Source organism: Cervus elaphus, chromosome 11 (assembly GCF_910594005.1).
Source record: "Cervus elaphus chromosome 11, mCerEla1.1, whole genome shotgun sequence".
NCBI classification, from domain to species: domain Eukaryota; kingdom Metazoa; phylum Chordata; class Mammalia; order Artiodactyla; family Cervidae; genus Cervus; species Cervus elaphus.
Genome location: NC_057825.1, coordinates 13,240,522 through 13,384,700, shown reverse-complemented (window position 1 = coordinate 13,384,700; position 144,179 = coordinate 13,240,522). Strand labels below are relative to the sequence as shown.

At 40.0% G+C, this 144,179-nt stretch overlaps 9 protein-coding genes and 2 pseudogenes across 9 annotated transcripts; 1 reads left to right on the top strand and 10 right to left on the bottom strand.

Annotated features, from left to right (window-relative positions):
- Window positions 1-15,627: 15,627 nt before the first annotated feature.
- Window positions 15,628-16,024, bottom strand: LOC122702762 (ubiquitin-like protein 5). Its single transcript, XM_043916569.1, has one exon. The coding sequence runs from the start codon at window positions 15,950-15,952 to the stop codon at window positions 15,731-15,733; it is 222 nt and encodes a 73-aa protein (XP_043772504.1). The 5' UTR covers window positions 15,953-16,024; the 3' UTR covers window positions 15,628-15,730.
- Window positions 16,025-26,378: 10,354 nt separating this feature from the next.
- LOC122703020 (olfactory receptor 1L8-like) lies at window positions 26,379-27,335 on the bottom strand. The gene has a single exon (XM_043917103.1). The coding sequence runs from the start codon at window positions 27,321-27,323 to the stop codon at window positions 26,379-26,381; it is 945 nt and encodes a 314-aa protein (XP_043773038.1). The 5' UTR covers window positions 27,324-27,335.
- Window positions 27,336-35,240: 7,905 nt separating this feature from the next.
- LOC122703024 (olfactory receptor 1L8-like) lies at window positions 35,241-36,261 on the bottom strand. Its single transcript, XM_043917105.1, has one exon. The coding sequence runs from the start codon at window positions 36,183-36,185 to the stop codon at window positions 35,241-35,243; it is 945 nt and encodes a 314-aa protein (XP_043773040.1). The 5' UTR covers window positions 36,186-36,261.
- Window positions 36,262-44,781: 8,520 nt separating this feature from the next.
- On the bottom strand, window positions 44,782-45,723 carry LOC122703027 (olfactory receptor 1L8-like). The gene has a single exon (XM_043917108.1). The coding sequence runs from the start codon at window positions 45,709-45,711 to the stop codon at window positions 44,782-44,784; it is 930 nt and encodes a 309-aa protein (XP_043773043.1). The 5' UTR covers window positions 45,712-45,723.
- Window positions 45,724-54,401: 8,678 nt separating this feature from the next.
- Window positions 54,402-55,346, bottom strand: LOC122703057 (annotated as a pseudogene).
- A 6,306-nt stretch (window positions 55,347-61,652) lies between these two features.
- LOC122703062 (olfactory receptor 1L8-like) lies at window positions 61,653-62,597 on the bottom strand. Its single transcript, XM_043917158.1, has one exon. It carries the CDS (start codon window positions 62,583-62,585, stop codon window positions 61,653-61,655), a length of 933 nt encoding a protein of 310 aa, XP_043773093.1. The 5' UTR covers window positions 62,586-62,597.
- A 9,454-nt stretch (window positions 62,598-72,051) lies between these two features.
- Window positions 72,052-72,982, bottom strand: LOC122703046 (annotated as a pseudogene).
- A 14,887-nt stretch (window positions 72,983-87,869) lies between these two features.
- On the bottom strand, window positions 87,870-88,811 carry LOC122703025 (olfactory receptor 1L8-like). The gene has a single exon (XM_043917106.1). It carries the CDS (start codon window positions 88,797-88,799, stop codon window positions 87,870-87,872), a length of 930 nt encoding a protein of 309 aa, XP_043773041.1. The 5' UTR covers window positions 88,800-88,811.
- An 11,092-nt stretch (window positions 88,812-99,903) lies between these two features.
- On the bottom strand, window positions 99,904-100,842 carry LOC122703061 (olfactory receptor 1L8-like). Its single transcript, XM_043917157.1, has one exon. It carries the CDS (start codon window positions 100,840-100,842, stop codon window positions 99,904-99,906), a length of 939 nt encoding a protein of 312 aa, XP_043773092.1.
- A 15,554-nt stretch (window positions 100,843-116,396) lies between these two features.
- LOC122702942 (olfactory receptor 1L8-like) lies at window positions 116,397-117,335 on the bottom strand. Its single transcript, XM_043916951.1, has one exon. The coding sequence runs from the start codon at window positions 117,333-117,335 to the stop codon at window positions 116,397-116,399; it is 939 nt and encodes a 312-aa protein (XP_043772886.1).
- Window positions 117,336-135,401: 18,066 nt separating this feature from the next.
- On the top strand, window positions 135,402-136,340 carry LOC122702941 (olfactory receptor 1J4-like). The gene has a single exon (XM_043916950.1). It carries the CDS (start codon window positions 135,402-135,404, stop codon window positions 136,338-136,340), a length of 939 nt encoding a protein of 312 aa, XP_043772885.1.
- The last annotated feature ends 7,839 nt before the right edge of the window (window positions 136,341-144,179 follow it).

The following is a 144,179-nucleotide window of genomic DNA, read 5'->3' as shown; positions in this document are numbered from 1 at the left end:
ATGCAGTGGGTTTTGTCATACATTGACATGAATCAGCCATGGAGTTACATGTATTCCCCATCCCGATCCCCCCTCCCACCTCCCTCTCCACCCGATTCCTCTGGGTCTTCCCAGTGCACCAGGCCTGAGCACTTGTCTCATGCATCCCACCTGGGCTGGTGATCTGTTTCACCATAGATAGTATACATGCTGTTCTTTTGAAACATCCCACCCTCACCTTCTCCCACAGAGTTCAAAAGTCTGTTCTGTATTTCTGTGTCTCTTTTTCTGTTTTGCATATAGGGTTATCGTTACCATCTTTCTAAATTCCATATATATGTGTTAGTATGCTGTAATGTTCTTTATCTTTCTGGCTTACTTCACTCTCTATAATGGGCTCCAGTTTCATCCATCTCATTAGAACTGGTTCAAATGAATTCTTTTTAATGGCTGAGTAATATTCCATGGTGTATATGTACCACAGCTTCCTTATCCATTCATCTGCTGATGGGCATCTAGGTTGCTTCCATGTCCTGGCTATTATAAACAGTGTTGCGATGAACATTGCGGTGCACGTGTCTCTTTCAGATCTGGTTTCCTCAGTGTGTATGCCCAGAAGTGGGATTGCTGGGTCATATGGAAGTTCTATTTCCAGTTTTTAAAGAAATCTCCACCCTGTTCTCCATAGTGGTTGTACTAGTTTGCATTCCCACCAACAGTGTAAGAGGGTTCCCTTTTCTCCACACCCTCTCCAGCATTTATCGCTTGTAGACTTTTGGATAGCAGCCATCCTGACTGGCGTGTAATGGTACCTCATTGTGGTTTTGATTTGCATTTCTCTGATAATGATTGATGTTTAGCATCTTTTCATGTGTTTCTTAGCCATCTGTATTCTTTGGAGAAATGTCTGTTTAGTTCTTTGGCCCATTTTTTGATTGGGTCATTTATTTTTCTGGAATTGAGCTGCAGGAGTTGATTGTATATTTTTGAGATTAATCCTTTGTCTGTTGCTTCATTTGCTATTATTTTCTCCCAATCTGAGGGCTGTCTTTTCTCCTTACTTATAGTTTCCTTTGTTGTGCAAAAGCTTTTAAGTTTCATTAGGTCCCATTTGTTTATTTTTGCTTTTATTTCCAATATTCTGGGAGGTGGGTCATAGAGGATCCTGCTGTGATTTATGTCGGAGAGTGTTTTGCCTATGTTTTCCTCTAGGAGTTTTATAGTTTCTGGTCTTACATTTAGATCTTTAATCCATTTTGAGTTTATTGTTGTGTATGGTGTTAGAAAGTGTTCTAGTTTCATTCTTTTACAAGTGGTTGACCAGTTTCCCCAGCACCACTTGTGAAAGAGGTTGTCTTTTTTCCATTGTATATCCTTGTCTCCTTTGTCAAAGATAAGGCGTCCATAGGTTCGTGGATTTATCTCTGGGCTTTCTATTCTGTTCCATTGATCTATATTTCTGTCTTTGTGCCAGTACCATACTGTCTGATGACTGTGGCTTTGTAGTAGAGTCTGAAGTCAGGCAAGTTGATTTCTCCAGTTTCATTCTTCTTTCTCAAGATTACTTTGGCTATTCAAGGTTTTTTGTATTTCCATACAAATTGTGAAATTATTTGTTCTAGTTCTGTGAAAAATACCGTTGGTAGCTTAATAGGGATTGCATTGAATCTATAGATTGCTTTGGGTAGTATAGCCATTTTGACAATATTGATTCTTCCAATCCATGAACATGGTATGTTTCTCCATCTGTTTGTGTCCTCTTTGATTTCTTTCATCAGTGTTTTATAGTTTTCTATGTATAGGTCTTCTGTTTCTTTAGGTAGATATACTCCTAAGTATTTTATTATTTTTGTTGCAATGGTGAATGGTATTGTTTCCTTAAATTCTCTTTGTTTTCTCATTGTTAGTGTATAGGAATGCAAGGAATTTCTGTGTGTTAATTTTATATCCTGCAACTTTACTATATTCATTGATAAGCTCTAGTAATTTTCTGGTAGAGTCTTTGGGGTTTTCTATGTAGAGGATCATGTCATATGCAAACAGCGAGAGTTTCACTTCTTCTTTTCCTATCTGGATTCCTTTTACTTCTTTTTCTGCTCTGATTGCTGTGGCCAAAACTTCCAAAACTATGTTGAATAGTAGTGGTGAGAGTGGGCACCCTTGTCTTGTTCCTGATTTCAGGGGAAATGCTTTCAATTTTTCACCATTGAGGGTGATGCTTGCTGTGGGTTTGTCATATATAGCTTTTATTATGTTGAGGTATGTTCCTTCTATTCCTGCTTTCTGGAGAGTTTTAATCATAAATGGGTGTTGAATTTTCTCAAAGGCTTTCTCTGCATCTATTGAGATAATCATATGGTTTTTATCTTTCAATTTGTTAATGTGGTGTATTACATTGATTGATTTGCAGATATTAAAGAATCCTTGCATTCCTGGGATAAAGCCCACTTGGTCGTGGTGTATGATTTTTTTAATATGTTGTTGGATTCTGTTTGCTAGAATTTTGTTAACGATTTTTGCATCTATGTTCATCAGTGACATTGGCCTGTAGTTTTCTTTTTTTGTGGCATCTTTGGTTTTGGAATTAGGGTGATGGTGGCCTCATAGAATGAGTTCGGAAGTTTACCTTCCTCTGCAATTTTCTGGAAGAGTTTGAGTAAGATAGGTGTTAGCTCTTCTCTAAATTTTTGGTAGAATTCAGCTGTGAAGCCATCTGGTCCTGGGCTTTTGTTTGCTGGAAGATTTTTGATTAGAGTTTCGATTTCCTTGCTTGTGATGGGTCTGTTAAGATCTTCTATTTCTTCCTGGTTCAGTTTTGGAAAGTTATACTTTTATAACAATTTGTCCATTTCTTCCAAGTTGTCCATTTTATTGGCATAGAGCTGCTGGTAGTAGTCTCTTATGATCCTTTGTATTTCAGTGTTGTCTGTTGTGATCTCTCCATTTTCATTTCTAATTTTGTTAATTTGGTTCTTCTCTCTTTGTTTCTTAATGAGTCTTGCTAATGGTTTGTCAATTTTGTTTATTTTTTCAAAAAACCAGCTTTTAGCTTTGTTGATTTTTGCTATGGTCTCTTTAGTTTCTTTTGCATTTATTTCTTCCCTAAGTTTTAAGATTTCTTTCCTCCTGCTAACCCTGGGGTTCTTCATTTCTTCCTTCTCTAATTGCTTTAGGTGTAGAGTTAGGTAATTTATTTGACTTTTTTCTTGTTTCTTGATGTAAGCCTGTAATGCTATGAACCTTCCCCTTAGCACTGCTTTTACAGTGTCCCATAGGTTTTGGGTTGTTGTGTTTTCATTTTCATTCATTTCTATGGATATTTTTATTTCTTTTTTGATTTCTTCTATGATTTGTTGGTTATTCAGAGGCGTGTTATTTAGCCTCCATATGTTTGAGTTTTTAACAATTTTTTTCCTGTAATTGAGATCTAATCTTACTGCACTGTGGTCAGAAAAGATGACTGGAATGATTTCAATTTTTTTGAATTTACCAAGAATTTACCAAGAATTATGGCCCAGGATATGATCTCATCTCGAGAAGGTTCTGTGTGCACTTGAGAAAAAGGTGAAGTTGATTGTTTGGGGTGAAATGTCCTATAGATATCAATTAGGTCTAGCTGGTCCATTGTGTCATTTAAGGTTTGTGTTTCCTTGTTAATTTTCTGTTTAGTTGATCTATCCATAGTTGTGAGTGGGGTATTAAAGTCTCCCACTCTTATTGTGTTACTATCAATTTCCTCTTTCATACTCGTTAGCGTTTGCCTTACATATTGCGGTCCTCCTATGTTGGGTGCATATATATTTATAATTGTTATATCTTCTTCTTGGATTGATCATTTGATCATTATGTAGTGTCCTTCTTTGTCTCTTTTCATAGCCTTTATTTTAAAGTCTATTTTATCTGATATGAGTATTGCGACTCCTGCTTTCTTTTGATCTCCGTTTGCGTGAAATATTTTTTTCCAGCCCTTCACTTTTAGTCTGTAAGTGTCTCTTGTTTTGAGATAGGTCTCTTGCAGACAGCATATGTAGGGGTCTTGTTTTTGTATCCATTCAGCCAATCTTTGTCTTTTGGTTGGGGCATTCAACCCATTTACATTTAAGGTAATTATTGATAGGTGTGGTCCCGTTGCCATTTACTTTGTTGTTTTGGGTTCACGTTTATACAATCTTTCTGTTTCCTGTCTAGAGAAGATCCTTTAGCATTTGTTGAAGAGCTGGTTTGGTGGTGCTGAATTCTCTCAGCTTTTGCTTGTCTGTAAAGCTTTTGAATTCTCCTTCATATCTGAATGAGATCCTTGCTGGGTTCAGTAATCTAGGTTGTAGGTTATTCTCTTTCATTACTTTAAGTATGTCCTGCCATTCCCTTCCGGCCTGAAGGGTTTCTATTGATAGACCAGCTGTTATCCTTATGGGAATCCCTTTGTGTGTTATTTGTTGTTTCTCCCTTGCTCCTTTTAATATTTGTTCTTTCTGTTTGATCTTTGTTAATTTGATTAATATGTGTCTTGGGGTGTTTCACCTTGGGTTTATCCTGTTTGGGACTCTCTGGGTTTCTTGGACTTGGGTGGCTATTTCCTTCCCCATTTTAGGGTTCAGCTATTACCTCCTCAAGGATTTTCTCATGGCCTTTCTTTTTGTCTTCTTCTGGGACTCCTATGAGTCAAATGTTGGGGCGTTTCACATTGTCCCAGAGGTCCCTGAGGTTGTCCTCTTTTCTTTTGATTCTTTTTTCTTTTTTCCTCTCTGCTTCATTTATTTCCACCATTTTATCTTCTACCTCACTTATCCTATCTTCTGTCTCCGTTATACTACTGTTGGTTCCCTCCAGAGTGTTTTTGATCTCATTTATTGCATTATTCATTTTTCATTGACTCTTTTTTATTTCTTCTAGGTCTTTATTAAATATTTCTTGCATCTTCTCAATCTATGTCTCCAGGCTATTTATCTGTAACTCCATTTTGTTTTCAAGATTTTGGATCATTTTTGTTATTATTATTCTAAATTCTTTTTCAGGTAGATTCCCTATCTCCTCCTCTTTTGTTTGACTTGGTGGGCATTTTTCATGTTCCTTTACCTGTTGGGTATTTCTCTGCCTTTTCATCTTGTTTAGGTTGCTGTGTCTGGAGCAGGCTTTCTGTATTCTGGAGGTCTGTGGTTCCTTTTTATTGTGGAAGTTTCACCCAGTGGGTGGGGTTTGACGATTGGCTTGTCAAGGTTTCCTGGTTAGGGAAGCTTGCGTCGGTGTTCTGGTGCTTGGAACTGGATTTCTTCTCTCTGGAGTGCAATGGAGTGCCCAGTAATGAGTTTTGAGATGGGTCTATGTGTTAGGTGTGACCTTGGGCAGCCTGTATGTTGATGTTCAGGGCTATGTTCCTGCGTTGCTGGAGAATTTGCGTGGTATGTCTTGTTCTAAAACTTATTGGCTCTTGGGTGGTGGTTGGTTTCAGTGTAGGTATAGAGGCTTTTGGACCATCTCTTATTACTTAATATTCCATGTAGTCAGGAGTTTTCTGGTGTTCTCAGGTTTTGGGCTTAAGTCTCCTGCCTCTGGATTTCAGTTTTATTCTTCCAGTAGTCTCAAGACTTCTCCTACTATACAGCACTGATAATAAAACTTCTAGGTTAATGGTGAAAAGATTCTCCCCCGTGAGGGACACCCAGAGAGGTTCACAGAGTTACATGAAGAAGAGGAGAGGGAGGAGGGAGATAGAGATGAGCAGGAGGAGAAAAAGGGCAACTGAAGAAGAGAGAGACAGATCTACGCAGTTGTCTGTTCCCAGAGTGTTCTCCGTAGCCCAGACACCCACAAAGATTCACAGAATTGGATTGGGAAGAGAAGGGGAAGGGAGGAAATAGAGATGTTCTGAGGTAGAAAAACGGAGAGTCAAGATTGTGAGAGAGTAATCAACACACTCCTGAATAAAAATGGGAACTGAATATTGGATTCTTAAATGTCCACAATTTATATCATACACTGAAAAACAAAGATTAAAAATCTAGAGTAGAGGTTAGACTCTTAATAATACAATATTAAAAACAAAAACCAAAACACAAAAAAATTTTAGAAATACATATGAATTTTGGTTTAAAAATAGGGCTTCTTTTTTTTTTTTTTTTGCAAGGTTATATTAATGAAAATGAAAATTAAGGAGTAGTAGAGGAGTAATAGAGGACTTTAAAAGGAAATAAGAGAAAAAGAAAAATAGAAAAAAGAAGAGAAAAAGTAAAAACAAAACAAAATTTTTCCTAATTAAAAAAATTGTAAAAATATATGAAAATGAAACTTAAGGAGTAATGGGGGAGTAATGGGGAATTTTAAAAGAAAACAAAAGAGAAAAAAGAAAAAAGAAAAAAAATTTTTTAATAAAAAAAAAAGTAAACATATATCTAGGAATTTCTCTGGAGCTGTTGCGGTCAGTGTGGGTTCGCTTCAGTTTCAGATAGCTCCTCGTTCCAGCTTACACTTCTCGATATCTACAGGCCCCTTCCGTTGTAGTCGGTGTTATGTACAGGGATTTTAATCTGTTGCACCCGTCCCTTCTGAAGCGGTTCGCTTTGTTTATTTGGCTTTTGTTTGCCGGTCTCTTCAGTGCCTAATTTCCGCCCTGACACAGGCGGGCAGAGGTGGTCTCTTATTCAGGTTGCTAGTTCCGTCGCGCTGCGGGGAGGGACTGGCGCTGCTTTCCCGTCTACGCTGCTCAGGCTCCCGGCTGCTCTGTATGGAGTGGGCCCTGCGCTCCGCGCGGTTCCAGCCCTCGGGTGTGCCACAAAAGCGCAGCCCAAGCAGCTCAGGCAGCCAGGAGCTTGACAGGTGCACTCTCCCCAGGTGCGGTGCGCCTTCTCCCCTCCATGGTCCCAGTCTCAGTTTCTGCCCATGCCAGTCGAGTGCGTGCGCCTTCTGCCCTCCGCGTCCCCAGCCCCAGTCCCCGCCTGCGCCAGTCAGGTGCCTGCACCCTGTGTTTAGCTGCGACCCTCCTGGCGGATGTCGACCATCCAGAATATCAGGAGGTCTTTGATTAGAAACTGGAGGCCTGTTTGCAGTGTGGTAGGGGATGCAGTCCTTGGGGCCGAGCCTGCCCCTTTCCCCTCCCCACTGCCTCCTGCCTCCGGCGGGGCTGGGCCGTCCGCAGCCTGAGAGCTCTTCTCTGGACTTGCGCAGACCCTTTGTTCTTCGAATGGCCGGCAGTGTGTTCGGGCCAGTTAGTTTACTCTCTCTCTCTTGCTATCCCACAGTTTAAGTTGGTAACTCACAAAAGCTCCCTCCGATTGTCCTCAGGGCACTCAGGCCCGGTCCTTACCCTAAACAATGCCGCTCGCTCCTCTCTGTTCCGCCACCAGCAATGCGGGCGTCTGGGGGTACTTTTCTGCTGGGAGTTGCTTTTAGGCATGTAATCTGTGGGTTTTATTTATTCTTCTCCGAGATTCAAAAACTTCCCCCAGACCCGCCAGTGAGAGGGTTTCCTGGTGTTTGGAAACTTCCTCTATTAAGACTCCCTTCCCGGGACGGATCTCCGTCCTTAGCTCTTTTGTCTCTCTTTTTATCTTTTATATTTTGTCCTACCTCCTTTCGAAGACAATGGGCTGCTTTTCTGGGCACCTGATGACCTCAGCTAGCGATCAGAAGTTGTTTTGTGAAGTTTGCTCTGCGTTCAATTGTTCTTTCAATGAATTTATAGGGGAGAAAGTGGTCTCCCCGTCCTATTCCTCCACCATTTTGGCTCCTCCCTTGAAAACAATTTTTAAGCAAGAAAAAATTTTTAAAAAGAAAAATAAGGAACTATAGAACTTCTCAGATTGTGGAAATTAGCTAAAAGGTACACCTCCTCTTCTTCCTTCTCTCCATTCTTTCCTCTTTCAAACATTTTCAAGGACATTCAACAGCTATAAATTAAGTAATTATTTTTAGCAATATGCAGAAATGTGAAAAGTTTTTGAGGATAATTCTCAACAAAAGAAAGAAATCTGTTCAGGAAATAGCTGTGGGAAAAGGCTTAATTTAAAGCAACATTTGGAAGAGGTGAATCTTCATATGAGAGAGGAGAAATAGTGGTGAAGAGCATCATGATTGTAGACAGAGGCAGAGCCAATTGATGAACCATCATCAATGGATGTTAAATGTCCACAATAACCTTGTCTCCCAAGGGTTGACAATACTAACCCCCAGCAGCTTGGTTGTTTCCCAAGAATCACAGAAACTAGATTCCAGTGGAGCAGATTTCACACGTGTGTTCATCAAGAGGTTGCTGCCTGGAGACGCCTTCTGCCCACCAGCTTCCTCAGACCCTGATTCAGGTCTTTGTTTCTTAGGCTGTAGATAAAAGGATTGAGCGTGGAGGATAAAATCGTGTGGACAATTGTTGCCTTTCTTTCCCAGCCCCTCCAGAAGCTGACCTGCACCACATCTGTTCATCAGGTCAAATCTGCTTCTCACACAAAGCTCAGCTTCCTCATGTGTCTCCCATGAGCTTCTGGGCTGAGTGACAAGGAGAGAAGCAGGATGGAGGAGGAGTTGATCTACTACAAAGGGATAACACGTTTCCCTTCCCTGACCTCAACACTTGGGCTCACTGCTGCTCTCCCAGCTCCAGATTACAGAAGGCAAAGATGCTCTGACTCAAGTGGGAGGACTCTCCTGATTGAGGAAGCCCAGCCAGCTTCTTATGAGTCTGAGGTCTGCTCTACTGGCCTCTGGGGCACTTGTTAGGCTGAGGGAGCTAAGGTGTGATGACCTCTCAGGGGAATTTGTCCTTGGAGAGGGAGTAGAAAGCAGGTAGAGAAAGCAGAATGGAAATCACAGCCAGTACTGCTGAATCCAAGGGGACAGGGGACCCCTGAGGCTTCCTGTTTAGATGCTGGGACTAACCTCAGAGCTTCTGAACCTCACTATGACATCTTAGGGTCATGCTTCAGTTTCCCCAACTATGGGTTATCAAGGGTAGAGACACATTTATCTGGGTGAGTATTTTAATTTTGGGGGATTCAGGTGTGGATCCAAGTGTAATCTAGATCCATTCAGTTTATAGATCAACAGGGGGAGGTTGCAGTTTTCAAAGGATTCAATGGGAGATCAATGGTGTGTATTTTCCCAGTGTCTGTGGAGGCACATGGAGTAGATTCTTTATGTGTGGGATTAGGTTAATATTAGTGTTTATTTAGGGCTTCCCAGATGGCACTAGTGGTAAAGAACTCACCTGCCAATGCAGGAGTTGTAAGAGATGTGAGTTTGATCCCTGAGTCGGGAAGATTCCCTGGAGGATGGCACAGCTATCCACGCCAGTATTCTTGCCTGGAGAATCCCATGGATAGAGGAACTTGGAGGGCTGTGGTCCAAAGGGTTGCAAAGAGTTGGACATAGCATGCACAGTGTATATTTAAAGCATAGGGTCAGGCAAAATTTATTGTTGTAACTAGCAAAGACATTTCAGAAAAAATATATTTCAGAGTTCAGTCTCAGAGCAGTATTTTGAGGTTAAGTGTTGAGGAAACAGATACCATTTATTAGCATGTGGGCCTGGCCACTTTGTAGTTAGTTGCTTTTTAGAAGTTACTTAACCTCTATGAGTCTCAGTGTCACCATCTGAAAATGAGCATAACAGCTCTTTCTGACACCAAAACATGAGATAAAATTTCTTTTTGAGTATTTTGTTGTTGTTGTTTAGTTACTAAGTCATGTCCGACTCTGCGACCCCATGGACAGCAGCACACCAGACTTCTTTGTCCTTCACTATCTCTCGGTGTTTACTCAAATTCATGTCCGTTGAATTGGTGATGCCACCCCCACCATCTCATCCTCTGCCACCCTCTTCTCCTCCTGCCTTCGGTCTTTCCCAGAATCAGGGTCTTTCCCAATAAATCAGCTCTTCACATCAGGTGGCCAAAGTACTGGAGCTTCAGTATCAGTCCTTTCAGTGAATATTCAGGTGGTTTCCTTTGGGATTGACTGGTTTGATCTCCTTGCTAAGGGACTAAGGGACTCCTTGCTAAGTCTAAGGGACTCCCAAGAGTCTTCTCTAGCACCCCAAGTTGAAAGCATTAATTCTTCAGCATTCAACTTTCTTTATGGTACAACTCTCACATTTGTACACGCTGCTGCTGCTGCTGCTACTGCTAAGTCACTTCAGTCATGTCCGACTCTGTGCGACCCCATAGACGGTAGCCCACCAGGTTCCGCCATCCCTGGGATTCTCCAGGCAAGAACACTGGAGTGGGTTGCCATTTCCTTCTCCAATTCGTGAAAGTGAAAAGTGAAAGTGAAGTCTCTCAGTCATTACTGGAAAAACCATAGCTTTAACTATATGGCCTTTTGTTGGCAAAATGATGTCTTTGCTTTTTAATATGCTGTCTAGGTTTGTCATATCTTTCCTTCCAAGGAGCAAGTGTCTAATTTTATGGCTGCATCTACTGTCTGCAGTGATTCTGGATTCCAGGAAAGTAAAATCTGTTACTGCTTCCAAAATTCATCAATTCCCCTTCCATTTTAGTTCACTGGTTTGTAAGATATCAATGTTCATTGCTGCCAACTCCTCTTTGACCACGTCCAATTTACCTTGATTAGCGGACCTAACATTCCAGGTTCTTATGCAATTTTGCTCTTTATAGCACTGGACTTTACTTTTACCACCAGACACATCTGAGCACCAGAAACAACCGAGCATTGTTTCCACTTTGGCCCAGCCACGTCATTCTTTCTGGAGCTATTAGTAGCTGCCCTCTGCTCTTCCCCAGTAGCATATTGGACAGCTTCCAACCTGGTGGGCTTATCTTTTGGTACCATATCTTTTTGCCTTTTCATACTGTTTATGGGTTTCTCGCAGCAAGCATACTAGAGTGGTTTGCCATTCCCTTCGTAGTGGACCATGTTTTGTCAGAACTCTCCCCTATGACCCGTCTGTCTTGGGTGGACCTAACTGCTTGGCTCATAGCTTCACTCAAGCCCCTTCACCATGACAAGGCTGTGATCCATGAAGTGATTTTGAGTTTTATACTGAAAATATTGTGTATTATTGTAGACATCATCCACAGCAATGTTATAGGAAATGCAAAACATTTTGCTGCTGGTCAGAATAAAGCACTGTCTCACACAAAACATCTGTGTCTTCTTCTTTAGATTTGAATTTAAAGAATTTTAATCTACATATTAAGAATAAGTACTGCAGAGATAGAATGCCCTGGGTTTCAGTCCTGCCTCTTGCACTTACTCTTCATGTGGTTTTCGTGTTTCTATTGTTTCTATTCATTCATCTAACAAGTAGCTCTTAATCAATTTCCAGCTTTATTGAGATGATTGACATAACATTGTGTAAGTTTAAGGTGTACAAGACAGTGATTTTATAGACTTATTTATTTACACATATTTACAGTGATTTTGACAGTAATGTTAGTTAACAACACATCCATAAACCCACATAGTTAAAACGTATTCATTTGTTTTAGTGAGAACCTTTAAATCTTCTCTCTCAGTAACTGTCTTTTTAAAAAGAATTTTTTTTAAACTGAGGTATAGTTGAAGTACAGTAGCATGTTTCAGGTGTACAACATAGTGCCTCAATTATTCTGCTATTGATTCTTTCTAGAGTATTTTCAATTTCAGTAATTGTGTTGTTCATCACTGTTTATGCTTCATTTCTTCTAGGCCCTAGTTAAATTGATAAATGATTCTTGCATTTTCTCCAATCTATTTTCGAGATTTTGGATCATCTTTACTATCATTACTCTGTATTCTTTTACCAGTAGTTGCCTTTTCCCTCTTTGCTTATTTAGTCTTGTGGGTTTTTACCTTGTTCCTTCATCTGCACGATATTTCTGCCTTTTCATTTTGTGAAAGAAGACAATTTTTTTCCTTCTTAAAAATAATTAAATTGATTAATTTTAATTGGAGGATAATTATGTTACAATATTGTGGTTTTTGCCATACACTGACATGAACCAGCCACAGGTGCACATGTGTCCCCCCATCCTGAATGCCCCCTCCCACCTCCCTCCCTACCCCATTCCTCTGGGTTGTCTCAGAGCACCGGCTTTGAGTGCCCTGCTTCATGCATCGGACTTGCACTTGTTATCTATTTTACATATGGTAATATCCATGTTTCAATGCTATCGTCTCAAATCATCCCATTCTTGTCTTCTCCCACAGAGTCCCAAAAGTCTGTTCTTTACATCTGTGTCTTTCTTGCTGCCTTGCATATAGGGTTGTCATTACCATCTTTCTGAATTCCATATATATGCATTAATACAGCATATTGATGTTTCTCTTTCTGACTTACTTCACTCTGTATAATATGATCCAGGTTCATCCACCTCATTCATTTCAGTTCAATTCAGTGTCTCAGTCGTGTCTGACTCTTTGTAACCTCATGAACCGCAGCATGCCAGGGCTCCCTAGCCATCACCAACTCCCGGAGTTTACCCAAACTCATGTCCATTGAGTTGGTGATTCCATCCAACCATCTCATCCTCTGTCGTCCCCTTCTTCTTCTGCCTTCTATCTTTCCCAGCATCAGGGTCTTTTCAAATGAATCAGCTCTTCGCATCAGGTGGCCAAAACTTTAGAGTTTCAGCTTCAGCATCAGTCCTTCCAATGATCATTCAGGACTGATTTCCTTTAGGATAGACTGGCTTGATCTCCTTGCAGTCCCAGGGAAGCTCAAGAGTATTCTCTAACACCACAGTTCAAAAGCATCAATTCTTCAGCGCTCAGCTTTCTTATGGTCCAACTTTCACACCCATATATGACTACTGGGAAAACCATAGCCTTGATTAGATGGACCTTTGTTGGCAAAGTAATGTCTCTGCTTTTTAATATGCTGTCTAAGTTGGTCATAACTTTCCTTCAAAAGACTAAGTGTCTTTTAATTTCATGGCTGCAGTCACCATCTGCAGTGATTTTGGAACCCAGAAAAATAAAGTCAGCCACTGTTTCTACTGTTTCCCCATCTATTTGCCATGAAGTGATGGGACCAGATGCCATGATCTTAGTTTTCTGAATGTTGAGCTTTAAGCCAAATTTTTCACACTCCTCTTTCACTTTCATCAAGAGGCTCTTTAGTTCTTCTTCACTTTCTGCCATAAGGGTGGTATCATCTGCATATCTGAGGTTATTGATATTTCTCCCAGCAATCTTGATTCCAGATTGTGCTTCATCCAGCCCAGCGTTTCTCATGATGTACTCTGCATATAAGTTAAATAAGCAGGGTGACAATATACAGCCTTGACATACTCCTTTTCCTACTTGGAACCAGTCTGTTGTTCCATGTCCAGTTCTAACTGTTGCTTTCTGACCTGCATATAGGTTTCTTAAGAGGCAGGTCAGGTGGTCTGGTATTCCCATCTCTTTCAGAATTTTCCACAATTTATTGTGATCCACACAGTTGAAGGCTTTGGCATAGTCAATAAAGCAGAAATATATGTTTTTCTGGAACTCTCTTGCTTTTTCGATGATCCAGTGGATGTTGGCAATTTGATCTCTGATTCCTCTGTCTTTTTTAAAACCAGCTTAAACATCTGGAAGTTCATGATTCATCTATTGCTGAAGCTTGGCTTGGAGAATTTTGAGCATTACTTTATTAGTGTGGAAGGTGAGTGCAGTTACACAGTAGTTTGAGCATTCTTTGGCATTGCCTTTCTTTGGGATTGGAATGAAAACTGACCTTTTCCAGTCCTGTGGCCACTGCTGAGTTTTCCAAATTTGCTGGCAGCACTTTCACAGCATCATCTTTCAGGATTTGAAATAGCTCAACTGGAATTCCATCACCTCCACTACCTTTGTTCGTAGTGATGCTTCCTAAGGCCCACTTGACTTCACATTCCAGGATGTCTGGCTCTAGGTGAGTGATCACACCATTGTAATTATCTGGGTCATGAAGATCTTTTTTTATACAGTTCTTTTGTGTATTCTTGCCACCTCTCCTTAATATCTTCTACTTCTGTTAGGTCCATACCATTTCTGGTCCATACCATTCCACCTCATTAGAACTGACTCAAATGTTATTCTTTTTTTTAGCTGAATAATATTCCATGGTGTATATGTTCCACAACTTCCTTATCCATTCATCTGCTGATGAACATCTAGGTTGCTTCCATGTCCTAGCTACTGTAAACAATGCTGCAATGAACACTGGGGGTACATGTGTCTGAAAGAAGACAATTTGATTGAAGAAAACTCACCTCAGAGTGTTGTTGAAAAAATTAAGATGACATGAAACAACCTTGCTCATTTTCCAGCAAACGTGTCTTCATTTCTGCCCTTTTCCCCTTAGCACTTCAGTATGCAAAAGTTTTGCCCAGCCATGCCTTTTGAATAGGATTTCCTTTCTGAGGTAGTGGGACCGAGTTTTACACTGTCCTGCCTGGGCAGGAATCTTCCTGAGTCCAGCATTTTCCCCATATGTCATTCAGCAGCCATCTTGCTTTGTAAACATAGTGATTCACAATTTTTAAGCATTATCCTCCATTTATAGTTATAAAATATTGGGTATACTACCTGTCTGAACAATATATCTTGTAGGTTATTTGTTTTCTACATAGTGGTTTTGTTACTCTTAATTTTCTACACCTATCTTGGTCCTCACCCCCTCTCTCCTCACTGCTAACCTATAGCTTCTTCTTTGTAACTGTGGGTCTGTTTCTTTTTTGTTACTTTCAATAATTTGTTTTATTTTTTATAATCACATATAAGTGATATCATACAGTATTTGTCTTTCTCTGAGTGTTTTCTTTTCCTTAGGGGAAATTGTTTTATTTAGTTTTCCTTTTTTATTCAATGAAAGATTCTTTTGAGTCTATCATGCTTTACAAATTTCAAAAGTTTCATGAACATGATTTCATATAATTCCATAATAACCCTTTAAAATCTTTATCTCTATATTTCTCCTCCCCAGTTCTCTCTCTCTACTGGTAGCTACTAGTTCTTTTGCTATATCTGTAAGTGTGCTTCTTTTTTGCTTCATTCACTAGTTTGTTGATTCTTTAGATTTCATAAATGGGTGATATCATACAGTATTATAAATTTACTGAATTCATTTATTAGTTCTAACAGTTTTTTGGTAGTTTCATTAGGATTTTCTATCTATTGTGTCTTGTCATCTGCAAACAGTGACAGTTTTACTTCTTTTGCAGTTTGAATTCCTTTTATTTCTTTTTCTTTTCTGACTGCTGTGGGAAGGACCTTTCAATACTATGTTGAATAAACGTGGAAAGACTGGGCATCCTTACATCAAGATCCATTATATCTTGTTTGTAATCTTCAAGGAAATGTTTTCTGCTTTTCATCACTGAGTGTGTGATTGTCTGTCAGTTTGCCATTGTTGTTGATGTTCAGTTGCTAAGTTGTGTCTGACTCTTTGCAATTCCATAGACTGCAGTGTGCCAGGCTTCCCTGTTCTTCACCACCTCTCAGAGTTTGCTCAAACTCATATCCATTGTGTAGATGATGCCATCCAACCATCTCATCCTCTGTCACCCCCGTCTCCTCCTGGCCTCAATGTTTCCCCATATATGGCCTTTATTATGTTGAGGTATGTTCCCTTTATACCCATCTTGTTTATAGTTTTTTAATCATAAATGAATGAGGACTTTTGTCAGAAGCTTTTTCTGGATATATTGAGATGTTCATATGGTTCTTATGCTTTATTTACTTTTTTTTTTCCAGCCTCTAAGTTTTTATTAACATGAGTTTCCAAAAACAAGCATCCATATTAGTGTGGGGAGTGAGGGTGGGAGGAGGGGGAAGGGCAGGAAGAAGGAATTCTGCTCTATTGGTAATAAAGCTCCAGGTTCATCCCATCGTGGATTTCATAGTCCCCCAGAGACACGTGGTCGTTAAAAATCGTGTACCACTTCTTCAGTACGATCTTGTTCCAACGGGTGCCAGTTTGGGCTGCGATCAGCTTCTTAAGGTCCCCGATGGTGTCATCCGTATTGCACTTAACGCGCACCTTCTTCCCCAGACAGTCGTTGCAAACAACCTCGATCATCCTGGCTCAAACAGCCTGGAAGAAGCAGACGCCACAACCTCCTCACACGACTGCTGAGCCCAGGCCAGAGTCGCCGCTTATGCTTTATTTTTAACATGAGACGCAGTATATGTGTATAACCAGTTGCTCCAACTTAACGTATTCAATGGAGCCTACTCTCCTCTTTAAATTATGTTAGCACTTTTTGCCAAAAATGAAATGATTATATTAATAAAGATTTATTTCTAGGTTTTCTATTCTTTACATTGCTGTATATATTTTTTCCTATATAAATGTTACACATACTAATTACTTCACCTTTGTAGTACATCTTGAAATTTTTTAATGTGTGTGCTCCTCCAACTTTGTGATTTTTCTTCAGGATTGTATGGGCTTCCTTGGTGGCTCAGATGGTAAGGAGACTGCCTGCAATGTAGGAGACCCAAGTTTGAGACCTGGGTCAGCAAGGTCCCCTGGAGAAGAAAGCCCCACTCCAGTATTCTTGCCTGGAAAATCCCAAGGATGGAGGAGACTGGTGGGTTACAGTCCATGGGGTTGCAAAGAGTTGGACACAACTGAGTGACTAACACTTCGTGGCTGATCCAGGCCATTCTCATTTCCATTCAGTTTTAGAATTGACTTATTTCCAAAGACAATGACCTTTACCCATACTTAGTGTATGCTGTATGGACTCAGAATCTGCTCCCCTAAAGCCAAGTCAGTGACACCATGGCTATATTTGGTATAGGGTATCTATAAACTGTGGTTAGGGGAGGTGATCACAAAGAACACCTTAGAACAATCTTTTGTTTTTCACCAAAAACACTTGATGCAGTAGAACAGTGAAATATGTCTTTAAAGTATCAGAAGTTTTGGTACCAAGAATAGTATATTCTATGAAATTGTGATTTAAATGAAGGAGACATGCAATGATGTTTTTCAGATTTGCAAGAAAGTTTTTTTTTTTTTCAGCTGGTATTTTAGAAAGAAAGTCTTTCATCATTGCCCTGGTCATGTAATTTATTAATATTTCTAAATTCCATGTGATATAAATATTTATTTGAAGAAGTTCAGACATTACAAATATGTACCAAGAAGTGGAATTTCTCTCCCTCCTGTGAGGCTGTCACAGCTAATGCCATGACAAGCAGCCTAGATTAGGAGTAGGCCTGGTTTCCCGGGGTAACATAATTATTAAGCCACCTGGAGCCAGCCAATCAACATGTGTCTAGCAAGAAAAAGGGAACCTATCAGGGGAAAGCTGAAAGCCCCACGTTGGGCCAACAAAAATTGCCTTGCAACTGTGTAACCAATCCGCTTGTGCCAACTACCCGCTGTGTAACCAATCCACTTGCGCCAACTACCTGCTGCTTTTTTTGACCTAATAAATACCCAAGAGAACTGGGGCTCGGGGCCTTTCCGTCCTCACACCCTTGGTGAGGGCAGGAGGCCCTGGCTCGAGTCAGTAATAAATTCCCCTATTGCAAGTTGCATTGTTTCGAGGAGTCTTCTTTCCCGACCGGGGACTTGGACTACGGGCAGAACACCTCCCAGTCCTCTCCTCCCCTCACACTTCCATTTTTATTTCAGTGACTATATAAATATATATCATATAATTTTAAAAACTATAGTGGATTCATCCTTTTATACTTTGTTATACTTAATTTTTTCTACTTAATGACATTTCAAGAAAGTAATAGAGATGTTTCATTTTTTCAGCCTTTTGAATATTGTTACATTTTACATAAAAAAAGCACAATTTCCTTATTTCCTATTAATAAAGTTTTAGGTTTTTTCCATTTTTTATCTGTTATAAACTGAGACTAAATAAAATCTCAGTACTCAATATACACTTATAATAATATGCCTTCAGTTAAACATTTGAGTGCTGAAGTCTCTAGAATACAGTCTTCAATCATATTTTAAATATACAGCTTTAGGGATAGATGGAGACAAGAAAGATTTCAACACCCCACTATGGAATGGATATTTTAAAGTCACCACTCTTGATTCCTGTTCTTTCAGGCCATTAACATTTTTAATTGTCTGTTAAAAAAAATGAAACTAAGCAATGTAATGAAGGAAAGATAGAAAGATAAGAGAATACTAAACTTGAAAACTTAGTATTTAAAAAAGAAGTTTTGGAAGATGGCGGAGGAGTAGGACGGGGAGACCACTTTCTCTCCTACAAATTCATCAAAAGAATAACTGAATGCAGAGCAAACCTCACAAAACAACTTCTGATCTCTAGCTGAGGTCATCAGGCGCCCAGAAAAGCAGACCATTGTCTTCGAAAGGAGGTAGGACAAAATATAAAGGATAAAAAGTGAGACAAAAGAGCTAAGGACGGAGACCCGTCCCGGGAAGGGAGTCTTAGGCGGCCTTGCTTGGGCTAGGGTCCGGGCCTGAGTGCCCTGAGGACAATCGGAGGGAGCTTCTGTGAGGCGCCAACTTGAACTGTGGGAGACCAAGGGGGAGAGAGTTGACCGGCCGGAACACACTGCCGGCCGTTCGCAGAACAAAGGGACGGAGAAAGTCCCAAGAAGAGGTCGCAGGCTGCGGACCCGCCCAGCCCCGCCGGAGGCAGGAGGCAGGGGGGAGGGGAAGGTCGCGGCGAGACACAGGGCGCAGGCACCCGACCGGCGCGGGCGGGGACTGGGGCTGGGGACGCGGAGGGCGGAAGGCGCGCGCACCCGACTGGCGCCAGCGGAAACTGAGACTGGGTCCGTGGAAGGGAGTGAGTGCGCCACACCTGGGGATAGTGCGCCCATCAAGCCCCTCGCTGCCTGGACCGCTCTGACGGGGAAGGCACAGAGAGCAGGCGCAGCTTTTCCTTCCGCGCTTTTGTGTAACACCCGAGGGCTGGAACCTAGCGCAGCGCGGGGCGCGCTCCATATAGAACAGCCGGGAGCCTGAGCAGCGGCAGACGGAGAAAGCGGCGTCAGCCCCTCCCGGCAGCGCCAGCCCGCCCCCGCAGGGCCAGCCCCTCCCCGCAGCGTCAGCCCCGCCCCACAGCGCCAGCCCCTCCCCGCAGCGTCAGCCCCTCCCAGCAGCGCAACGGAACTAGCTGACTGAATAAGAGTCCACCTCCGCCCGCCTGTGTCAGGGCGGAAATGAGGGTCTGAAGAGACCGGCAAACAGAAGCCAAATAAACAAAGGGAACCGCTTCAGAAGGGACTGGTGCAACAGATTAAAATACCTCTAGAAAACACCGACTTCACTGGAAGGGCCCTGTAGATATCGAGAAGTGTAAGCTGGAACGAGGAGCTATCTGAAACAGAGCCGAACCCACACTGACCGCAGCAGCTCCAGAGAAACTCCTAGATATATTTTTACTTTTTTTTTCTAAGTAAGGAAAAAAAAAAAATTTTTTTTTTCTTTTTATATTTTTTCTTTTTTATTTTTTCTCTTTTATTTTCCTTTAAAATTCCCTATTACTCCCCCATTACTCCTTAACTTTCATTTACATAGATTTTTACGATTTTTTTAATTAGGGGAAAAAAAATTTTTTTTTTTCTTTCTTTCTTTCTTTCTTTTTTTTTTTTTGTTTTTTTTTCTTTTTTTTCTTTTTCTTTTTTTTCTTTTTTCTTCTTTTTTTTTCTTTCCGTTTTCTCTTTTATTTTCTATTTTTCTTTTTCTCTTATTTCTTTTAAAGTCCTCTAGTACTCCTCTACTACTCTTCATTTTCATTTTCACTACACTATAACCTTACCAAAAAAAAAAAAAAAAAGAGAAGCCCTATCTTTAAACCGAAGATTATTCTCTCCCAATCTTGACTCTCTGTTTTCTACCTCAGAACACCTCTATTTCCTCCTTTCCCCTTCTCTTCCCAATCCAATTCTGTGAATCCTTGTAGGTGTCTGAGATACGGAGAACACTCTGGGAACAGACAGCTGCGTAGATCTGTCTCTCTCCTCTTGAGTCCCCCTTTTTCTCCTCCTGCTCATCTCTATCTCCCTCCTCCCTTTTCTCCTGTTCATGTAACTCTGTGAACCTCTCTGGGTGTCCCTAACAGGGGAGAATCTTTTTGCCATTAACCTAGAAGTTTTATTATCAGTGCTGTATAGTTGGAGAAGTCCTGAGACTACAGGAAGAATAAAACTGAAATCCAGAGGCAGGAAACTTAAGCCCAAAACCTGAGAACACCAGAAAACTCCTGACTACATGGAACTTTAAGCAATAAGTGACCGTCCAAAAGCCTCCATACCTACACTGAAACCAACCACCACCCAAGAGCCAGTAAGTTTTAGAGCAAGACATACCACGCAAATTCTCCAGCAACACAGGAACATAGCCCCGAATGTCAACATACAGACTGCCCAAGGTGACACCTAACACATAGACCCATCTCAAAACTCATTACTGGGCACTCCATTGCTCTCCAAAAAGAAGAAATCAAGTTCCACGCACCAGAACACCGACGCAAGCTTCCCTAACCGGGAAACCTTGACAAGCCAATCGTCTAACCCCACCCACTGGGTAAATCCTCCACAATAAAAAGGAACCACAGACCTCCAGAATACAGAAAGTCCACTCCAGACACAGCAATCTAAACAAGATGAAAAGGCAAAGAAATACCCAACAGGTAAAGGAACATGAAAAATGCCCACCAAGTCAAACAAAAGAGGAGGAGATAGGGAATCTACCTGAAAAAGAATTTAGAATAATGATAATAAAAATGATCCAAAATCTTGAAAACAAAATGGAGTTACAGATAAATAGCCTGGAGACAAAGATTGAAAAGATACAAGAATTGTTTAATAAAGACCTAGAAGAAATAAAAAAGAGTCAATTAAAAATGAACAATGCAATGAATGAGATCAAAAACACTTTGGAGGGAACCAAGAGTAGAATAACGGAGGCAGAAGATAGGATAAGTGAGGTAGAAGATAAAATGGTGGAAATAAATGAAGCAGAGAGGAAAAAAGAAAAAAGGATCAAAAGAAATGAGGACAACCTCAGGGACCTCTGGGACACTGTGAAACGCCCCAACATTCGAATCATAGGAGTTCCAGAAGAAGAAGACAAAAAGAAAGGCCATGAGAAAATACTCGAGGAGATAATAGCTGAAAACTTCCCTAAAATGGGGAAGGAAATAGCCACTCAAGTCCAAGAAACCCAGAGAGTCCCAAACAGGATAAACCCAAGGCGAAACACCCCAAGACACATAATAATCAAACTAACAAAGATCAAACACAAAGAACAAATATTAAAAGCAGCAAGGGAAAAACAACAAATAACACACAAAGGGATTCCCATAAGGATAACAGCTGACCTATCAATAGAAACCCTCCAGGCCAGAAGGGAATGGCAGGACGTCCTGAAAGTAATGAAAGAGAATAACCTACAACCTAGATTACTGTATCCAGCAAGGATCTCATTGAGATATGAAGGAGAACTCAAAAGCTTTACAGATAAGCAAAAGCTGAGAGAATTCAGCACCACCAAACCAGCTCTTCAACAAATGCTAAAGGATCTTCTCTAGACAGGAAATGCAGAAACGTTGTATAAACGTGAACCCAAAACAACAAAGTAAATGGCAACGGGACCACACCTATCAATAATTACCTTAAATGTAAATGGGTTGAATGCCCCAACCAAAAGACAAAGATTGGCTGAATGGATACAAAAAGAAGACCCCCATATATGCTGTCTACAAGAGACCCACCTCAAAACAAGAGACACATACAGACTAAAAGTGAAGGGCTGGAAAAAAATATTTCATGCAAATGGAGACCAAAAGAAAGCAGGAGTCGCAATACTCATATCAGATAAAATAGACTTTCAAATAAAAGCTGTGAAAAGAGACAAAGAAGGACACTACATAATGATCAAAGGATCAATCCAAGAAGAAGATATAACAATTATAAATATATATGCACCCAACATAGGAGCACCGCAATATGTACGGCAAACACTAACGAGTATGAAAGAGGAAATTAATAGTAACACAATAATAGCGGGAGACTTTAATACCCCACTCACAACTATGGATAGATCAACTAAACAGAAAATTAACAAGGAAACACAAACTTTAAATGACACAATGGACCAGCTAGACCTAATTGATATCTATAGGACATTTCACCCCAAAACAAGCAACTTCACCTTTTTCTCAAGTGCACACGGAACCTTCTCCAGAATAGATCACATCCTGGGCCATAAATCTAGTCTTGGAAAATTCAAAAAAATTGAAATCATTCCAGTCATCTTTTCTGACCACAGTGCAGTAAGATTAGATCTCAATTACAGGAAAAAAATTGTTAAAAATTCAAACACCTGGAGGCTAAAGAACACGCTTCTGAATAACCAACAAATCATAGAAGAAATCAAAAAAGAAATCAAAATATGTATAGAAATGAATGAAAATGAAAACACAACAACCCAAAACCTATGGGACACTGTAAAAGCAGTGCTAAGGGGAAGGTTCATAGCATTACAGGCTTACATCAAGAAACAAGAAAAAAGCCAAATAAATAACCTAACTCTACACCTAAAGCAATTAGAGAAGGAAGAAATGAAGAACCCCAGAGTTAGCAGAAGGAAAGAAATCTTAAAAATTAAGGCAGAAATAAATGCAATAGAAACTAAAGAGACCATAGCAAAAATCAACAAAGCTAAAAGCTGGTTTTTTGAAAAAATAAACAAAATTGACAAACCATTAGCAAGACTCATTAAGAAACAAAGAGAGAAGAACCAAATTAACAAAATTAGAAATGAAAATGAAGAGATCACAACAGACAACACTGAAATACAAAGGATCATAAGAGACTACTACCAGCAGCTCTATGCCAATAAAATGGACAACTTGGATGAAATGGACAAATTCTTAGAAAAGTATAACTTTCCAAAACTGAACCAGGAAGAAATAGAAGATCTTAACAGACCCATCACAAGCAAGGAAATCGAAACTCTAATCAAAAATCTTCCAGCAAACAAAAGCCCAGGACCAGATGGCTTCACAGCTGAATTCTACCAAAAATTTAGAGAAGAGCTAACACCTACCTTACTCAAACTCTTCCAGAAAATTGCAGAAGAAGGTAAACTTCCAAACTCATTCTATGAGGCCACCATCACCCTAATTCCAAAACCTGACAAAGATGCCACAAAAAAAGAAAACTACAGGCCAATATCACTGATGAACATAGATGCAAAAATCCTTAACAAAATTCTAGCAAACAGAATCCAACAACATATTAAAAAAATCATACACCACGATCAAGTGGGCTTTATCCCAGGAATGCAAGGATTCTTCAATATCCGCAAATCAATCAATGTAATACACCACATTAACAAATTGAAAGATAAAAATCATATGATTATCTCAATAGATGCAGAGAAAGCCTTTGACAAAATTCAACACTCATTTATGATTAAAACTCTCCAAAAAGCAGGAATAGGCGGAACATACCTCAACATAATAAAAGCTATATATGACAAACCCACAGCAAGCATCACCCTCAATGGTGAAAAATTGAAAGCATTTCCCCTGAAATCAGGAACAAGACAAGGGTGCCCACTCTCACCACTACTGTTCAACATAGTGTTGGAAGTTTTGGCCACAGCAATCAGAGCAGAAAAAGAAGTAAAAGGAATCCAGATAGGAAAAGAAGAAGTGAAACTCTCACTGTTTGCAGATGACATGATCCTCTACATAGAAAACCCTAAAGACTCTACCAGAAAATTACTAGAGCTAATCAATGAATATAGTAAAGTTGCAGGATATAAAATTAACACACAGAAATCCCTTGCATTCCTATATACTAACAATGAAAAAACAGAAAGAGAAATTAAGGAAACAATACCATTCACCATTGCAACAAAAAGAATAAAATACTTAGGAGTATATCTACCTAAAGAAACAAAAGACCTATACATAGAAAACTATAAAACACTGATGAAAGAAATCAAAGAGGACACAAACAGATGGAGAAACATACCGTGTTCATGGATTGGAAGAATCAATATTGTCAAAATGGCTATTCTACCCAAAGCAATCTATAGATTCAATGCAATCCCTATCAAGCTACCAACGGTATTTTTCACAGAACTAGACCAAAGAATTTCACAATTTGTATGGAAATACAAAAAACCTCGAATAGCCAAAGTAATCTTGAGAAAGAAGAATGGAACTGGAGGAATCAACCTGCCTGACTTCAGACTCTACTACAAAGCCACAGTCATCAAGACAGTGTGGTACTGGCACAAAGACAGAAATATAGACCAATGGAACAGAATAGAAAGCCCAGAGATAAATCCACGAACCTATGGACACCTTATCTTTGACAAAGGAGGCAAGGATATACAATGGAAAAAAGACAACCTCTTTAACAAGTGGTGCTGGGAAAACTGGTCAACCACTTGCAAAAGAATGAAACTAGAACACTTTCTAACACCATACACAAAAATAAACTCAAAATGGATTAAAGATCTAAATGTAAGACCAGAAACTATAAAACTCCTAGAGGAGAACATAGGCAAAACACTCTCAGACATAAATCACAGCAGGATCCTCTATGACCCACCTCCCAGAATATTGGAAATAAAAGCAAAACTAAACAAATGGGATCTAATGAAACTTAAAAGCTTTTGCACTACAAAAGAAACTATAAGTAAGGTGAAAAGACAGCCGTCAGATTGGGAGAAAATAATAGCAAATGAAGAAACAGACAAAGGATTAATCTCAAAAATATACAAGCAACTCCTGCAGCTCAATTCCAGAAAAATAAATGACCCAATCAAAAAGTGGGCCAAAGAACTAAACAGACATTTCTCCAAAGAAGACATACAGATGGCTAACAAACACATGAAAAGGTGCTCAACATCACTCATTATTAGAGAAATGCAAATCAAAACCACAATGAGGTACCATTACACACCAGTCAGGATGGCTGCTATCCAAAAGTCTACAAGCAATAAATGCTGGAGAGGCTGTGGAGAAAAGGGAACCCTCTTACACTGTTGGTGGGAATGCAAACTAGTACAGCCACTATGGAAAACAGGGTGGAGATTCCTTAAAAAACTGGAAATAGAACTGCCATATGACCCAGCAATCCCACTTCTGGGCATACACACTGAGGAAACCAGATCTGAAAGAGACACATGCACCCCAATGTTCATCGCAGCACTGTTTATAATAGCCAGGACATGGAAGCAACCTAGATGCCCATCAGCAGATGAATGGATAAGGAAGCTGTGGTACATATACACCATGGAATTTTACTCAGCCGTCAAAAGGAATTCATTTGAACCAGTCCTAATGAGATGGATGAAACTGGAGCCCCTTATACAGAGTGAAGTAAGCCAGAAAGATAAAGAACATTACAGCATACTAACACATATATATGGAATTTAGAAAGATGGTAACGATAACCCTATATGCAAAACAGAAAAAGAGACACAGAAATACAGAACAGACTTTTGAACTCTGTGGGAGAAGGTGAGGGTGGGATGTTTCAAAAGAACAGCATGTATACTATCTATGGTGAAACAGATCACCAGCCCAGGTGGGATGCATGAGACAAGTGCTCAGGCCTGGTGCACTGGGAAGACCCAGAGGAATCGGGTGGAGAGGGAGGTGGGAGGGGGGATCGGGATGGGGAATAAGTGTAAATCTATGGCTGATTCATATCAATGTATGACAAAACCCACTGAAATGTTGTGAAGTAATTAGCCTCCAACTAATAAAAAAAAAAAAAAAGAAAAAAAAAAAAAAAAGAAAAAAAAAAAAAAAGAAGAAGTTTTGGAGGAGAAAAATAAGGGATTATAAAAGTCCTCAAATGAGAAAATTAGCTGAAATGCATCCCTCCATCCTCTTCTCCTTCCCCTCCTCTCCTTTCATTCTCCTTCTTTTAAACATTTTCAAAGACAGTCAACAGCTATAAATTAAGAAATTATTTTTTTAGCAGTATACTGAATTTGAAGGATTTTGGAGATAATTCTTAATAAAAGAGATAAACTAGTTCAGGAAATGTATGTGGGAAAAATGGAAGTTAATTGCTGTGTCCGACTCTTTGTGACCCCATGGACAGTAGCCCGCCAGGCTCCTCTGTTGGAATTCTCCAGGCAAGAATGCTGGAGTGGGTTCTCATTTCCTTCTCCAGGGGATCTTCTCGACTTATGGACTGAACCTGAGTCTCCTGCACTGCAGGCAGATTCTCTATCGTTTGAGCCACCAGGGAAGCCCACTGTGGGAAAAGGATTAGGTTAAAGCAGCATTTGAAGGATGCGATGTGATGACTCTTTGTAGAAAAGGGGAGAAATAGTGGGGGAGAGTATCATGATTTAATCACAGGCAGAGCCAATTAATAGGCCATCAGCAAAGTATGTAAATACCCACAATACCTTGCCCCACCTGGGTTAAAAATGCTAATCTCCAAGAGCTTGCTTGTTCACCAAGAGCCAGCAGAAGCCAGATTCAAATGGGGAAGATTCCTTTGTGTGTACATCAAGAGGGTGTTGTCTGGGGTTTCCTCCTGCCCAGCAGCTTCCTCAGACCCTGATTCAGGTCTTTGTTTCTTAGGCTGTAGATAAAAGGATTGAGCATGGAGGACAGAACTGTGTAGACAATTGTAGCCACGTGGTCCCTGACGGTGTAGGTGGACACAGGCTGTAGATAGACATAGAAGATGCTTCCATAAAAGAGTGTTACCACAGTGAGGTGCGAACCACATGTGGAGAAGGCTTTGCGTTTCCCAGAAGTTGAGGGAATTTTAAGAACCGCAAGGAGGATTTGTATATAAGAGAAAGTAATGCATAGGAAAGGGGTCACTAAAATAAAAGATCCTTCTATCAATATCACAACTTCGTTGACAAATGTGGGGGAGCAGGACAATTTTATTAGAGGGCTGAGGTCACAGAGAAAGTTATGGATAATATTGGAGTCACAGAAGGTGAGCTGATTCAGCAGAAGTGTGTGTAGGAGCGAGTGGAAGTGAGGCAGTGAGCAGGAGAAGGCCACCAGCAGGACACAGCGGCAGTGGCTCATGGTGGTGACATAGTGGAAGGGGTCACAGATGGCCACATAGCGGTCATAGGCCATGACTGCCAGAAGGCAGCTGTCAGTGTTGCCCAAGGCATATATAAAATACATCTGGGTCAGACACCCAGCATAAGAGATGGTCTTATGTGACAGGAAGTTCACCAGCATCCTGGGGACAATGGTTGTTGTGAAGCAAATGTCAGTGAAAGACAGGACACTCAAGAAGAAATACATGGGGGTGTGCAGTTGGGGGTCAGAGCAGATGGCCAGGATGATGAGCAGGTTCCCTGTTATGGTGACCAGGTACATGATGAGGAAGAGGATAAAGAGTGGCTTCTGGTCCTCAGGCCGGGAGGAGAGTCCCAGGAGGATGAATTCAGAGACACTGCTGGTTTGGTTGAGTCTTTCCATTGACTCGGGTCTATTAATAGTTATATACGAGAAGGTTTATTATTTCACATGCTCCAATTCCGTATCCCAAATCATGATAGCCCAGCAAGTCTTTGTTCCCTCTATTTGGTCACCATTAGCCACTCTGTAGGGAAAGCATGTTACCATTATCGTTCTTGATGTGATCCTTCCTTCCCAAATCCATGGGCATCCAAGAGCCTTATATTGCAAGCTGGAGGGACAGAAGAAGAGTTTTACTTTAACAAATATTGAGATGAACTTCTTTGATTCTAGTTTCTTAATTCCTATTCTGGAAAATTCCTATTTCCTTCTTGGGAATATAGTGATAAAACAGATGTTTCTCTTGAGTTTGTTCATTTTGTAGTTTGGGAGACAGATCATCAGCAGAGTAGGTAACATTATATCATGTAGGGATACATTTTTTAACAAAATACAAGAAGATGGAGGTGACTGGGGAGTAGAGGGTATTTTAGATATTGAAGTCACAGGACCCTCATTCCTTATCAAAGCAAATTCAGTTGGTATACTAGGTCTTGGGTGGAAATAACCATTTTTCAAAATAACCAACAGGGCTAATCTCAAAGGAATGTTGAATCCAGTGCAGTAGTGTTCTTTCCTCTTGTCTGCACACAGAATGAGAGGTTCTCCCTCCTTAGCTCATGGGATATGATCGTCGTCTATGCAGGTCTTCCCTGTTTTGTAAATCCATTTTCCTTTTTTTAAAGTCCTGTTGTAAATCACATTTGTATACTATGGACATCCATTTTTGGCTCTTCAATGTATTTCCTTAAAATTCCTCTTTCATATGTTTATCCAAAAATATCTGTGAGAAACATGTCTACATACGTGGTTATTTTGGTCATATCTAGTCACCCAGCAATGGACATCAGAGCCTCTGTTTCTTACTACTGCAAAAGTTCTATAATGAGAGATCGTGCATCTACAAAGTGCTCTAACAAAGCGCTTTAAATCAAGATTTCAGAGTCAGCGTATCCCCTTATACCTTGTGAATAGACATATCCCTTAGGGATTTTGATATGTTTTGAGACATTTTTACATCCTTGGCTACAGTAAAAATCTCAACATACATACTTTCATATCATATATGACATGAAACACATATCATCAAAGTGTTTAAAATAATTGCTTTAGAGGCAGCATATCCTTTCAGACATTTTGAATGCACATTGGTGTAAAAGTACATTGATATATTATCATATTAACTAATTGAAAAAATAAGTGCTTACATTTTAGTTTTAAGTTGCCCCAAACATTTTTAAACCTCAGTTACTTCATGTGTGATACTGGATAAAAACATCCACATTCTCATGAAGGGTTAGTGAGGTAGCACATTTCAAATACCTCAAGACAAGCATATTATGAACACTCAGGAGAAGCTGCTGACACTCATTAATCCCTGTGTCACCCTCCCTCATCTTCTATTTCTAGAAGGTCTCAAAATCAACTCATTCACATGTGTAAAATATCACATTCTGCACTGCCAAATTTTCAGGCTAATTTTTTGATTTTGTAAGATTTTATGGAAGAAAGGAAAAGACCCTGATGCTTGTTGTTGAGGGCAGGATGAGAAGGGGGTGACAGGTGATGAGAGGATTGGATAGCATCACTGACTCAATGGACATGAATTTGAGCAAACTCAGGGAGACAGTGATGGACAGGTAAAGCCCATGGGATTGCAAAGAGTCAGACATGACTTAGTGACTGAACAACAGCAATGGAAGAAATATTTGTTTTGTTTCAATGCATTGAGCTTTGAGTGAATCAGTAATTAAAGTTAATTATAATAAACCAATATTTGTTGAAAATTTATTACATGTCAAGCTTATGACATTCATCTCACTAAATTCCATGATAAGAAATTGGGAAGCACGTGTTATTAAATGGGAGAATGAGGCTTATAGAGATGAAGCAATTTGCTCAACGTCACTAAGGAATTGAATTGCAATCAGGATTTGGACACATTCAGATTTCTGACTCACTCTAAGCTCATGCTTTCAAGCGTTACGCTACCCCTCCCCTGGGTTTGGTATATTTATTGTCTGCCACTGCTGCTGCTGCTAAGTCGCTTCAGTCGTGTCTGACTCTATGCGACCCCATAGACAGCAGCCCACCAGGCTCCATCATCACTGGGATTCTGCAGGCAAGAATACTGGAGTGGGTTGCCATTTCCTTCTCCAATGCATGAAAGTGAAAGGTGAAAGTGAAGTCGCTCAGTCGTGTTCAACTCTTTGTGACCCCATGGACTGCAGCCTACCAGGCTCCTTTGCCCATGGGATTTTCCAGGCAAGAGTACTGGAGTGGGTTGCCATTGCCTTCTCTGATCGTCTGTCACAATCAATCACAATCAATCATGCACTATTTTCCCCATTTTGACAATTTCCTAACATGAAATACCTCCTTATTGTCCTTAATTGACAAGCTTTCTTCTCCGATGTTCTGAATCTATCCTTGTAGTTGCAAGAGAGGTGACCTAGCTTTCTTTGTTGCTGAGATGGTAGAATTTGAGTATTTGAATATTCACGATTAACTGACCAAAATCATGGGCTTTTGTGACTGGGGTGTGTCTGGAGTGTGGAGCTGTGGCCATGCAGTCACAGTACCCTGAAGAAAAAAGTGGGGTTTGATTTGCCCTGTGTTACCTGCTCACAAGCTGGTTCTTGACATTTTAAGAATAACAAGGGAGACACCATGTCTGCAAAGAGGTTTGTCACACACAAATCAATATTCAAAGATGAGTCATTTGTGAAAGGGCTGCCTGGGGGGATGTGGAATACAAAAATTAGTGGTAATTATTTAAATTGGATGCTCCAGGTCATAGATGTGAAGAACACTCAGGCTAGAAAAAAGGGGGAAGGTTTTGGATCTGAGAACCTGGGAGAATAGTTCTAAAAGCACAGCGTGAGTGGATCAGAATAGGAATACAATAGTTTTTTTTTTTTTTCCTCTTGTTTTCTGCTGAAGCACTTTGTTTTCACCAAAACTTAGGTTATAGGTAGCCTAGAAGTCCAACTGGATGGACTTACAACCAAATGCCACATGGAAGTTCTACTTGGACTTTATGACTTCTCAATCCATAAAATATTTGAAAGTATCCAAAGAGAATACAGTAAGGTAATAAGCTGGGTTAGAGTAGCCCAGTTGGTGGCCAGTTTCCTGAAGCTCACCTGCATGTCCGGATGCTTATCTTTCATTCCCAACCTCTCCAGAAGCTGATCTGACCATGTCTGTTCATCAGGTCATAGTTTGCTTCTCAGCCAAAGCCACACTTCCTTGTGTGTCTCCCATGAAATGGGAGATGCTCTGACTCAAGTAGGAGGACTCTCCTGATTGTGGAAGCCTAGCCAGCTTCTCATGAGTCTGGAGTCTGCTCTGCTAGCCTCTGGGGTGCTTGTTAGGTTGAGGAAGTTGTGGTGTGATGACTTCTCAGGGGATTTCATCCTGGAATCTCTGTAGGCAGAGAAAGCACAAAGAGAATCAGAGCTAGCCCAGCTGACTTCAAGGGGAGAGGGGACCCCTGAGGCTTCCTGTTTAGTTGTTGGGACTAATCTCAGAGCTAATGAACCTCAATGCACTGTCTCAAGGTCAGGCTTCAACTGTATTTTATCAAGGGTAGAAAAATATTCTTGTGGGTGAATACTTTCATTTTATTGAAAATAGGTGTGGACCAAGGTATATTCTAGAACCAGACAGATCATACATAAATGAATATGCAGAGTTTTTCAGTTTTAATGGGGTCAATTGGTGGAGATCAATGGTGTGTATGTGCTTTCCTATATCTGGGGAGGCATGTGGATTAGATTTGTTTTTAAGTGTGGAATTAGGCTAATGTGAATTTACATATGTTTAAAATCACAGGGTCAGGCAAATGTTGTCATATTTAGCAAAGGGGCTTTGAAAAACATGTATGTATTTAAGAGTTTAGGCTCAAATCAGTGATTTGAAGTTGTATTGAGGGAAATGAGATACTTATTAGAAAGCTGGGTTGCTTTTAACAAGAGACTTAGCCTCTTTGAGCCTCAGTTTCTTCATCTGAAAAAGCAGGATAGCAGTTCTTTCTGGCACTAAAACTAAAGTTTTCTTTTGAGCTTTATTTAGATAATATTGTGTATTTTGTTAAACATCATCCACAAATATAGGAAATACAACACATTCTGATACTGCTCTCAGGGTAAACCACTGTCTCATACAAAACATCTGCGTCTTCGTCCTTACCTTTGAGTTGAGTGTAGAAAGTTTAATCTACTTACCAAGAGTAAATACTACTGAGGCAGAAACCCCTGGGTTTGCGTCCTGCCTCCTGCACCTACTCTTCATGTGGCCTTCATCTTTCTCTTGTTTCCGTTCATTCACCCAACAAATATTTAATTATTATTTTCCAGCTTTATTGAGATGATTTACATATAGCATTATGTAAGTTAAAGGTATACAACACAGTTATTTGAGACGTATTTATTAAGCACAGTAATTACCACAATAATGTTAGTTAACACATCCATTTTCCCATAGCTACAACTTACTTGTTTTGGTGAGAACATTTTCTCTTGCACAGCCTGGTAAATTTTCTTATTTTCCTTTAAAAAAATTTTTTTTTATTAGAGTATATTTGATTTACAATATTGCATTAGTCAGATGTAAACAGAATGAATCAGTTATGCATATACATATATCCACTCTGTTCTAGGTTCTTTTTCCATATAGGCCATTACAGTGTGCTGAGTAGAGTTCTATGTGCTATTGGTAGGAATTTTTGAATTTGCCCTCTCAGCAGCTGTCTTTCTTTAAAAGAAATTTAAAAACTGAGGTATACTTGATGTGCAATATGTTAAATTTCAAGTGTACAATGTAGTGATTCTCATTTTTAAAGTTTGTTCTCCATTTATAGTTATTATAATATAAACTGTTGGGTATATTATCTGTGCTGAACAATACATGCTTGTATAAATAGGTCATTTGTTTTATACATGGTGGTTTGTACCTCTTAAACCTCTATCCCTATTTTGCCCCTTTTCTGCTCTGCCTCACTGTTAACCTAGAGTTTGTTCTCTATATCTGCTTTTTTTTTTTTTTTTTTTTTGCTATTTTCAGTAGTTTCTTTCATTTCTACATTCTACATATAAGTGATATGATACAGTATTTGTCTTTCTCTGTTTTCTTTTTCTTAGGGGGAAGTTGTTTTACTTAGTTTTTCTTTGTTCATTCAATGAAAGAGTCTTTCAATTCTATAGTGCTTTACAATTTTCAAAAGTTTCACATACATGATTCCATATAACCCCACAACTGCCCTTTTAAAAATTCTCTGCTCCTATATTCCCCTTCATGGATCACAGCCTTGTCATCACAAAGGGTTTTGTGTGACTCAAAAAATTATTAAAGAGATGGGAATACCAGGCCACTTACTTGTCTCCTGAGAAATCTGAAAGTGGGTCAAGAAGCAACAGTTAGAACCAGACATTGAAGAGCAGACTGGTTCCAAACTGGGAAAAGAGGACATCAAAACTGTTCACTGTCACCCTGCTTATTTAACTTATATGCAGAGCCCATCATACGAAATGCCAGGCTGAATAAATCACAAGCTGGAATCAAGATTGGTGGGAGAAATGTCAACAACCTCAGCTATGCAGATGATACCACTCTAAAGGCAGAAAGTGAAGAGGAACTAAAGAGCCTCTTGATGAAGGTGAAAGAGGAGAGTGAAAAAGCTGGCTTGAAACTCAACATTCAAAAAGCTAAGATCTTGGCATTTGGTCCCATCACCTCATGGAAAATAGGAGGGGGAAAAAGTGGAAGCAGTGATGGACTTTATTTTCTTGGGCTCCAAAATCATTGAGGATGATGACTGCAGCCATGAAATTAAAAGATGCTTGCTCTTTGGATAGATAATTACAACAAACCTAGACAGCCTATTAAAAAACAGAGATGTAACTTTGTTGACAAAGATCTATATAGTCAAAGCTATGGTTTTTCCAGTAGTCAGGTATGAATGTGAGAACTGGACCATAAAGAAGGCTGAGTGCCAAAGAATTGATGCTTTCAAGTTGTAGTGCTGGAAAAGACTCTTGAGAGTCCCTTGGATAGCAAGGAGATCAAAGTAGTCAATCCTAAAGGAAATCAACACTGAATATTCATTGAAAGGACTGCTGAAGCTGAAGCTCCAAAACTTTGGCCACCTGATGCAAAGAGCTGACTCACTGGAAATGACCCTGATGCTGGGAAAGATTGAAGGCAAAAGGAGAAGGGAGTGACAGAGGATGAGATGGTTAGATAGCCTCGCTGACTCAAGAGACATGAATTTGAACAAACTCCAGGAAATAGTGGAGGCCAGAGGAGCCTGGCATGCTGCAGTCCATGGGGTCACAAAGAGTTAGACATGACTCAGTGACTGAACAACAACAAAAGGGAGGTGATCACATTTGAATGATCTCTTGATTCTCACTGAAAACACTCGATGGAGTAGAACAATCAGATATGTCCTTAATGTTCCAGAAGTTTTGATACCTAGAATGCTGTATCCTATCAAATTATGATTGAAGTGAAAGAGCCAAAGAATGACGTTTTTCATATTTGCAAGCACCTAAAAAGTTTCTCTTCAGCTGGTGTTTTACAGTCTTTCATCATTGTGTTGGTCATTTCATTTATTAATAGATTTCAATTCCATGAGCTATAAATATTTATTTATACAAATTCAGATGAATGTGTATAAAGAAGTACAATTTCTCTCCCTCTGTGTCCTTCCCTACCCTTACATTTCCATTCTTATTCCAGTGACTATATAGATATATAACATATTATTTTGAAAACTAAAATAATTAATACTTTCATACTCAGGTCTACTTAATATTTCTATTTAATGACATTTCAAGAAAATAACAGAGATCTGCTTGATATTTTCTGCCTGCTGCATACTGTTATATTTGATAATTAATCACAATTAGTTTCTCTGGTCCTTATTGATAGCATTTTACATTTTTCCCAAATTTTTATCTTTTATAAAATTGATTGACTAAAATTGTCTGGAATCAATATACACTTATGATATTAATAATATACCTTCAAGTCAGACTCGAGTTGGAGTTTCTAGAATACAGTTTAAATCATGTATTTTAAACATGTAGGTTTAAGGATAGACTGAAGTAAGAAATGTTTCAATATCCATACTACGCAATGGATAATTTTATGTTATCATTCATGATTCTCATTCTTTCTGGCCATTAGCATTTGGCAGTTGTGTGCTGAAAAGATAAGAAACTGGAAAGACACAAAGCCATAGAAATATAGTAAATCAGGAGAAAGATAAGAGAATAGTAAAAGTGAAAACTTAATGTGTAAGCCAAGAAAAAGTTTTGGAAGAGAAAATTAAGGTGTTATAAAAAATCCTGATATTGAGATAATTAAATAAAATATACTCCACCTTCTCCTTTTCCTTTTCTCCATTCATTATCTCCTCTTTCAAACATTTTCAAAGACAGTCAGCAGCTACAAATTAAGTAGTTAGTTTTAGCAATTTACTGAAATTTGAAGAATTTTGGAGGATAATTCTTTTTTTTAATAGCTGATAAAAGCAGATAAATTTTCATTTATTATATAATTTTTACATACAGTAGGAATGATAAAAGACAGAAATTAGTCCAGGAAATATCTGTGAGAAAAGGCTTTTCTCAAAGCAGTATTTCTAAGATGCAGTGTGATGAATCTTCATAGAAAAGAGGAGAAATGGTGAGGGGGTGTATCATGATTTAAACTGAGGCAGAGCCAATTGATGGGTCTTCATCAATGAATGTAACTGACCACAATTCCTTTTTTCACGTGGGTTAAAAATGCTAACCTCCAAGAGCTTGCTTGTTCACCAAAAATCAGGAGAAACCAGATTCAAATGGGAAAGATTACCTTGTGTGTTCATCAAGGGGGTGCCGCCTGGGGTTTCCTCCTGCCCAGCAGCTTCCTCAGACCCTGATTCAGGTCTTTGTTTCTTAGGCTGTAGATAAAAGGATTGAGCATGGAGGACAGAACTGTGTAGACAATTGTAGCCACGTGGTCCCTGACGGTGTAGGTGGACACAGGCTGTAGATAGACATAGAAGATGCTTCCATAAAAGAGTGTTACCACAGTGAGGTGCGAACCACATGTGGAGAAGGCTTTGCGTTTCCCAGAAGTTGAGGAAATTTTGAGAACTGCAATAAGGATTAGTATATAAGAGAAAGTAATGCACAGAAAGGGGGTCACCAAAAGAACAGGTCCTTCTGTCATTATCACAATTTCATTGATTAATGTGGGGGAGCAGGACAATTTCATCAGAGGGCTGATGTCACAGAGAAAATGATGGATAACATTAGAGTCACAGAAGGTGAGCTGATTCAGCAGAAGTATGTGTAGGAGGGAGTGGAAGTGAGGCAGTGAGCAGGAGAAGGCCACCAGCAGGACACAGCGGCGGTGGCTCATGATGGTGACATAGTGGAAGGGATCACAGATGGCCACATAGCGGTCATAGGCCATGGCTGCCAGAAGGCAGCTGTCAGTGTTTCCCAAGGCATATAGAAAATACATCTGGGTCAGACACCCAGCATAGGAGATGGTCTTATGTGACAGGAAGTTCACCAGCATCCTGGGGACAATGGTTGTTGTGAAGCAAATGTCAGTGAAAGACAAGACACTCAAGAAGAAATACATGGGGGTGTGCAGTTGGGGGTCAGAGCGGACGGCCAGGATGATGAGCAGATTCCCTGTTATGGTGACCAGGTACATGATGAGGAAGAGGATGAAGAGTGGCTTCTGGTCCTCAGGCTGGGAGGAGAGTCCCAGGAGGATGAATTCAGAGACACTGCTGGTTTGGTTGAGTCTTTCCATTGGCTTGGGTCTGGATAAATACAAGACAGTCTGTTATTTCACATGCTATCATTCCACAGCCCAAATCATGATAACCCAGCAAGTCTTTGTTACCAGCTAATTAGGCGCAGCTTGCCACTCTCATGGTTCTTGATGTGGACCTCCCTTCCCAAACCCATGGGCATCATAAGTGCTTTATGTTGAAAGTTGGAGGGACAGAATAAGAGTTTTCCCCTGGAAGTCATCAGAGGTGGCTCTATCTAATTCAAGTTCCGTAGATCCCAATCTGGGGAAAGCACTGTTTCCCTACTGGGAACATAGCAATTCAATTGAGAAATCTTTGCCTTTTGTGCCATTCATATTGTAGTTTGGGTGACAGATCATCAACAAACAGAATATGTAATATAATGTTATGAAAAACTCTACATCTGCAGAGTGTTTTAAAAAAGTGTTTTATGTCAACTTCTTAGAGTCAGCATATTCACCCCTGCTTTTTCTATAGACAAATTCCATAAGAATTTCAATCATTTTTAGATATTGATTATTTATAGATGCTTGGTTACCATAAAAATCTCTACAGTGAACATACTGTATCAATAAAATGTTTAAAATCATTTTTTTAGAGGCACACACTCTTTCACACATTTTGAACATACATCAGTATACTGTGTGTGCATGCTCAGTCACTTCAGTAGTGTCTGACTCTTTGAGACACTATAGACTATAGCCTGCCAGGCTCCTCCATCTGTAGGGTTCTCCAGGCAAGAATATTGGAGTGGGTTGCCATTTCCTTCTCTGTTGATATAGTACGTTGATGCATTAATATACTACTTCATTGAACAAATAGATACTTACACTTTAGTTGTAAGCTACTAAACAGTTTTTAAACCTCAGTTACTTCATATGTAATATTGGACACAAATATCCACATTCTCATGAAGGTTTAGTGAGAGAAGGCAGTTAAAACACTTGGAAGAAAGACAAGCATATTATAAACATCCACAAGAAGATGTTGATACTCATCCATCCCTGTGTCATCGTTCCTTATGTGCTATTTCCAGATGTTCTCATAATCAGTTAATTCACATGTATAAAATACCACATTCTTCATTGCTGAATTGTCAGGCTAATTTCAAGATTTTTCAAGATTTTATGGAAGATCACCTTCCTTATGCCTTGAGCTTTGAGTGAATTAGTAGAATTAATAATAATATCCAATTATTTATTGAAAAGTTATTACATGCCACATTTATGCTAAGCATCTCACTACATTCCTCAAAAAGAGGAATTGAGAGGCGTGTGTTTTTATCAGGAGACTGAGGCTTATGGAGGTGAAGTGGTTTGCTCAAGGTCATGAAGGAAGTGAGTAGGGATCAGGATTTGAATCCTACTCTGATTTCAGACACACTCTAAGCTCATGCTCCCAAATGTTATGCTACCCTCCTCTAGCTTTGGTATACTTATTATCTGTCACAATTTGGCACAGGCACTGTTTTCCTCATTTTGAAAATTTCCTACATGAATTATCCTTCTACCCTTTTAAACTGACAAGTCTTTCTTCCTCCATGTTCTTATAGTCGCAAGAGAGTTGACCTACCTTTCTATGTTGAAGAGATGGTGAAATTTGAAAATTGGAATATCCTTGATTAAAGGGCCCAAACGAGGCAGAAATAATTAGCCATGCTTGACTGGGGTGTGCCTGGTGTGTGGAGCTGTGACTGTGCCATGGACAGTACCTTGAAGACAAAAAGTATGGATTTGATTTATCTTGCATCACTGCTCACAAGCTGATTCCTGATGTTTTATGAATAGGGAATATCATGTGCATAAAGAAGTTTATCACACACAGATCAGTATTCAAAAATGAGTCACTTGTGAAAGGTCTGCCTGGGGAATGTGGAATATTAAAAATCAGTGGTGATCTGCTGAATTAATGAGATTGGAGCCTCCAGGTTGTACATGTGAGGAACACCCAGGCTGATGACTAGAAAAAGAGGAAGGTTTTGGATCTGAGAATCAGGAAGATTAGCTCTAAAAGGACAGGGTGTATGAATGATGCTGGGAATACAACTCTTTCTTTCCTCTTATTTCTATTGAAGGATTTTGCTTCCACCAAATCATATGGTATAGGTGCCCAGAAGTCCTACTGGATGGATTTAAAACCAAGTGACATATGGAAATGTTACTTGGATCTTATGACTTCTCAATCCATGAAATATTTGAAAGTATCAGGGATAAAAGAGTAAGGTGCCAAGCTGGGTTGGAGTAGCCAAGTGGGTGGCCAGCTTCTGAAGCTCACCTCCTTGTCCAGATGCTTTTCTTTCCTTCCCAGCCACTCCAGAAGATGATGTGCACCACATCTGCTCATCAGGTCAAATCTGCTTCTCAGCCAAAGTTTAGCTTCTGGATGTGTCTTCCACATACTTCTGGGCTGATTGACAAGGACAGAAGCAGGGATGGAGGGGGAGCTGACATACTACTCCAAAGGGATAACACATTTCCCTTTCTTGACTCAACCTCCATTTCTTCCCTAATGCCTGGTTCCTAGCATGATGCTGCTCCTCCCAGCTCCAGATCTCAGAAGGCAGAGATGCTCTGACTCAAATTGGAGGACTGTCCTAATTGTGGAAGCCCAGCCAGCTTCTCATGAGTCTGAGATCTGCTCTGCTGGTCTCTGTGGCATTTATTAGGCTGAGGGAGTTGTGATGTGAGGACCTCTCAGAGGAGTTTGTCCTTGAATCTCTGTAGACAGAGAAAGCAAATGGGAATCACAGCCAGCACTGCCGACTCCAAGGGGACAGAAGACACTTGAGGCTTCCTGTTAAGATGTTGGCACTAATCTCAGAGTTTCTGAACCTCAGTACATCATCTCAAGACTATGCTTCAGTTTCCCCAACTATGGGCTTTCATGAGTGGATAAATATTTATGTGGGTGAGTACTTTTATTTCAGGGGATTCAGGTATGGACCAAGGTGTAGTCTAGATCTGGCAGAACATAAGTAAGTATGGGAATACTGTACTTTTCAGGGGATTCAGTTGAGGGAGATCAATGGTGTGTATGTGCTTGCCAGAGTCTGGGGAGGCATGTGGATTAGATTTTTTCTGTGTGGGATTAGGTTAATATTAATGTATCTTTAATGCATAGGGTCGGGCAAAATTTATCATCATATTTAACAAAGGAGCTTCAGAAAAAATATATGTATTTCACAGTTCATGTGGTACGCATACAAAATAGAATATTACTCAGCCAAGAAAAATGAAATCTTGCCCCTGGCAACAACATGGATAGACCTAGAGCAGTGTTTTGAGGTTAAGTTCTTTATTTAATTTTTTTAAATTGAGGTATGGCTGATAAACAATATTATGTAAATTCGGGTATCCAACATAGTGAGTCACAATTTTTAAAGGTCATACTGCATTTACAGCTATTATGAAATATTGGGTATATTTTCTGTGCTGAACAATATGTCCTTGTTGGTTATTTATTTTCTACATAGTGGTTTGTACTTCTTAATTCTCTACCCCTTTCTTGTCTCTTCCCTCTCTCTTTGTCTACTGCTAATCTGTAGTTTGGTGTATGTATCTATGAGTCTGTCTTTTTAAAATTTTCAGTAATTTGTCTTTTAATAGTCTATATACAAGTGATATCATATAGTATTTGTCTCTGTTGTTTTTTTTAGGGAAATTGTTTCATTTAGTGTTTTGTTTTTATTCAATGAAAGATTCTTTAAATTCTATAGTGCTTTACAACTTTTAAAAGTTTCACTTACACAGTTTCATATAATCCCACAGTAACCCTTTTTAATAAGTTCCCTACCCCTATATTTTCCCTCCCCTTCTCCTCCCCACTGGTAACTACTAGTTCTTTCTGTATAGTTGTGAGTCTGTAACCATTTGTTCTATGCAAAGTTATTATAATAGTATTGACCTTATTTCTTAAGATGTACATTACATCTCAACTTACTATTTATAACTAGAAGTTTGTATCTTTTAATTCCCTTCAACTATACCCTCTCCCCTCCAAAGTCCATCTCCTCTGACTACCACCCGTCTCTTCTCTGTATGTGCGAGACTTTTCATTTTGTTTTGCTTGTTTTGTTTTTTAGATTCCACATTAAAGTGAGATCTTATGATATTTTTCTTTCTCTGTGTGATTATTTCACTTAACATCATACCCTCTAAGTTCATCTGTGTTGTTGCAAATGGCAAGATATCATTTTTTCTGGCTGAGTAATATTCTATTTTGTATGCATACCACAGTGTTTTAAAATCTATTTATCTACTGATGGATACTTAATTAGCTTTCATATTTCCTCTATGGTAAACAATGCTTCAGTGAACGTTAGGGTGCACTTTTTTTTTCCAGTTAGTGTGTTTGCTTTCCTCAGGTAAATGATCAGAAGTGAAATTGCTGGATCATGTGGCAGTTCTATTTTTAACTCTTTGAGTTCCTTCCAGTATAATTTTCCACCCAATTTAAATCTGTTGTAGTTAAAAGACCAATTAGATTCCAACATATAGGGTGGAGGACCGCAACATGTCTCTCTTGTACTCAGATGCCTGCTGTAACCAAGGTGTCATCCTGATTACAGAAACATAAAGCAGCAATTGCTCACTGACAGTCACAGTATGTCACTGATGTTCAAAGGCAGGTACCCTCTCTTAGTGCTACAGCAAATGTAACAGCAATATGTGACTAAAGTGATAATCCTAACTTACTATTGTCTAGGCAGGTCTTTAAGAAACTCATTAATATCTTCTCTCTAAATTGTATACAAAATGTCTCAGGAAATTATTATAGTTTGGCTTTGGCCCAATACTTCATCTCTTGGAAAAATGAACCCTGGAAACATCCTGTATTGGTCCTGACTCATCAGTACACATGCGAGAGGCAGTTAAAAACACTACAATATTGTAAAGTAATTAGCCTCCAACTAATAAAAATAAATGGAAAAAAAATTAAAAAAAAAAAACACACTACACTCTTGCTTTGAGGTAGTTATGTAAGAAAGGTATATTGAATCCCTTTCCTGCCTTTATTTTTCATTAGGTGATCTCACTTCAGCTGCCTTAGTTCTTCCACTTTTTCCAATTACTACTTGTCCTAAAACTAAGATCATGGCATCCAGTCCCATCACTTCATGGCAAATAAATGGGGAAACAATGGAAACAGTGAGAGACTTTACTTTTTTGGGCTCCAAAATCACTGCAGATGGTGACTGCAGCCATGAAATTGAAAGACACTTGCTCCTTGAAAGAAAAACTGTGACCAACCTAGACAGCATATTAAAAAGCAGAGACATTACTTTGCTGACAAAGGTCTGTTTAGTCAAAGCTATGGTTTTCCCAGTAGTCATGAATGGATGTGAGAGTTGGACTATAAAGAAACCTGAGCAGCAAAGAATTGATGATTTTGAACTGTGGTATTGGAGAAGACTCTTGAGAGTTCCTTGGACTGCAAGGAGTTCAAACCAGTCTATCCTAAAGGACTAGGCAGCATATTAAAAAGCAGAGACATTACTTTGCTAGCAATGGTCCATTTAGTCAAAGCTATGGTTTTCCCAGTAGTCATGTATGGATGTGAGAGTTGGATTATAAAGAAAGCTGAGTGCCAAAGAATTGATGCTTTTGAACTCTGGTATTGGAGAAGACTCTTGAGAGTCCCTTGGACAGTGAGGAGATCCAACCAGTCCATCCTAAAGGAAATCAGTCCTGAATATACACTGGAAGTTCTGATGCTGAAGCTGAAACTCCAATCTTTTGGCCAACTGATGTGAAGAACTGACTTATTGGAAAAGACCCTGATACTGGGAAAGATTGAAGGCAGGAGGAGAAGGGAATGACAGAGGTTGAGATGGTTGGGTGGCATCACTTACTCAATGGGCATGAGTTTGAGCAAGCTCCAGGAGTTGGTGATGGACAGGGAAGCCTGGCTTGCTGCAGTCCATGGGGTCACAAAAAGTTGGACACGACTGAGCGACTGAACAGAACTGAGCCTGTTCTAACCCAGACTGCACTTATTTGGATAATCAGCTCTGGTTCAACTCTACTGCCTTCTGTATGCATGCAGAAAGATGAGGCTCTCCAGAGCTGCTTCTTTTGTCCATTTGTAGAAAGAAGTGCAACACCAGTGGCTCAGATGGTAAAGAATCTTCATGCAATGCAGGAAACCCAAGCTTGATTCCCGGGTTGAGGAGATTCCCTGGAGAAGGGAATGGCTATCCACTCCAGTATTCTTGCCTGGAGAATCCCATGGAGAGAAGAACCAGGCAGGCTACAGTCCATGGGATCCCAAAGACTTGGACTTGACTGAGTGATTTCGAACCAGAAGATCAGAAGGAAGTAGAAAGACAAAGAATGATGGGATTATCTCTAAATAGAGGGACTGAGGCATTACCCATCATCAGTCTTAATTTGGCCCAGCTAGAGGAAGTCATGCTCCAGAACATTTTTCCTTTAGAAGTAGGCACAGTCAAAATTTGTTGTTGTTGTTCAGTTGCTAAGTCATGTCTGACTCTTGGAGACCCCACGGACTGTAGCACACTAGGCTCCTCTGTTCCTCATTATCTCCTGGAGTTTGCTCAAATTCATGTCCATTGAGTCAGTGATGCTAACTAGCTCATCCTCTGCTGACCACTTCTCCTCTTGCCCTCAATCTTTCCCAGCATCAGGGCCTTTTCCAATTAAGTAGCCAAAGTATTGGAGCTTCAGCTTCAGCACCAGTCCTTCCAATGAATGTTCAGAGTTGATTTCTTTTAGGATCGACAGGTTTGATCTCCTTGCTGTGCAAGGGATTCTCAAGAGTCTTCTCCAGCACCACAGTTCAAAAGCATCAGTTCTTTTGTGTTCAGCCTTCTTTATGGTCCAACTCTCATGTCCATATGTGACTGCTGGAAAAACCATAACTTTGATTATACAGGCCTTGGCAGGCAAACTGGTTGGAATTTAAACAGAATTCTCAGCAGCACTGTCTCCTTTGGTATGGACATGTAAATCGTACCCTTAACTTAAATCAATTGGATTCCCAAGACAAAGAGTAAACTGGTGAAAGTGTTAGTTGCTCAGTTGTGTCCAACTCTTTGCGACCCCATGGAACTGTAGCCCACCAGGGTCCTCTGTCCACGAAATTCTCCAAACAAGAATACTGGAGTGGATTTCCATACCCTTCTCCAGGGATCTTCACAGGATCGAACCTGGGTCTCCTGCATTGCAGGTAGATTCTTTACCGTCTGAGCCACCACATGAGACAAACAGAAAGTTGGTGAGTTGAAGGTAAATTTTGTGAGGTGAAGGGTAACACTACCCTTGACCCTCTCATTCCCTTGTAGTCAGATGAAGCACACATTTGGCTGGTATTAATCTTTATTGTGCAACAGTGATGAATCATCCCCAAAGCCTTTGCTTATTATCTCCAGGTTCCCAGCTTTTTTTTTTTTTTAATTGATGCATCATTTTTATTTAGTAAAATGACAAATCTTATGTGTACAGCTTTTTACTGATGACTTGGTCATCTATTTCTTGTTGATGACCATTTAATTTGTGTTTAGTTTTTCCTAATATAAAATACTATGAATATTTTTGGGTTTTTAATAAATATAAAGTACATAAAATACAGAATTTCCATACTGCTTTTGAAAGTGGTTGTGTAATTTTATATTACCGATCACTGCCTCTAGGTCATGAGGTTATGGTTATTTCAAAATTTTTACTTCAAAATTTTTTGTATTATGTTTCTATACTAAAAAAAGAGTTGAAGTTTCTAGAAGAAATATTAAATTACATATTTTAAAAATATAGTTGTAGGAAGAGATGGAGGAAAGAATGGCTTCAACATTCCTATTGTGGAATGGGTAATTTCTTGGTTCTTGTTCTTTCTGGTCATTAGCAATTTTTAATTTTTTTGAAAAAATGAGGAAATTGAAAAGAAAGAAAGACATAGCAATATAATAAAGGAGGAATGGAAAAGTAGGAGAAGAGAAAAATTGAAAAGTTAAGTTTTAAACAAGAAAAAAAATTTGAAAGAGAAAAATGAGGAATTATGAAAATCTTCAAATTGAAAATAAGCAAAAATGTATTTTCTCCTTCTTCTCCTCCTCCCTCTCTCCTTTCTTCCTTTCCCTTTTCAAATGTTTACAAAGGCATCCAAGAACTACAAATTAGGAAATTATTTTTAGCGATATACTGAAATGTGATGAATGTTGGTGGATAAGTCTTGAAAAGAAAGCAATTTGTTCAGGAAGTATCCATGGGAAAAGGATTAGATTAAAGCATCTCATTTGGAAGATTCAGTGTGATGACTCTTCATAGGAAAGAGGAAAAATAGAGAGGGAAAGTATCTTGATTAGGCAGAGGCAGAGCCAACTGAAGGATCATCATCACTGGCTGTAATTATTCATAATGCCTCTTCTCACATGGGTTAAATAAATCCATGGCTGATTCATGTCAATGTATGACAAAAACCACTACAATATGGTAAAGTAATTAGCCTCCAACTAATAAAAATAAATGGGGGAAGAAAAAATCTAACCTCCAAGAACTTGCTTGTTTACCAAGAATCGGCAGAAACCAGATTCAAGTGGAGCAGAATCCACACGTGTGTTCCTCACGCGGGTGCTGCCTATGGTTTCCTTCTAACCACCAGCTTCCTCAGGCCCTGTTTCAAGTCTGTGTTTCTCAGGCTGTAGATAAAGGGATTGAGGGTGGACGTTAAAACTGTGTAGACAATTGTAGCCATGTGGTCCCTGACGGTGTAGGTGGATACAGGCTGTAAATAGACATAGAAGATGCTTCCATAAAAGAGTGTTACCACAGTGAGGTGAGACCCACACGTGGAGAAGGCTTTGCGTTTCCCAGCAGTTGAGGGGATTTTGAGAACCGCAAGGAGGATTTGTATATAAGAAAAAGTAATGCATAGAAAAGGAGTCACCAAAAAAACAGATCCTTCTATCATCATGACGATTTCGTTGATAAATGTGGAGGAGCAGGATAATTTCACCAGAGGGCTGAAGTCACAGAGGAAGTGGTGGATAATATTAGAGTCACAGAAAGTGACCTGATTCAGCAGAAGTACATGTACGAGTGAGTGGAGGTGAGGCAGTGAGCAGGAGAAGGCCACCAGCAGGACACAGCGGCGGTGGCTCATGGTGGTGACATAGTGGAAGGGGTCACAGATGGCCACATAGCGGTCGAAGGCCATGACTACTAGAAGCCAACTGTCAGTGTTTCCCAAGGCATATATAAAATACATCTGGGTCAGACACCCAGCATAGGAGATGGTCTTATGTGACAGAAAGTTCACCAGCATCCTGGGGACAATGGTTGTTGTGAAGCAAATGTCAATGAAAGACAGGCAACTCAAGAAGAAATACATGGGGGTTTGGAGCTGGGAGTCAGAGTGGATGGCCAGGATGATGAGCAGATTCCCTGTTATGGTGACCAGGTATATGATGAGGAAGAGGATGAAGAGTGGCTTCTGGTCCTCAGGCCGGGAGGAGAGTCCCAGGAGGATGAATTCAGAGACACTGCTGGTTTGGTTGAGTCTTTCCATTGACTTGTGTCTAGTTATACACAAGAAGGTTTGTTATTTGCCCTGTTCCAACTCCACAGCCCAAATCATGAGACCCCAGCAAGTCTTTGTTTCCTCTATTTGGTCACTATTAACAGCTGTGCTGGGAAAGCTTGTCCAGCTTATGGTCATTGATGTGGTCCTCCCTTCCCAAATCCATGGGCATCATAAGGGCCTTATATTGCAAGCTGAAGAAACAGAAGAAGAGTTTTCCTTTAGAAATTGCCAGAGGTGGTCCTCTCTGATTCAAGTTCCTTAGCTCCTATTTTGGGAAAAGTCCCATTTCCTTACTGGGAACATAGCAATAAAACTGAGCAATCTTTGCCTTTGTGTAGTTTATGTTGTACTTGGGAGATAGATAATCAGCAAACAAATACATAATATAATATCAGGTAGGGATAAATTTTGTTAACCAAATAGAGCAACTTAAGAGAATGGAGCTGACTGTGGAGTGGAGGTGGAGGTATTTTAGATAGGGAAGTCAGAGGGCTCTCATTTTATATTAAAGCAAATTCTGTTGCATAATTCTAAAGTTTTTCTTTGCACTGTTTTGGATAGAATAAGAACATTTGTGAAAATAGCCAACAGGGAAAATCTAGGAGGAATGGTGAATGTAGTTCAACAGTATTTTTCCCTCCTCTTGACAGAGAATGAGAGGTTCATCCTTCTTAGCTCATGGGATGCTATCATCACCAGCCTGTGCAAATTGTACATAATGGTTGCTTTCTTTAATTTCCCTGTCCTAAATCTCATGCATACAGGATGGGCATCCTTTGTTGATTATTCATGTTTAAAAAATTCCTCTTTCATATGTTTATTCAGAAAACATATGAGAAACATATTTATATACATTTTTTTTTCAATCATATCCAGTTGTCCAGCAGTGGATATTGAAAAAGTCTGTTTCTTGGTAATGTAAAAAATAGGTAATGAGAGATCTTACACCAGCAAAGTGCTTTAAATAAACTTTTTTAGAGTCAGAATGTCCACCCATGCCTTGTGAATAGACATATTCCATAGGGATTTTCAAGCATTTTGAGACATTGCTTGTATATTTTTGGTTACTGTAAAAATCTCTACAATACATACTTACATTATCCCTCACTGTCAAATTGTCAGGCTAATTTCAGATTTTTGCAAGATTTTATGAAAGAAATGTTTGTTTAGGCATTTAGCTTTGAGTGAATCAGTATTTATTACTTAAAGCTCAATGCATAACAAATATTTCTTTCATAAAATCTTGCAAAAACCTGAACACGTCCTGATGGTTCAGTGGGTAATGAACCCTTTTGCAATGCAGGAGACATAGGAGACGCAAGTTCGATCTATAGTTTGGAAGATCCCCTGGAGAAGTAAATGGCAACCCACTCCAGCATTCTTGCCTGAAAAATCCCATGGCAGAGCAACTTTGGGGGTTACAGTCCAAAATTTGCAGAGTCAACACGACTACTGAGTGACTAAGTGAGCAAATGAAGTGAATATTGTTATTAACCAATATGGAAAGTTTTTTAGATGTTGTGCTTATGCTAAACATCTCACTAAACCCCACAATAAAGAATTGGGGGATGTGTGTTGTTATCAGGTGCCTGAGTTTTATGGAGATGAAGCAATTTGCCCAAGGTCACTAAGGAAGTGAATAGCCATCAGGATTTGAACCCCACTCTGATTTCAGACTCACTTTAAGTGTATGCTCTCAAGCATTGTACTAAATCTTTTCTAGTTTTGGTATATTAATTTCCTGTCACAACCAGGCAAGGTTCTGTTTTCTCATTTTGATAATTTCCTACATGAATGACCCTCTATTCCCCTTAACTGATAATGTTTTTTCTCCTGTACTCACTTGCAAGAGAGGTGAGTTATCATTCTGTGTTGTAGAGATGGTGGAATTTGAAAATATGAATATCCATGATTAACTGGCCATAATCAGGCAGAAATAATTGGCCATGCGTGACTGGGATGTGTCTGTATGTGAAGCTGTGGCCCTGTGGTGAACACTGCCCTGGGTTGAAGACAAAAAGTGAGGGCTTGTTTTGTCCTGCATCACCTGCTCACGAGTTGGTTCCTGATGTTTTGTGAATAACAAGGGAGACACCTTGTTTTTGTCTGTAAAACAGTTTATCACACACAAATCAATGTTTAAAAAAATGAGTCATTTGTGAAAGGGCTGCTTGGGGAATGTTCAATGCAACAATTAGTGGAGATGGTGTGAATGAATGGGGTTGAGTGCTCCAGGTTGCAGATCTGAGGAACACTCAGGCTGATGACTAGAAAAAAGGAGGAAGGTTTTGGGTCTGAGAATCAGGAAGAACATTCTAAAAGCACAGGGTGAGTGAATGAGGCTGGGGATACAATAGTTTTTGTCTTTATTCTTCTTATGGGCTCTGCTTCCATTAAAACATGTGGTATAGGGGGACTTCTCTGGTGGTCCAGTGACTAAGATTCCATGATGCCAAATGCACGGGGCTTGGGTTCGATAATTGGTCTGGGAACTAGATCCCACATGACACAATTAAGAATTCATATGCTACAACTAGGAGTCCGCATGCTGCAACTAAGACCTGGTGCAGCCAACATTTTAAAAAATGTGGTATAGATAGCTTAGAAGTCCAACTGGATGGATTTAAAACCAAATGGCATATGGAAATTTTACTTGGACCTTATGACTTCTCAATCCATGAGATATTTGAGAGTATCTGGGAGGAAAGAGTAAGGTACTAAACTGGATTGGAGTAGCCAAGTGGGTGGCCAGTTTCCTGAAGCTCACCTCCATGTCCAGATGCTTTCCTTTCCTTCCCAGCCCCTCCAGAAGCTGATCTGCACCACTTCTGTGCATCAGGTCAAGTCTGCATCTCACACAAAGCTCAGTTTCTTCATGAACTTCTGGGCTGATTGACAAAGAGAGAAGCAGGGATGGAGAAGGAGCTGATATACTACTCCAAAGGGGTAACACGCTTCCCTTCCCTGACCTCAACCCCCTTTTATTCCCTAACACCTGGTCCCTAGCTCACTGCTGCTTCTCCCAGCTCCAGATCACGGAAGGCAGAGATGCTCTGACTCAAGTGGGAGGACCCTCCTGATTGTGGAAGCCTAGCCAGCTTCTCATGAGCCTGATGTCTGCTCTACTGGCCTCTGGGGCACTTGTTAGGCTGAGGGAGTTGAGGTGTGATGACCTCTCCAGGGAGTTTATCCCCGGAGAGGGAGTAGAGAGTAGGCAGAGAAAGCAGAATGGGACTCACAGTCAGCACTGCTGACTCCAGCGGGACAGGGGGACCCCTGAGGCTTCCTGTTTAGATGTTAGGACTAATCTCAGAGCTTTCAAACCTCACTGCGACATCTCAAGGGCATGCTTCAGTTTCCTCTACTATGGATTATCAAGAGTGGACAAATATTTATGTGGGTGAATACTTTCATTTTTGGAGACTCAGATGTGGACCAAGGTGTATTCTAGGTGTTGGGAAGTCATAAGTCAATGTTAAAGGCTACAGTTTTCAGGGGATTCTGTGGGGGTAGATCAATGGTGTGTGCATGCTTTCCACTGTCTGTCTGCATGTGGATTAAATATTTTACTAGGTGGAATTGCTGCTGCTGCTGCTAAGTCATGTTCGACTCTGTGCGACCCCATAGACAACAGCCCACCAGGCTCCCCCGTCCCTGGGATTTTCCAGGCAAGAATACTGGAGTGGGGTGCCATTGCTTTCTCCGTAGGTGGGATTAGGTTAACATTAATATATATTTAAAGAGCAGGCTCCAGCAAAAGTTACTGTCACATTTAGCAAAGGAGCTTTGGAAAAAATGTGTGTATTTCATAGTTTAGACTGAGAGCAGTGTTTTGAGGTTAAGTGTTGGGGAAAGGAGATATTTACTGGAATATTGGCTTTGTCACTTAGTAATTGCTTTTAATAAGCTTCTTTGCTTCTATGAGCTAATCTGAAAAATTACTGTAACAATTCTGGCACCAAAACAAGAAATGAAACTTCCTTTTGAGTTCTATACTGAGAATATTGTATATTATGGTGAATAATACCTACAACAATATTATAGGAAATAAAACACATTCTGCTACCACCCTCAGAGTACCACTGCCTCACACAGAACATGTATTTTTTGAAGAATGATCACTACAGTAATGTTAGTTAACACATCCAGATGCTAACATGGTTACAACTTACTGACTTGTTTTGGTGAGAACTTTTATATCTGCTCACTCAGAAATTAAAAAATTTTTTTTCAAATTGAGGTATAGTTGGTGTATAATATTATATAAGTTTGGGTATCCAACACAGTGATTCATAAATTTTAAAGTCATATTCCATTTATAGTTACTATAAAATATTGTGTATATTCCATGTGCTGAACAATATGCCCTTGTAAGTTACTTATTTTCTGCATAGTGGTTGGTAACTCTTAATTCTCCACCGCTATCTTGCCTCTTCCCTCCCCTCTCCCCTACTGCTAACCTATAGTTTGTTCCATGTATCCATGAATCGGTGTCTGTTTTTCAATAGTTTGTTTTTTCAGTAGTCTACATATAAGTATTACCAGACAGTACTTGTCTTTCTCTGTTTTATTTTTTTAAGGGGAAATTGTTTTTTTTTTTTTTTCATTTATTTTTATTAGTTGGAGGCTAATTACTTTACAATATTGTAGTGGTTTTTGCCATACATTGACATGAATCAGCCATGGATTTATATGTGTTCCCCATCCCGATCCCCCCTCCCGCCTCCCTCCCCATGCCGTCCCTCTGGGTCTTCCCAATGCACCAGCCCTGAGCACTTGTCTCATGCATCCAACCTGGGCTGGTGATCTGTTTCACCCTTGATGGTATATTTGTTTCAATGCTATTCTCTCAGAACATCCCACTCTCGCCTTCTGCCACAGAGTCCCAAAGTCTGTTCTGTACATCTGTGTCTCTTTTTCTGTTTTGCGTATAGGGTTATCATTACCATCTTTTAAAATTCCATATAAATTGTTTTATTTAGATCCTTGTTTTTATTCAATGAAAGATTTTTTAAATTATATAGTGCTTTACAATTTTGAGGTTTCACTTACATGATTTCATATAATTCCATAATAACCTTAAAAAAATCCCTAACCTTATATTGCCCCTCCCCTCTTCCCTCTCACCAGTGATAGCAACTAGTTTGTTCTCTATATCTGTGAATCAGTAATCCTCTGTCCTCATACAGAGTTATTACCTTATTATTGACCATACTTCTTATGATGTATATTGCATCTCTGCAGCTTATTTATGTATAACTGGGAGCTTGTATCTCTTAATCCCCTTCTACTTTCCCCCTCCCCTCCAAATCCCCTCTGGCTATCACCCATTTGTTCTCTGTATTTATGAGTCTGTTTTCATTTTGTTTTGTTTTTTAGATTCCATATTAAAGTGATACTGTATGATATTTTTCTTTCTCTGTGTGACATATTTCACTTAGCATAATATCCTCAAGTTCATCCATCTTGTTGCAAATGGCAAGATTTCATTTTTTTTGGCTAATATTCCATTTTATATGCATGTTACTGAAAGATATGTGGGGTTTGGCTGCTCACCCCTCAAAAGTCAACAGACAGACCAGGTTGGTGGAGAGGAAAGTTTGCTTTATTTCAGGTGCCGGCAACAGCGGGGGAGGGTGGCAGACATCTGTCCAAAGGCCGACTTCCACCCCTCCCCCAACAAGCAGGGGGTGAGAGATTTTACAGACAGAGTGGCAGGGGGGTGGGGGGGTGGGAGTGGGGGTGAGCTACATATAGAAACAGCATAGTCATTTTCAAATTGGTCATCAGTGGTCTGACCAGCATCATCTTGGTTGTTTTAGGTACAGTTAATTTTCAGTTTCAAGGTCCATATGTGCCCATTTTTTTTCAGCCAGTTCTCAGAATTGTGGCCCCTCATGTCCTGGGTACAGTCTGATCATCAAGTAGTTAACTTCTCCCCATGGTATTCTAGTATCTATCAGACAGCTCACAGGATATGGCTCAGAATATTATCTACAGCCTTGAGAAAGAACTAAAGGTCCTTGACTTTTGTTCATGCTTAATGACCACATTATTATTATTTGGTCTCCTTTTACTGTTTTCTTTTGTTTCTGTGTTTCTTCTCTGATTAAACTTATTCTTTGATTAAACTTTTCCATAGACAAAAGGCAGGCAGAGGAGATGGTGGTGGTGGGGGTCGGCACCACCCAACAATAGCATCCTGCTCTGTTTCATGCATATCACATCTTGTTTAAAATCTGTTCATCTACTGATGAGCACTGAGTTAGCTTTCATACCTTTGTTATTGTAAATAATGCTTCAGTGAACATCAGGGTGCATTTTTTTTGGATTAGTGTTTTTGTTTTATTCAGGTAAATACCCAGAAGTGAAATTGCTGGATCATGTAGCAGTTCCATTTTTAACTTTTAAAATTCCTTCCAGTATAGTTTTCCATTCACATTCAAATCTGGTGTAGTTAAAAGACCAAATTTGATTCCAATATGTCAGGCAGAGGACAGTAATGTGTCTCTCTCGTAATCAAGTACTTGCTTTAACCAGGGTGCTATTCTGGTTAGAGAAACATAAAGTAGCAGTTACTACCTGACAGTCACAGTATGTCACAGAGGTTCAAAGGCAGGCATCCTTCTAGGGTAATAGCAAAAGTAATAATAGGTGACTAAAGTGATAATCCCAAATTACTATAGTTTAAGCAGGTCTTTAAGGAACTCGTTGACATCGTCTCTCTAAATTGTACATAAATTGTATATAAAAGGTCTCAATGGGCATGAATTTGGGCAAACTCCAGGAAATAGTGAAGAACAGAGAAGCCTGGCATGCTGCAGACCATGGGGTCTCAAAGAGTCAGACACAATTTAGTGACTGAACAACAAAATAAAAGGTCTCAGAAAATTGTTTTAGTGCAGGTTTGGTCCAAATCTTCCTCTCATGGAAAAATGAATCCTGGAACATCTCTTGTATTGGCCATGACTTAGCACTACACATGAGATAAACAGTTAAGAACACTACACTCTTGCTTTGAGGTAGTTTTAAAGAAAGGAATATTGAATCCCTTTCCTGCCCATATTTTTCATTAGGTGATCTCTCTCAACTGCCTAAGTTCTTCCACTTTTTCCAATTACTTCCTGTCCTAACCCAAACTGGGCTTCTCTGGATAATCAGCTCTGGTTCAGCTCTACTGCCCTCCACAGTCATGCAGCAAGATGAGGCTCACCAGAGTGCTTCTTTTGTCCATTTCTGCTGAAGAATTGATGCTTTCCAACTGTGGTGCTGGAGAAGACTCTTGAGAGTCCCTTGGATAGCAAGGAGATCAAACCAGTCAATCCTAAAGGAAATCAAACCTGAATATTCATTGAAAAGACTGATACTGATACTGAAGCTGAAGCTCCAACACTTTGGCCAGCTGCTGTAAAGACCTGACTCACTGGAAAAAACTGATGTTGGGAAAGATGGAGGACAGGAGGAGAATGGGGCAACAGAGGAAGAGAAGGTTGGGTGGCATCACCTACTCAATGGACGTGAGTGTGAGCAAACACCAGGAGACAGTGAAGGACAGGGAAGCCTGACATGCTGCAGGTCATGGGGTGGCAGAGTTGAACAACAACAATTACCAAATAAGTCACTATCTGTCTGCTACTTGGGGTTTACACTGTTTTTATTATGATGGGTTGGAAAAGTTTTCTGCTTTGAAGATCAGACCTCTGGCTTTTTATGGATGCACACTAGTATTTGAAACACAGATGTCTCCCATTCTCCCATCTATTACAGCCATTACATATTAAAACAATAATGCAATTAATCATAATTGATTTATTTCCTATTGATAAGATTTTATGTTTTGGCCTATTTCTACATTAAAAACTGAGATTCACTCAAATAAAATCTCTATACTCAACATACAGTTATGGTAATATTTCTGTAAGTGAGATTCTAACGACTTGAAGTTTCTAGAATAAGTATTAAATTATATGTTTTAAAACATACTTTAGTGATAGATAGAGGGAGGAGAGATTTCAACATTCCCCCTGTGGAATGGATAATTTCTTGGCTCTTATGCTTTCTGGTCATTAGCAATATTTAGTTGTTTGGTTACAAAGTGATGAAATTGAAAAGAAATAGAGTCATAGCAATATAATGAGGGAGGAATAGAAAAACTAGGAGAAGAGAAAAAGTGAAAACTTAAGTTTTAAACACGAAAACATTTTTGAATGAGAAAAATGAGGAATTATAAAAATATTCAAAGTGAAAGTTAGCTAAAATGTGCTCTTTTTCCTCCTCATTTCCTTCCATCGCCCCTTTCAAATGTTTGCAAAGGCATCTAACAGCTACAAATTAAGTAATTATTTTTAACAATATACTGAAATGTGAAGGATTTTTGAGGATAAGTCTTGAAAAGAGAAATTTGTTCAGGAAATATCTGTGGGGAAAAGATTGGCTTAAAGCATCTCATCTGGAAGATGCAATGTGATGAATCTTCATAGGAAAGAGGAGAAACAGCAAAGAACATTGTGATTTAAGCAGAAGCAAAGTCAAATAATGAGTCTTCATCAATGGATGTAATTGACCACAATGCCTATTCTCACATGGGTTAAAAATGCTAACCTCCAAGAGCTTGCTTGTTCACCAAGGGCCAGTAGAAACCAGATGGAAATGGGGAAGATTCCCTTGTGTGTACATCAAGAGGGTGTTGTCTGGAGTTTCCTCCTGCCCACCAGCTTCCTCAGACCCTGATTCAGGTCTTTGTTTCTTAGGCTGTAGACAAAAGGATTGAGCATGGAGGACAGAACTGTGTAGACAATTGTAGCCACGTGGTCCCTGATGGTGTAGGTGGACACAGGCTGTAGATAGACATAGAAGATGCTTCCATAAAAGAGTGTTACCACAGTGAGGTGCGAGCCGCATGTGGAGAAGGCTTTGCATTTCCCAGAAGTTTAGGGAATTTTGAGAACCGTGATGAGGATCCGTATGTAAGAAAAAGCAATGCATAGAAAAGGAGTCACCAAAAAGGCAGATGCTTCTGTCATTAACACAATTTCATTGACAAATGTGGGGGAGCAGGATAATTTCATCAGGGGGCTGAGGTCGCAGAGAAAATGATGAATAATATTGGAGTCACAGAAGGTGAGCTGATTCAGCAGAAGTGTGTGTAGGAGTGAGTGGAAGTGAGGCAATGAACAGGAGAAGGCCACCAGCAAGATACAACGGCAGTGACTCATGGTGGTGACATAATGGAAGGGGTCACAGATGGCGACATAGCGGTCAAAGGCCATGACTACTAGAAGCCAACTGTCAGTGTTGCCCAAGGCATATAGAAAATACATCTGGGTCAGACGCCCAGCATAGGAGATGGTCTTATGTGACAGGAAGTTCACCAGCATCCTGGGGACAATGGTTGTTGTGAAGCAAATGTCAGTGAAAGACAGGACACTCAAAAAGAAATACATGGGGGTGTGCAGTTGGGGGTCAGAGTGGATGGCCAGGATGATGAGCAGATTCCCTGTTATGGTGACCAGGTATATGATGAGGAAGAGGATGAAGAGTGGCTTCTGGTCCTCAGGCCGGGAGGAGAGTCCCAGGAGGATGAATTCAGAGACACTGCTGGTTTGGTTGAGTCTTTCCATTGACTTGGGTCTAAGTTATATGCAAGCTGTTTTGTTATTTCACATGCTCCAATTCCATTGTCCAAATCAGGAGAACCCAACAAGTCTTTATTTCCTCTTTTTGGTACCATTAGCAACTGCAGTTTCCCAAAGAATCTGTCTGCATTGCAGGGGACCTGGGTTCAATCCCTGGGTTGGGACAAGTCCCTGGAGAAGGGAATGGCTACCCACTCCATTATTCTTGCCTGATGAATTCCATGGACAGAGGAGTCTGTTAGGCTACAGTCCATGGTTCCACTAACACTTTCACTTTCACAGCAGGTGTGCAGGGAAAGCTTGTCATACTCATGGTCCATGATGTGGTCTTAGCCTCCCAAATCCATGGGCATCATAAGGACCTTATATTGCAAGCTGTAGGTACAGAAGGAGAGTTTTCCTGTAGAATCCATCAGAGTGGTCTTCTTATTCAAGTTGCTTAGCTCCTACTCTGGGAAAAACACTGTTTCCCTAACGGGAACATAGCAAAAAAATAATATTTGCTTTGTGTAGTATTTTGGGAGATAGATCATCGACAAACTGAATATATAAAATTATACCAGGTAAGGAGAAGTTTTGTTAACAAAATAGAGTATTATAAAGACAATGGAGATGGCTGGGGGGTGTGGATGGTGAAACACAGAAGTCACAGAATCATCATTCCTTCTAAAGCACATTCAATTGTTATCCTATTGGATTTAACTTTGCATGTCTGGGAAACTGGTAAGGGTTTGCCGAAACAACCAACAGGGCAAGTCTAAGAAGAATGGTGGAGCTAGGTCAACATTGTTTTATTTTCCTTGTTTGGGCACAGAATGGGAAGCTAATCCTCTTTACCTCATGGCATGATATCATTTTGCAAGATTTTATGGAAGGAATATTTGTTCATGCATCTAGTGATTTGAGTGTATCAGTAGTTAAAGCAAAAAGTAACAACCAGGGTTTACAAATACAAATACATATTCCCTATGAAACCAATGCTAAGTGTTTGACTAAATCCCATGATAAGGAATTGTAAAGCATGCATTGTTTCAGAAAACTAAGGTTTGCAGAGGAGAAGCAGTTTGCTCATGGTTACTAAGGAGTTGAAAAGCAATCAGGTATCAAACACCAAGCTTATGCTCTGAAGTGTTATGGTACCTCTCTAGTTTTGGTATATTTACTGTCTATCACAGTCAGGCACAGACACTGTTTTCCTCATTTTGACAGTTTCCTAAGTGAATTACCCTTCCATCTCCCTTAACTGAGAATGTTTCTTCTTCCATGATCAGAATCCATCCTTGGAGTTACAAAAGAGGTAGCCTATCTTTCTGTGAAGTAAAGATGGAGGAAGTTGAAATTTTGAATCTCCATGATAAACTGGCCAAAATCAGGTGGAAAAATTTGACTATGTGTGACCGCTGTGTGTCTAGTTAGTGGAGTTGGGGTCCTGCAGTGGACAGTGCCCTGGATTGAAATTGAACTGTGGGAGTTTGATTTGTCCTCCATCACCTGTTCACAAACACATTCTTGATGTTTAATGACTAGCAACTGAGATACTATGTCTGTAAAGCAGTGTATCACACACTGATCAATATTCAAAGGTGAAGTATTTATGGAAGGACTGACTGGGGAATGTGGAATACAAAAATTAGTGGAGAGTTAGTGAACTAATGGGATTGGGTGCTGCAGGTCACAGATGTGAAGAACATACAGGTTGATGACTAGAAAAAAAGGAGGAAGGTTTTGGATCTGAGAATCAGGAAGAATAGTTCTAAAAACAGAGGGTGAGTGGATCAGGCTGTGAATACAATGGGTTTTCTTTTCTTTCCCTTCTACTGGTGGGGTTTTACTTTCAGTAAAACAAATGGTATAAATGGGTTAGAGATCAAACCGGTTGAACTAAAGATCAAAAGCCACATGGAAGTTCTGCTTGACTTATGCTGTCTCAATCTGTGAGATATTTGAAAGTATCTGGGAGAAAAAAGGTAAGGTACCAAACTGGGTTGGAATAGCCAAGTGGGTGGCCAGCTTCTGAAGCTCACCTCTATGTCCAGATGCTTTTCTTTCTTCCTCAGCCTCTCCAGAAGCTGATGTGCACCATGTCCGTTCATCAAGTCGTGTCTGCTTCTCAGTCAAAGCTCAGCTTCCTCATGTGTCTCCCATGAAATCCAGGGCAAATTGATAAGGAGACAAGCAGGGATGGAGGAGGAGCTGATATACTACTCCAAAGGGGTAACATGTTTTCCTTCCCTGACCTCAACCCCTGCCCTTCTTTCTTAAGGCCTTGTCCCTAGCTCACTGCTGCTCTCCCAGCTCCAGATCTCAGAAGGCAGAGATGCTCTGACTCAAGTAGGAGGACTCTCTTGATTGTGGCAGCACAGCCAGCTTCTCATGAGTCTGAGGTCTGTTCTGTGGCCTCTCAGATGCTTTTTAGGCTAAGGATGTTGTGGTGTAATGACCTCTCTAGGGGGTTTGTCTCCAAGGGGACAGAGGACCCCTGAGGGTTCCTCTGTAGATGTTGGGACTGATCTTTGAGTTTCTTAACCTCTCTGTGACATCTCAAGGGCATGCTTCTGTTTTCCCAACTATGAGTTATGAGGGATGGACAGATATTTATGTAGGTGAATACTTTAATTTGGGGGGATTCGGATGTCGACCAACGTGTATTCTAGATCTGGGGAAGACAAGTCAAAATGAGAAGGTTGCAAGTTTTAGGATATTCAGTGAGGGGTAGTTCAATGGTGTGAATATGCTTTCTAGTGTCTGGGGAGGCACATGGATTAGACATTTTTGTATGTGGGATTAGGCTAATGTAAATTCATATATGTTTAAATCACAGGGTCAGGCAATCGTTATTGTCATATAGCAAAGGGATTTTGGATCAAGTAATGCATGTTTTTTCAGAGTTTAGTCTCAGAGCTTTGGGGTTTAGCGATGAGGAAAAGAGATACTTATTAGAATGTTGGTCTTGCCTCTTAGTAGTTGCTTTTGAGAAGTTACTTAGCCTCTATGAACCTCAGGTCCTTCCTCTGCTAAATGAAGACACAACTCTTCTTGGCATTGAAATCAGACAGCAAATTTCCTTTTGGATTTTTTACAGAGAATACTTGTGTATTTTGGTGAATATCATTCACAGCAAGGATATAGGGGAAAAAGTACATTCTGCTACTGCCCTCAGGATAAGCCAGTGCCTCATACAACACACGTGTATCTTTTTCCTTACCTGTGAGTTTAATTTAAAAATTTTATCTACATATTAAGAGTAAATACTATAGAGGCAGAAAGTCCTGGGTTTGGGTCCTGCATCTTCTAATTACTCTTCAGGTGGCTGTCTTTCTTTCTATTCATTTAATCTCTTGACAAATACTATCTATTTCCAGTTTATTGAGAAATAATGGACATAGAACATTGTTTAATGTGTATAACACAGTGATTTGACAGATGTATTTATTGCAAAATGATGACCACAATAATGTTAGTTAACATATCCATAGTTTTGATTTCTGTAGTGACAACTATTAAAATCTACTGTCATAACAATTCTCAAATGTACGGCACAGTCTTGTTAAACCTAGTCACCTTTCTATATCTTTACTTGAACTATACAGATGATAGCAAATTGTTTCCCAAAGTGACTGTACCAATTTATATTGCTACTAACAGCATAATTTTATATTGCTTCATATTTTCTTAAATTTTTCATATTTATCCTCAGAATTCTAATTTTTGTTATCTGTTGGTACGCAATGGCTTCCCATTGTGATTTAATTTGAATTTGTCTGATTATTAATGTAACACATCATATTTTCATATGATTATTGGTCATTTAGATTTTATTCTCTTTTGTGAAATGTTTATTTAATTTTTTTCCTAGTCCCTCATCTCCCTCAGCCCCCAGCTTTGCCTGTTTTTCTTACTGATTTCTAGGGATCTTTATGTACTCTTAATCTGGATGTTTTAATTGGTTTTATGAATTTCAAATACCTTTTACTATTTTGTTATTTGTCTTTTTCTGCTATGATGTCTTTGATATTAACAAAGTCTAATTTGCAATTTTCTTTTATGATTAGTGCTTACTTTCTGTTTCTTATTAAAGAAATGTTTTTCTATCTTAAGGAGGAAAAGATATTCTCCTATATTACTTTCTAAAAATTTTTAGTTTTTGGTTTTCATATGTAAGTTTGTAATTCATCAGGAGTAAATTTTTGCATATGGTATGTGGTAAGAATCCAGTTTCATTTTTCCATGTGATTTGCCAGGTGTCTTAAGCTGCACTCAAGAAAAGATGCGCCTCATTCAAGTCAAGTGTATACCAACAGGGGGGCGGGGTGTGTGTGTTTCTGGGCTCTCTATTTTATACCAGCTGTCGTGTTTGTCTAGTCTTTCACCAATATCCGCATAGCCTTCACTACAATAGGTCTATAGTGGATCTTGATATCTAGTAGACTAGTGATTCTCAAAGTATTTTTCTTAATCAGTATGTGGCATAACCTGAGGACTTGTTAGAAATGAAAATTCTTGGACTTCACTCAGACTGACACAAGGGACATGGCCACAGCTCCATGGCCATGCCCAGTCTTGCAGAAAAGTGTAAAGATCAGGATTTTCTCTTCCAAACCCAAAATGTTGATAGCAAAAACCCTATGTTGTGTAGAAGTGCGATTGTTTCATGCATGAAGTGTTTCCTCCTTATCTAGTGAATCAAAATGAGAATCAGGACATTCAATGGGGGGTCCCATTGGTGATCCGACCTCTTTTATATCAGCTCTTTCCTATCATGATATGATATTATTGCTACTTAAACAAAACTCAATGATGATGAAAAGCAGAGCAATAGATTTTACACTACTCTTAACAACTGGTGTTTATTTATACAAAAAAATATATGTCCCCGTCTAAAAATTCTGATGTTAAAAATATGTGCAGACTTGAAGGTACACATTATTTCCTTCTAGTCTTTTGTATAGTGGTATATATATATAGTCTGCATACATGTAGATTATACACTTGATATAGCATTACTGAAGGCATGAGTCCAGAAATACAAATTATGGGACATAGGGAGTGATCGGGAATTTTCAGTCATGCAGCTTCCCACATAAAGACTAGGTTAGTCTTTTCAATGGGGTGGTCCTTAAAATGCAGATTCACAGGCCCACATGAGACCTATTGAATAATAGCTCCAGGAAGAACATAGAAGAATAATAAATGATAAAATATTCAGATATAAAATAAAGTATAAAATCACTGAGTAATAATAGAGAATAAAGGAAGAAACAGAAGAGAACAGAATAAAGTCCTTGCTTAGATGACTCTACTTCCCAGAGCACTCAGTATGTCTCTGAATGGTTCTGGAAGTTCCTAGTTATATCTGCCTTTAATGTTCACATGTGGGTTTTAATACACTCCTTAGAATCATTAATTCTAAGTACATAGAATTAATGTATGTATTTTCTCTGGAAAGCAGACAGATCTGGATGGTTATGATGGTGGCTATGGATAGGGGAATCTCTAAAGGGAACTAAAGCTGAGAGAGGGAACAAGACCAGTGCCTTGAGGCATATTTGAGGCACCAGATGACCAGGGTAGAGACCCAGAGACAACTCAGCCTCATGCACACTGGCCTGATAATCAGGGCAGTTGTGTGCTGAACTACTAGGTCACCTAGCTAAGCGGGGCTAAGAGTTGGGCTTTTGTTCACTACAGAGCCCAGAACATTGTGTTGTCAAAAATATGGAAGAAGGAAGAGGCACAATCCCTGGATAGCTGTTGCACTAGACACAATCCTTGTTTGGTGGAAGTTTTCATTTCTTAAGAGTCTCAATCCTGTCACTCTCTCTCTGCTTCTCCTTTTCTGAATCACTGCAACGACTTTCAAAAAGCTAGCTTATTACAGAAATTACATCTAGAGCCAAATTTGATTAAGGGAATCAAAAGTTATTGAACAGATATATGTTAAGTTCTAGGAAATTTTGTGGGAAACAAAGGTTTCAACAGCATTTGGAGCAACGAAAAAGATGTGGTTTCCTGGAGAAGAGGAAGACAGGAAGAGAGATGCCGATGTATGAAAACTGGAAGCCAAGATTTTGGTAGACCTGGAGCCTATTACTGAATCATCATAAAGTCTCCATGGTTACTAGTTGTATGTGTAAAGAAGTGGACACAACCCAACATCCATGACACATGTGAGTCATATCTGCTGACCTACAAGAGTTTATTATGTGTATCAGGAACCAGCAGAAACAGGATGTAGAGCCTCAGAGAAACCCATGAACATATCCCCAAAAGGCTAGGATTTCCTCCTTCTGGCTAAGATTTCCTCCTGCCCATCAGCTTCCCCAGGCCCCTCTTCATGTCTTTGTTTCTCAGACTGTAAATGAAAGGGTTGAGCATGGAGGACAGAACCGTGTAGACAAGTGTAGCCACTCGGTCCCGAACAGTGTAGCTGGACAAGGGCTGTAAATGGACGTAAAAGATGCTTCCATAAAACAGGATCATCACAGTAAAGTGGGAGCCACAGGTGGAGAAGGCTTTGCGTTTCCCTGCAGCTGAGGGGACCCTGAGAACTGCTATGAGGATTCGTACATATGAGAAAACAATGCATAGGAAGGGGGTCACCCAAAACACCAGTCCTTCTGTCTTTATTATGAGATCATTGACAAATATGGAGGAGCAAGACAATTTCAGCAGAGGGTTGATGTCACAGAGGAAGTGGTGGACAACATTGGAGTTGCAGAAGCTGAGCTGATTCAGCAGAAGTGTATGTAGGAGTGAGTGAAAGTGAGGCAATGAGCAGGAGAAGGCCACTAGCAGGACACAGGTGTGGCAGCTCATGATGGTGACATAGTGGAAGGGATCACAGATGGCCACATAGCGGTCATAGGCCATGGCTGCCAAAAGATAACTATCAGTGTTGCCCAAGGCATAGAAAAAATACATCTGGGTCAGACATCCAGCATAGGAGATGGTCTTCTTCTCCGACAAGAAGTTCACCAGCATCCTGGGGACAATGGTTGTTGTATACCAAATGTCAATGAAAGATAGGACACTCAAGAAGAAATACATGGGGGTGTGCAGTTGGGGGTCAGAGTGGATGGCCAGGATGATGAGCACATTCCCTGTTATGGTGATCAGGTACATGATGAGGAAGAGGATGAAGAGTGGCTTCTGATCCTCAGGTCGGGAGGAGAGTCCCAGGAGGATGAACTCAGAGACACTGTTGGTTTGGTTGAGTCTTTCCATTGACTTGGGTCTAGTTAGATACAAGAAGGTTTGTTATTTATCATGCTCCAATTCCACAGCCCAAATCACCAGAACCCAGCGAGTCTTTGTTTCCTCTATCTGGTCACTATTTGCAGCTGTGCTGGGAAGGCTTGTTACCCTCGTGGTCTTTGATGTGGTCCTCCGTTCCCAAATCCATGTTATCATAAGGGTCCTCTGTTGAAACCAGAAGGAACAGACGGAGAGTTTTCCTTTAGAAACCTCTAATTCGAGTTCCTTAGTTCCTAGTCTGGGAAATCTAGGAAATTCCTATTGCTGGGAATACAGAAATAAAGCAGAAATCTTTGCCTTTGTGTAATTCATGTAGCTTGGCTGATAGGTCAGATGATTACAAACAGTATTTGTAATATAATATCACATAGCAGTACATTTGTTAAAAAATGGGGTATTAATAGTGTAAGAGGGTAGAGATCATTGGGGGTGGGGAGTATTTTAGATACTGAAGTCACAGGACCCCCATTCTTTATCAAAGCAAATTCAGTCATTGTAAAATTAAACTTTATCTTTGCATGTCTTCAATAGAAATAAGCATTTGCCAAAATAATCAACAGGGACTATCCAAGAGAAACATTGAATCCAGTTCAACAGTGTTTCTTTCCTTGTCTGGACACAGTATGAGAGCTTCACCCTCCTTAGCTCACGGCATGCTATCAGCAGTCTGGGCAAGTCTCCCCTCGTTAGTAAACCATTTTTTCTTTCATTAATCCCCTGTCCTAAACCACATTTGTACAGAAGGGCATCCATTGTTAACTATTCAATTCATGTTTTAAAATTTCTTCTCTCATATATTTATTCAAAGATATCTATGAAAAACATGTAAGCATGTGTTTTCCAGTCATACCCAGTTACCTAATAACGGACATCAAGATTGCCTCTCTTTCTTGCTACTACAAAATACTCTATAATGATAGATCTTACCTCAGCAAACATTCTTTAAAGAAGTTTTTAGAGCCAGCATATGCATCCATACTTTGTGAATTACACATTGCATTGGAAATTTCAAACATTTTGAGACATTGGTTATTTATAAATTCTTGGTTACCATAAAAATCCCTACAATGAATATACTTATATCATTAAAGTGTTTAAACTAATTTTCAGAGGCAGTGTATTCTTTAATACATTTTAAATGGACATATTACACTGGAACTTTAAGGCATTTTAAAGCCTTGTGTGTGTGTGTGTGTGTGTGTGTGTGTGTGTGTGTGTGCTCAGTCACTCAGTCGTGTCCAATTCATTGAGGCCCCATGGACTATAGCCTGTCAGGATCTTTGCCCATGGAATTTTCCAGGCAAGAATACTGGAGTGAGGTGCCATTCCCTTCTCTGGGAGAACTTCCCAGGAGTTGAATCCATGTCTCTTACATCTCTTGCACTGGCAGGCAGATCCTTTACCACTAGCAAAACCTGGGAAGCCCGTAAAGTCTTATATTATATATTAATTTATTTATTGATATATTAATTTATTTAATATTGTTAAATTAATATATTGCTTCATTTACAATTAAATGCTCATATTCTAAGTTATAAAATAGCTTTAAACTTCAAATACTTCATGTGTAATGTTGGACACAAATATTCACATTCTTATGAAGATTTAGTGAAATAATGCACAAAAACACTTAGAAGAGAGACAGCATATTGTCAGCATGCAGGAGAAGCTGTTGATCCTCATCAGTCCCTGTGTCACCTTCCTTTATCTATTTCTTGATGTTCTCAAAATCAATTAATTTATGTACATAAAGTATCACATCCCTTACTGCCAAATTGTCTGGCTAATTTCAGGGTTTTGCAAGTTTTTATGGAAGGAATATTTGTTTATGCATTGAGTAATTGGATGAATTGGTAATTAAAGTTAATAATAATGACCAATATTTGTGAGTAAGTATTATGTATCAAGTTTATATTAAGCATCCTACTAAATCCTAAGGAATTATGAAGCATTTTAAGAGACTAAGGCTTACAGAGTTGAAGTGGTTTGTTGAAGTTCACTAAGGACATTAAGCCTTCCCTGATAGCTCAGTTGGTAAAGAATCCACCTGCAATGTGGGAGACCTGGGTTCAGTCTCTGGATTGGGAAGATCCCCTGGAGAAGGGAAAGGCTACCTACTGCAGTATTCTGGCCTGGAGAATTCCATGGACTGTATAGTCCATGGTGTTGCAAAGAGTCGGACACGACTGACCAACTTTCATTTTCACTTTCAAGGATGTGAAGAGCAATCAGAATTTGAACTCCAAGCTGGCTCACTGTAAGTTTATGCTCTCTAGTATTATGCTACCGCTCCTCTAGGTTTGGTATGCTAATTGTCTATCACAATCAGCATAGGCACTATTTTAATTGTTTTGATAATTTCCTACACGGTTTGCCCTTCTATCCTCCTTATCTGACACGTTTTCTTCTCCCATATTCAGAATTTATCCTTGTATTTGCTAGATAGGTGGCCTATCTTTCTGTGTTGTAGAGATGGTAGAATTTGAAAATTTGAATATCTATGATTAACAGGCCAAATTGGGTGGAAAAATTGGCCATGCATGACTAGGGCGTGTCTGATGTTGGTGTTGGAGTCGTGCAGGGGACAGTACCCTGGGCTGAAGACAGTGAGGGATTTGATTTATCTTGCATCACCTGCTCACAAGCTGGTTCCTGATGTTTTACAAATAACAAGGGAGACACTATGTCTGTAAAGCAGTACATCACACACAGATCAATATTTAAAAGTGAGTCATTTGTGAAAGGGCTGTCTGTGGAATGTGCAATACAAAAATTAGTAGAGATTTGGTGAATTAATGGGATTGATTGCTCTAGGTCAGAGAAATGAAGAATACCCAGGTTGAAGACTAGAAAAGAGGAGGAAGGTTTTTGACTAAAGAATCAGGAAGAATATTCTAAAAGCAGAGGGTGAGTGGATCAGGTGAAGATTGCAATCTTTTTTTTTTTCTCTCTCTCTTTTGTTTCTATTGCTGGGGTTTTGTTTCCATAAAAACAAATGGTATATATGGCCTAGAAGTCCAACTGGCTGGACTTAAAACCAAATTCCAAAAGGAAGTTTTACCACCATGGACCTATGACTTCTCAATCCATGAAATATTTGAAAGTATCAGGGAGAAAAGAGTAAGGTACCAAACTGGGTTGGAGTAGCCAAGTGAGTGGCCGGCTCCTGAAGCTCACCTCCACTCCAGATGCTCTTCTTTCTTTCCCAGCCACTCCAGAAGATGATGTGCACCAGTTCTGTTTATCAGGTAAAGTCTGCTTCTCAGCCAAAGTTCAGCTTCCTCATATGTCTCCTATGTACTTCTGGACTGATTGACAAGGAGACAAGTAGGGATGGAGGAGGAGCTGCTACACTACTCCAAAGGGATAACACATTTCCCTTCCCTGACCTCAACCCCCACCTCTTTCCTAACTCCTGGTCCCTAACTCTCTACTGCTTCTGCCAGCTCCAGATCTCAGAAGGCAGAGATGCTCTGACTCAAGTGGGAGGACTCTCCTGATTGAGGAAGCCCAGCCAGCTTCTCATGAGTCTGAAGTCTGCTCTGCTGGCCTCTGGGGTGCTTGTTAGGCTGAGGTTGTTGAGGTGTGATGACCTCTCCATAGAGTTTGTCCTGGGATCTCTGTAGACAGAGAAAGCAGAATAGGAATCACAACTAGCATAACTGACTCCAGGGGGACAGGGGACCCTTGAGATTTCCTGTTTAGATGTTGGGATTAATCTCAGAGTTTCTGAACCTCAGTGCACTGTCTTATGGGCATGTTTCAGTTTCCCCAACTGATATGTTTTATCAAGGATGGACAAATACTCATTGGGGTGAATATTTTTATTTTAGGACATTCAAATGTGTATTCTATATCCTGGCAGGTCATAGGTTAATATATTGGAAGGTTAAAGCTTTCAGGGAATGCAGTGGTACATCTATGTGCTCTCAGTGTCTATGCTTTCCAGTATCTGGGTTGGCATGTGGACTAGACATTTTTCCATGTGGTATGCAGTTAATGTTTATGTATGTTTAATGCCCAGAGCCATGCAAAGGATATTGTCATATGTAGCAAATGGGTGTTGGGTAAAAATGCATGTGTTTTCAGAGTTTATTCTCAGAGCAGTGTTTGAAGTTTAGTATTGAGGAAAAGAGATATTTATTAGAATACTGCCCTTTTCTGTTAGTAGTTATGTTTAAGAAGTTACTTAGCCTTTAGAAGCCTCAGGTTCTTCCTTTACTAAATGAGGATAAAACTGATTCTTGGCATGAAAATTGGAGAGGAAATTTCCTTTTGAATTTTATACAGAAAATATTGTGTATTTTGGTGAACATTATCCATAGTAAAGTTCTAGGAAAGAAAGTACAATCGACTATTGCCCTCAAAATAAACCACTGCCTCATGCAATACCCATGGGTCCTTTTCCTTTGTGGTGATTTTATGTTTTAAACTTTCATCTACATATCAAGAATAAATAATGTAGAAAGTCTTGGCTTTGGGTTTTGTCTCCTCCACTTACTATTCATGTGTCTGTCTTTCTATTCATTCTCTTGACATCCTCTTGACAAGTATTATTTATTTATTCCAGCTTTATTGAGATATAATGGACACATAACACTGTTTAAAGTGTCCAACACAGTGATTTGATAGATGTTTTTATTACAGAATGATTACCACAATAATGATAGTTAATATACATAGTTATGATGTTTGTAGTGACAACTTTTAAAATCTATTGTCATAACAACTTCAAATATATAACATAGTCTTGTTACACTGAGTCACCATGCTATATCTTTACCTGTACTTTATAGATGATAACAAATTGTTTCCCAACATGACTGTACCAATTTATAGTTCTACTTCCCTGGTGGATCAGATGGTAAAGAATCTGCCTGCAGTGCAGGAGACCCAAGTTCAATCCATTGGTCAGGAAGATCCCCTGGAGAAGGGAATGGCTACCCACTCCAGTATTCTTGCCTGGAGAATTCCATGGACAGAGGAGCTACAGTCCATGGGATCGTGAAGAGTTGGACACAACCGAGTGACTAACACACACATATTCCACACTTATTCCTCTAGAGCACAATTCTATATTTGTAAATTTTTTTAAACCCTTAATAGTTATCCTCAGGATTCTAATTTTTGTTATCTATTGATGTGCAATGACTTCCCATTGTGATTCAATTTGAATTTCTCTTGATTATTAATGAAATGCAGCATCCTTTCATGATTATTGGTCATTAGATTTCCTTCTCTTTTGCGAAATGTTTATTCAATTCTTTTTTCATGGATGCCCATTCCCCTCAACTCCTGGCTTTGCCTGCTTTTCTTACTGATTTCTTGGGATATTTACGTACTCTTAATCTGAGTGTTTTGTTGGTTTTGTGAATTTCAAATATCATCTACCATTCTGTCATTTGTCTTTTTCTTCTATAATGTCCTTTGATTTGAACATAGTCCAGTTTACTGATTTCTTTTATGGTTAGTGCTTTCTGTTTCTTTTTGAAGAAATGTATTTCTATCTTAAGAAGACAAAGATAGTCTCCTATATTATTTTCTCGAAACTAATAGCAATCAAAACCAGAATGAGGTACCATTACATGCCAGTCAGGATGGCTGCTATCCAAAAGTCGACAAGCAATAAATGCTGGAGAGGGTGTGGAGAACAGGGAACCCTCTTGCACTGTTGGTGGGAATGCAAATTAGTACAGCCACTATGGAGAACAGTGTGGAGATTCCTTAAAAAACTGGAAATAGAACTGCCATATGACCCAGCAATCCCACTCCTGGGTGTACACACCGAGGAAACTAGAACTGAAAGAGACATGTGTACCCCAATGTTCATCGCAGCACTGTTTATAATAGCCAGGACATGGAAGCAACCTAGATGCCCATCAGCAGATGAATGGATAAGAAAGCTATGGTACATATACACAATGGAGTATTACTCAGCCATTAAAAAGAATACATTTGAATCAGTTCTAATGAAATGGATGAAACTGGAGCCCATTATACAGAGTGAAGAAAGCCAGAAAGATAAAGACCAATACAGTATACTAACACATATATATGGAATTTAGAAAGATGGTAATGATAACCCTATATGCAAGACAGAAAAAGAGACACAGATGTATAGAACAGACTTTTGGACTCTATGGGAGAAGGCGAGGGTGGGATCATCTGAGAGAATAAAATTGAAACATGTGTATTATCAAATGTGAAACAGATCGCCAATCCAGGTTGGATGCATGAGACAAGTGATCGGGGCTGGTGCACTGGGATGACCCAGAAGGATGGGATGGGGAGGGAGGTGGGAGAGGGGTTCAGGATGGGGAACACATGTAAATCCACGGCTGATTCATGTCAATGTATGGCAAAACCCACTATAATACTGTAAAGTAATTAGCCTCCAACAAATAAAAATAAAGGAAAAAAAACCTAATAGCTTTTGGTTTTCATATGTAAGTTTCTAATTCATTAGGAGTTCAGTCTGGCACACAGTGTGTGGTAGAAATCCAGTTTTATTTTTCCATGTGAATGTGCAACACTCTTAGCTCCATTCATGAAAAGATGCTCTTCAGTGCCTCCTTTATAAGTCAAGTGTATACCAATGTGTGGGTGTATTTCTAGGTTCTCGATCATATGCTAGCTGTCTTGTCTTGCCCTCCACCAGTATCCACAGAGCCTTAATGACCATAGGTATATAGTGAGCCTTCATGTCTGGCAGACTAGTGATTCTCACAGTATTTTTTCTTAGTATGTCACATCACCTGAGGACTTGTTAGAAATGAAATTTCTTGGACCTCACTCAAACTGACTCAAGGGAGATAGTCAAAGGTCCATGGTCATGCTTAGTCTTGGAGAAAACTGTTAAGATCAAGATTTTCTCTTCCAAACCCAAAGTGTTGATGTTGATAACTCTACGTTGTGTAGAGCTGTGATTGTTGCATGCACTCAGTGTTTCATCTTTATTTAGTTCCTCCCAGTATGAGAATCAGGACACTGAATGGAGGGTCCCTTTACTGATCTGATCTCCTTAATATATCCTCTTTCCTGTACTGGCATGACATTATTGCTGTTTAAACAAAATAAAAATGATATAAATCCATGGCTGATTCATGTCAATGTATGGCAAAAACCACTACAATATTGTAAAGTAATTAGCCTCCAACTAATAAAAATAAATGGAAAAAAAATGATGAAGATAACAACAGAGTGTCAGATTTTATTACACTTGTCTTAGTGATTAATACTTTAATTAGACAAAAAATATATGTCTCCTCAATAAATTTCAATGTTAAAAATATGCATGAACTAAAAAGCAAACATTATTTCCTCCTTCCTTTGTCCATTGTTCTGTCCTAGGATTAAATATTTTATTAAAAAATTTAATACAGGCTACTAATTTACTTTTTATCCACATATAGGGAAACAATATATTCAAACATTAAGTCCAACAACGTACTATGTATATAATTTTATGGGTCTGAATTAATTATTTTTAATGGGAGGATTTTCCCCTGGACATATACTAATAGCCTCACCAGTAACACAAACATATCCACTTAAATATACTCATCAAGTGTATATACACATTCACATATACATATATATTTATCTTAGCAGGTTTTCTCTTAAACATTTTGCTTTGTATTCATAAGAGTTTTTCAGGTCAGTGACAGACATACATCTCATTATTTGTAACTATTACATATTCTTTCTTTCTATGGAAAAAAGGCACCATTATTTATCTGATTCCCTATTGATGGACATCTGGTTATTTCTAATTCTTCTAATTTTTTACTTTCATAAACAATGCTGGAAGCAGCGAGTGTCTCTTTACATGTAGCTTTACACAGTTCATAGAGTATTAATAGAGGCATGGGTTTAAGAAATTCAAACAATGGGACATAAAGAGTGATCAGAAATTTTCAGTCATGTTTATGTGAGAAACTTTTCTCACATAAAAACCAGTTTAGGGTTTTCCTTGGTGGTTCTACTGGTTAAGAATCCATCTGCCAAGGCAGGGAACAGGGGTTTGATTCCTGGTCTGAGAAGATTCCACATGCTGAGGAGCAACTGAGACCGTGCTCTACAATTACTGAACCCACGTGCTCTAGAGCCTGTGTTCTGCAACAAGAGAAGCCACTGCAATGAGAAGCCTGTGCACAGAGGAAGAGTAGTCCTATTTACAGCAACTGGAGAAAGCCCATGAAGCAACAAAGACCCAGTGCAACCAGAAATAAACAAATAAAATAAACACATATTTTTTTTTAAAGTCCTGGTTAGTATTCTCTAAGAATTGCTTATTAAAGTGCAGATTCACAAGTGCCACATGTGACCTACTGAATAGTAACCCTGGGAAGAATGTAGGAGAATAGTATTAATAAATGATAAAAGATTGTTATAAAATAAAACCTAAAATCACAGACTAACTAATGGAGAATAAAGGATGAAACAAAAATGAACAGAATAAAGTCCTTGTCTAGATGACTCTCTACTTCCCAGAGCAGCTTAATATATCTCTGCTTGGTACTGGGAGATCTTAGTTATATCTGCCTTCAGTGCTCACTTATCAGTTATAAGACTCTGCTCAAAAGCTACTGAGAATAATTCTAAGTACATACAACTCTTTCCCTGGGAAGCAGACAGATGTGGATGGTTATGATGGTGGCAATAAGGGAATCTCTAAGGGAACTGAAGCTAAGAGAGGGGGCAAGAGGACCAGTGTGCCTTGAGACACAAATATCAGATGACCAGGGTAGAGACCCAGAGGCAACTCAGCCTCATGCACCCTGGCCTGATTATCAGGGCAGTTGTGTGCTGAACTAATAGGTCAATTGACTAAGCAGGGCTAAGAGTTGAACTTTTGTTCACTACAGAGCCCAGAACATCCTGTGGTCAAAAACATAGGAGAAGGAAGAGGCACAATCCCTGTATAACTGTTGGACAAGACACATTCCTCACTTGGTGGAAGTTCAGTTTTGTAAGTGTCTCAATCTTTTCACTCTCTGTCTAGGCACTTCTTTTTTCTAAATCGCTGCAACGATTTTAAAAAAACTAGTTCATGACAGACATTTCTCTAGAAGCAGAAGGATATTAAGGGAATCAAAAGTCATTGAACAGATGTAAATGTTACAGGAAATTTGGGGGGAAGACATAGGTTTCAACAGCACTTAAAGCAAATGAATAAAGATGCAGTTTCCTGGAGAAGAGGAAGGCAGGAAGAGAGATGTAGATATATGAAAACTGGAAGTCAAGATTTTGGTAGACCTGGATCCTATTACTTAATCATCATAAAGCCTCCATGGTTGATAGTTGCATGTGTAAAGAAGTGGACACAATCCAACATCTATGACATATGTGAGTCATACTTGCTGACTTATAAGAGTTTGTTATGTGTATCAGAAACCAGCAGCAAAACCTATGAACATGTCCAGGAAGATTCTGGCTAGGATTTCCTCCTTCCCATCAGCTTCCCCAGGCCCCTCCTCATGTCTTTGTTTCTCAGAATGTAAATGAAAGGGTTGAGCATGGAGGACAGAACCGTGTAGACAATTGTAGCCACTCAGTCCCTAACAGTGTAGCTGGACAAGGGCTGTAAATAGACATAGAAGATGCTTCCATAAAACAGGACCACCAAGGTAAAGTGGGAGCCACAGGTTTAGAAGGCTTTGTGTTTCCCAGCAGCTGAGGGGATCCTGAGAACTGCAAGAAGGATTCACACATAAGAGAAAACATGCATAGGAAGCGGGTCACCAAAACAACTAGTCCTTCGGTCTTTATTGTGAGATCATTGACAAATATGGAGGAGCAGGACAATTTCAGCAGAGGGTTGATGTCATAAAGGAAATGATGGTTAACACTGGAGTCACAGAAGGTGAGCTGATTCAGCAAAAGTATGTGTAGGAGCGAGTGGAGGTGAGGCAAGGAGCAGGAGAAGGCCATTAGCAGGACACAGTGGTGGCGACTCATGATAGTGACAAGTGGAAGGGATCACAAATGGCCACATAGCGGTCAAAGGCCATGCCTGCCAGAAGGCAGTTGTCAGTGTTACCAGAGGCATATATAAAATACATCTGGGTCAGACATCCAGCATAGGAGATGGTCTTCTTCTCTGACAGGAAGTCAACTAGGGGGACAATGGTTGTTGTGAAGCAAATGTCAGTGAAAGACAGGACCCTCAAGAAAAAATACATGGGGGTGTGAAGTTGGGGATCATAGTGGATGGCCAGGATGATGAGCAGGTTCCCTGTTATGGTGACCAGGTATATGAAGAGGAAGAGGATGAAGAGTGGCTTCTGGTCCTCAGGCCGGGAGGAGAGTCCCAGGAGGATGAACTCAGAGACACTGCTGGTTTGGTTGACTCTTTCCATGATCATGGAGCCAACTAAAGTAGAGAAGATTCCTACAGTGTAACACACATCTCTATGACTAAAATCACACACAAGCCAACAAGTCTGTGCTTCTTCCTGCCTTCACTTCACTTCTTCCTGCCTCCACCTATAGGGTTATGACTAGCTGCCACACAGGCGACTTGTCACCTTTGTGGTCCTTGAACTTGCCCTTCCTTCAGATTCTAAGATATCACATGCTTCTTGTGTTGATAGTGAGAACTTTTGAGGAAGAGCAGGGTTGAACCTTCACTAGTTTACTTCTAAATCTAGAAACAATTGTTTACTGAGAACCTATTCTGCAAAAAATATTCTGAGAGTGGGGAAACAATTGTGAACAAGGCACAGTTAAGCCTGTTTGTGGGTCTGGCATTCTAATGGAGGATCTATCTATCTGTATATCCATTTATTTATCTATCTATGGATCTATCTATCTATCATCAGCTAGTTCTGTATTTTATAAAGAGACATAAAGCCACATTAAGGTATAGAGATAAACAGAAATAAGCTGGGCGGGGGGGTTTACTTATTTCAGATATGGTAGTTTGATTTTTCTCTATGTATCAAAAAAACCTTTCAGTACTGGCATGTTAAACTTTATCTTTGAATTTCCTTTCCAAAAAGGGGGCTTGATAAAATAATCAAAAGGGAAAATAAGGAATAAGAGACCTAAGCCAACAATATTTTACTGTTGTGCTTGTTTTACCTTCAGAGACACTTATTTAGAAGTTAATACTTCTTCACTTAGTTCAGCCTCTCAGTTGTGTCCGACTCTTAATTATACTACCAGTCCATACACATCTTTATTTTTAAATTTACTTTGCTACTTAATTTTCCCTCTAGCTTCTTAAAGTTAATCATGTCCCCACATCTTGGGCTCCCAACTGTTAAGCAAGCATGTCCCTCAATGTCAACATCCACTTGTTTACTGAACTGTATGGCAAGCCACTCCAGTATTCTTGCCTGGAGAATTCCAGGGACAGAGGAACTTGATGGTCTAAGTTTATGGGACCACAAAGATCAGACATGACTGAGTGACTAACACTATATCCTTGAAAGGGCTTCCCTAGTGGCTCAGATGTTAAAGAATCTGCCTGTAATGCTGGAGATGCGGGAGGCTTGGATTCAATCCCTGGGTTGGAGAGAGCCCCTGGTGGAAGAAATAACCCATTCTAGAATTCTTGCCTGGGAAATCCTACAGACAGAGGAGCCAGGTGGGCTACAGTCCATGGGGTTGCAAAGAATCATATACAACAGAAGCAACTGAACACACACAGGCATCTCCTTGTAAAACATACACTATTGCTTTGTGTGTGTGCTTTCACTCCATTTACTTTAATAATGCTGTGGCATGTACCTCATTCTGTTTTTCTCTCTTTATATACATTTTTTTTTTTTTTTGAGAGAACTATCTTTGTTCTGGTTCTTTACTTAAGACTCTTTCCATTGTAGGTACACAGCACACTTGATTTAATGTTTCCCTAGATGTCCTGTAGGTCTTTGCTACCATGAACAACATTGATTCAAATACCCTCATGCTCACAAAGTGTTTTAAATTTTTCATCCAGAAAGTGAGAAAGGGCTCATTGGATAGGTAGTTTTTAATGGTAGTTCCAGGAATCATCCATCCATGCATTCATTCAGGCAACAGTTAAACACTTACTTTCCAGATGGTTATTATCAGGCAAGTTATTAAATATCTTGAAACATCAGTTTTCTCATCTGAAATAGAGCATACTAATATTTACCCTGTGGATCTCAGGCGGCGTTAGTAAAGAATCTGCCTGCCAATCCAGGAAGCACAGGATACGTGGTTTCGATCCCTGTGTCGGGAATATTCTCTGGAGAAGGAAATGGCAACCCACTCAAGTGTTTTTGCCAGGAGAATCCCATGAACAGAGGAGCCTGGAGGGCTACAGTCCATGGGGTTGCAAAGATTTGGATATGACTGAGCATCTGAGGACACAGAACAATAGATACTCTATAAGATTTTTATGAGGTTTTCACAATAGCTTGTGCTTAAAGCACTTAGAATAGTGTCAGGGACACACTAAACATTTGATACCACTGTCTTCTCCCCATTAATATCATTGCCAGTGACTTTGTCCCCCACCAAATATTCGTACTAGTTCTCAAAATTAATGAATCTGATAATTAAATGACCCTAGCTCTCACACTCTATGTTCGAATGGTCAAATGAACTTGGTTATGAGTTTACAACACCTTTTTAGGTGGTACTTTTGTTCATGCTTTGAATAATCTGAGAGTGAACTGTAATTAAGCACTTCCTTCATATCGGATGTACTTTAATTCTCATGACAACCTTGTAAGGCTAAATTATTTTTCTTCTCATTTTTTTTCCAGTGAAAAAACAGATATGGAGGCAAAGTAATAGGCCATATGTCAAGTATCTAGCAGACATAGGAATCAAACTCTCAATTAATTCTAAATCTCAAAATTTAAGAACTATGCCCTTTTTTCATATTTTCATAAAACTATTTTGACATGGCCTACCTGGGGGCTCATTGTTAATATGGCTTATTATGTTGACCTCGAAAACAAAGAATAAAATCACAGTGATCCTTGAGACTGACCAAGTTACCCAAATGACATGCTGTTTTCCCTCTGGTGCCTCCCTTCTCAAGGCTACGAGGAGAAAACCAGATTTCAGACCTCTGGCTACATGACCGCAGGACTCAGCTAAGGCTAAAAATTAACCATCTCTTCAGAGAATTTTTCATTGGTGGAGTATAAGAAAGACTTCATCAGAAAGGGAGGACGCTGGTTCTCCTTAAGGGCCAGTCACTCTCTTGTTGCCCTCTAATCAATTTCCCTTCTCTTGCCTGACTGCCCGGCTCGCTCTCTGTTTCTCCACACTCAGCTTACATATACAAGTATACATATGAAACAATCATGCTGAAGATCTATTTTTTCCCAGTTTAGTTATTTTCTATTTTCTAAGTGCAAGTGTTAGTCGCTCAGTCATGACCAACTCTTTGCAACCCCATGGACTGCAGCCCACCAGACTCCACCTGTCCATGAGATTTTCCAGGCAAGGATACTGGAGTGGGTGGCCATTTCCTTCTCCAGGGGATCTTCCCAACCCAGGGATTGAATCTGAGTCTCCTGCACTACAGGCAGATTCTATACTGACTGAGCTGCAAGGAAGCCCCTTTCTATTTTGACATATGCACAAATATTTTGTTTTGTTTTTAATGTTTTTCACCCCACATTAAGAACATATCTGTGCTATTACAATGGGAAATCTATGTTTTCTGTGCTGAACAGATTTTAGAATTTTAAAATTCTAATAGGCAGGATTCATACATAAGCAAAAATAAGGGAGAATTTGGTCTTTGATGGCTGGAACATTAAATGTGTATGTGATTGAGGGTTTAGTAGAAAGTGCACTGAACTTGGAAGCAGAAGGTGGGAATTTGTCCCTGACTTTCATTACTTGCTCACTGATCATTCTTAGGTATTCTAAAAAGATAATAAAATAGCATGTGTAAGTGTAGTTTATAAAACATACTGTTGTTTATAAATGTTGTTTGCAAAGGGAATGCCTCAAAAATGTTGTTTGTGAAGGGAATGCCTGGGGAGTGTGAGATGAAGAAGATTCAAAATGGTGAAGTAAGGTTGGATTTCCTGTGCTCATCTACGCTGAGTACTGTAAAAAATGGAAGGAATTTTTGAAAGTGAGAAGGTGAAGAAATTATTCTAAAAGTCTGGGATGTGTCTGTGAGGGGAAATATTTTTCTTTTCTACTGTGTTCCCCCTATCCACTTATTGGGGACCTGCTTCCTCAAGAACCATGGGATAATAGCATACCCTGGCCCAGTGGTCAAAATAGGATGGTCATAACACACAAAGTGAGTTTTATGTGTTAGGCTGACCTCTGTTATATACAGTGTTCATGTGATTTTTTTGGAACTGGATCGAATTCAAAAACTGAATTTTGAGGCTGAAATAAGTACCTGATTGAGGTGGATGGTTAGGTGGATAGTCAGTCCACTGATGCTCACTGTCCATATCCAGATATCTTCTCATCTTTCACAGTTTGTTTTTTAAATCTTTCTTCTTTCTGTACCAAATTGGGTTAAGTTCACTTATCAAAAAGATGATCTTTTTGATCCTCTAGCCAGCGATAAGCAAGAAGAGTTGAGATAATGGACAAAGAGCAGATTGCTCTAGGTTCTAAAGGGGTCAAGCATTTTCTTGATACTGCCTCACATCCCTGCCTCTTTCTTAACCTCTGTCTCAGCAGATTTCCATTTTTCTCTGTTTCTCATCGAAGAAGGCAGAACAGCCCAGACTCACTGTGGCAGGAATTCTCTTGGTTGGGGAAACCTGCCTGCTAGCTTCTCAGGGATTTGAGCTCAGCTCTCCTGGCCTTCTCTGGGTCCTTGCTGGTGAGGGAGCTATGATGTGCTTATTACAACATGCCCCCTTAAAAGAGTTTGCTCTGTGACTTCTCTAGGTACAGAAATCACAGGGGGCAACAAAATGAGTGCAACTACCCTCAATGAGGCAGGGGACTCCTGAGGAGTCCTTCTGAAGACAGAGGCTATTTTCAGAGCCTTTTAAGCTTAGCATGAAATCTCCAGGACATACTTTAAGTGAAGTGTTAGTCACTCTACCATCTGATTCTTTACTCTCTGAGCCTCCAGGGAAGCCCATATTTTCCTCAATTGTGGGTAACTAGAGGTCATATAATATTGTGTGTGTTTGATGAATAGGAAATAGGTTATATAGGAAACAGACTCTGAGATGGAGATTAGCATTAAGAATGTTTATTAGGGAGTCCTCTTGGGTAGGGCTTTCCAGGAAGCACAGTAGTAAAGAATCCAACTGCCAATGCAGGAGATATGAGTTCAATTCCTGTGTTGGGAAGATCCCTTGGAGGAGGAAATGGCAACCCACTCCAGTATTCTTGCCTGAAAAAATCTAATGGACAGAGGAGCTGGTGGGTTATAGACCTTGGAATTGCAAAGCATTGGACACAACTGAGCGACTGGACAGGCACTCTTGCATTAGCTTTTTTATCTTTTCTTGTGGCCACACCAAAAGGCATGCAGAATCCTAGTTTCCTGACCAGTGATGGAACTGGCATCCCTGCAATGGAAGCATAGAATCATCCACTGGACTGCCAGGGAAGTCCTTTGGGGGTGCTCTTGGGATCGACATCTGTGGTTGGCTAGAGGTTGAAGTTGTGTTGTGATGAAGTCCCACTGAAGATCCCAGCTGACCCTACTGGGAACTCTGGAGCTTGGATGTCAAGGAGTATGGTTCTTTAGCTGACAGGATGTAGACTTTCCTGGAAGGAAGCATTTCCTTTGATGAAGCAATTTCTTTCAGCCAAGATCATCTCTAGAGAAAGCTTAAAGCTGAGGACTCTCTTACAAAGCAACCATTGATGAGCTACAGTTAGTCATTGTTCATTTTTGACCCACCCTTACAAGGCAAGCTGACCCACTTGCAAACCATATTCAGGCTTTCTCCTCCTCTGTAAGCTGGTTATGGGGAATACTCTCTGCAGCCATAGATTTCTGATTCCTCTCTTAAATCACGGGCCCCAAAAATGACATTGGTGTGAAGGGTTCCCCTTATTTTTGTAGTGTTTATCTCCCACCATCAGGATTGTATGTGTCTTGGTAAAGCTCCCACTTGTTAGGAACTTTGCGGTTTTGTGGCCCAATTATCATGGTGTCACTGATGTAGTGGGGCAGTGTTGTGTTCTGCATAATATCCAGATTGTCTATGTCTTTTCAAACTATATAGTTGTCAGGGAATGTTTGATGGGAGGATTCCTACGTGCTGTATCTCATGAGTCCTTAGTCCCTCTTCAAGCGGAACAGCACGCTGCTCCCAGGGACTGAGGTCATTGTGTGAGGCAGGCTTGGGTCTCCTTTGGTAAACATTCTCTTTATGACACACCTGCTTAGTCTTGCTCCCCTTTCTTGAGATTTGGATTGTCTCCTGACCTTGTGACTAACATTACTCCTTGTTCCCTTGGTAATGGTTGCTGTACATTTGGTTTTCTGATCTCTATCATTTCTGAAAGAAGTTTCTTGTACCACAGCCTATATATACTCATAGAAAAATCATTAAAGCACCTTTGCTCCATCAGAGCTTAGGTCCCCGTCTCTCTCTCTCTTTCTGGCTGATTCTCTGGAGTGTGGAGACCTGTCGTGCTCACTTTTCTGCCTGGGCTTCTAAGACCCTCTCAAGAAGGCACTTTGTGTCTTCACCCCCTCGAGGGGGCGCCTGGTGCCTTCGTGAGCGATGCAAGTCCTGTGTCAAGGGTAATTGACAAGGGTAATTGGTCCTCTGCGTAAACCAGGGAATATCAGCCTCTTTCTCTCTTTTACTTTCTTATCGTTGACTCCGTACTACCAGGTTCCAGTCCATTAAAGGACCCCAATGTATAGTATATATAATATATGTGTTGTTGTTCAGTAACTAAGTCATGTGTGACTCTTTGCAACCCCATGGACTGCAACATGCCAGGCCTCCCTGTTCTTCACCATCTCCCAGAATTGCTCTAATTCATGTCCACTGAGTTGATCATCCAGCCATCTCATCCTCTGTCACCCACTTTTCTTCCTGCCCTCAATCTTTCTAAACATCAGGGTCTTTTCCAAAGAATCAGCTCTTCACGTCAGATGGCCAAAGTGTTGGAGTTCAGCTGCAGCACAACTCCTTCCAAGGAATATTCGGGGTCAACCCTTTAGGATTGACTGGTTTGATCTCCTTGCTGTCCAAAGGACTCTCAAGAGTCTTCTCCAAACCACAGTTCAAAGGCACAAGTTCTTTGGCCCTCAGCCTTCTTATGGTCCAACTTTCACATACATATATGACTACTGGAAAAACCATAGTGTTGACTATTTGGGCTTATGTAGGCAAAGTGATATCTCTGCTTTTTAATATACTCTCTAAGTTTGTCACAGCTTCTCTTCAAGGAGCAAGCATCTGTTAATTTCGTGGCTGCACTCACCATCCTTATTGATTTTGGAGCCCAAGAAAATGAAATCTGACACTATTTCCACATTTTCCTCATCTGTTTGCCATTAAGTAATGGGACTGTTTGCCATGATCTTTGTTTTTTGAAAGTTGAGTTTTAAGTCAGCTTTTTCACTCTCCTCTTTCACCTTCATCAAGAGGCTCTTTTTCTTTACTTTCTGCATTAAAGTGGTATCATCTACATATCTTAAGTTGTTGATATTTCTCCTGGCAATCTTGATTCCAGCTTGTGATTCATCCAGCCTGGCACTTCAGAGGATGTACTCTGCATATAAGTTAAATAAGTAAGTTGACAATATATAGCCCTTATTACTCCTTTCCCAAATTTGAACCAGTCCATTGTTCCATGTCCAGTTCCAACCGTTGCTTCTTGTCCTGCATACAGCTTCCTCAGGAGACAGGTAAGGTGATCTCGTATTCTCATCTTTTGAAGAATTTTCTATAGTTTTTTCTGTGATCCACACAGTCAAAGGCTTAGCATAGTCAATGAAGCAGAAGTAGTTTTTTTTGGAATTCCCTTGGTTTTTCTATGATCCAGCATATGTTGACAATTTGATCTCTGATTCCTCTGCCTTTTCTATTCCAGCTTGTACACCTGGAAGTTCTTGATTCATGTGCTGCTGAAGACTAGCTTGAAGGATTTTGAGCATAATCTTGCTGGCATGTGAAATGAGTGCAGTTGTACAGTTTTTTGAACATTTTTTGTCTTGCCTTTCTATGAGATTGAAATGTAAAATGATCTTTTCCAGTCCTGTGCCCACTGCTGACTTTTTCAAAATTGCCGGCATAATGAGTGCAGCATTTTAACATCATTGTCTTTTGGGCTTTGAAATAGCTTAGCTGGAATCCCATCACCTCCACTAGCTTTGTTCATTGGAATGTTTCCTAAGGCCCACTTGACTTCACAGTCCAAAAAGTTTGGTTTTAGGTGAGTGACCACACCATCGTGGTTATCTGGGTCATTAAGAGCTTTTTTGTACATTTCTTCTGTATTCTTGTCATCTTTTCTTAATCTCTTCTGCTTCTGTTAGGCCCATGCTATTTTTCTCTTTTAGTGTGCCTGTCTTTGCATGAAATGTTCCCTCAGTATCTCCAATTTTCTTGAAGAGATCTCTAGTATTTCCCATTCTACTGTTTCCTCTATTTGCTTTGTTCATTTAAGGCTTTCTTTTTTTTTAATTTTTAATTTTTTAAAAAATTATTTTAATTGGAGGCTAATTACTTTACAATCTTGTGGTGGTTTTTGCCATATATTCACGTGAATCAGCCATGGGTATACATGTGTCCCCATCCTGACCCTCCCTCCCACCTCCCTCTCCATCCCATCCCTCAGGGTCATCCCAGTGCATCAGCCCTCAGCACCCCATCTCATGCATTGAATTTGGACTGGCGACCTATTTCACATATGATAATATACATGTTTCAGTGCTATTCTCTCAAATCATCCCATCCTCGCCTTCTCCCACAGAGTCCAAAATTCTGTTCCTTACATCTGTGTCTCTTTTGCTGTCTTGCTAAGGGTCATTGCTACCATCTTTCTAAATTCCATATATACACGTTAATATACTGTATTGGTATTTTTCTTTCTGACTTACTTCACCCTGTATAACTCTTAACCAGTTTCATCCACCTCATTAGAACTGATTCAAATGCATTCTTTTTAATAGCTGAGTAATATTCCATTGTGTATATGTACCACAGCTTTCTTATCCATTTGTCTGCTGATGGACGTCTAGGTGGTTTCCATGTCCTGGCTTGTAAACAGTGCTGTGATGAACATTGGGGAATATGTGTCTCTTTCAATTCTGGTTTCCTCGGGGTGTATGCCCAGCAGTGGGATTGCTGGGTTGTATGGCAGTTCTATTTCCAGTTTTTCAAGGAATCCCCACTCGGTTCTCCACAGTGGCTGTACTAATTTGCATTCCCACCAATAGTGTAAGAGGGTTCCTTTTTTCTCTGCACCCTCTCCAGCACTTATTGTTTGTAGACTTTTTGATAGCAGCCATTCTGACCGGCGTGAGGTGGTACCTCATTGTGGTTTAGATTTGCATTTCTCTGATAATGAATGATGTTGAGCATCTTTTCATGTGTTTGTTAGCCATCTGTATGTCTTCTTTGGAGAAATGTCTGTTTAGTTCTTTGGCCCATTTTTTGATCGGGTCATTTATTTTTCTGGAATTGAGCTGCAGGAGTTGTTTGTATATTTTTGAGATTAATTCTTTGTTGTTTCATTTGCTATTATTTTCTCCCATTCTGAAGGCTGTCTTTTCACCTTGCTTATAGTTTTCTTCATTGTGCAAAAGCTTTTAAGTTTAATTAGATCTCATTTGTTTATTTTTGCTTTTATTTCCAATATTTTGGGAGTTGGATCATAGAGGATCTTGCTGTAATTTATGTTGGAGAGTGTTTTGCCTATGTTCTCCTCTAGGAGTTTTATAGTTTCTGGTCTTACATTTAGATCTTTAATCCATTTTGAGTTTATTTTTGTGTATGGTGTTAGATAGTGTTCTAGTTTCATTCTTTTACAAGTGGTTGACCAGTTTTCCCAGCACCACTTTTTAAAGAGGTTGTCTTTTTTCCATTGTATATTCTTGCCTCCTTTGTCAAAGATAAGGTGTCCATAGGTGTGTGGATTTATCCCTGGGTTTTCTATTTTGTTCCATTGATCTATGTTTCTGTCTTTGTGCCAGTACCATACTGTCTTGATGACTGTGGCTTTGTAGTAGAGCCTGAAATCTGGCAGGTTGATTCCTCCAGTTCCATTCTTCTTTCTCAAGGTTGTTTTGGCTATTCAGGTTTTTTTTTTTTTTTTTTTTTTTTTATTTCCATACAAATTGTGAAATTCTTTGGTCTAGTTCTGTGAAAAATACCGTTGGTAGCTTGATAGGGATTGCATTGAATCTATAGATTGGTTTGGATAGTATACTCATTTTCACTATATTGATTCTTCCAATATTTGAACATGGTATATTTCTCTATCTATATGTGTCCTCTTTGATTTCTTTCACCAGTGTTTTATAGTTTTCTATATACAGGTCTTTTGTTTCTTTAGGTAGATTTATTCCTAAGTATTTTATTCTTTTCTTGGCAATGGTGAATGGAATTGTTTCCTTAATTTTTCTTTCAGTTTTTTCATTGACAGTGTATAGGAATGCAAGGGATTTCTGTGTGTTAATTTTATATCCTGCAACTTTACCATATTCATCGATTAGCTCCTGTAATTTACTGTTGGAGTCTTTAGGGTTTTCTATGTAGAGCATCATGTCATCTGCAAACAGTGAGAGTTTTACTTCTTCTTTTCCAATCTGGTTTCCTTTTATTTCTTTTTCTGCTCTGATTGCTGTGACTAAAACTTCCAACACTATGTTGAATAGTAGTGGTGAGAGTGGGCATCCTTGTCTTGTTCCTGACTTTAGGGGAAATTCTTTCAATTTTTCACCATTGAAGATAATGTTTGCTATGGGTTTATCATATATAGCTTTTATTATGTTGAGCTATGTTCCTTCTATGCCTGCTTTCTGGAGAGTTTTTTTAATCATAAATGGATGTTGAATTTTGTCAAAGGCTTTCTCTTCATCTATTGAGATAATCATATGGTTTTTATCTTTCAATTTGTTAATATGGTGTATCACATTGATTGATTTGCAAATACTGAAGAATCCTTGCATCTCTGGGATAAAGCCCACTTGGTCATGATGTATGATTTTTTTAATATGTTGTTGGATTCTGTTTGCTAGAATTTTGTTAAGGATTTTTGCATCTATATTCATCAGTGATATTGGCCTGTAGTTTTCTTTTTTGTGTGATATCTTTGTCTGGTTTTGGTATTAGGGCAATGGTGGCCTCATAGGATGAGTTTGGAAGTTAACCTTCCTCAGCAATTTTCTGCAAGAGTTTGAGTAGGATAGTTGTTAGCTCTTCTCTAAATTTTTGGTAGATTTCAGCTGTCAAGCCATCTGGTCCTGGGCTTTTGTTTGTTGGAAGGTTTCTGATTAGAGTTTCGATTTCTGTGCTTGTGATGGGTCTATTAAGATTTTCTGCTTCTTCCTGGTTCAGTTTTGGAAAGTTATACTTTTCTAAGAATTTGTCCATTTCTTCCAAGTTGTCCATTTTTTTTGGCATGCAGTTGCTGATAGAAGTCTCTTATGATCCTTTGTATTTCTGTGTTGTCTGTTGTGATTCTCCATTTTCATTTATAATTTTGTTGATTTGATTCTTCTCCCTTTTTTTCTTCTCTCTCCATGCTATTCTCTGGAACTCTGCAGTCAGCTGGGTGTATCTTTCCCTTAGTCCTTTGCCTTTCACTTCCCTTCTTTCTAAGATATTTTTAAGGCCTCCTCAGACAACCACTTTGCCTTTTTGCATTTCTTTTTTCTTGGGGATGGCTTTGGTCACCACCTCCTGTACAATGTTATGAACCTCTGCCTGTAGTTCTTCAGGCACTCTGTGTACCAGATATAGGGCCTTGAATCTATACATCATCTACTGTATAATCATAAGGGATTTGATTTAGGTCTTACCTGAATGGCCTAGTGGTTTTCCATACTTCCTTCTATTTGAGCCTGAATTTTCCAATAAGGAGTTGATGATCTGAGTCACAGTCAGCTCCAGGTCTTGTTTTTGCTGACTGTATAGAGCTTCTTCACCTATGGGTGTAGAATGTAATCAATCTGATTTCGGTATTGACCATCTCTTGATGGCCACGTGTAGAGTTGTCTCTTGTGTTGTTGAAAGAGTGTGTTTGCTATGACCAGTGTGTTTTCTTGGCAAAACTCTGTTAGCCTTTGCAGTGCTTTGTTGAGTATTATATGGATGATAGCAAATTGTTTCCCAAATTGACTGTCCCAATTTATATTTCTACTAACAGTATAATTTTATAATGCTTCATATTTTTTTAAACCCCTAATATTTATCCCCAGGACTCTAGTTTTTGTTATCTATTGGTGTGTGGAGGGCTCCCATTGTGATTTAATTTGAGTTTCTCTGATTATTAACATAACACAGCATATTTTCATATGATTATTGGTCATTTAGATTTCCTTCCCTTTTGTGAAATGTTTATTCAATTCTTTTTCATAGACCCTCACCTCCTTCAACCGCCAGCTTTGCCTGTTTCTCTTACTGATTTCTAGGGATCTTTATGTACTCTTAATCTGAGTATTTTGTTGGTTTTATGAATTTCAAATATCTTTTATTATTCTGTTATTTGTCTTTTTCTTCTATGATGTCTTTTTATAGTAACATAGTTTAATTTACAATTTTCTTTTATAGTGCTTTCTTTCTGTTTTTTTTATTAAAGAACTACCTTTCTATCTTAAGGAGAAAAAGATATTCTTCTATATTACTTCATAAAAACTATTAGTTTTTGATTTTCATATGTAAGTTTGTAATTCAGCAGGGGTAAATTTTTGCATATGATGTGTGTTAAGAATCCAGTTTCATTTTTCCATGTGAATTTCCAACTGTCTTAGTTGTATTCAAGAAAATATATGCTTCATTCATAAGTGTAGTGTATAACAATGGGGGTGGTGTGTGTATGTTTCTAGGCTCTCTATTTTATGTCAACTGTCTTGTTTGCGTAGTCTTTCACCAATATCCACATAGCCTTCATTACAATAGATCTATAGTGGGTTTTGATGTCGAGTAGACTAGGGATTATGAAAATATTGTTTCTTAATCAGTATGTGGCATCACCCGAGGACTTGTTAGAAATGAAAATTCTTGGGCCTCGCTCAGATTGACTGAAGGGACATGGCCACAGCTCCATGACCATGCCCAGTCTTAGAGAAAAGTATAAAAACCAGGATTTTCTCTTCCAAATCCCAAGTGTTACTGGCAAAAACCCTAAGTCATGTAGAAATGGAGTTGCTTCATGCACAGACTGTTTCCTCTATACCTAGTTCTTCTCTGAAATCAGAATCAGGGCATTCAGTGGAGGGTCTCACTGGTGATCTGATCTCCTTTGTATCCCCTGTTTCCTATCATAACATGATATTATTGCTGCTTAAACAAAAGAAAACTCAATGATGATCAGCAGAGCAAAAGATTTTACACTTTTCTTAGCAATTGGCATTTTATTTATACAAAAACAAACAAACAAAAGACCATGTCCCCATATAACAAATTCTGATGTTACAAATATGCACAAACTTCTAGTCTGTTGTATGAGTATGTGTGTGTGTGTGTGTGTGTCGGAGGGTATGTTTTCTTACTGCATATATAATCTCACCAGATGTGCAAAAATACACACACTCTCTCTTTCACACACACAGATACTTTATTTTTTTTACTCTAACAGGTTTACTTATAAATATTTTGGTCTATATTCATAAAGGCTTTTAGGTCAGTGCTAGAGATTTACCTATTACAGGTTTTTTCTCTCTGTGGAATAATTGAACCCTATTTATCTATTTCTCTATTGATAGGCATTTAGATTATTTTTAATTTTTCTGATTTTTTTCTGTTATGAAAAATGCTGCAATCAGTGAGTGTCTGTATACATGTAGATTATACACTCAATATAGCATTATTGAAGGCATGAGTCTAGAATACAAACAATGGGACATAGGGAGTGGTCAGAAATTTTCAATCATGAAGTTTCCCACATAAATACCCAATTAGTTATTCTAGGAGGTTCTCCTTAAAATGCATGGGCCCACATGAGCTCTATTGAATCATAGCTCCATGAAGAATGTAGAAGAATAATAATGATAAATTATTCAAATATAAAATAAAGCTTAAAATAACTTTATTTTTTAAATTTAAAAATTTTAAATTATTTTAAAAATCCTTATTTTAAAATTACTTGATTATTAGAGTAATAATAGAGAATATATGAAGAAACAAAAGTGAACGGAATAAAGTCCTTGCCTAGATGACTCTACTTCCCAGAGCACCCCAGTATGTCTCTGTCTGGTTCTAGAAGCTCCTAATTTTATCTGCATTTAATATCCACATGTAGGTTTTAATACTCTCATTAGACTAGTTAATTATAAGTACATATAACAACTCATTCCCTGGGAAGCAGACAGATATGAGTGGTTATGATGGTGGCAATAGGGGATTCTCTAAGGAGAACTGAAGATAAGAGGGGACAAGACCAGTACCTTGAGGCATAAATACCAGATGACCAGGGTTGAGAGCCAGAGGCAACACAACTTCATGTACCCTGGCCTGATTATCAGGGCAGATGTGTGCTGAACTACTAGGTACTTGGCTAAGCAGGGCTAAGAGTTGGCTTTTTGTTCACTACAGAGCACAGAACATTTTGCTGTCAAAATATGGAAGACGGAAGAGGCACAATCTCTGTATAACTGTTGCACTAGACACACTCCTCACTTGGTGGAGTTTCCATTTTTTAAGAGTCTCTGTCTTGTCACTGTCTCTGTCTAGCTGCTTCTTTTTTCTAAATTACTGCAACAAATATAAAAAAGCTAGTTCATTACAGAAATTACATTTAAACCCAAATTACATTAAGAGAATCAAAAGTTATTGAACAGATGTATGTTCTAGGAAATTCTGTGGGAAACAAAGGTTTCAACAGCATTTGGAGCAATGAAAAAGATGTGGCTTCCTGGAGAAGAGGAAGACAGGAAGAGAGTTGCAGATATATGAAAACTGGAAGCCAAGATTTTGGTAGACCTGGAGCCTATTACTGAATCAGCATAAAGTCTCCATGGTTAGGAGTTGCATGTGTAAAGAAGTGGGTGCAACCCAACATCCATGACACTTGTGAGTGTCTACTGACCTACAAGAATTTATCATGTGTATCAGGAACCAGCAGAAACAGGATGTAGAGCCTCAGAGAAACCCATGAACATATCCCCAAAAGGCTAGGATTTCCTCCTTCTGGCTAGGATTTCCTCCTGCCCATCAGCTTCCTCAGGCCCCTCTTCATGTCTTTGTTTCTCAGACTGTAAATGAAAGGGTTGAGCATGGAGGACAGAACTGTGTAGACAAGTGTCGCCACTCGGTCCGGAACAGTGTAGCTGGACAAGGGCTGTAAATAGACATAGAAGACGCTTCCATAAAACAGGATCACCACAGTGAAGTGGGAGCCACAGGTGGAGAAGGCTTTGCGTTTCCCTGCAGCTGTGGAGATCCTGAGAACTGCTATGAGGATTCGCACATATGAGAAAACAATGCATAGGAAGGGGGTCACCCAAAACACCAGTCCTTCTGTCTTTATTATGAGATCATTGACAAATATGGAGGAGCAGGACAATTTCAGCAGAGGGTTGATGTCACAGAAGAAGTGGTGGACAACATTGGAGTTGCAGAAGGTGAGCTGATTCAGCAGAAGTATGTGTAGGAGTGTGTGAAAGTGAGGCAATGAGCAGGAGAAGGCCACTAGCAGGACACAGCGGTGGTGGCTCATGATGGTGACATAGTGGAAGGGATCACAGATGGCCACATAGCGGTCATAGGCCATGACTGCCAAAAGATAACTATCAGTGTTGCCCAAAGCATATGTAAAATACATCTGGGTCAGACATCCAGCATAGGAGATGGTCTTATGTGACAGGAAGTTCACCAGCATCCTGGGGACAATGGTTGTTGTATACCAAATGTCAATGAAAGATAGGACACTCAAGAAGAAATACATGGGGGTGTGCAGTTGGGGATCATAGTGGATGGCCAGGATGATGAGCAGGTTCCCTGTTATGGTGACCAGGTATATGATGAGGAAGAGGATAAAGAGTGGCTTCTGGTCCTCTGGCCGTGAGGAAAGTCCCAGGAGTATGAACTCAGAGACACTGCTGGTTTGGTTGAGTCTTTCCATTGCCTTGTGTCTAGTTATGTACAAGAAGGTTTGTTATTTATCATGCTCCAATTCCATAGCCCAAATTACAAGAACCCAGCAAGTCTTTGTTGGCCTTTATTTGGGCACTATAAGCAGCTGTGCTGGGAAAGCTTGTTACCCTCATGGTCCCTTGATGTGGTCCTCCCTTCCCAAACCCATGTCATCATAAGGGCCTTATGCTGAAATCTGAAGGAACAGAAGAAGAGCTTTCCTTTAGAAACCATCACAGCTGGACCCCCTGATTCAAGTTCCTTAGTTCCTAGTCTGCGAAATCTGTGTCCCTGCTGGGAATACAGCAATAGAACAAAAATTCTTGCCTTTGTGTAATTCATGTAGCTTGGGTCATAAGTCAGAAGATCAGTATATGTAGTATAATATCAGGTAGCGATACATACATGTAGCTGTACAGAATACTTCAAGGATGTATATTGTCACCCTGATTATTTAACTTATATTAAGATTACACCATGCAAAATGCCGGGCTGGATGAAGCATTAGCTGGAATCAAGACTGCTGGGAGAAATACCAATAACTTCCAATGCAAAGGTGATGCAACCTTTATGGCAGAAAGTGAAGAGAAACTGAATGGCCTCTTGATGAAATTTAAACAGGAGAGTGAAAAAGCTGACTTAAAACTCAACATTCAAAGAATTAAGATCATGGTATCCAGTCCCATCACTTCATGGAAAATAGATGGGGAAACAATGGAAACAGTGGCAGACTTAATTTTCTTGGCTTCCAAAATCACTGCACATGGTGATTGCAGCCATGAAATGAAAAGATGCTTGCTCCTTGGAAGAAAAGCTATGACCAATCTAGACAGCATATTAAAAAGCAAAGACATTACTTTACTAGGTTCATCTAGTCAAAGGTATCATTTTTCCAGTAATCATGTATGGATGTGAGAGTTGGACTATAAGAATACGTGTAAATCTATGGCTGATTCATATCAATGTATGACAAAAGCCACTGGAAAAAAATAAATAAAGGAGAAATTGAAAAAAGGAAAAGAAAGAAAGCTGAGCACCAAAGAATTGATGTTTTTGAACTGTGGTGTTGAAGACTCTTGAGAGTCCCTTGGACTGCAAGAAGATCAAACCAGTCCATCCTAAAGGAAATCAGTTCTGAATATTTATTGGAAGAACTGATGCTGAAGATGAAACTCCAATACTTTGGCCACCTGATGTGAAGAACTGACTCATTGGAAAAGACTCTGTTGCTGGGAAAGACTGAAGGCAGGAGGAGAAAGGGACAACAGAGGATTAGATGGTTGGATACTGTTACTGACTGGATGGAGATGAGTTGGAGCAAGCTTTGGGTGTTGGAGATGGACAGGGAAGCCCGGCATGCTGCAGTCCATAGGGTTGTAAAGAGTTGGACATGACTGAGCGACTGAACTGAACTGAACTGAGCGATACATTTGTTAAAAAATAGGGTATTATTAGTATAAGCAGATAGAGATCATTGGAGGTAGGGAGAATTTCAGATATTGAAGTCACAGGACCCCCATTCTTTACCAAGGCAAATTCAGTTGTTATAAAACTAGACTTTGCATGTCTTTGATAGAAATAAGCATTTGCCAAAATAATCAACAGTGAATATCTGAGAGGAATATTGAATCCAATTCAACAGTGTTTTTTCCTTGTTTGTACACAGAATGAAAGGTTCTTAACCTTTGAAAGGTTAAGCCCTCCTAACTCATGGCATGCTACTAACATCAGTCTGTGCAAGTCTCCCCTCTTTTCGTAAATCATTCATCCCTTCATTAATCCCCTGTCCTACACCACTTTTGTACAGAAGGGTATCCATTGTTAACTATACAATTCATGTTTTAAAATTTCTTCTCTCATATATTTATTCAAAGAAACCTATGAGAAACATGTAAATATGTGTCTTCCAGTCATACCCAGGACATCAAGCCTTATGTGTGTGTGTGTGCTCAGTCGTTCAGTCATGTCCAACTCATTGAGGTCCCAAGGACTATAGCCTGCCAGACTCCTTTGCCCATGGAATTTTCCAGGCAAGAATACTGGAGTAAGGTGCCATTCCCTTCTCTGGGAGATCATCCCAGGGATTGAATCCTTGTTTTTTACAACTCCTACACTGGGAGGCAGAACTCACTATCGCAACCTGGGAAGGCCTCGAAGTCATATATGATATATTGATTTATTGATTGATATATTAATTTATGTAATGTTGTTAAATTAATATATTACTTAATTTACAATTAACTTCTCATATTTTTATATAAGTTATTAAACATCTTTAAGCCACAAGTACTTCACATGTAATATAGGACACAAATATTCACATTCTCATGAAGATTTGGAGAGATAATGCATGAAAACACTTAGAAGAGAGAAAAGCATATTGTCAGCATGGAGGAGAAGCTGTTGATCCTCATCAGTCCCTGTGTCACCTTCCTTTATCTTCCATTTCCTGATGTTCTCAAAATCAATTAATTTATGTACGTAAATTATCACATCCCTCACTGCCAAATTGTCTGGCTAATTTCAGGATTTGGCAGGTTTTTATGGAAGGAATATTTGTTTATGCCTCGAGTAATTGGATGAATCATAATTAAAGTTAATAACAATAACCAATACTTATGAGTAAGTATTATATACCAAGCTTATGCTAAACATGCCACTAAATCCCAAGGAATTATGAAGCATTTCAGGAGACTAAGGCTTACAGAGGTGAAGTGGTTTGCTGAAGTTCACTAAGGATGTGAGAAGCAGTCGGGAACTCCAACCTGGCTCACTCTGAGTTTATGCTCTCCAGTGTTAAGCTTCCCCTCCTCTAGTTATGGTATGTTAATCGTCTATCACCATCAACAAAGGCACTGGTTTTACTGTTCTAAAAATTTCCTACTAGAATTGCCCTTATACTCTCTGACACACTTTCTTCTCCCATATTCAGAATTTATCTTTGTATTTGCTAGAGAGGTGGCCTATCTTTCTGTGTTGTAGAGATGGGGGAATTTGAAAATTTGAATATCCATGATTAACAGGCCAAATCGGGTGGAAATATTGGCCATGTATGACTGTGGCATGTCTGGTGTGGGGAGCTGGTGTCGTGCAGTGACAGCGCCCTCTGCTGAAGACAAAAAGTGAGGGGTTTGATTTATGCTGCATCACCTGCTCACAAGCTGGTTCCTGACGTTTTATGAATAACAAGGGAGACACCATATCTGTAAAGCAGTACATCACACGCAGATCAATATTCAAAAGGGAGTCATTTGTGAAAGGGCTGCCTGGGGAATGTGTGACACAAAAATTAGCGGAGATTTGGTGAATTAATGGAATTGATTCTCTAGCTCAGAGAAGTGAGGAACACCCAGGTTGATGACTAGAAACAAGTAGGAGGATTTCTGATGGGAGAATCAGGAAGAACATTCTAAAAGAAGAGGGTGAGTGGATCAGTCCAAGACTGCAATCTTTCTCTCTCTCTCTCTTGTTTTTTCTACTTGTGTGGTTTTGTTTCCATGAAAACAAATGGTATATATGGCCTAGAAGTCCAACTGGCTGGACTTAAAACCGAATTCCAAAAGGAAGTTTTACCACCATGGACCTATGACTTCTCAATCCATGAAATACTTGAAAGTATCAGGGAGAAAAGAGTAAGGTACCAAACTGGGTTGGAGTAGCCAAGTGAGTGGCCGGCTCCTGAAGCTCACCTCCACTCCAGATGCTCTTCTTTCCTTCCCAGCCACTCCAGAAGATGACGTGCACCACATCTGTTAATCAAGTCAACTCTGCTTCTCAGCCAAAGTTCAGCCTTGGCATGTGTCTCCCATGTCCTTCTGGACTGATTGCCAAGGAGAGAAGCAGGGATGGAAGAGGAGCTTTTATACTACTCCAAAGTGATAACAGGTTTCCCTTCCCTGACCTCAACCCCAACTCCTTTCCTAACATCTGGTCCCTAGCTCACTGCTGCTTCTGCCAGCTCCAGATCTCAGAAGGCAGAGATGCTCTGACTCAAGTGGGAGGACTCCCCTGACTGAGGAAACCCAGCCAGCTTCTCATGAGTCTGAGGTCTGCTCTACTGGCCTCTGGGGTGCTTGTTAGCCTGAGGGAGTTGAGGTGTGATGACCTCTCTAGAGAGTTTGTCCTGGGATCTCTGTAGGCAGAGAAAGCAGAATGGAAATCACAGCCAGCACTGCTGACTCTGAGGGGAGAGGAGACCCTTGAGATTTCCTGTTTAGATGTTGGGACTAATCTCAGATCTTCTGAACCTTAGTGCACATCTCAAGGGCATGCTTCAGTTTTCCCAACTATGTTTTATATGGACAAATACTCATGGGGGTGAATATTTTTATTTTGGACATTCAAATGTGGACCAAGGTGTATTCTAGATCCTGGCAGGTCATAGGTTAATACATTGGAAGGTTAAAGCTTTCAGGGAATGCAGTGGCATATCTATGTGCTCTCAGTGTCTGTGCTTCCCAGTATCTGGGTAGGTGTGTGGACTAGACCTTTTCCCTTATGGTATGCAGTTAACGTTTATGTATGTTTAAAGCACAGAGTCATGCAAAGGATATTGTCATATGTAACAAATGGGCATTGGATAAAAATGCATGTGTTCCTGGGATAAAGCCCACTTGGTCATGGTGTATGATTTTTTTAATATGTTGTTGGATTCTGTTCGCTAGAATTTTGTTAAGGATTTTTGTATCTATGTTCATCAGTGATATTGGCCTGTAGTTTTCTTTTTTTGCATCTTTGTCTGGTTTTGGAATTAGGGTGATGGTGGCCTCATAGAATGAGTTCGGAAGTTTACCTTCCTCTGCAATTTTCTGGAAGAGTTTGAGTAAGATAGGTGTTAGCTCTTCTCTAAATTTTTGGTAGAATTCAGCTGTGAAGCCATCTGGTCCTGGGCTTTTGTTTCCTGGAAGATTTTTGATTACAGTTTCGATTTCCTTGCTTGTGATGGGTCTGTTAAGATCTTCTATTTCTTCCTGGTTCAGTTTTGGAAGGTTATACTTTTCTAAGAATTTGCCCATTTCTTCCAAGTTGTCCATTTTATTGGCATAGAGCTGCTGGTAGTAGTCTCTTATGATCCTTTGTATTTCAGTGTTGTCTGTTGTGATCTCTCCATTTTCATTTCTAATTTTGTTAATTTGGTTCTTCTCTCTTTGTTTCTTAATGAGTCTTGCTAACAGTTTGTCAATTTTGTTTATTTTTTCAAAAAACCAGCTTTTAGCTTTGTTGATTTTTGCTATGGTCTCTTTAGTTTCTATTGCATTTATTTCTGCCCTAATTTTTAAGATTTCTTTCCTCCTGCTAACCCTGGGGTTCTTCATTTCTTCCTTCTCTAATTGCTTTAGGTGTAGTTAGGTTATTTATTTGACTTTTTTCCTGTTTCTTGATGTAAGCCTGTAATGCTATGAACCTTCCCCTTAGCACTGCTTTTACAGTATCTCATAGGTTTTGGGTTGTTGTGTTTTCATTTTCATTCATTTCTATGCATATTTTGATTTCTTTTTTGATTCCTTCTGTGATTTGTTGGTTATTCAGAAGCATGTTATTTAGCCTCCATATGTTTGAATTTTTAACAATTTTTTTCCTGTAATTGAGATCTAATCTTACTGTACTGTGGTCAGAAATGATGACTGGAATGATTTCAATTTTTGTGAATTTTCCAAGACCAGATTTATGGCCCAGGATGTGATCTATTCTGGAGAAGGTTCCGTGTGCACTTGAGAAAAAGGTGAAGTTGCTTGTTTTGGGGTGAAATGTCCTATAGATATTACTCAGCCGTTAAAAAGAATTCACTTGAACCAGTTCTAATGAGATGGATGAAACTGGAGCCCATTATACAGAGTGAAGTAAGCCAGAAAGATAAAGAACATTACAGCATACTAACACATATATATGGAATTTAGAAAGATGGTAACGACAACCCTTTATGCAAAACAGAAAAAGAGACACAGAAGTACAGAACAGACTTTTGAACTCTGTGGGAAAAGGTGAGGGTGGGATGTTGTGAAAGAACAGCATGTATATTATCTATGGTGAAACAGGTCACCAGCCCAGGTGGGATGCATGAGACAAGTGCTCGGGCCTGGTGCACTGGGAAGACCCAGAGGAATCTGGTGGAGAGGGAGGTGGGAGGGGGGATCGGGATGGGGAATAAGTGTAAATCTATTGCTGATTCATGTCAATGGATGACAAAACCCACTGAAAAAATAAATTAATTAATTAATTTTAAAAAATGCATGTGTTTTCAGAGTTTATTCTCAGAGCAGTGTTTGAAGTTTAGTGTTGAGGAAATGAGATATTTATTAGAATCCTGCCCTTTTCTGTTAGTAGTTATGTTTAAGAAGTTACTTAGCCTATAGAAGCCTAAAGTTCTTCCTTTACTAAATGAGGATAACACCACTTCTTGGCATGAAAATAGGAGAGAAAATTTCATTCTGAATTTTATACAGAAAACATGGTGTATTTTGGTGACCATCATCCGTAGCAAAGTTACAAGAAACAAAGCACATGGCTACTGCCCTCAAAATAAACCACTGCCTCATGCAATACCCATGAGTCCTTTTCCTTAGTGGTGAGTTTATGTTTGAAAACTTGAGTCTACATATTAAGAGTAAGTAGTGTAGAGACAGAAAGTCTTGGCTTTGGGTCTTGTCTCCTCCACTTACCATTCATGTGTCTGTCTTTCTTTCTATTCATTTATCTTCTTGACAAGTATTATTAATTTTTCCAGCCTTATTGACATATAATGGACACATAACACTGTTTATGATGTCCAACACAGTGATTTGATAGATGTTTTTATTACAAAATGATTACCACAATAATGATAGTTAACATACATAGTTATGATTTTTGTAGTGACAACTTTTAAAATCCATTGTCATAACAACTTCAGATATACAACACAGTCTTGTTAATCCGAGTCACCATGCTGTGTCTTTACCTACACTACAAAGATGATAACAAATTATTTCCCAAATTGACTGTACCTATTTATATTTCTACTTCCCTGGTGGATCAGATGGTAAAGAATCTGCCTGCAGTGCAGGAGACCAAAGTTCAATCCCTGAGTCAGGGAGATCCCCTGGAGAAGGGAGTGGCTACCCACTCCAGTGTTCTTGCCTGGAAAATTCCATGGACAAAGTAGACTGATGGGTTTCAGTCCATGGGGCCATGAAGAGTTGCACACGACTGAGCGACTAACACACACACATATTCCTACTAGAGCACAAATTCATATTTCTAAATATTTTCTTAAACCCTTAATAGTATCCTCAGAATTCTAATTTTTTGTCATCTATTGGTGTGCAATGACTTCCCATTGTGATTCAATTTGAATTTCTCTGAGTATTAATGAAATGCAGCATCTTTTCATGATTATTGGTCATTTAGATTCCCTTCTCTTTTGTGAAATGCTTATGCAATTCTTTTTTCATGGATGCCCATCCCCCTCAACTCCTGGCTTTGCGTGCTTTTCTTGCTGATTTCTTGGGATATTTATGTACTCTTAATCTAAGTGTTTTGATGGTTTTGTGAATTTCAAATATCATCTACCATTCTGTTATTTGTCTTTTTCTTCTATGACATCCTTTGATTTTAACACAATTTACTATTTTCTTTTATGGTTAGTGTTTTCTTTCTGTTTCTTATTGAATAAATATTTTTCTATCTTAAGGAGACAAAGATAGTCTCCTATATTGTTTTCTCAAATTATCTAGGGTTAAACAGATCACCAGCCCAGGCTGGATGTATGAGACAAGTGCTCGGGCCTGGTGCACTGGGAAGACCCAGAGGAATCGGGTGGAGAGGGAAGTGGGAGGGGCGATCGGGATGTGGAATATATGTAAATCCATGGCTGATTCATGTCAATGTATGACAAAAACCACTACAATATTGTCAAGTAATTAGCCTCCAACTAATTAAAAAAAAACAAAAAACTAATAGCTTTTGGTTTTCATATGTAAGTTTGTAATTCATCAGGAGTTAAGTTTTGCATATGGAGGGTGGTAGAAATCCAGTTTTATTTTTCCATGTGAAGGCCCAACACTCTTGGCTCCATTCATGAAAAGATGCTCTTCAGTGCCTCCATCATAAGTCAAGTGTATACCAACGTGTGAGTGTATTTCTGGGTTCTTGATCATATGCTCGCTGTCTTGTTGTCTAGCCCTTCACCAGTATCCACAGAGCCTTAATGACCATAGGTATATAGTGAGCCTTGATGTCTGGCAGACTAGTGATTCTCACAGTATTGTTTCTAAGTATGTCACATCACTTGAGGACTTGTTAGAAATGAAAATTCTTGGACCTCACTCAAACTGACTCAAGGGACATAGTCATAGGTCCATGGTCATGCTTAGTCTTGAGGAAAAGTGTTAAGATCAAGATTTTCTCTTCCAAAGTCAAAGTGTTGATGTTGATAACTCTGCGTTGTGTAGAGTTGCAATTGCTGCATGCACCGAGTGTTTCCTCTTTATCTAGTTCCTTCCAGTATGAGAATCAGGACACTGAGTGGAGGGTCCGTTTGCTGATCTGACCTCCTTTCTATCTCCTCTTTCCTACGCTGGCATGACATTCTTGCTGTTTAAATTAAATACTGCAATAAATACTACGAAGACACAGTCATCAAGACAGTATGGTCCTGGCACAAAGACAGAAATATAGATCAATGGAACAAAATAGGAATCCCAGAGATAAACCCATATACCTATGGACACTTTATCTTTGACAAAGGAGGCAAGAATATTAAATGGAGAAAAGACAATGTCTTTAAAAAGTGGTGCTGGGAAAACTGGTCAACCACTTGTAAAAGAATGAAACTAGAACACTTTCTAACACCATACAGAAAAATAAACTCAAAATTGATTAAACAAAATAAAAATGATGAAGATGAACAAAAGAGCAGCAGATTTTGTTACAATTGTCTTAGTGATTAATGCTTTAATTAGACAAAAAATACATGTCCCCTCATAAATTCCAACAATACAAATATGCACGAACTAAAAAGCTAACATTATTTCCTTCTTAGTCCATTGTTCTTTCCTAGATTTAAATATTTTATTTAAAAATTTAACACAGGTTATTAATTTACTTTTTATCCACAAATAGGGAAACAATATATTTAAACATTAAGTCCAACAACATACCTCATACACAATTTTATGGTGTTGAGTTAACTGTTTTTAATGGGATGATTTTTTCCTTAATATATTAATAGCATATATTGATAATCTCACCAGTAACACAAACGTTTCCACTTATATATACTCAAGTGTATATACACATTCATATATATTTATCTTAGCAAGCGTTCTCTTAAACATTTTGCTTTGTATTCATAAGAGCTTTTCAGGTCAGTGATAGATATACATCTCATTATTTGTAACCATTACATATTCTTTCTATGGAAAAAAGTCACCATTATTTATCTAATTCCCTATTGATGGACATCTGGTTGTTTCTAATTTTTCTAATTTTTTACTTTCATAAACAATGTTGGAAGCAGCGAGTGTCTCTTTACATGTAGCTTTATACAGTTCATGGAGTATTACTAGAGGCATGGGTTTAAGAAATTCAAACAATGGGTCATAAGGAGTGATCAGAAATTTTCAGTCATGAAGCTTCTCACATAAAGACCAGTTTAGGGTTTTCCTTGGTGGTTCCAGTGGTTAAGAATCCATCTGCCAAGGCAGGGGACACGGGTTTGATTCCTGGTCTGAGAAGATTCCACATGCTGCGGAGCAACTGAGGCTGTGCTCTATGATTACTGAACCCATGTGCTCTAGAGCCTGTGTTCTGCAACAAGAGAAGCCACTGCAATGAGAAGCCCTTGCACAGAGGAAGAGTAGTCTTATTCACAGCAACTGGAGAAAGACCATGCAGCAATGAAGACACAGCACAACAAAAAATAAACAAATAAAATAAATACATTTAAAAAAAAGTCCTGGTTAGTTTTTTCTAGGAATTGCTTATTAAAGTGCAGATTCACAAGCCCACATGTGACCTACTGAATAGTAACCCTGGGAAGAATGTAGGAGAATAGTATTAATAAATGATAAAATACTCTTATGAAATAAAGCCTAACATCACAGAGTAAATAATGGACAATAAGGGATGAAACAAAAATGAAGAGAATAAAGTCCTTGCCTAGATGGCTCTCTACTTCCCAGAGCAGCCTAATATATCTCTGCATGGTACCGAGAACTCTGAGTTATATCTGCCTTCAATGTTCACATATGAGTTGTAAATCTCAGCTCAAAAGCTACTGAGAATAATTCTAAGTACATACAATTCTTTCCCTGGGAAGAAGACAGATGTGGATGGTTATGATGGTGGAAACAGGGGAATCTCTAATGGGAATTGAAGCTAAGAGAGGGCACAAGATCAGTGCCTTGAGGCAAAGATACCAGATGACTAGAGACCCAGAGGCAACTCAGCCTCATGCACCCTGGTCTGATTATCAGGGCAGTTGTGTACTGAACTAATAGGTCACTTGACTAAGCAGGGCTAAGAGTTGAACTTTTTTTCACTACAGAGCCCAGAACATTTTGCAGTCAAAAATATGGAAGAAGGAAGAGGCACAATCCCTTGTATAACTGTTGGACCAGACACATTCCTCATTTGATGGAAGTTTAAGTTTTATAAGAATCTCAATCTTGTCACTCTCTGTCTAACTGCTTCTTTTTACTAAATCACTGCAATGATTTTTAAAAAATTAGTTCAACACAGAAATTTAACTAAAAGCAGAAGGATATTAAGGGAATCAAAAGTCATTGAACAGATGTAAATCAGTCACAGGAAATTTGGGGTAAAGAGAAAGGTTTCAACAGCACTTAAGCAAATAAAGATGTGGTTTACTGAAGAAGAGGAAGGTAGGAAGACAGACGTAGATATATGAAAACTGGAAGTCAAGATTCTGGAAGACCTGGATCCTATTACTGTATCATCATAAAGTCTCCATGGTTGATAGTTGTATGTGTAAACAAGTGGACACATTTCAACATCTATGCCACATGTGAGTCATACTTGATGACTTACAAGAATTTGTTATGTATATCAGAAACCAGCAGCAAAACCTATGAACACGTCCAGAAAGCTTCTGGCTAGGATTTCCTCCTGCCAATCAGCTTCCCCAGGCCCCTCTTCATGTCTTTGTTTCTCAAACTATAGATGAAAGGGTTGAGCATGGAGGACAGGACCGTGTAGACTATTGTAGCCACTCGGTCCTGAACAGTGTAGCTGGACAAGGGCTGTAAATAGACATAAAAGATGCTTCCATAAAACAGGATCACCACAGTAAAGTGGGAGCCACAGGTGGAGAAGGCTTTGTGTCTCCCAGCAGCTGAGGGGATCCTGAGAACTGCTACGAGGATTCGCACATACGAGAAAACAATGCATAGGAAGGGGGTCACCAAAACAACCAGTCCTTCTGTCTTTATTGTGAGATCATTGACAAATATGGAGGAGCAGGACAATTTCAGCAGAGGGTTGATGTCACAGAGGAAGTGGTGGATAACACTGGAGTCACAGAAGGTGAGCTGATTCAGCAGAAGTATGTGTAGGAGTGTGTGAAAGTGAGGCAATGAGCAGGAGAAGGCCACCAGCAGGACACAGCGGTGGCGACTCATGATGGTGACATAGTGGAAGGGATCACAGATGGCCACATAGCGGTCATAGGCCATGGTTGCCAGAAGGCAGCTGTCAATGTTACCACAGGCATATGTAAAATACATCTGGGTCAGACATCCAGCATAGGAGATGGTCTTCTTCTCTGACAGGAAGTCAACTAGCATCCTGGGGACAATGGTTGTTGTGAAGCAAATGTCAGTGAAAGACAGGACACTCAAGAAGAAATACATGGGGGTGTGAAGTTGGGGGTCATAGCTGATGGCCAGAATGGTGAGCAGGTTCCCTGTTATGGTGACCAGGTACATGGTGAGGAAGAGGATGAAGAGTGGCTTCTGGTCCTCAGGCCGGGAGGAGAGTCCCAGGAGGATGAACTCAGAGACCCTACTGGTTTGGTTGAGTTTTTCCATGATCATGGAGCCAACTAAAACAGAGAAGACTGCTACAGTGTAACACACATCTCTATGACTAAAATCACACACAAGCCAACAAGTCTGTGCTTCTTCCTACCTTCATTTTCTACCTATAGGTTTGTGACTAGCTGCCACATAGGCAACTTGTCACCTTTGTGGTCCCTGAACTTGCCCTTCCTTCTCAACCCTAAGACTTCTCATGCTTCTTGTGTTGATAGCAAGAACTTTTGAGGAAGAGCAGAGTTGAACCTTCACTAGTTTACTTTTAAACATAGAAACAATTGTTTACTGAAGACCTATTCTGCCAAAAATATTCTGGGAGTGGGGAAACAATTGTGAACATGACATAGTCAGGCCTGTTTGTGGGCCTGGCTTTCTAAGGGAAGATCTATCTGCCTGTATATCCATTTATCTTTCTATTTATCTATGGATCTATCTATCTATCATCAGCTAGTTCTGCATTTTATAAAGAGAAATAAAGCCACATAAGGGTATAGAGATAGACAGAAATAAGGTTGGGAATTTATTATTTCAGATAAGGTGGTTTGATTTTTCTCTATACATAAAATCAAATTTTCAGTGGTGGCACATTAAAATTTATCTTTGAATTTCCTTTCCAAACAGGGGGCTTGATAAAAATAATCAACAGGGAAATCAAAGGAACAATAGACCTCAGCCAACAAAGTTTTACTGTTGTGCTTGTTTTACCCTCAGAGGCACTTATATAGAAGCTAATACTTCTTAGTGAACATCAAATTATACTACCAGTCCATACAAATCTTTATTCTTATATTGACGTTGTTACTTAATTTTCCCTCAAGCTCCTTAAACTTAATCATGTGCCCACATCTTGGGCCCCCAACTGTTAAGCAAGCACGTCCTTAAACGCCATCAACCACTTGTTTCTTGATCTGTGTTTATAGCTTGAAAGGGCTTCCCTAGTGGCTCAGACTGTAAAGACTATGTCTGCAATGCTAGAGATGAAGGAGACTTGGATTTGATCCCTGGGTTGGAGAGATCCTCCAGTGGAAAAAAATGGCAACACATTCCAGTATTCTTGCCTGGGAAACGCTACAGACAGAGGAGCCTGGTGGGCTATAGTCCATGGGGTTGCAAAGAGTCAGACACAACAGAAGCAACTAAACACACACAGGCATCTCCTTGAAAAACATACACTATTGCTTTATGTGTGTGCTTTTATTCCATTTACTTTAATAATGCTGTGGCATGTATCTCATTCTGTTTTTCTCTCTTTATAAACATTTTTTTTTGGAGAACTATCTATGTTCTGGTTCTTTAATTAAGACTCTTTCCATTGTAGATATGCAGCACACTTGATTTAACACGTTTCTCTAGATGTCTTCTATGTCTATGCTACAGTGAACAATGTTTATTCAAATACCCTCATGTTCACAAAGTGTTTCAAATGTTTCATCCAGAAAGTGAGAAAGGGCTCATTGGATGGGTATTTTTTAATAGTAGTTCCAGAAATCATTCATCCATCCATTCATTCATGCAGCAATTAAATGCTTACTTTCCAGCTGGTTATTATCAGGCAAGTTATTAAATATCTTGAAACTTCAGTTTTCTCATTTGTAAATAGAACATACTAATATTTACTCTGTGGCTCTCCCAGGCGGTGTTAGTGGTAAAAAATCTGCCCGCCAATCCAGCAAGTGCAGTAAACGTGGTTTTGATCCCTGTGTTGGGAAGATTCTCTGTAGAAGGAAATGGCAACCCACTCAAGTATTCTTGCCAGGAGAATCCCATGAACAGAAGAGCCTGGAAGGCTATAGTCCATGGGGCTGCAAAGACTTGAATATGACTGAGCATCTTAGCACACAAAACAATAGTTACTCTATAAGATTTTTATGAGGTTTTCACAATAGCTTGTGCTTAAAGCATTTTAAATGGTGTCAGGGACACAGTAAACATGTGATACCACTGTCTTCTCCCCATTATCATCATTGCCAGTGACTTTGTCCCCAGCCAAGCATTTGTTCATGTTCTCAAAATCAATGAATCTGATAGTTAAAATGACCCTAGCTCTCACACTCTAATGCTCGAATGGTCAAATAAACTTGGTTATGAGTTTACGACACCTTTTTAGATGGCACTTTTGTCCATGCTTTGAATAATCTGAGAGTGAACTGTAATTAAGCCCTTACTTTGTATAGGATGTACTTTAATTCTCATGACAACCTTGTCAGGCATAAACTATTATTCTTCTCATTTTGTTTCCAATGAGGAAACAGATATAGAGACAAAGTAATAGGCCATACATCAAGTATATAGGAGACATAGGAATCAAACTCTAAATTAACTGTAAGTCTCAAAACTTAACCACTATGCCATGTTTTTTTTCATATTTTCATAAAACTAAATTGATAGGGCCTACATGGGGGCTCATTGTTAACATGGTTCATTATGTTGACCTTGCAAACAAAGAATCAAATTACAGTGATCCTTGAGATTGACGGAATTGCCCAAAGGACATTCTCTTTCCCCACTGGCGGTTCCCTTCTCAAGGCTATGAGACCACCGGATTCCAAACCTCTGGCTAAGTGGCTGCAGACTCAGCTACAAGCTAAAAATTAACCATCCCTTCAGAGAATTTTTCATTGGCAGCGTATAAGAAAGACCCCATCAGAAAGGGAGGATGCTGGTTCTCCTCAAGGGCCAGTCACTCCCTCATTTCCCTCTAATCAGTTTCCCTTTTCTTGCCCGGCTCACTCTCTATTTCTCCACACTTGCCTTACATATACAAGTATATATCTGAAACAGTCATGCTTAAGATCAATTTTTCCAGGTTTAGTTATTTTCTATTTTGACATATACACATTTTTTTCTTTAAATGTTTTTTGTCCCACATTAAGAACATACCTTTGCTGTTACAATGGGAAACCTATGTTTTCTGTGTTGGACAGATTGTAGCATTTGATAATTCTAATAAGCAGGCTTCATTGACAACAATAAGGGAGAATTTGGTCTTTGATGGCTGGAACATTAAATTTGTATATGATTGAGGGTTTAGTAGAAAGTGCACTGAACTTGGGAGCAGAAGGTGGGGTTTTGTGCTGACTTTCATTACTTACTCACTGAGCAATCTTAGGTATTCTAAAAAGATAATAATATAGCACATATAAGTGCAGTTTATAAAACATACATCCTCAAAAAATGTTGTTTGTGAAGGAAATGCCTGAGGAGTGTGAGATGAAGAAGATTCGAAATGGTGAAGTAAGATTGGATCTCCTGTGCTGAGTACTTTGAAAAACTGGAATGAAATTTTGAAAGTGAGAATTTGAGGAAATCATTCTAAAAGCCTGGGATGTGTCTGTGAGGGGAATTTTTTTTCTTTTCTACTGAGTTCCCCTTATCCACTTACTGGGGACCTGCTTCCTCAAGATCCATGGGATAACAACAGACCCTGGCCCAGTAGTCATATGGGGTGGTCATAACGTACAAAGTTAGTCTTACATGTTAGGCTGAACTCTGTTTTATACAGTGTCCATGTGATTTTTGGGAATGGAATTAAATTCAAAACTGAATATTGAGGCTGAAATAAGTACCTGATTGAGGTGAATGTTTAGACGCGTAGTCAGTCTACTGATGTTCACTTTCCATATCCAGATATCTTCTCATCTTGCCCAGTAGTTTTTTTTTTTAAATCTGGTCTTCTTCCTGTACCAAACTGGTTAAGTTCCCATATCAGAAAGGTGATCTTTTTGACCTCTAGCCAGTGATATGCCACAAGAGTTGAGAGGAAGGACAAGAGCAGGTTGCTCTAGGTTCTAAACAGGTCAAGCATTTTCTTGATACTGCCTCACATCCCTGCTTCTTCCTCGGCCTCTGTCTCAGTACTTTTCTGATTTCTCTGTTTCCCATTGCAAAAGGCAGAACTGCCCAGACTCGCTGAGGCAGCAACTCTCTTGGTTGGGGAAACCTGTCTGCTAGCCTCTCAGGGGTTTGAACCAGCTCTCCTTGGCCTTTTCTGGGTCTCTGCTGGTAAGGGAGCTATGATGTGCTTATTATAGCCTGCCTCCCTAAGAGAGTCTGCTCTGTGACTTCTCTAGGTCCAGAAATCCCAGGGGGCAGCAAAATTGAGTTCAACTGCCCTCAAGGAGTCAGAGGACTCCTGAGGAGTCCTTCTGAAGACAGAGGCTATTTTCAGAGCCTTTTAAGCTTAGCATGAAGTCTCCAGGACTTGCTTTAAGTAAAGTGTTAGTCACTCTACCATCTGATTCTTTACTATCTGAGCCATCAGGGAAGCCCATAGTTTCCTCAACTGTGGGTAATCAGAGGTCATATAATATTGTGTGTGTGTGTGTGTGCGTGTGTGAGGTGAATAGGAAATGGGTTATCTAGGAAGGAGACTTTGAGATGGAGATTAGCATGGAGAATGTTTATTAGGGAGTCCTCTTGGGTGGGGCTTTCCAGGTGACACAGTAGGAAAGAATCCAACCGCCAATGCAGGAGATGTGAGTTTAGTTCCTGGATTGGGAAGATTCCTTGGAGGAGGAAATGGAAACCCACTCCAGTATTCTTGCCTGAAAAAATGTAATGGACAGAGGAGCTGGTGGGTTACAGACTATGGAGTCATAAAGCATTGGACACAACTGAGCGACTGGGTATGCACACTCTTGCATTAGCTTTTTTATCTTTTCTTGTGGCCACACCACATGGCATGTAGAATCCTAGTTCCCTCACCAGTGATGGAACTGGTATCCCTGCAATGGAAGCAAAGTCATCCCATAGATCACCAGAAAAGTCCCCTGGGGGTGCTCTTGGAATCAATAGCTGTGGTTGGGTAGAGGGAGAAGTTGTGTTGTGAAGAAGTCCCACTGAAGATCCCAGCTGACCCTACTGGGAACTCTGGAGCTTGGATGTCAAGGAGTATGGTTCTTTATACACCCATGCAGCTGACTGGATGTAGGCTGTCCTGGAAGGTAGCATTTTCTTTGGTGAAGAAGTTTCTTTTAGCCAAGATCATCTCCAGAGAAAGCTTAAAGTTGAGGACGCTCTTACAAATCAACCATTGATGAGCTACAGCATAGTCAGTGTTCATTTTTGACCTGCCCTTACATGGCAAACTGACCCACTTGTAAACCAGATTCAGGCTTTATCCTCCTCTGTCAACTGGTTACAAATACTCTCTGCAGTCATAGCTTTCTGATTCTTCTCTTAGATCATAGGCCCTAAAAATGACACTGATGTGAAGGGTTCCCCTTATTTTTGTAGTGTTTATCTCCCACCTTCAGGATTGTATGTGTCTTGCTAAAGCTCCAAAGTGTTAGCAAATTCCTGATTTTCTGGCCCATTACCATGGTGTCAGTGATGTAGTGGGAGAGTATTATCTTTTGCATAATATCCAGATTGTCTACGTCTTTTCAAAGTATATAGTATACATAATATATGTGTTGTTGTTGTTCAGTCACTAAGTCATGTCTGACTCTTTGCAATCCCATGGAGTGCAGCTTGCCAGGCTTCCCTGTTCTTCACCATGTTCCAGAATTTGCTCTAACTCACGTCCATTGAGTCGATGATGCCATCCAACCATCTCATTTTCTATTGCCCCCTTCTCTTCTTGCCCTCAGTCTTACTCAGCATCAGGGTCTGTTCCAAAGAATCAGCTCTTCACATCAGGTAGCCAAAGTATTGAAGTTCAGCTTCAGCACCGCTCCTTCCAATGAATATTCAGGGTCAATCCTTTAGGATTGACTGGTTTTATCTCCTTGAAGTCCAAGGGACTCTCAAGAGTCTTCTCCAACACCACTGTTCAAAGGCATCAATTCTCGGCCCTCAGACTTTTTTATGGTCCAACTCTCACATCCATACGTGACTACTGGAAAAACCATAGCTTTGACTATACGGACTTTTGTCTGCAAAGTGATGTCTCTGCTTTTTAATACACTCTCTAAGCTTGTCATAGCTGTTCTTCCAAGGAGCAAGCGTCTGTTAATTTTGTGGCTGCAGTCATTGCACTGATTTTGGAGCCCAAGAAAATGAAATCTGATACTGTATGATCAGTATGATACTGAAAATCCACATTTTCCTCATCTATTTGCCATAAAATGATGGGATCAGATGCCATGAACTTCGTTTTTTGAATGTTGAGTTTTAAGCCAGCTTTTTCACTCTCCTCTTTCTCCTTCAACAGGGGGCTGTTTTTCTTCACTTTCTGCGGTTAAAGTGGGATCATCTGCATATTTGAGGTTGCTGATATTTCTCCCGGCAATCTTGATTCCAACTTGTGATTCACCCAGCCCAGCATTTCGCATGATGTACTCTGCACATGAATTAAATAAGCAAGGTGACAACATATAGCCCTTACTTACTCTTTTCCCAATTTTGAACCTGTCCACTGTTACATGTCTAGTTCTAACTGTTGCTTCTTGTCCTGCATACAGTTTCCTCAGGAGGCAGGTAAAGTGGTCTGGCATTCCCATCTCTTGAAATATTTTCCAGTTTTTCCTGATCCACACATTCAAAGGTTTTAGCATAGTCAATGAAGCAGAAGTAGATGCTTCTTTGGAATTCCCTTGCTTTTCCTATGATCCAGCATATGTTGGCAATTTGATCTCTGATTCCTCTTCTTTTTCTAAATCTAGCTTGTACACCTGTAAGTCTCTTGCTGGCATGTGAAATGAATGCTGTTGTACAGTTTTTTGAACATTCTTTGGCTTGCCTTTCTATGGGATAGAAATGAAAACTGATCTTTTCCAGTCCTGTGGCCACTGCTGAGTTTTCCAAATTTGCTGGCATAATGAGTGTAGCACTTTAACAGCATCATCTTTTAGGATTTGAAATCACTCAGCTGGAATTCCATCACCTCTACTAGCTTTGTTCATAAGAATGCTTCCTAAGGCCCACTTGACCTCACAATCCACGATGTCTGGTTTTAGGTGAGTGACCACACCTTCGTGGTTATCTGGGTCATTAAGAGCTTTTTTGTACAGTTCTTCTGTATTCCACCTTTTCTTATTCTCTTTTGATTCTGCTGGGCCCTTGCCATTTTTGTCTTTTGTTGTGCCTATCTTTGCATGAAATTTTCCTTCAGTATCTCCAATTTTCTTGAAGAGAACTCTAGTCTTTCCCATTCTATTGTTTTCCTCTACTTCTTCACATTGTTCACTTAAGGCTTTCTTGTCTCTCCTTGCTATTCTCTGGAATTCTGCACTCAGGTATATCTTTCCCTTTCTCCTTTGCCTTTTGCTTTTCTTCTTTCTAAGCTATTTTTAAGGCCTCCTCAGATGACTGCTTTGCATTCTTCCATTTGTTTTCCTTGGGGATAGTTTTGATCATCACCTCCTGTACAATATATGAACCTCCATCCATAGTTCTTCAGGCACTCTGTGCACCAGATCTAGTCCCTGAATCTATACATCACTTCCACTGTATAATCATAAGGGATTTGATTTAGGTCATACCTGAATGGCCTAGTGGTTTTCCCTACTTTCTTCAATTTGAGCCTGAATTTTCCAATAAGGAGCTGATGATCTGAGTCACAGTCAGTTCCAAGTTTTACTGACTATATAAAGCTTCTCCACATTTGGCTGCAAAGAACATGATCAATCTGATTTCGGTATTGACCATCTGGTGGTGTCCACGTGTAGAGTCATCTCTTGTCTTGTTGGAATAGTGTGTTTGCTATGATCAGTGCATTCTCTTGGCAAAACTCTGTTATCCTTTGCCCTGCTTCGTTGTGTACTATATGGATGATAGCAAAGTTTCCCAAATTGACTGTACCAATTTATATTTCAACTAACAGCATAATTTTATATTGCTTCATATTTTCTTAAATCCTTAGTATTTATTCCAAGAACTTTAATTTTTGTTATTTGTTGGTGTGCAGAGGCCTCCTATTGTGATTTAATTTCAATTTCTCTGATTATTAATGTAACACAACATATTTTCATATGATTATTGGTCATTTAGATTTTCTTCTCTTTTGTGCAATGTTTATTGAATTCTTTTTCAGAGAGCCTCATTTTCTTCTACCCCCAGCTTTGCCTGTCTTTCTCACTGATCTCTAGGGATCTTTATATATTCTTAATCTGAGTGTTTTGTTGGTTTTATGAATTTCAAATATCTTTTACTCTTCTGTTACTTGTCTTTTTCTTCTATGATGTCTTTTGATATTAACATGGTCTAATTTACAATTTTCTTTTATGGCTAGTGCTTTCTTCCTGTTTTTTATTAAGGAAATTCTTTTCTATCTTAAGGAAAAAGAGATATTCTTCTATATTACTTCCTAAAACCTGTTAGTTTTTGGTTTTCCTATGTAAGTTTGTAATTCATCAGGAACTAATTTTTGCATATGATGTGTGGTAAGAATCCAGGTTCATTTTTCCACATGAATTTTCAACTGTGTTAGCTGCATTCAAGAAAAGATGTGCTTCATTCATAGGTTAAGTGTATAACAATGGGGGGCAGAGTGTGTTTGTTTCTGGGCACTCTATTTATGGCAGCTGTCTTGTTTGTCTAGTCTTTCACCAATATCCACATAGCCTTCACTACAATAGGTCTACAGTGGGTTTTGATATCTAGTAGACTAGTGATTCTGAAAGTATTGTTTCTTAATCAAAAAACAATGTGGCATTGTATGTGGCATCACCTGAGGACTTGTTAGAAATGAAAATTCTTGTACCTCGCTCAGATTGACTCAAGGGACATGGCTACAGCTCCATGGCCATGCCCAGTCTTAGAAAAAAATGTAAAGATCAGGATTTTCTCTTCCAAACCCAAAGTGTTAATAGCAATAACACTAAGTTGTGTAGACATGGGGTTGCTTCATTCACTGACTGTTTGCTGTTTACCTAGTTTTTCTCCAAAATGAGAATCAGGGCATTCAATGGGAGGGTCTCACTGGTGATATGATCTCCTTTATATCACCTCTTTCCTATAAACACATGATATTATTCCTGCTTAAACAAAATAAAACTCAATGATGGTCAGCAGAGCAAAAGATTTTATTACACTTTTTTAAGCGATTGTTTTATTTATACAAAAAATATATCCCTGTCTAACAAATTCTGATGTTACAAATATGCACAAAATATTTTGTGCAAAATATTTCTAGTTTGTTGTATAAGTATAAATGTGTGTGTGTGTGTGTGTGTATCCAGCTGCATGGCACTGGAGTGACTGTGAAGAGATCCTCATGTCCAATGTCAGGAGCAGTGGCTGTGCTTCCTTGAAACAGCTGTGAGTAGATACCCCACGTCCAAGGTCAGAGAAACCCCAGTAAGATGGTAGGCACTGGAGCGGCTGTGAGGAGACATCCCATGCCCAAGGGCAAAGGAGAAGCCCCAGCAAGATGGTAGGAGGGGTGAATTCGCATTTACACCCAAACCCCATTCCTGCTAGAGATGCTCAGAGGGCTCAAACAAGCCTTGTGTGCACCAGAACCCAGGGACACCACACAGAATGAGACAGAACTGTGTTTGAGCATCTCCTGTGGAGGTCCGGCTCAGCAGCGGACTGCTCTATGCCACAGGGACAGGGGCTCTGGGTGCAGCAGACTTGGGTATGGCATAAGCCCTCTTGGAGGAGTTCACCATTAACCCCACCATAGAGCTGCCAGAACTTACACAGGACTGGGAGATAGACTCTTGGAGGGCACAAACAGAACCTTGTGCAGCAGGACCCAGAAGAAAGGAGCAGTGACCCCACAAGAGACTGACCTAGACTTGCATGTGAGTGTCCAGGAGTCTCCAGCAGAGGCGTGGGTCGGTGATGGCCTGCTGCAGGGTTGGGGGCACTGAGTGTAGCAGTACATACATGGGATCTTTTGAAAGAGGTCACCATCATCTTCATTACCTCCACCATAGTTTGGCCCCAGATAAATTGCAGGGAGGGAACACAGCTCCACCCATCAACAGAAAATTGGATTAAAGAATTACTGAGCATGGCCCAACATGGTTTACAGAACTAAAGAGCTGGAGCAGCAAGCTGCGGCTGCATGGCACTGGAGCGGCTAGTGGCCAAGAGGACATACCCCACGTCCAAGGTCAGGAGCGGTGTCCAAAAGGAGATACCTTATGTACAAGGTAAGGAGCAGCGGCTGCACTTTGCTGGAGCAGCCATGAAGAGACCCCAAGCCCAAGGTAAGAGAAACCCCACTAAGATGGTAAGTGCTGAGAGAGGGCATTGAGGGCAGACAGACTGAAATGACAATCACAGAAAACTAACCAATCTGATCACATGGACCACAGCCTTGTCTAACTCAATGAAACTAAGCCATGCCGTGTGGGGCCACCCAAGACAGACGGGTCATGGTGGAGAGGTCTGACAGAATGTGGTCTGCTGGAGAAGGGAATGGCAAACCACTTCAGTATTCTTGCCTTGAGAACCCCATAAACAATATGAACAGTATGAAGGAAGCAACACTGTAATCAGATTGATTATATTCTTTGTAGCCAAAGATGGAGAAGCTCTATACAGTCAGCAAAAACAAGACTGGGTGCTGACTGTGACTCAGATCATGAACTCCTTATTGCCAAATTCAGACTTAAGTTGAAAGTAGGGAAAACCACTAGACCATTCACATATGACCTAAATCAAATCCCTTATGATTATACAGTGGAAGTGAGAAATACACTTAAGGGACTAGATCTGATAGAGTACCTGATGAACTATGGATGGAGGTTCATGACATTGTACAGGAGACAGGGATCAAAACCATCTGCAAGAAAAAGAAATGCAAAAAGGCAAAATGGCTGTCTGAGGAGACCTTACAAATAGCTGTGAAAAGAAGAGAAGCAAAAAGCAAAGGAGAAAAAGAAAGATATACCCATTTAAATGCAGAGTTCCGAAGAATAGTGAGAGAGATAAGAAAGCCTTCCTCAGTGATCAGTGCAAAGAAATAGAGGAAAACAATAGGACGGGAAAGACCAGAGGCCTCTTCAAGAAAATTAGAGATACCAAGGGAACATTTCATGCAAAGATGGGCTCAATAAAGGACAGAAATGGTATGGACCTAACAGAAGCAGAAGATATTAAGAAGAGGAGGCAAGAACACAGAAGAACTGTACAAAAAAGATTTTCATGACACATATAACCACAATGGTGTGATCAGTCACCTAGAGCCAGACATCCTGGAATATGAAGTCAAGTGGGCCTTAGGAAGCATCATGATGAACAAAGCTAGTGGAGATGATGGAATTCCAGTTGAGCTATTTCAAATCCTGAAAGATGATGCTGTGAAATTGCTGCACTCAATATGCCAGCAAATTTGGAAAACTCAGCAGTGGCCACAGGACTGGAAAAGGTCAGTTTTCATTCCAATCCCAAAGAAAGACAATGTCAAAGAATGCTCAAACTACTGCACAATTGCACTCATCTCACATGATAGTAAGGTAATGCTCAAAATTCTCCAAGCCAGGCTTCAGCAATATATGAACTGTGAACTGCCAGATGTTCAAGCTGGTTTTAGAAAAGGCAGAGGAACCAGAGATCAAATTGTCAACATTCGCTGGATCATCAAAAAAGCAAGAGAGTTTCAGAAAAACATCTATTTCTGCTTTATTGACTATGCCAAGCCTTTGACTGTGTGGATCACAATAAACTGGAAAATTCTGAAAGAGATGGGAATACCAGACCACCTGACCTGCCTCTTGAGAAATCTGTATGCAGGTCAGGAAGTAACAGTTAGAACTGGACATGGAACAACAGACTGCTTCCAAATAAGAAAAAGGAGAACATCAAGGCTGTATATTGTCACCCTGATTATTTAATTTATATGCAGAGTATACCGTGAGAAACGCTGGGCTGGATGAAGCACAAGCTGGAATCAAGATTTCCGGGAGAAATATCGATAACCTCAGATATGCAGATGATACCACCCTTATGGCAGAAAGTGAAGAGGAACCAAAGAGCCTCTTGATAAAAGTGAAAGAGGAGAGTGAAAAAGTTGGTTTAAAGCTCAACATTCAGAAAACTAAGGTCATGGCACCCAGTCCCATCACTTCATGGCAAATAGATGGGGAAACAGCCAAAACCGTGACTGGCTTTATTTTTTTGGGCTCCAAAATCACTGCAGATGGTGACCACAACCATGAAATTAAAAGACACTTACTCCTTGGAAGGAAAGTTATGACCAACTTAGCATATTAAAAAGCAGAGACATTAGTTTGCCAACAAAGATGCATCTAGTCAAGGCTATGGTTTTTCCAGTAGTCATGCATGGATGTGAGAGTTGGACTATGAAGAAAGCTGAGCACCAAAGAGTTGATGATTTTGAACTGTGGTGTTGGAGAAGACTCTTGAGAGCCACTTGGACTGCAAGGACACCCAACCAGTCCATCCTAAAGGAAGTCAGTCATGAATATTCATTGGAAGGACTGATGTTGAAGCTGAAACTCCAATTCTTTGGCCACCTGATGTGAAGAATGACTCATTTGAAAAGACCCTGATGCTGGGAAAGATTGAAGGCAGGAGGAGAAGGGGATGACAGAGGATGAGATGGTTAGATGGCATCACCGACTCAATAGACATGAGTTCAGTAAATTCTGGGAGTTGTTGATGGACAGGACTGGTGTGCTGTAGTCCATGGGGTCGCAAAGAGTTGGACATGACTGAGTGACTGAACTGAACTGTGTGAGTATAAGGGTATGTGTTTTCTTACTTGGTATATAATTTCACCAGATACACAAAAATGTACCCTCATACACACATACACACACACAGACACAAACACACACACACACACACATATATACTTTTATTTTATTTTTTTTTTAGCATAATAAGTTTACTTATAAACATTTTGGTGTATATTCATAATGCCTTTTCAAGTCAATGCTAGAGATATACCTCCTTATTTGTACCTACTATATGTCATTTCTTTCTATGGAAAAAATTGAACCCTCTTTATCTATTTCTCTATTGATAGGCTTTTAGATTATTTCTAATTTTTCTAAGTTTTCCTATTATGAAAAATGCTGCAATCAGTGAGTGTCTATATACATGTAGATTATAGGATTACTGAAAGCATGAGTCCAGAAATACAAACAGTAGGAGATAGGGAGTGGTCAGAAATTTTCAGTTATGCAGTCTCCCACATAAAGTCCAGATTAGTCTTTCTAGGAGGTGCTCCTTAAAATGCAGATTCACAGGCCCACATGAGACCTACTGAATAATAGCTCCAGGAAGAATGTAGGAGAATAATAAATGATAAAATATTCAGATAAAAAAATAAAGTCTAAAATCACTGAGTAATAATAGAGAATGAAGGAAGAAACAAAAGCAAACAGAACAAAGTCCCTGCCTAGATAACTCTACCTCCCAGAGCACCCCAGTATGTCTCTGTGTGGTTCAAGAAGCTCCTGGTTTTGCCTGCATTTAACATTCATTTATGAGTTTTAATACTTTCCTTAGAATAATTAATTCTAAGTTCATACAACAACTCTTTCCTTGGACACAGGCAGAGCTGGATGGTTATGATGGTGGCAATAAGGGAATCTCTAAGGGGAAACTGAAGCTAAGAGAAGGAATACACCAGTGCCTTGAGGCACAAATACCAGATGACCAGAGTAAAGGCCCAGAGGCAACTCAGCCCCATGCACCCTGGCCTGATTATCAAGGCAGTTGAGTGCTGAACTACTAGGGCATTTGGCTAAGTGGACCTAAGAGTTAGGCTTTTGCTGACTACAGAACCCAGAACATTCTGCTGTCAAAAATATGGAAGAAGGAAGAGGCACAATCTCTGTATAGCTGTTGCACTAGACATATTGCTCGCTTGGTGGAAGTTTCAGTTTTATAAGAGTCTCAATCTTGTCTCTGTCTCTCTCCTTCTCTCTTTCTGAATCACTGCAATGACTTTCAAAAAACTAGTTTATCACAGAAATTACACTGAAAACTGAAGGATATTAAGGGAATCAAAAGTCACTGGTCAGATATAAATCAGTTTCAGGAAATTTTTTGGGAAGGCAAAGGTTTCAACAGCACTTAGAGCAAATGAATAAAGCTGTGGGTTCCTGGAGAAGAGAAAGGTAGTAAGAGTGTCAAGCCTTGGTAGGGAGTGTGAAAAAGTTGGCTTAAAACTCAACATTCAGAAAACTAAGATCATAGCATCTGGTCCCAACACTTCATGGAAAATAGATGGGAAAACAATGGAAACAGTGACAGAATTTATTTTTGGGGGGCTCCAAAATCACTGTAGATGGTGACTGCAGCCATGAAATTAAAAGACGCTTGCTCCTTGGAAGAAAAGTTATGACCAACCTAGACAGCATATTAAAAAACAGAGACATTACTTAGCCAACAAAGGTCCATGTAGTCAAAGCTATGATTTTTCCAGTAGTCATGTGTGAATGTGAGAGTTGGACTATAAAGAAAGCTGAACACTGAAGAATTGATGCTTTTGAACTGTGGTGTTGGAGAAGACTCTTGAGAGCCCCTTGGACTGCAAGGAGATCCAACCAGTTAATTTAAAGGAAATCAGTTCTGAACATTCACTGGAAGGACTGATGCTAAAGCTGAATCTCCAATACTTTGGCCACCTGATGGGAAGAACCAACTCATTTGAAAAGACTCTGATGCTTGGAAATATTGAAGGTGGGAGGAGAAGGGGATGACAGGATGAGATGATTGGATGGCATCACCAACTCAGTGTACATGAGTTTGAGCAAACTCCAGGAGTTGATAATGGACAGGGAGGCCTGGCTTGCTGCAGTCCATGGGGTCACAGAGTCAGACACGACTCAGTGACTGAACTGAACTGAGGAAGGCCAGAGGTCCCCAAGAGGCAGGAGGAAACAAACTGCAAGTGGCAGACATTTCTTTTCCTTCTCTACACAAAATTAAAGAAATTTCTTTTAATTCTGTGTTGCCATGGCGACAACTGGTTCCACCTGAACTTAACTTTATCTCAAACCTTGAGCTAACCAATGCATTTTTCTCATGTAAATGTCTTTCCTTAGCTTGTTAATAAACTATGTATTTTCTTATAAATCTGCCTTTCTTCAAGATTCATGTCAATTGTTTTATGGCTGGGGATGACTCACCGTGTGCCAATGCTATCTTAAAATGCATGTTGGGGGTGAGGGGCCTGGTGCGACTCTCTCAGTTTTGAAGTGTTTCCTCTCTCTAATTAGCAGCTTGTTAATAGGTGTATAACCCTTTGCTAAAAACTAACAAGGGGGCACTCTTTCTGTCTCCTTCTGATGTCTATGTCAGAAGCTTTACCTATCTCTTTCATACATTAATAAAAGTTTATTACACAAAAGCTTCTAGTAATAAGTCTCATCTCTGGCCCCACTTTGAATTCTCTCCTCCAGAGGCATGAGTCCCAGCATCGCACATGGCTTGTAGCATGTGCAACCTTTCAGTAGGAAGAGAAATGTAGATATATGAAAACTGGAATCAGGATTTTAGTAGACCTGGAGCCTATTACTAATCATAATAGAGTCTCAGTAGTTGATAGTTACACATGTAAAGAAGTGAGCACAATCAAACATCCATGAAACATGTGAGTTACACCTGCTGACTTACAAGAGTTTGTTGTGTATATCAGAAACTAGCAGAAACACCCATGAACATGTCCAAAAAGCTTCTGGCTAGGATATCCTCCTGCCCAGCAGCTTCCCCAGGCCCCTCTTCATATCTTTGTTTCTCAAACTGTAGATGAAAGGGTTGAGCATGGAGGACAGAACCGTGTAGACAATTGTAGCCACTCGGTCCTGAACGGTGTACCTGGATAAGGGCTGTAAATAGACATAGAAGATGCTTCCATAAAACAGGACTACCACGGTCAAGTGGGAGCCACAGGTGGAGAAGGCTTTGCGTTTCCCTGCAGCTGAGGGGATCCTGAGAACTGAAATGAAGATTCGCACATAAGAGAAAACAATGCATAGGAAGGGGGTCACCACAACAACCAGTCCTTCTGTCTTTATTGTGAGATCATTGACAAATATGGAGGAGCAGGACAATTTCAGCAGAGGGTTGATATCGCAGAGGAAGTGGTGGACAACATTGGAGTTGCAGAAGGTGAGCTGATTCAGCAAAAGTATGTGTAGAAGGGAGTGGAGGTGAGGCAATGAGCAGGAGAAGGCCACCAGCAGGACACAACGGCAGCGGCTCATGATGGTGACATAGTGGAAGGGGTCACAGATGGCCACATAACGGTCATAGGCCATGACTACAAGAAGACAGCTGTCAATGTTAGCCAAAACATATATAAAATACATTTGAGTCAGACACCCAGCATAGGAGATGGTCTTCTTCTCTGACAGGAAGTCAATTAGCATCTTGGGAACAATGGTTGTTGTATACCAAATGTCAGTGAAAGACAGGACACTCAAGAAGAAATACATGGGGGTATGCAGATGGGGGTCAGAGTGGATGGCAAGGATGGTGAGCATGTTCCCTGTTATTGTGACCAGGTATATGATGAAGAAGAGGATGAAGAGTGGCTTCTGGTCCTCAGGCTGAGAGGAGAGTCCCAAGAGGATGAACTCAGAGACCCTACTGGTTTGGTTGAGTCTTTCCATGATCATAGAGCCAACTAAAATAGAGAAGATTCCTACAGTGTAACACACATCTCCATGACTGAAACCATCAACAAGCCAACAACTTTGTGCTTCTTCTTACCTTCACTTTCTACCTATAGGTTTGTGACTAGTTACCACATAGGTACCTTGCCCCCTTTGTGGTCCTTGAACTTGCCCTTCCTTCTCAACTCTAAGACTTCAAATGCTTCTGGTATTGGTAGCAGAACTTTTGAGGAAGACCAGAGTTGAATCTTCTTTAAAAATGAAAAGTGAAAGGGAAGTTGCTCAGTCGTGTCCGACTCTTTGGGACCCCCATGGACTGTAGCTTACCAGGTTTCTCTTTCCATGGGATTTTCCAGGCAAGAGTACCGGAGTGGGTTGCCATTTCCTTCTAGGGGATCTTCCCAACCCAGGGATAGAACCCAGGTCTCCTGCATCTACAGGCAGATGCTTTACCTCTGAGCCACCAGGGAGGCCCAGGAATCTTCTTTAGTCAGTTTAATTTTAAATCTAGAAATAATTGTTTACTGAGCACCTATTCTGTGAAAAATATTCTGGGAGTGGGGAAACAATTGTGAATATGACGTAGTCAGAACTGTTTGTGGATTTTGCATTGTAATAGAGGATCTATCTATCTATGGATCTATCTATCTATCATCAACTAGTTCTGCACTTTATAAAGAAAAATAAAGCCACGTAAGGGTATAGAGAGGGCTTCACAGGTGGCTCTAGTGGTACAGAACCCATATGCCAATGCAGAAGACTAAGAGACCTGGGTTCAAGACTTGGGTTTGATCCCTCAGTTGGGAAGATACCATGGAGAAGGGCATGCAATCCATTCCAGTATTCTTGCCTGGAGAATCCTATGGACAGAGGAGACTTTCAGGCTATGGTCCATATGGTCTCAAAGAGTCGGACACGAATGAAGTGACTTAGCACAACATGGCATAGCACAAACATATAGAGACCAATAGAAATAAGGTGGCAAATTTATTTATTTCAGATAAAGTGGTTTTATTTTTCTCTGTATATAAAAACAAATTTTCAGTGGTGGCATGTTCAAATGTGTCTTTGAACTACCTTTCCAAAAAGGGGACTTGATAAAGTAATCAACAGAGAAATCAAAGGAATGATAAACCTAAGTCAACAAAATTTTACTGTTGTGCTTGTTATACCTTCAGAAGCACTTATTTAGAAGGCAATAATCCTTTGTGAATATCAAATTATACTACCACTCCATGAAAATCTTTATTTTAAATTTTAATTTGTTACTTAATTTTCCCTCTAGCTCCTTAAACTTTATCATGTTCCCAGATCTTTGTTACCCAACTGTTAAGCAAGCACATCCTTCAATGCCATCATCCATTTGCTTATTTACCTGTGTATATATCCTTGAAAGGGCTTTCCTAGTGGCTCAGATGGTAAAGAATCCACCTGCACTGCAGGAGACATAGGAGACATAGTTTTAATCCCTGGTTTGGGAAGGTCCCCTGGAAGAAGGAAATGGCACCACACTCCAATATTCTTGCCAGGAGACTCCCATGGACAGAGGATACTGGCAGGCTACAGTCCATGGGGTTGCAAAAAGTCCAGTATGACTGAGCTTCTGAGCACACAGAACAATATTTATAAGATTTTCATGAGGTTTTCATAAAGGCTGGTGGTTAAGCACTTAGAACAGTTCCAGGACAGAGTAAACATTTGATACCACTGTTTCTTCTCCACATTATCATCATTGCCAATGACTTTTTCCCCATCAAGTATTTCTACATGTTCTCAAAATTAATGAATCTAATTAAAATTACTCTAGTCTTCACAGTCAAATACTCTAATGGTCAAATTAACTTGGTTATCAGTTTGCAACACTTTTTTAGATTGTACTTTTTTCTATGCTTTGAATAATTTGAGAGTGAACTGTAATTAAGCACTTATTTGTATAGGTTGTACTTTAATTCTCATGATAACCTTGTCAGGCATAGACTGTTATTCTTATATTTTTCTGGTGAGGAAACAGATGTAGAGGAAAAGTAATAGGTCATTCAAACTCAGTTAAACTAACTCTAAGTCTCAAGATTTAATCACTCTGCCATCTTGTCATATTTTCGTAAAGCTATAAAAGTATGTATCTGAAACAATCACTCTTAGGACCTATTTTCCCCATTTGTTTATTTTCTATTTTGACACACACACACATTGTTTTCTTTAAATGTGTTTAATGTCACATTAAGAACAGACCTTTGTTATGTACAATGGAAAATGTATTTTCTGTGTTGAACAGATTGTATAATTTGAAAATTCTAATAGGCAGGATTCATTGGCAACAATAAGGGAAAATTTGGTCTTTTTTGGGAACATCAAAAGTATATGGGATTGAGGGTTTAGTAGAAAGTGCACTGAATTTGGAAGCAGAAGGTGAGGGTTTGTGCCAGACCTTCATTTCTTGCTCACTGAGTGATCTAAGGAATTCTAAAGAGATAATAAAATAGCATGTATAAGAGCAGCTTGTACAACATACATCCTCAAAAAAGTTATTCATGAAGGGAATGCCTAGGGAGTGTGAGATGAAGAAGATTCAAAGTGGTCAAGTAAGGTTGGATTTCCTGTGCTCATCGATGCTGAGTACTTTAAAAAATGGAAGGAATTTTTGAACGTGCAAATCTGAGGGCATTATTCTGAAAGCCTGGGATGAGTCTGGGAGTGGAAATATTTTTATTTTCTACCAAGTTCCCACTATTCACTTATTAGGGACCTGCTTCTCAGGAACCATGGGATAACAACATACCTTGGCCCAGTGGTCAAATAGGGTGATCAAAACATACAAAGTTAGTCTTACATGTTAGGCTAAACTCTGCTTTATACAGTGCCCATGTGATTTTTTTGGAATGGAATCAAATTCAAAAACTGAATTTTGAGGCTGAAATAAGTACCTGATTGAGGTGGATGGTTAGGTGGGCAGCCAGTCTACTGATGTTCACTTTTCGTATCCAGATATCTTCTCATCTTTCCTTGTTTTTTTTTTTTTTTTTTTTTTTAAATCTGTTCTTCATCCTGTACCAAATTGGTTAGGTTCACATATCAGAAAGATAATCTTTTTGACCTTCTAGCCAGTGATGAGCAGGAAGAGTTGAGAGGAGGGACAAAGAGCAGATTACTCTGGGTTTGTTTTTTTTTTAAGATACTTTTTTATTTAGAATAATAACAATGATGTGCCATGTATGAATTTGGGAATACATGATAAATAGTACCTGCATGGTCTGGTAATTCCCAAAGGCAGAAATTAATAGAAAAATGTGCCCAAACAGTAAAACCCCTGGAGAAAACGAACACAAAACTCTTTGGAAGTATATTTTACAGATAAAAGCCATTTGTTCTTTTATTTCCATTTATTTTTATTAGTTGGAGGCTAATTACTTTACAATATTGTAGTGGTTTCTGTCATACATTGACATGAATCAGCCATGGATTTAATGTATTCACCATCCGGATCTCCCCTCCCACCTCCCTCTCCGCCCGATTCCTCTGGGTCTTCCCAGTGCACCAGGCCTGAGCACTTGTCTCATGCATCCAACCTGGGCTGGTGATCTGTTTCACCCGTGATAGTATACATGTTTCGATGCTGTTCTCTTGAAACATCCCACCCTCGCCTGCTCCCACAGAGTCCAAAAGACTGTTCTCTACATCTGTGTCTCTTTTTCTGTTTTGCGTATAGGGTTATCGTTACCATCTTTCTAAATTCCATATATATGCGTTAGTATACTGTATTGGTCTTTATCTTTCTGGCTTACTTCACTCTGTATAATGGGCTCCAGTTTCATCCATCTCATTTAGAACTGATTCAAAAGAATTCTTTTTAATGGCTGAGTAATATTCCATGGTGTATATGTACCACAGCTTCCTTATCCATTCGTCTGCTGATGGGCATCTAGGTTGCTTCCATGTCCTGGCTATTATAAACAGTGCTGCGATGAACATTGGAGTGCATGTGTCTCTTTCAGATCTGGTTTCCTTGGTGTGTATGCCCAGAAGTGGGATTGCTGGGTCATATGGCAGTTCTATTTCCAGTTTTTTAAGGAATCTCCACATTGTTCTCCATAGTGGCTGTACTAGTTTGCATTCCCACCAACAGTGTAAGAGGGTTCCCTTTTCTCCACACCCTCTCCAGCATTTATTGCTTGTAGACTTTTGGATGGCAGCCATCCTGACTGGCGTGTAATGGTACCTCATTGTGGTTTTGATTTGCATTTCTCTCATAATGAGTGATGTTGAGCATCTTTTCATGTGTTTGTTAGCCATCTGTATGTCTTCTTTGGAGAAATGTCTGTTTAGTTCTTTGGCCCATTTTTAGATTGGGTCATTTATTTTTCTGGAATTGAGCTTCAGGAGTTGCTTGTATATTTTTGAGATTAATCCTTTGTCTGTTGCATCGTTTGGTACTATTTTCTCCCAATCTGAGGGCTGTCTTTTCACCTTACTTATAGTTTCCTTTGTTGTGCAAAAGCTTTTAAGTTTAATTAGGTCCCATTTGTTTATTTTTGCTTTTATTCCCAATATTTTGGGAGATGGGTCATAGAGGATCCTGCTGTGATTTATGTCGGAGAGTGTTTTGCCTATGTTCTCCTCTAGGAGTTTTATAGTTTCTGGTCTGACATTTAGATCTTTAATCCATTTTGAGTTTATTTTTGTGTATGGTGTTAGAAAGTGTTCTAGTTTCATTCTTTTACAAGTGGTTGACCAGTTTTCCCAGCACCACTTGTGAAAGAGGTTGTCTTTTTTCCATTGTATATCCTTGCCTCCTTTGTCAAAGATAAGGTGTCCATAGGTTTGTGGATTTATCTCTGGGCTTTCTATTCTGTTCCATTGATCTATGTTTCTGTCTTTGTGCCAGTACCATACTGTCTTGATAACTGTTGCTTTGTAGTATAGTGTGAAGTCAGGCAGGTTGATTCCTCCTGTTCCATTCTTCTTTCGCAAGATTACTTTGGCTATTCGAGGTTTTTTGTTTTTCCATACAAATTGTGAAATTATTTGTTCTAGTTCTGAGAAAAATACTGTTGGTAGCTTGATAGGGATTGCATTGAATCTATAGATTGCTTTGAGTAGTATAGTCATTTTGACAATATTGATTCTTCCAATCCATGAACACGGTATATTTCTCCATCTGTTTGTGTCCTCTTTGATTTCTTTCATCAGTGTTTTATAGTTTTCTATGTGTAGGTCTTCTGTTTCTTTAGGTAGATATACTCCTAAGTATTTTATTCTTTTTGTTGCAATGGTGAATGGTATTGTTTCCCTAATTTCTCTTTCTGTTTTCTCATTGTTAGCGTCTAGGAATGCAAGGGATTTTTGTGTGTTAATTTTATATCCTGCAACTTTACTATATTCATTAATTAGCTCTAGTAATTTTCTGGTAGAGCCTTTAGGGTTTTCTATGTAGAGGATCATGTCATCTGCAAACAGTGAGAGTTTCACTTCTTCTTTTCCTATCTGGATTCCTTTTACTTCTTTTTCTGCTCTGATTGCTATGGCCAAAACTTCCAAAACTATGTTGAATAGTAGTAGTGAGAGTGGGCACCCTTGTCTTGTTCCTGATTTCAGGGGAAATGCTTTCAATTTTTCACCATTGAGGGTAATGTTTGCTGTGGGTTTGTCATACATAGCTCTTATTATGTTGAGGTATGTTCCTTCTATTCCTGCTTTCTGGAGAGTTTTAATCATAAATGGGTGTTGAATTTTCTCAAAGGCTTTTTTCTGCATCTATTGAGATAATCATATGGCTTTTATCTTTCAAATTGTTAATGTGGTGTATCACATTGATTGATTTGCAGATATTAAAGAATCCTTGCATTCCTGGGATAAAGCCCACTTGGTCACGATGTATGATTTTTTTTAATATGTTGTTGGATTCTGTTTGCTAGAATTTTGTTAAGGATATTTGCATCTATGTTCATCAGTGATATTGGCCTGTAGTTTTCTTTTTTTGTGACATCTTTGTCTGGTTTTGGAATTAGGGTGATGGTGGCCTCATAGAATGAACTCGGAAGTTTACCTTCTTCTGCAATTTTCTGGAAGAGTTTGAGTAAGATAAGTGTTAGCTCTTCTCTAAATTTTTGGTAGAATTCAGCTGTGAAGCCATCTGGTCCTGGGCTTTTGTTTCCTGGAAGATTTCTGATTACAGTTTCGATTTCCTTGCTTGTGATGGGTCTGTTAAGATCTTCTGCTTCTTCCTGGTTCAGTTTTGTAAAGTTATACTTTTCTAAGAATTTGCCCATTTCTTCCAAGTTGTCCATTTTATTGGCATAGAGCTGCTGGTAGTAGTTTCTTATGATCCTTTGTATTTCAGTGTTGTCTGTTGTGATCTCTCCATTTTCATTTCTAATTTTGTTAATTTGGTTCTTCTCTCTTTGTTTCTTAATGAGTCTTGCTAACAGTTTGTCAATTTTGTTTATTTTTTCAAAAAGCCAGCTTTTAGCTTTGTTGATTTTTGCTATGGTCTCTTTAGTTTCTTTTGCATTTATTTCTGCCCTAACTTTTAAGATTTCTTTCCTTCTACTAACCCTGGGGTTCTTCATTTCTTCCTTCTCTAATTCCTTCAGGTGTAGAATTAGGTAATTTATTAGACTTTTTTCCTGTTTCTTGAGGTAAGCCTGTAATGCTATGAACCTTCCCCCTAGCACTGCTTTTACAGTGTCCCATAGGTTTTGGGTTGTTATGTTTTCATTTTCATCCGTTTCTATGCATATTTTGATTTCTTTTTTGATTTCTCCTGATTTGTTGGTTATTCAGAAGCATGTTATTTAGCCTCCATATGTTGGAATTTTTAATAATTGTTTTCCTGCAATTGAGATCTAATCTTACTGCACTGTGATCAGAAAAGATGACTGGAATGATTTCAGTTTTTTTGAATTTTCCAAGACTAGATTTATGGCCCAGGATGTGATCTATTCTGGAGAAGGTTCCATGTGCAATTGAGAAAAAGGTGAAGTTGATTGTTTTGGGGTGAAATGTCCTATAGATATCAATTAGGTCTAGCTGGTCCATTGTGTCATTTAAAGTTTGTGTTTCCTTGTTAATTTTCTGTTTAGTTGATCTATCCATAGTTGTGAGTGGGGTATTAAAGTCTCCCACTCTTTTTTTTTTTTTGAAAGGAACCACAGCCTCATTTATTATTCATAAATCTTGAACTAATCTCCATTTATCATTTGATTTCTTTATACCCAAAATAGGAGTGTTGCATGGACTGTTACAGGGAACTAACAGTCCCTGCTCCTTTAAATTCTCAATGATGGGTTTTAACCCTTCCTTAACCTCAGGTTTCAGTGGATACTGCTTCTTATGTGGGAATAAGTGCGGGTCTTTGAGCTTGACAACTACAGGAATAGCATTTTGTGCTCGACCCACAGATTTTCTATCATCCCATACTCTAGGATTCACATTTAGTTCAACTAAAGGGAGAGAAAGGGAAGGCTCCATATTCATGAAAACAGAGGCATGGACATTGCTCAGTATATCCCTCCCCAAAAGGGGTGAGGGTGATTCTGGCACGATAAGAAACTCGTGTGAAAATAGCACAGAATCCCAGTTGCATCATAGAGAATAACTGAAGTAATACCTTTTGGCTCCTCCAGACAGTCCCATTACGGAAGCGGATCGGGAAGAAAGTGGGCCAGGGGCTTCAGTAAGCACGGAGTAAGTTGCCCCAGTATCTAAAAGGAAATTGACGGATTGGCCTCCCACCGTTATCATAAAGTCTCCCACTCTTATTGTGCTACTATTAATTTCCTCTTTCATACTCGTTAGCGTTTGCCTTACATATTGTGGTGCTCCTATGTTGGGCGCATACATATTTGTAATTGTTATATCTTCTCTTGGATTGATCCTTTGATCATTATGTAGTGTCTTTCTTTGTCTCTTTTCATAGCCTTTATTTGAAAGTCTATTTTATCTGATATGAGTATTGCAACTCCTGCTTTCTTTTGGTCTCCGTTTGCATGAAATATTTTTTCCAGCCCTTCACTTTTAGTCTGTATGTGTCCCTTGTTTTGAGGTGGGTCTCTTGCAGACAGCATATATAGGGGTCTTGTTTTTGTATCCATTCAGCCAGTCTTTGTCTTTTGGTTCGGACATTCAACCCTTTTACATTTAAGGTAATTATTGATAGGGATGGTCCCGTTGCCATTTACTTTGTTGTTTTGGGTTCACGTTCATACAACCTTTCTGTGTTTCCTATCTAGAGAAGATCCTTTAGCATTTGTTGAACAGCTGGTTTGGTGGTGCTGAATTCTCTCAGCTTCTGCTTGTCTGTAAAGCTTTTGAATTCTCCTTCATATCTGAATGAGATCCTTGCTGGGTACAGTAATCTGGCTTAAAGGTTATTCTCTTTCATTACTTTATGTCCTGCCATTCCCTTCTGGCCTTAAGGGTTTCTATTGATAGACCAGCTGTTATCCTTATGGGAATCCCTTTGTGTGTTATTTGTTGTTTCTCCCTTGCTGCTTTTAATATTTGTTCTTTGTGTTTGAGCTTTGTTAATTTGATTAATATGTGTCTTGGGGTGTTTCGCCTTGGGTTTATCCTGTTTGGGACTCTCTGGGTTTCTTGGACCTGTGTAACTATTTCCTTCCCCATTTTAGGGAAGTTTTCAGCTATTATCTCCTCGAGGATTTTCTCATGGCCTTTCTTTTTGTCTTCTTCTTCTGGGACTCCTATGATTCGAATGTTGGGGCGTTTCACATTGTCCCAGAGGTCCCTGAGGTTGTCCTCATTTCTTTTGATTCTTTTTTCTTTTTTCCTCTCTGCTTCATTTATTTCCACCATTTTATCTTCTACCTCACTTATCTTATCTTCTGTCTCCGTTATTCTACTCTTGGTTCCTCCAGAGTGTTTTTGATCTCATTTATTGCATTATTCATTTTTAATTGACTCTTTTTTATTTCTTCTAGGTCTTTATTAAACATTGCTTGCATCTTCTCAATCTTTGTCTCCTGGCTATTTATCTGTAACTCCATTTTGTTTTCAAGATTTTGGATCATTTTTATTATCATTATTCTAAATTCTTTTTCAGGTAGATTCCCTATCTCCTCCTCTTTTGTTTGACTTGGTGGGCATTTTTCATGTTCCTTTACCTGTTGGGTATTTCTCTGCCTTTTCATCTTGTTTAGATTGCTGTGTCTGGAGTGGGCTTTTTGTATTCTGGTGGTCTGTGATTCCTTTTTATTGTGGAGGTTTCACCCAGTGGGTGGGGTTGGATGATTGGCTTGTCAAGGTTTTCTGGTTAGGGAAGCTGTGTCGGTGTTCTGGTGCTTGGAACTGGATTTCTCTTCTCTGGAGTGTGATGGAGTGTCCAGTAATGTCTTTTGAAATGTGTCTACGTGTTAGGTGTGACTTTGGGCAGCTTGTATGTTGATGCTCAGGGCTATGTTCCTGCGTTGCTGGAGAATTTGTGTGATATGTCTTGCTCTGGAACTTATTGGCTCTTGGGTGGTGGTTGTTTTCAGTGTAGGTATGGAGGCTTTTGGATGGTCTCTTATTACTTAATGTTCCCTGTAGTCAGGAGTTCTCCGGTGTTCTCAGGTTTGGGGTTTATGTCTCCTGCCTCTGAATTTCAGTTTTATTCTTCCAGTAGTCTCAAGACTTCTCCAACTATACAGCACTGATAATAAAACTTTTAGGTTAATGGTGAAAAGATTCTCCACCGTGAGGGACACCCAGAGAGGTTCACAGAGTTACATGAAGAGGAGGAGAGGGAGGAGGGAGATAGAGACAAGCAGGAGGAGCAAAGGGGGGACTCAAGAGGAGAGAGACAGAGCTACACATTTCTCTATTCCCAAAGTGTTCTCTGTAGCCCAGACACCCACAGAGATTCACATAATTGGATTGGGAAGAGAAGGGGGAGGGAGGAAATAGAGGTGTTCTGAGGTAGAAAACGGAGAGTCAAAAGTGGGAGAGAGTAATCAACACAGTCCTGAGTAAAAATGGGTACTGAATATTGGATTCTTAAATGTCCAAAATTGATATAAAAAACTGAAAAACAAAGATTAAAAATCTAGAGTAGAGGTTAGACTCTTAAAAATACAATATTAAAAACAAAAACACACAAATTTTAGAAATATATATGAAGTTCCATTTAAAAATAGGGCTTCTTTTTTTTTTGCAAGGTTATAGTGAAATGAAAATGAAAATTAAGGAGTAATAGAGGACTTTAAAAGAAAATAAGAGAAAAAAATAAAACAAGAAAAAAAATTTTTTCCTAATTAAAAAAATAGTAAAAATATATGAAAATGAAAATGAAAGTTAAGGAGTAATGTGGGAGTAATAGGGAATTTTAAAGGAAAATAAAAGAGAAAAAATAAAAAAAGAAAAGAAAAGAAAAAACAAATTTTTTTCATTAAAAAAAAAGTAAAAATATATCTAGGAATTTCTCTGGAGCTGTTGCGGTCAGCGTGGGTTTGGTTCAGTTTCAGAAAGCTCCTCCTTCCAGCTTACACTTCTCGATATCTATAGGCCCCTTCCGGTGTAGTCGGTGTTACCTACAGGGATTTTAAACGGGTCACTTCTGAAGCAGTTCCCTTTGTTTATTTGGCTTCTGTTTGCGGTCTCTTCAGTGTCTAATTTCTGCCCTGACACAGGCGGGTGGAGGTGGTCTCTTGTTCAGGTTCACTTGTTCAGTCGCGCTGCAGGGTGGGAGGGGCACTGCAGGCGGATATCGCTGGCTGGCGTGTGTGGGGAGCACTCACAGTGTTCCAGCCTCACTGGGTTTGCCCCCGCTCACAGGTGTGTGCTTTCCCCGTCTACACTGCATAGGCTCCCGGCTGCTCTATATGGAGCAGGCCCTGAGTTGCGTGCAGTTCCAGTTTTCGGGTATTCCACAAAACTGCAGACTGCGTTTTGTGCCTTCCCTGCCCGAGCAGCTCAGGCAGCCTGGAGCTTGACAGGCACACTCTCCACAGGTGCAGTGCGCCTTATCCCCTCCGCAGTCCCAGCCTCAGGTTCTGCGAGCACCAGTCGAGTGCGTGAGCCTTGTGTCTATTCTCTATTCTTGGGAGCTGGCCTCTAGCCGTGACCCTCCCGGCGGATGTCGACCATTCAGAATCTCAGGAAGTCTTTGGTTAGAAACTGGAGGCTTGTTTGCAGTTTGGTAGGGGTGCTGTCTCTGGGGCCGAGTTTGCCCCTTTCCCCTCCCCCCTGCCTCCTGCCTCCGGCGAGGGATGGGCCGGTCCACCACCAGCTAGCTCTTCTCTGGAATTGCTCAGTCTGTTTGTTCTGTGAATGGCCGGCAGTGTGTTCAGGCTGGTTAATTTTCTCTCTCTCTTGCGATCCCACAGTTTAAGTTGCTATCTCACGTTTGCTCCCTCGATTGTCCTCAGGGCATTCAGGCCTGGTCCTTACCCTAAGCGATGCCACCTTCTCCTCTCCGTTCCGCCCCCACTTGCTGGTGGTGGATGTGGGCATCTGGGGTACTTTTCTGCTGGGAGTTGCTTTTAGGCATGTAATCTGTGGGTTTTATTTATTTTTCCTCCCACTTAGGTTGCCCTCTGAGATTCGAAAACTTCCCCCAGACCCGCCAGTGAGACGGTTTCCTGGTGTTTGGAAACTTCCTCTATTATGACTCCCTTCCTGGGATGGGTGTCCATCCCTAGCTCTTTTGTCTCTCTTTTTATCTTTTATATTTTGTCCTACCTTCTTTTGAAGATGATGGGCTGCTTTCCTGGGCGTCTGATGTCTTCTGCTAGCAGTCAGAAGTTGTTTTGTGAAGTCTGCTCAGCGTTCAAATGTTCTTTCGATGAATTTGTAGGGGAGAAAGTGGTTTCCCTGCCCTATTCCTCCACCATCTCTGCTCCTCCTACTCTATGTTTTAAAGGGGTCAAGCATTTTCGTGATACTGCTTCACATCTCTGCTTCTTTCTCAACCCCTGTCTCAGTACTTTTCTATTTTTCTTTCTTTCCCATTGTAGAAGTCAGAACTGCCAAGACACGCTGTGGCAGAAACTCTCTTGGCTGGGGAAACCTGTCTGCTAGCTTCTTAGAGGCTTGAACTCAGCTCTCCTGACCTCCTCTGGGTCACCTCCACTGTTGAGGGAGCTATGATGTGCTTATTACAACCTACTCCCTTTAGAGTGTTTGCTCTGTGGCTTCTCTAGGTACAGAAATCACAGTGCTAGCAAAACTGAGGGCAGCTACCCTCAAGGGGGCAGGGGACTCTTGCAGAGGCTATTTTCAGAGCCTTTTAAGCTTATCATGAAGTTTCCAGGACATACTTTGAAAGTGAAAGTGTTAGTCACTCAGTCATGTCTGGCTCTTTGGGACCCCAAGGACTGTAGCCGGCCAGGCTACTACGTCCGTGGGATTCTCCAGGCAAGAGTGCTGGAGTGGATTTCCATGTCCTTCTAGAGAGATCTTCCTGGCCCAGGAGATAAACCCAGGTCTTCTGTGTTGCAGGCAGATTCTTCACTTTCTGAGCCTCCAGGGAAGCCGATAGTTTCCTCAACTGTGGGTAGTCGAGGTCATAGAACATTGTGTGTGTGTGTGTGTGTGTGTGTGTGTGTGTGTGTGTGTGTGTTTGCTGTATAAGGAATGGGTTCTCTAGGAAGCTGACTTTGAGATGGAGATTAGTATGCAGAATGTTTATTAGGTCTTGCTCTTCGGTTGGGCTTCCCAGGTGGTACACAGGTAAAGAATCTGACTGCCAGTGGAGGAGATGACAGTTCAATCCCTGAGTTGGGAAGATGCCTTGGAAGTGGAAATGGTAAACCATTCCAGTGTTCTTGCCTGAAAAATTTCATGGACAGAGGAGCCTTGTGCCTTATAGTCCATTGAGTTGAAAGAGATGGACACTACTGAGTGACTGGGCATGCACATTCTTGGGATAGTTTTTTTTTTTTTTTTTTTGGCCTCACCACAAAACATGCAGAATCCTAGTTCCCTGACCAGGGATGAAACTGGCACCCCTGCAATGGAAGGACAGAGTCTTACCCACTGGGCTGCCAGGGAAGTCCCCTGGGGGTGCTCTTGGGATCAGTATCTTGTTGGATAGAGGGAGAAGTTTTGTTGTGATGAAGTCCCATTGAAGGTCCCAGCTGATCCTACTGGGAATTTGGAAGCTCGAATGTCAAGGAGTATGGTTGACACTGCTGCTGACTGGATGTAGGCTGTCCTGGAAAGAAGCATTTTCTTTGGTGAAACAGTTTTCTTCAGCCAAGATTATCTTTAGAGAAAGCTTAAAACTAAGGACTCTCTTACAAAGCAACCATTATTGAGCTACGGTGTAGTCATTGTTCATTTTTGACCTGCTCTTACACAGTGAGCTGACCCACTTGTAAACCATATTCAGGCCTTCTCCACCTCTGTCAGCTGGTTATAGGGATATTCTATGCAGCCATAACTTTCTAATTGCTCTCTTAGATCCCTGAACCTAAAACTGACACTGATGTGAAGGGGTCCCTGTATCTTTGTAGTGTTTATCTCCCGTCTTCAGGATTGAATGTGTCTTGCTAAAGCTCCAATTTGTTAGCAACTTCCCTGTTTTCTGATCCAATTACCATGATGTCATTTATTTAGTGGGGCAGTGTTATGTTCAATATAATATCCAGATTGTCTGCATCTTTTCAAACTATATATTATATATATGTGTTGTTGTTGTTGCTCAGTCCCTAAGTCACGTCCAACTCTTTGCAACCCCATGACCTGCAGCACACCAGGCTTCCCCGTCCTTCAGCATCTCCCAGAGTTTGCTCAAACTCACATCCATTGAATTGGTGATGCCATCCAACCATCGCTGTCACCCCCTTCTCCTCCTGTCCTCTGTCTTTCCCAGCTTCAGGTCTTTTCCAATGAGTAGGCTCTTCATATCAGGTGGCCAAATTATTGGAGCTTCAGCTTCAGCATCAGTCCTTCCAATGAATATTCAGGGTTGATTTCCTTTAGGATTGACTGGTTTGATCTCCTTGCTGTCCAAGGAACTCTCAAAAGTCTTCTCTAGCACCGCAATTCGAAAGCACCAGTTTTTCAGCTCCCAGCCTTTGTAGTCCAACCCTCAAGAAGATATTAAGAAGAGATGGCAAGAATACACAGAAGAACAGTACAAAAAAGATCTCCTTAACCCCTATAATCACGGTGGTGTGATCACTCACCTAGAGCCAGACATCTTGGAATGAAGTCAAGTGGGTCTTAGGAAGCATCACTACAAACAAAGCTAGTGGAAGTGATGGAATTACAATTGAGCTATTTCAAATCCTAAAAGATCATGCTGTGAAAGTGCTGCACTCAATATGCCAGCAAATTTGGAAAACTCAGCAGAGGCAACAGGACTGGAAAAGGTCAGTTTTCATTCCAATCCCAAAGAAAGACAATGCCAAAAAATGCCCAAACTACTGCATAATTGGACTCATCTCACACGATAGTAAGGTAATGCTCAAAATTTTACAAGCCAGGTTTCAGCAATACATGAACTGTGAACTTCCAGATGTTCCAAGCTGGTGTTAAAAAAGGCAGAGGAACCAGAGATCAAATTGCAAACATCCACTGGGTCATTGAAAAAGCAAGAGAGTTTCAGATGAACATCTATTTCTGCTGTGTTGACCATGCCAAAGCCTTTGATTGTGTGGATCACAATAAACTGTGGAAAATTCTGAAAGAGATGGGAATACCAGAACACCTGACCTGCCTCTTGAGAAACCTGTATGCAGGTCAAGAAGCAACAGTTAGAACTGGACATGAAACAACAAATTGGTTCCAAATAGGAAAAGGAGTATGTCAAGGCTGTATATTGTCACCCTGCTTACTTAACTTTTTTTTTCTAATTTTTCTTTTCTTTTTCATTTATTTTTATTAGTTGGAGGCCAATTACTTTACAATATTGTAGTGGTTTTTGGCATACATTGACATGAATCAGCCATGGGTTTACATGTGTTCCCCATCCTGATCCCCCCTCCCACCTCCCTCCCCACCCCATCCCTCTGGGTCTTCCCAGTGTACCAGCCCTGAGCACTTGTCTTATTTAACTTACATGCAGAGTACATCTTGAGAAACACTGGGCTGGAAGAAGCACAAACTGAAATCAAGACTGCTGGGAGAAATATCAATAACCTCTGATATGCAGATGACACCACCCTTATGGCAGAAAGTGAAGAAGAACCAAAGAGTCTCCTGATGAAAGAGGAGAGTGAAAAAGTTGGCTTAAAGCTCAACATTCAGAAAACTAAGATCTTGGCATCCGGTCCCATCAGTTCATGGCATATAGATGGAGAAACAGTGGAAACAGTGGCTGACTTCATTTTTTTGAGCTCCAAAATCACTGTGGATGGTGATTGCAGCCATGAAATTAAAAGATGTTTACTCCTTGGAAGGAAAGTTATGACCAACCTAGACAGCATATTAAAAAACAGAGACATTACTTTGCCAACAAAGGTCCGTCTGGTCAAGGCTATGGTTTTTCCAGTGGTCATGCATGGATGTGAGAGTTGGACTATGAAGAAAGCTGAGCGCCAAAGAATTGATGATTTTGAACTGTGGTGTTGGAGAAGACTCTTGAGAGTCCCTTGGGCTGCAAGAAGATCCAATCAGTTCATCCTAAAGGAAATCAGTCCTGAATATTCATTGGAAGGACTGATGCTGAAGCTGAAACTCCAATTCTTTGGCCACCTGATGCGAAGAGCTGACTCATTTGAAAAGACCCTGATGCTGGGAAAGATTGAAGGCAGGAGGAGAAGGGGACAACAGAGGATGAGATGTTGGATGGCATCACCGACCCAATGGACATAGGTTTGAATAAACTCTAGGAGTTGTTGATGGACAGGGAGGATTGGTGTACTGCAGTCCATGGGGTCGCAAAGAGTTGGACATGACTGAGTGACTGAACTGAACTGTGTGTATATAAGGGTATGTGTTTTCTTACTTGGTATATAATCTCACCAGATACACAAAAATTTACCCTCACACATGAACACACACACTGAGTTTTAATCCAGCTTTTTCACAAAATATGTATCTAATTTGTATTTAAAATATATTTCAAACTATATATATATAGAATATATACACAAGTACACACAGTTTCATGCATGTAGGAATGTATGAATTTATATAATACGAGATTGTCTATGTTCCATTGATTCTATCTATGTCCCAGTGGTTCTCTTTGCTGTAGAACCCTGACTGAGACCCAATTTATTACAAAAATTGAATTCATTTGGCTTCCTATGGTTTGGGGTTGCTACTTGAACTCTGTCATTCTCGTTGCTGGCAGAGAGCTGAGTATCCTCCCATCATTCTTAATGATGAACGAACAAGAGCCACTCCCAAAAGTAAAAAATGAAAATGAAAGTCTTGTGTGCCTCTCTTTCATCTACAGCCTGCTTTTAGTTACTTACTGTCATAATTTAAAATAAATACTTAATTTGGTGGGTTACACAGTGATGACAACTGGCACAATGACAAACGGGAGTGTTTCATTTGGCAAATTGACCAGGATATTAGTCCCTTAGACCAGCTGGTTTTCAGAAAACTGGCTGGGCTTAGTGCTTTCACATACAATATCTCATTTAACCCTCACAATAACCTCATGAACAAGGTACTATAATCAGATCTGAGGAATAGGATCATCTTTGCTTAGGGCACCCAGTGGGTAAGTGGCAGGGGTGGTACTGATCTTGGGTTAGTCTGTGTCCAAGGCCCTTGGGATCAACCTCGTCACCCTGCTTCTGTCTGGATGAGCCTCGGCCCCTCTCTGCAGAGATGGTGAGACCTGTAAGCTCTCTCGGTGGTCTTAGAATATGTGCTCTAAAAGAGACTGAGGCCAGTGATGTGGGAATATGCAAGGACCAGGCTTTACTCTGTGTGGGCCATTCTGTGATGCATGGGGAGGCTAGCTCCATGCTGTGGGTCCTTGAGAAGCCAAGGTGACTATGGTTACTTCTGCTTTCTAAGGCATCAACATTAACATCAAGGCCACTTTCTCCTGGGACTCCTGGCTCAGCTCCTCTAATCCCTTCACAGTCACCTCTCCAGGGGAAGGCAGGAAATTAGGTAAATAGCTCAGGTAGGCTCCTTCTCTAATCAGAGATCAGGGTTGTTTTCCTGCTGGTATTAACCTGGTTGGTGAATGGGGATATTCTTGCTCACTTTTCTGCTGCTCAGAGACAGGCATGAAACATTCAGAAGATCCTTAGGTCATGAGAACTTCTTCTTGTTCCTTGGATACTGGTTTCTTGCATAGCAAGTGAAGGCTCAGGAAACAGCCTTGAGCAAAGGTGTCTGAGCTCCCAAAGTATTGTCACAGGTCAGAGGAAAATGGAAAATCATCTCTTGGCACTGCATGTATATGTCCATGCAGAATGTGTGTGCACATATGTGTCTTTGTATTTGTATAGCCCAGTGTATTCAGTGGGTAACTGAATCATATATTGACTCTTAGTATGTAGGAAGGATTTAGATAGATTATAAAGGGCTGAAAAAAACTTACTGGTAGTGTGTGTGTGTGTGGTGTACATGCACATGCTGCCTAGGTTTATGTTTGTGTGTTTTAATTGACTGCATGACTGCATGTGTATCTGTGTGTATGTAGTATGCACTTTTTTGTGGGTTGTACTTTGTCTCAAGGCTAGGTGTGATGTTTATGTGTTGTGTTGTATGTATGTGTTAGTTTGTTTGAAAGTAACACAAATCTGACTGTTTTTAACCTAGAATGAGTATCGGTCATAAAGTGAATGGATGTTGGTCTCTGAGGTCTATGATTTGTGTGTGTGTGTGTGTGTGTGTGACTACATGTTATTTTCTGTTCTATTCCCAGTGTCAAGAATAGTGTCTAGAACATGGCTGAATAAATGAAGGTATTTACATTAGTCTCCTTTGGAAAAAAGCCTTGTTTGCCACTGGAAATCTCATGCACTCTGTGACCAGAAGGATGCAGACAGAAAATTACAGCAGAAAATATGCAGTTTGTCTGAATTTTGATACAGTCTCCAGGCAAAAAAAAAAAAAAAAGCACATGGTTGTAATGTACTCATGGTGACAACAATCACCATAACTCAGTCTTTGATTTTTTTACTCCCTTTATCCCCAGCAGAGATTAAGAAGAGAATGAGGGAAAACCAGAGCAGCGTGTCCAAATTCCTCCTCCTGGGGCTCCCCATCCAGCCAGAGCAGCAGGGCGTGTTCTTTGCCCTGTTCCTGGGCATCTACTTGATCACTGTGCTGGGCAACCTGCTCATCCTCCTGCTCATCAGACTGGACACTCGCCTCCACACCCCCATGTACTTCTTCCTCAGCCACTTGGCCTTCTCTGATGTGTTTTTCTCATCTGTCACTGTCCCTAAGATGCTTGTGAACATGCAGACTCAAGATCGATCCATCCCTTATGCGGGGTGCATAGCACAGATGTATTTTTTTCTACTTTTTGTTTGTCTTGACAATTTCCTTCTTGCAGTGATGGCTTACGACAGGTACGTGGCCATTTGTCAGCCACTCCACTATGCCGCCGTCATGAGGGAGGGGTTGTGTGTCCTACTGGCAGCTGGATCCTGGTTCGTCTCTTGTGTCCACGCCCTGTTGCATACTGTGCTTCTGTCCCGACTGTCTTTCTGTGCAGACAATACCATCCCCCATTTCTTCTGTGATCTCGCTGCCCTCTTAAAGTTGACCTGCTCAGACACCTCCCTCAATGAGTTAGTTATCTTCACTGAGGGGGGCGTGTTTGCCTTCTTGCCATTGAGTGCTATTTTGGGCTCTTATATCCGCATTGGGGCCACCATCCTGAGGGTCCCGTCCATCAAGCGAATCTGCAAAACCTTGTCCACGTGTGGCTCCCACCTCTTTGTGGTATTTTTGTACTATGGGACTCTTGCAATGATTTACTTCTTTTCTTCAGCAAACAATTCCAAAGTCAAAGACATAGTTGCTTCAGTTATGTATACTGTGGTGACGCCCATGTTAAACCCCTTTATCTACAGCCTGAGGAACAGAGACATGAAATTGGCCCTGGGGATTCTTTACAGGAAAGGGATTATTTTTGCCAAGTAACAGTTACCCACTTAAGGATGCTTTCAGAGACAGGTTCTTGAAGAATTGTGTAGGTGACGGCAGTAGATTGCAAAAAGGGCCACAATGTTTTGCAGCCCTTCCTTCCAAGTGGGAGTTAATTTCCCTACCCATTGAATCTGGGCAGGACTTGTTACTTATTTTGATTAATACATTCAGTGAAAGTGAGGTTGTGAGTGTCTCAAGCCCAGGTAGATTGTGTTCCTGCCACTCTCAGAACCTTTAGACCTCCAGGTGAACTAGTCTAAGCTGAGCTGTGTGAAGATGTGGGGCCACATGGAGGAGAAGCAAGGTGCTCCAGCTAACAATCAACCTGTTCCCAGATGACCTGGCAGGTGACTGCAGAGGTATGAGTGAGTCCTAATAGCTCAGTTGGTAAAGAATCTGCCTGTGATCCAGGAGATCCTGGTTCAATTCCTGGGTCAGGAGATCCACTGGAGAAGGGATAGGCTTCCCTCATGGAAGGGCTACCCACTCCAGTATTCTTGGTCTTCCCTTGTGGCTCAGCTAGTAAAGAATCCACCTGCAATGAGGGAGACCTGGGTTCGATTCCTGGGTTAGGAAGATCCCCTGGAGAAGAGAAAGGCTACCGACTCCAGTAGTCTGGCCTGGAGAATTCCATGGACTATACAGTCCATGGGGTTGCAAAGAATTGGACACTACTAAGCAACATTCACTTTGCTGAGAACAGTTGAACCTAGCCTAGACTAAAAGCACCATCCAGGTGAGCACAGTTCCAGCCCAAATCGCCAGCTTGTGGAAATGTCATATAAACAAGTGGTTGTTGTTTCAGTGACTAAGTTTTGGGGTGGTTTGTTATGCAGCCAAAGCTAACTGATGCTGATACTGCCCTTGTCTCTGGTACCCATCAAACTTTCCTTGATTTCAATGGCCCCTCCCCCTTTTTGGTTCCCTCTATTTGGATTGTGTTCCCTGCCTATTTTTCTAGAACCCACTGACTTTACAACCTCAGATATTATAACTCATGGCCTTAGCTTTGGGTATGTCTCTTGTCTTCATTATTTTTTAATAACCTTTGGAATCTGGCATTACCAGAAACTCTACTTTTGTAAAGTCAACATCTTAAATTGCAGCCTTATCTATTTGAATGACTTACTATAGTATCAACATACATGGACTTCCTTTTCTGAAGGGAAATATTACATATTGTATGTTTCCTCTCTAAGAAGAGAAGCAATCTTTGGCTATGATTACAGGTCTGAATAATATTGCATTCTGTGTGTTACACCTTCTTTCAGTTCAGTTCAGTCGCTCAGTTGTGTCTGACTCTGCGACCCCTTGGACTGCAGCGCACCAGGCTTCCCTGTCCATCACCAACTCCTGGAGCTTACTCAAACTCATATCCATCGAGTCAGTGATGCCATCCAACCATCTCATCATCTGTCATCCCCTTCTCCTCCCGCCTTCAATCTTTCCCAGCATCAGGTCTTTTCATATGAGTCAGTTCTTTGCACCAGGTGCCCAAAGTATTGGAGTTTCAGCTTTAGCATCAGGCCTTCCAATGAATATTCAGGACTGATTTCCTTTAGGATGGACTGGTTGGATCTCCTTACTGTCCAAGGGACTCTCAAGAGTCTTCTCCAACACCACAGTTCAAAAGCATCAATTCTTTGGTGCTCAGCTTTCTTTGTGGTCCGACTCTCACATCCATACATGACTACTGGAAAAACCATAGCTTTGACCAGACAGAGCTTTATTGGCAAAGTAATCTCTCTGCTTTTTAATATGCTGTCTAGGTTTGTCATAGCTTTTCTTCCAAGGAACAAGTGTCTTTTACTTTCATGGCTGTAGTAACCATCTGCAGTGATTTTGGAGCACCCCCCCCTCCCCCCGCAAAATAAGGTCTGTCACTGTTTCCATTGTTTCCCCTTCTATTTGCCATGAAGTGATGGAACCAGATACCATGATTTAGTTTTCTGAATGTTGAGTTTTAAGCCAACTTTCTCACTCTCCTCTTTTTCCTTAATTTACTGATGCTGAGTTGTGGTTAGGACTCTAGGCTTTTGCTGCTGAGAGCACAGGTTTAATCTCTGGCTGGGGACTAAGATCCCACAAGCTGTGGGGCACAGCTAAGAAAAAAAAGAATTTTCAAATGTGATATGATATTTTCCTTTAGAATAAAATTCCTTAGAGAAGTTAGAATCAAGGTATGTGGAGTATTATTTTAGATAAATGAAAAGTCATAGAAATAGTTAGGATGAAATGAATAATAATTCATAGTGTGTAATAATTCTCTTGTAAATGAGATAGAAATAAGCTGTTTTGTTTCTTTGTCCTTTTGTCTATCATTCTTAATAGTTATAGAAAGTAAATATTACTTAAAGTAATGAAGTTGAGAATGTTTGCTTTTTTAAAAAAAAATTAATGTTTGCATTGTTAATGTAGTTACAAGTTACATGTTGTATCTGTTTCCTAAAATCTAAATATACTGCAAACATTTTGAATTCATTTTTCTTAAATTTGTCTTCCCTACAACAAAAGCCCAATGAATGAACACAGGACTGATGGAAGCAGGAAGATCAGCTAGAAGCTACAGCGTCCCTGAAGTTAATAAGTGGTAGGTTAGGATAAAAGGTCCATCTAGTCAAAGCTATGGTTTTGCCAGTAGTCATGTATGTATGTGAGAACTGGACTATAAGGAAACCCGAACCCCAAAGAATGGATGCTTTTGAACTGTGATGTTGGAGAAGACTCTTGAGAGTCCCTTGGACAGCAAGGAAATTAAACCAATCAATCCTAAAGGAAATCAGTCCTGAATATTCATTGGAAGGCCTGATGCTAAAGCTGAAGCTCCAATACTTTGGGCACCTGATGCAAAGAACTGACTTATTGGAAAAGACCCTGATGCTGGGAAGGATTGAGGGCAGGAGGAGAAGGGGATGACAGAGGATGAGATGTTTGGATGGCATTGCCAACTCGATGGACATGAGTTTGAGTAAACTCCAGGAGTTGATGATGGAAAGGGAAGTCTGGTGTGCTGCAGTCCATGGGGTTGCAGAGTTGAACATGACTGAGTGACTGAACTGAACTGAAGTGAGGTTAGGGTAATAACAGAAGTAGTAAAAATTCAATAAAGACTGTGATTAGCTGTAAATTAGGACCAACAAGAGTTGTTGACTAATTGGACATGAGCAGAGTGTGAAAAATAGAGTCAAAGATGCCTACATTTGGATTCAACAACATGGAATTGTCATTACCTACAATGGTGATTGTAACTGTGAGCTTCCCAATGGCTTAGCGAGTAAAGAATCTGCCTGCAATGTAGGAGACACAGGAGACATGGGTTTTAGCGCTGGTGGGGAAGACCCTCTGAAGAAGGAAATGGCAACCCTCTCTAGTATCCTTGCCTGAAAAATCCAATGGACAGAGGAGCTTAGCAGGCTACAGTCCATGGGGTCACAGAGAGTCGGACATGACTGAGCATGAACACGATGATGACAACAATGGTAATGAAACAAATTGTGTATGCATGTGTGAGCAGCTGAAAGTGATGTCTCTAAACAATAAAAAGATAATAAACAAAATGCCAGACAATGTTAGTAGCCCAGACGGTAAAGCATCTGCCTGCAACACAGCAGACCTGGGTTCGATCCCTGAGTTGGGAAGATTCCCTGGAGAGGGAAATGGCAACCCACTCCTGTATTCTTGTCTGGAGAATCCCATGGACAGAGGAGCCTAGTGGGCTACAGTCCATGGAGTCACAAAGAGTCAGATACTACTAAGCAACTAACACACAATGTCCTAAGCACATCATGTGTTTCAACTCATTTAATCTTTTCAACTACCTTAAGGGGTGAGGGGGTTTGACTGTTACTCTTACTGAGCAATTTTAATGACAGAAATGGTGCAACCATGACGTATCTAAACTGGAAATGAAGGTGAAAAAACATTAACAAATGTCACACATAGACACTCTCCACAGATAAATATTTGAGAGTTTTCAGATGCTCCATAATTTTCCCTAAAGACCCAGTTGGCCAGACATTCCTTCCTGGTTTTTTCTTTCCTCTCTATAGGTATGCATCCTGTTTTTGCCATTTCAGTGATAGCTGACTATCCTTTGTTATTTCTTATATTTTTTTAGCAGGCTTTCAAACTAAACCAAGTGTATCTGAGTTATTTTTTGCTATCATTTAATGGAAGAGAAAAACATCTGATATTATAGCCATACTTATAGGCCACAATGATACCTATTGTAATCCTAAAAGTAATAATTACACTTTGCTTTATATTCTAATTTTTTAAATTTATATATATATATATTACAAATAAAGAAATAATTTTTAACCCATATACACCTATATGATTTAACTGGACCCTAAGGTAGCAAAGGGCCTTCCCAGGTGGCACAGTGGTATAATCAAATGACCTTCTTGTTATTACTGTATTAAAAAAAGAATTCATCTTTGGGGACACTCATGCCTTTCTTCTCAAGTATGCAAAATAAATTCTTAGTTCCTCATATTTGATTAATAGCCCTGTGTGGTAACTGACCAGGAGGGCACTAAGACACTAGTTCTGGCCATTGTACGGTGTTGTGTGCAGAATATATATGTTTTGGGACCAAGGTGTGGAAGTAGGTTTGGGCTGTCTACCATCACCCTGGTGGCCACTGACATGAGACATAGAGATACACTTTGTTCTCACTCTTAAGGGTCTTTTTTTTTTTAATGTAAGAAGCAGAAATTTTGTAAAACAGGTTTCATACAAATAACATAGCTGGCAGTCATAAGTAAGAATCAAGCTAAGAGCTTCCATGAGGTGCAGCTCAGTATATCCCAGATCACCTGACTTAGTCTACTGTGTACCAATCCTTATCTTTCAGGGAAATTATATACTGACAGTGTCCATAAGGTACACAGCCCAATTTCCTAGTATTACTAAACTGATTATCCTTAGTATGATTTAATTGTTCACTACATAGAAGAGACTTTAAACTTAAATTACCATCAGTTCAATTCAGTCACTCAGTCGTGTCTGACTCTTTGTGATCCCATGAATCGCAGCATGCCAGGCCTCCCTGTCCATCACAAACTCCCGGAGTTTACTCAAACTCATGTCCATCGAGTCGGTGATGCCATCCAACCATCTCATCCTCTGTCGTCCCCTTCTCCTCCTGCCCCCAATCTCTCCCAGCATCAGGGTCTTTTCTAGTGAGTCAACTCTTCGCATGAGGTGGCCAAAGTATTGGAGTTTCAGCTTCAACATCAGTCCTTCCAATGAACACTCAGGACTGATCTCCTTTAGGATGGACTGATTGGATCTCCTTGCAGTCCAAGGGACTCTCAAGAGTCTTCTCCAACACCACAGTTCAAAAGGATCAATTTTTTGGTGCTCAGCTTTCTTCACAGTCCAACTCTCACATCCATACATGACCACTGGAAAAACCATAGCCTTGACTAGATGGACCTTTGTTGGCAAAGTAATGTCTCTGCTTTTTAAATTACCATAGCCTGGTGTTATCTACATAAATCCATCCCATAACTGTGGGAGATTTTATTCCTTGCCTAAAACTTTGCTTGTTGCTCTGGTTGAGCTTGAGTAATAGAAGAAAATATTTTTATGGCCAGGGTCAGAGCAGGCATTATTAATTGGCCACATGAAGGGAGTCCATCTAGTGATATCAACAGTGATCTGAACATGACTATAATTTTTCTTTTGAAGTAAATTTCCTCAGGGCCAACCAATTAGAGCCTTGGAGTGGAAACATTCACCAAGGTAACCCAGAAGTGCTGGACACAGGTAATTGGTCACAGAACCAACTACTGGCTTGATTTAGAAAACTAGTGTAGGATCATGCCTATGATAGAAAAACATTTGATTCATATGCAAAGATTTAAGAAATCAAGTTTTCACTAAGAAGAATCAGATTAATAGATTAAATCAGAATTCATTGATCAGATAATTCAGTCATCATTCAATATGAGTGCTATATCAGTGTCAATGATCCTAGATGTAATTATATATATTTTTTTGAAGATACAAAGATAATGTCAAGAGCTGATGGTTATGGTGCACTTATGGTGTGCTTAAGCATGAATCACCTCATTTAATCTCGATAATAACTTCAAGATGACAATGCAGTTATTATCTGCACTTTACAGCTGATGAAATAGGGTTGTACTTAATTTGCTCAGGGCCAACAGTTAACTGGCATAGTCCAGACCCAGTTCTTCTGAGTACTGAGCCCAAGGACTCAATCTTCTCCCCCTACACTCTCTTAGAAAGGCTCCCCTCCATGCTCTGGAGTCTTTCCCAAAGGAGAAAAGGTTCCTGCAGGATGTGAAGTCAAAGCTAGATTTGAGCTCATGTGGTAGCAAGTATAAGTGGTGTGGGGGGTTGCAGAAGCCAGACTTTCTATGCTGCTGGGAGAAGCTGACCCAGTGCATCGACAGCATTAGTGGTGGAGGATGACTAAGCCATTCCTACTTCCCAGCTGGAACTTGGAGCAGGCAGAGAGGAGCCCAGGGCATCCCTGAGGTCTGGGGCACCCTCTCAGGTCGCTTTGGAAGCTCAGCCCCTTCAGCCCCTGCATAGGCTCCTCCCCAAGGTCTGGTAGGAATTGGAGGCAATTAGTCAACTTTGACTTTTTCCTCAACAGGGACCTGAGGGACTTCTTGGAATCCTCTCTGAGCCTTGTAAAATGGTCTCCTCCTGCCTGTAGCTCTGGAGTTCAAGGACAGACACAGGAAGCTCAGGAGGTTATGGGCTCACAGAGGCTTCCTTCTTACTTTTTTGTTCCTTGTGTTCTCATCAGAAGCTCAAGACTTGGGAAATTGCTTGGATTACAAGGTGCCCGAACTCACTAAGGAGCGGCACAGGACAGAGGGAGCTGGGAATCCTAGGTGGGCAAGGTCTGTCTGTGTCTGGAAGTGTGTACCATCCCACACAGGTCTGTGTGGTGTTTCTTTGCTCCTTAATGTGGATATATGTATGTTTTCTTCATGAGTAGTGTGTGTGTGTATTTACTCTACATTTTATCTACAGGTAGTATTTACTGGGGGCAGCTCATTGGTAAAGAAGTCACCTGCAATGTGGGAGACCTGGGTTTGATTCCTGGGTTGGGAAGATCCCCTGAAGGAGGGCATGGCAACCCACTCCAGTATTCTTACCTAGAGAACCCCCCAAAACAGAGGAGCCTGGCAGGCTGCAGTCCATGGGGTTGCAAAGAGTCAGACATGATTAAGCAACAAAGCATAGCACAGCACAGTATCTATTGGGTAGTCCTTCTGAGTGAATGGAGCCTGAGTGCCTCACTCATTGACTGCCTTCACCTAATTGCATGAAAATCAGTGGAGGCTAAAAGTGAAAGTCGCTCAGTTGTGTCTGACTCTTTGCGACCCCATTAACTGTAGACCACCAGGCTCCTCTGTTCATGGAAATCTACAAGCAAGAATACTGGAGTGGGTTGCTGTTTCCTTCTCCAGGGGATCTCCCTTACCCAGGGATGAAATCTGTGTCTCCTGCTTGGCAGGCAAATTCTTACTATCTGAGACACCAGGGAAGCCTTGGAGCATTTCATTTTGCAATGACAGTATATGTGTGTGACCATGTATGTTGTTTGTTGTCTGACTGTGAAGAGGCCTGTCTGTGCCATGGTGTGCTTCTTATATGATTTCTGTGTGATATGTGTGACCTTGTGTTTTTTTGTTATTTAATATGTGTGTTTGCATGTATGAGTCTCTATTCAGAGTTAGAGTTTACACCTAATATGTGATTTTTATGAGTTACTTGTTGTTTTATGTTTGTGCTATGATTACACAAGTGTTTGTGTGTAGTTATATGGATTATTTTGTGTAC

Excerpts from the sequence above, each read along its gene's own strand:
- LOC122703025 (XM_043917106.1), bottom strand. The coding sequence starts at position 88,799 with ATGGAAAGACTCAACCAAACCAGCAGTGTCTCTGAGTTCATACTCCTG.
- LOC122703020 (XM_043917103.1), bottom strand. The coding sequence starts at position 27,323 with ATGGAAAGACTCAACCAAACCAGCAGTGTCTCTGAATTCATCCTCCTG.
- LOC122703024 (XM_043917105.1), bottom strand. The coding sequence starts at position 36,185 with ATGGAAAGACTCAACCAAACCAGCAGTGTCTCTGAATTCATCCTCCTG.
- LOC122703061 (XM_043917157.1), bottom strand. The coding sequence starts at position 100,842 with ATGATCATGGAAAAACTCAACCAAACCAGTAGGGTCTCTGAGTTCATC.
- LOC122703027 (XM_043917108.1), bottom strand. The coding sequence starts at position 45,711 with ATGGAAAGACTCAACCAAACCAGCAGTGTCTCTGAATTCATCCTCCTG.
- LOC122702942 (XM_043916951.1), bottom strand. The coding sequence starts at position 117,335 with ATGATCATGGAAAGACTCAACCAAACCAGTAGGGTCTCTGAGTTCATC.
- LOC122703062 (XM_043917158.1), bottom strand. The coding sequence starts at position 62,585 with ATGGAAAGACTCAACCAAACCAACAGTGTCTCTGAGTTCATCCTCCTG.
- LOC122702762 (XM_043916569.1), bottom strand. The coding sequence starts at position 15,952 with ATGATCGAGGTTGTTTGCAACGACTGTCTGGGGAAGAAGGTGCGCGTT.
- LOC122702941 (XM_043916950.1), top strand. The coding sequence starts at position 135,402 with ATGAGGGAAAACCAGAGCAGCGTGTCCAAATTCCTCCTCCTGGGGCTC.